The 126,030-nt window shown below is 37.9% G+C and overlaps 1 protein-coding gene across 1 annotated transcript; it reads right to left on the bottom strand.

The window, feature by feature from the left end:
- Positions 1-18,526: 18,526 nt before the first annotated feature.
- LOC149016872 (Insulinase (Peptidase family M16) family protein) lies at positions 18,527-111,457 on the bottom strand. Its single transcript, XM_089151122.1, has 24 exons — positions 111,165-111,457; positions 109,883-110,126; positions 106,617-106,858; positions 91,615-91,813; positions 89,138-89,185; positions 87,491-87,598; positions 87,174-87,362; positions 86,734-87,021; positions 83,660-83,761; positions 81,231-81,365; positions 80,733-80,957; positions 79,708-79,911; positions 79,225-79,395; positions 74,766-74,915; positions 67,898-68,035; positions 59,976-60,203; positions 59,712-59,864; positions 59,304-59,427; positions 44,051-44,192; positions 34,681-34,801; positions 34,519-34,599; positions 21,242-21,343; positions 20,809-20,959; positions 18,527-19,674 (listed from the first exon to the last, which is right to left on the bottom strand). Exons 1-24 carry the CDS (start codon positions 111,335-111,337, stop codon positions 19,574-19,576), a joined length of 3,819 nt encoding a protein of 1,272 aa, XP_089007248.1. The 5' UTR covers positions 111,338-111,457; the 3' UTR covers positions 18,527-19,573.
- Positions 111,458-126,030: the final 14,573 nt, after the last annotated feature.

The raw sequence follows: 126,030 nt of genomic DNA on the forward strand, positions 1-126,030 counted from the left end.
ATTACATCCTTCAATCAATTACAAACACATTAGTGCGTCACAATACTGAATTAATTCAATATAGATGGAAAACTGAAGCATATTCAGATAATAATTAATGGGGGTAACGAGTTCTGCTTCCAGAAGTGGGTGGCAAGAGGAAAACGATAGCGAGTAAAACGGCAGGATCTCTTCTGTTCTCATCAGTCATCATATCGTAAATATTACCATGATAAATTTTTTTTTTAGGGGGGGTGAAGAGAACAGAAAGCGGGCGGAACCTGGAACTTAAATGCGTAGATATTGAAGAGATGTATTTCGTGGTTGCAACTATCAAATTAAGAAACCAACGCAGAGTATAATCCACTCAAACATCACAACTAAAATAAACTCAACATCGCAACCTAGACCTACGACTTCAACCCTCGTCCTTGAATATAATTATAATTCAACGGAAGGAAAAAATATGACTGCCATTACAGAGATTTTACTCCACTAACCTCACGTACTCAGCAAACTGAGAAATGCCAAACTCAGTGGATTATGCACCAGTATGCAGCAATTATAGTTATGCAAGTACCTAGCCCTTCCAAAATTCTCATCAGTATCTGTTGTTATACAAATAAAACTCCTATAAGAACCATTTGTACTGAAACTTCCCATAGTTTGAAGCATATGACAAGCAGTTCCATTATGAAAATAATATTTATGAACAAAAATAAGATGATTTGCTTGATAAAGCAGCTGGAGATTAATGGATGTCTTTTAACTGGCATTTAACATTTTCAGTTGATCATCTTTGCTGAAATTTATTAGTGGATTGGTGATCCTAAAATATCCAAATTTTGTGGGAACTTGGATGACAAGCATTTGGTAATGACTGTTGACATTATTTGATTTTAGATTTTTACAGATATGATTGGTATCTCTGTTCAAAACTATGTAAATATTCATTTCGACGGTTCTATTTTGTTGTTAATCATAGGTTACAAGCTGAATACATCTACGGTTCCATCCGTTGCTACTGGGTACATATTATTGTCAATAGTATATGTCATCAATTCTTTTTGATACATATGTTTTGGGATGCAAGATATATTGAACTCATTCTTGAAGTGTTATCTTGTTTTTCTCCTCTCCCCTCGACAGGACATTCTTTGTTGAAGAATTGAGCTTGTGGGTGCAAGATTGTAATTTGAAAGCAATTCACACCATTCTTGGGCAGGAGTTGAACTCTTGATTCATTAGTTAAAATCACAAGTCTTGAAAAAAAAAAAAGAAGCAATTTCAAGGCAACACAACCAATGCTTAAGAAGGAAACCTTACAGGGATCATTGCTCGTGGTTCATGATTCATTACTTGCTGACTGAAGCATAGTTTAGAAAATGGGAAATAAGAAGATTTTGCTTGTCGCTTGGAGGAAAATCCTATACTCATTGTTTTTTTTATATTACGGTGGTAGAGTCGTCAAGTCGATTATGGAAAATGGGGTCCCCTCACCTGGGGGAAGAATCAAATTTATCCCTCAGCCCCCCCCCCCGCCAGCTGGCCAATTATGAGTGCAGGTGGCATTTTATTCTTTTAGAACATTTCTCTTGTGGTCATCATTACTTCATTTAATCAGTTGCATATTTTTTATGGGATTTTTGCAATTCCTCAACAACCCTTAAATACATATCCACTCCCCAGGCTAGATCTGGTCTTCAGATGAATTTTCAGCGAAGGGTAATATGTTGATGTTTTTGGGTGGAAAGGCTGCAACCTAAAGAGTTCTTTCAGCACGAATACTTCGTCCATCTTTGAATCATGATTGTTTTGGCTAAATAACTTTTGTTAACTCCTGAGTTGAAAATAGGAAAAAAAGAATACATAAATTTGAAAAGTTTTTGAGGGTACATATGATCTCATTGTATCAATAGAAAATTTTTGCGTCTCAACCTTCTATCAATTCATGCAGATATATTCAGGCATCCATCTCTCAATTCGATTTCTCTGTTGAACTTTTGTGTTGATTTTTCACCTTTTTCTTATACAAGTTGTAGAGAAGTTACAATCTAATGGTACATCTAAGAGAGAGAGAGCTGGCTGACAGCGCTGCCAGTTGTTGCACTTGGAACAGGAGTCATAGAGAAGATGAAACTTGAGAAAGTTTCTGACGTGGCTTGGCAAGGCAAATGCTCTGGTACGGTGTATGTCTCCTTCTCTCTCTCTCTCTCTCTCTCTCTCTCTCTTTTCCATTTACCTGGGTGCATGCACAATTGTGATTGAGGGAACTAGAAGAGCCAGAACCACCTAAAAATGACTAGATGTAGTGGTGAGAAAGACATGCATACCTTAGGTATCAAGTTTCACATTGAATAGACTTGATTGGCAAAATAGGATACATGCAATTTTGATAGCATTGAATTGATTTGTATCAATGATATCTGAAACATCTAATAACAGCCTTTTTATTTGTTCTAAATTATTATTGTGCTTACAAGTTTTCTCTTGTGATGCAGATACATTGGAGGAAATGAATATGAGAGGCACTTTTCATTGATAAATGAAGCATATTCAATGTTAGTGGGAGTTTTTATTTGTTTAATGAGTGCAATTAAAAATGTTTTAATTTTGTATTATTTGCTTTATTTTTGTGCAGGAAGATAAGGATGAGAACAACAATATCGAAGGTCTAGGAGTTCTTACATCCCCAAGAATTCAATAGAAACTTTACTTGGAAGAGAAATGTTTGGTTCCTATACGGCTTATTGAAGCTTTAGCAAAGAATGAGGAGATTAAGTTAAATTCGATCATCACGAAAGGTCTCGTTATGAAGATTTTGAAAGCAAAAGAAAAAAAAAAAAAGCATAAGAAAATAAAAGTAACTAAAACACAATTTTAAAGAAAATTAACAAAAGTTCCCATAAGAATTTTTTTCATATAAAAAGTTTGACTTTGATCGCATACTTAAAGGGAAACTAAATTCACGAGAGTTGGATAAAATTTAAGAAAGATATAAAAAAAAATTGAACTAAAATACCAATGAGGATTTTTTTAATGAGGTTCATTAAAAATAAAAAAACAACAACAAAACAAAACTAAAGTCGTGGAAATGGTATAGATTTTTAAAGAAATGTTTTTCTTAAAAAGTAATTATTAATTAGTTAAATTTTTATAAATTTATAAATATATATAAAAATATACCAAGAATCCAATAAAAGAAGAAAGACTATGTCATTTGAATAAAAGCAAAGAATACAGTACAATTTATGTGACTTTGATATTTTTCCCTAATTAATCTCTTCTTCTTTTCTCTTTCTTTTAATTAACTTCTCAATATACTATTCTTTCTCAAAGATTCCAATACAGAAAGTAGAAACAAAAATCTTTTGATCCTTTTAGTTAACTTCTCAATAGTGTTTTTCTTTCTCAAAATTGTAATAGAGGAAATGGAAACAAAAATCGTTGAAAGAATGATAGAATTTAGAAAATCTTTTCTTTTTATTTTTAATTTAGGAGAAGATTTTATTTTTATTTTTATTTTTTTAAGGATGACTAGTTAGTAAGTAAAATGTCAAAAATATCCAATAAAAAATAAGAAAAAATATAATAGACAATAAGAAGAAAAAAAGACTAGAAATGATTTACCATAAAAAAGAGTGTGCTTTTATATAATAGTATGGTAATGATATATTTGGTAGGCCATAAGGCGGCATTTTATTCTTTTAGAACATTTCTCTTGTGGTCATCATTACTTCATTTAATCAGTTGCATATTTTTTATGGGATTTTTGCAATTCCTCAACAACCCTTAAATACATATCCACTCCCCAGGCTAGATCTGGTCTTCAGATGAATTTTCAGCGAAGGGTGATATGTTGATGTTTTTGGGTGGAAAGGCTACAACCTAAAGAGTTCTTTCAGCACGAATACTTCGTCCATCTTTGAATCATGATTGTTTTGGCTGAATAACTTTTGTTAACTCCTGAGTTGAAAATAGGAAAAAAGAATACATAAATTTGAAAAGTTTTTGAGGGTACATATGATCTCATTGTATCAATAGAAAATTTTTGCGTCTCAACCTTCTATCAATTCATGCAAATATATTCAGGCATCCTTGGAATTTCTTGTCCATTCAACAAGACTAGATCATCTTTTTCTTGTTCCAAGTATTCCAGCAAGAGAAGATGATCATCGGGGAATTTACCGACACAATTTCAAGAAGCCTCATTACTTTAATAAATAATAGTCTAAATTAAACCCTAAACCCTCCACGATTTACCGCGTCTGCCATTGCTGGGGGTACATCCGGGAGAACCTGCAAATTGGATTCAAAGAGATTAATTTTGTATAAAAAGAATTGTAACATAAATGAATGAAAACATATTTAAGAACCTTGTTCAAAATGTCACTGATCATATACCACTGATAATCTAACATACACTAGTGGGTATAGTATTAACCTGTTGTAGTGGAAGCCCATGATCTCCAGGTAACATACGGATTGAGATATCGAGTAGTGAACTAATGGCAGAATTAATTTTTCTTTTTACATTTTAATATTAATTAATTTTTACATTTTAAAGAATTCATTTTTATTAAATTACAAAACTAGTCCTAACTTCACCCGATACCCAAAAACCCTCTTTCTCTCTCATTTTCGCTTCTCAGTTCTCACAGACGCTGTTTGGCACGATTCTCGTACACCTCCTAGCTCCACCTACGAGATAGATCGCGATTTTCGATCGGTTCAACTCCTCTTTCCTCCTCTTCTTCCTCTGCTCTGCTCCGCAGATTCTCTGGGTTGAATCGGAGACGAAACTCCCAGACCAGGGGACGAAATTCGAGAGGATTCTCTTAGATTAAGGGATGAAATTGGAGACTATTCTCTCAGACTGGGGGATGTAGTTGGAGACGACTGTGGAGGATTGACGGAGGAGAAGAGATTGAAGGGATCGGTAACAGAGGAAGAAAGAAAAATCAATGAGGAGATAAAGAGGGTTGCGGATCAAACAGAGGAGACTCGGTTCAGATCGGAAGCCAATAACTTCAAAAAAAACATGATTTTCTTGAGGATCTTCAGCATCTTTTTCTCCACTTAGTCTTGTTGGTCGCGAAGAACCCTTCGACTTCAGTTTCGCCTTCTCCCATTTGAAACCTAGCAGATCAAAACTTGAACAAGTAAAGAAAGAGTAGGTGTTTCGGTTCTGCAATTTTTTTTTCTAGTTTCAACCAGGAAGAAAAAGAGTGACAAAGCTTATATTCGAGTAGCGTGAAAAGTACTCAAGCACCACCATCAACAAAACCTAAGGTTGGGCATTACCCTATGGGATGTAGATTAGAGGCAATTGGGAATTCGTGAGAATTCGAATAATTTGTTGGCAATTGGGAATTCGTCGAGTAGAGACAGGGATGTCATTTTGTAAATTTCAAAGTTTTCATACCTTTAAATGTAAAAGTGAATTTGTACATTTACATACATACCCTGCCCTTTAATTTACAGCCGTTTGATTTACTTATGTTTACATGGCCTAATCCTCACCATTGGCAGCAGCAGGTGACTGCTGCTGCAAATAAAAATCCGGGGGTGGGGGGTTCAATGGGTTGAATCAAGTTCAATAAAATCTTTCCAAAAGTTGTCCACAAACAATTGTCCCTATGTGTGCTGTGATATTGTAACCTGTTCACACCAAAGGTCAGGGCATTCCATAATTACTGCGTACAACTGGCAATTTGTTCCAAGCTCCATAGTTTATACAAAAGATCTATCACCACTTTAATGATTGCACTCTTCAGTCAAAGATGGTACCAACTACCAAGGTTGCATGTCCATCCTGCAAAATAAAAATGCTTCTATCCACAAGCAGAATACATATCAAATGTGGTTCAGTAGTTGCCTACATCCATAGGGTAATGCCCAACCTTAGGTGTTGTGTACCTAGTAACACTCTTAACACAAGTTACAATCAACTGCAACAACATTTCAGGAGCCCCTAGTCCTTCTAACAATGCCCCAACATTGTTAAGGCAACCACTCCTCTTGTGATAACAACTAATAAAATTTTGAAGTTACGAGTATGAAGTACCTGCTAGGCATCAACTTAACTTGGTTTATAAGTGATCAAATCAAATTGAAGCTCCCAATCCCATACATAAACACATATATATAACATCAATGCAGGTATTAACATAATATTGAGAAATAGTTAGATTTTACCATGTAGTCTAAGCCATTGGAAGAAACCAATTAAGATTCTTGAAATTCCAAACTGCTGAGGACAGTGGACGAACCATGTAAGTCAGAATCCCAAATGATGAAGTGCTTCAAATCCCAACGAGAACCACCACTGTCATCTTCTCAACAAACTATGTTAAGAGTTATTTTTCTCAGGCATGCACTCTCAAATTGGTGCTTCTCAAATATTCAAAATTTTGGAGTTTTCTACTTAAACATTGATGAGTCAAAACCACCAATGATTGATAATCCTTCATCTTGTCTTGCTTCTTTATTGGAGTATCAACCGTCTTCTTTGGATGACAAGGACTTCAGCCCCTGTTTTGGCTTGGTCCGCTTTGCATATGTGGATCTTTGGATCTGCATCACCCATTACCAATATAACCCAACCCTGGGCCTAAGAAGCCTTAAAAAGCAATCCAACTCCCTTAGCTGTTATTGATGTGATGAAGCTAAACATCTTTTTTGACTTATTGATGGTACTCTATTATAATGACTAAACAAGGCATTTCCCAAATTGACCAGTGACGAGGATTTCCGGATAACTGCTATAACTCTTAGTGATAAACATGTATGGATGCTAATAATTTAGTCAGTTATTGTGCTTCAATGCAATTTTTATTGTTATTATTATTGCTATTGGAGGTGGGCACATTGAAGACATGGACTGGGGATACTTTGTTTTTGTTTGCATGCCTAATGAAAAAGAAAAATTGTTGCACTGAAATCTAAATTTGTTAGAACATCTTACACTGATCACCTATTGTATTTTTATCATAGCTCTTAGTAAGGAGTCTTTTAGCAATAGGTTCTTGGATTGATGCAATGCTGGTACAGGATCTTTTAAGCCCTTGTTAAAGAAGAGGAAGAATAACACAAGGTGCAAACCATTGCCACCTTCAAAGAGGCTATGGCTCGAGGCACAGAGAGTCCTCAAGGAGCGAGTACAGGCCATTGCAGACAAGAAAGGCATAAAATTGAGGTTCTGCAATTTAAAGGAATGTGAGGGTCACTTACAATCTCTGGACAGCCCCTGTGGAAGTATAAGGATGAAGATTGGGTGGCCATTAGGAGTGCCTTTTGTTCATCCCCATGATTTACCCAACAAGGCAAAGCTCGGTTTCCTTGAAACATATGAACCTGGGTGGACAGCCTGGCAAGATATGGAGTTAAGTCTAATCGAACCTGGACAGGCCATGCAACCTTAACTGTAAATATCTTGTGCTAGTTTCTCCAAGCAGCATGCATTTGGCATTACAAAACTTGTCTTATGCATGTTAGCAAGCCCCCTCCCCCCAAATCCCACAATATATATTATTATTATTATAAAAAATGGGGGGGGGGGTTGGGTGGGAAGGGGCTGGGCTCTTTAGGCACTTGCACACACTCACACACACATAGACCATGTGAATTTATATCCGTGGGCACATGGCTATTGTGTAGGTGTTGGAGACAACACTAGGCCTTGGCGAGAACAAACCTTGATATTCTCCTTTTAAGCTGATTGAAAGCTGTGTCTCATATGTATTAACCCAGACTGTTCAATTGATTCAATACTTCTTGGATTAGTGGAAGGTTCATATCACACTCTGGGGGTCCTGGTAATTTAGTAAATAAATTGCTACCGAGTTTCCTATAATCTTTTTAACATAGGATTACATGATTAAAGGCACAATGATTATTTAATTATGGCTTGGCAATGATGTGGCCTTTTGTTTGACTCTCAAAAATAGTTTCAGGATGGGTATTCATTAATTGGCACCATAGTCCTAGTCTTTCAAATGATTGATTATTTAATTGTCATGTGACTCACATGGACATCACTTTTGAAGATATAGCTGTTCTCTTATGATTGAAAGTTGCACCCTTCCTTTGACTGAGCCATTTACACAGCATAGTTTGGAGAGGCAAAACAACCTAGTTGTTTGTTGATTGGACAATACTTGCATTCTGCCGGCATTATTATTTTTTCTTTGGCTACTGATGAATGCACTTACTGTTGGTATTTACAGGAACTAATCTCCTTAACTCTTGATATTTGGTTGGTCTCGGTCATTTTTCAACTTCACTAACTTTACCAGGTGATGAAGACCCAAATATACACTGGTCCCTTGGTGTGAAGACCTACATGGAACCTTAGTACTGGATTTCCCACGATCAAGTAGTGTACTACCTGCACATGATTGGATATAGATAGTTACTGAGAATGCTTGCTGGCGTTCTTCCGTTAGCTGTAATATGTTTTCAGTATATTAGCTCTTTCCTTTATGTATCAGTCTCATTCTGCACCATACCGCTGGGCACTCGTTGAGTCAAAAATGGTAAGTTTCGGTGGTTGTGTTTCCTTTGTATTTCTTGTGCAAAAAGTGTTGCACCCTGAGAAAGAATGTTTCTGTACTTCAGCTTGAAATAATTACGTAGGGAGTTTTTTTTTTTTTTTTTTTTTTTTTGCCGTGAAAGTCCTGTCCCTTGTCGGTTAAAAACTATAGATGGGTCCACAAAAGTTCAACACCGTTTCAAGGGTATTAATGGCTAAGGTGAGATGACCATTATGCCTCCCAAGTAAAAAAAAATTGAAATTACAGTTAACGTTTACCTATACCATCAAAAATTATAGAGCAAATTTGTATACCATCCAAAGTGGGTGATCGATCTTTCCTATCCATCTTTTTCTCACTTTATTAAAAATCACCCCGGCAGAAATTACCTTACAAAAGAAAAAAAATAAGGAAAAACAACGAAGGAAGCAAATGTCATCATAGAAGAAAGAAATAGAAGAAGCTATTCTTTTTGTTGAATCACAATCGATCTAGCTATGCTCCAAATCAATTTAGGGCAAATTATCAATAATATTATTGTCAGAAAGAACAAGTTTCTTCGAGCTTTTCAATTGAACAAGCGTTTCAAACTTTCAATTAGCAATTGAGCAGAAAAGTTGTTATTAGAGAGATTAATGGTCTCTTAAACCCGATTGGAGATCAGTTCAAGAAGAGTTGGGCATGCATCATCCTTTTGGTTGAGCAACTGAGTTGTTTTTTTCGGTTAACGAGCAACTGAGTTACAAGCCTGAGATTGACCGTAGTAATTATCTTATTTTACTCTCTTTTTTGTTTCCTTTTAGTTTGAGGCATGTTTTTCTACTTTGATAGATCAGAAGAGTCACGGGTTAGTTCCAAGAATGTGAAGAAGAACTGGGTTCTTCAACTCCAGTTTATTCGTTGTGTACCATAACTACTTGCTGATATGATTCCAAGTTGTCCAATTTAAGGATAAAATGCAGTTAGACGATATTCGACAGTAAAATTACCGTAGCATATAATTATATTATATACTACGGGATTTTACGCAGGCGGAAGCCAAATAACCTTCCCGTTGGGGAAGCACTAATATTTTTTTAGCACACATATTGTGTGGGTCCTTATAAGACCCATTTGTAATATCACCTTTAAATTATTTGATTATATTAAAGAATAAACCCACATATTTTGTGAGGCCCACACATATTTGAAAGAAAAAAAGAAGGTAAATTATTGATAATGATATTTTTTTCAACAAAATATAAGTAAAATTAAATCAACAATATAAAATATATATACATGATTTCAATTCTAAAATGTTAGATGCAAGCCAAAATTTTCTTTGGTAGGAGATATAAACCAATTTTTTTTTTAGGAAAGCGATGCATACAATGGTAGTTAGTTACCTACTAATTATTGACATTTTATTCATAATACAAAATCAAATAAAAAAAATTACAGAAGAAATAAATAAACATATAGTATAAATCAAATAAAAATAATAACTAAAAAAATGAGAAAAAGAGAACGATAAACTGAGAGAGAAAGAGAGCACCTAATTGTGGAGTAGATTTTTTCCAAATTTTCTTAACCTACGCTTATAAAAAGGGAAGAGAATAAATAGGAAAAAAAAGAGGAGAGAGATAGGAGATAGGAAATAAGATAGAATAAATAGGGATTGAAGAGTTACTTTCTAGCTAGGAATGACATTTTGATTTTTGAATACCTAATAAGATTTTTTTTTCAAAATTTTTCTTTAACCCACGATTATAGAAATATAAGAGAATAAATAGGAAGAAAAGATGAGAAAGAAGAGAGGGGAGAAAAAAATAGAGATTGAAGAATTAATTTTTAATTAGGAATGACATGTATACCCATTATTTTACCTTTAAAATTTGTTCTCAATATGGGGAGACCAAATAGTGACATTTCACATGTAGGAGTGCCTTACCATTATTATTGTGTGAGAAAAATCATGATTTTAGATTTGACTATATAGACATCATGAAGAGTACAAGTGCAAGTAATTGCTATGGTTGCAAAGCCCAAAAAAACAACACACATACACATTCTATGTTTTCCTTTCTCAGGGGTAGGCAGACAATGCCAATTTCTTTTGATATGGGATATCTTAGCATCAAGGTTTTGTGTCTAAGATATTTATCTCATGTGGTTTTTAATTCCTTTCAAGTCTTATACTTGTAGAGATTTACTTCCTTTTGGTCGTTTATTAGTATAGTTATTTTAAAATTTTAATTGATTCTTCATAGGACTTAAATTATTAGTTTATTGATAATTTTTGACAAATATCATGCTAAACTTTTCTTCAAATTTGGCAAAAAATTCAAAATATAAAAGACATGTTCTCTGATTGGTGGGATAAAAGAACCAAAACGCAAAATCGTATGTATTTTAAAGAAATGTTTTTCTTTAAAAGTAATTATTAATTAGTTAAATTTTTATAAATTTATAAATATATATAAAAATATACCAAGAATCCAATAAAAGAAGAAGGACCATGTCATTTGAATAAAAGCAAAGAATACAGTACAATTTATGTGACTTTGATATTTTTCCCTAATTAATCTCTTCTTCTTTTCTCTTTTTCTTAATTAACTTCTCAATATACTATTCTTTCTCAAAGATTCCAATACAGAAAATAAAAACAAAAATCTTTTGATTCTTTTAGTTAACTTCTCAATATAGTGTTTTTCTTTCTCAAAATTGTAATAGAGAAAATAGAAACAAAAATCGTTGAAAGAATGATAGAATTTAGAAAATCTTTTCTTTTTATTTTTAATTTAGGAGAAGATTTTATTTTTATTTTTTTAAGGATGACTAGTTAGTAAGTAAAATGTCGAAAATATCCAATAAAAAAATAAGAAAAAGTATAATAGACAATAAGAAAAAAAGACTAGAAATGATTTACCACAAAAGAAGAGTATGTGCTTTTATATAATAGTATGGTAATGATATATTTGGTAGGCCATAAGGTGGCATTTTATTCTTTTAGAACATTTCTCTTGTGGTCATCATTACTTCATTTTAATCAGTTGCATATTTTTCATGGGATTTTTGCAATTCCTCAACAACCCTTAAATACCTATCCACTCCCCAGGCTAGATCTGGTCTTCAGATGAATTTTCAGCGAAGGGGTGATATGTTGATGTTTTTGGGTGGAAAGGCTACAACCTATAGAGTTCTTTCAGCACGAATACTTCGTCCATCTTTGAATCATGATTGCTTTGGCTGAATAACTTTTGTTAACTCCTGGGTTGAAAATAGGAAAAAAGAATACATAAATTTGAAAAGTTTTTGAGGGTACATATGATCTCATTGTATCAATAGAAAGTTTTTGCGTCTCAACCTCCTATCAATTCATGCAGACATATTATACATATCCTTGGAATTTCTTGTCCATTCAGCAAGACTAGATCATCTTTTTCTTGTTCCAAGTATTCCAACAAGAGAAAATGACCATCCGGGGAATTTACCGACACAATTTCAAGAAGCCTCATTACTGACACCAATGTGTATATATTTTCTAATATTTATTTGGGGAAATACATGATCTCATCGAAATTTTCTTCCGCAGTAGATGGTTATCCTTTCATTTAATAAGAATACAGAATCTTTACAATTTTATACACAACCCTTAGAAGCCCACAATCAATTTAAGACACAACGCTCAAGATTAAACCATTATTTAAATGTGATCCACTACTATTGTCTTGCCTCCAGAATCGCAGATCAACTGCACAAAATCAGCGTGAATGATATTTCCACCACTGTATAATATTTAAGGCTCCAGAGCATAGAATTATGACCAGTTTGCACCTTGCTCAACAGCCTAAGACTTGTGCAGATATGCATTTAGCCCCATATCCAATACGATCATGGAAAGTAAGCGTTCTGCTCAACAAGATCATTAGTAATCTTTACGTGATTATTACTTTTTTTTTTGTTCCAAACCAAAAGTAAAGTGAAAGGCAATTGTTGCCAAGGCTTGCGCAGCAAGGCAGCCGACTTGGATTTTCTGCACAATTCAACAACATCCATTAACGTTGCCATGTCAATCATGTATTGAAGCTATTATGAAACCAATTCCATTATGTTTCATACTTCATCACTTTAGTCCAGTTCTTTGTCCATCTCAACAGCCTCATCATCATTATATGTACTATAGTCAATCGTGATTATTCTATAAAGTTCTTCTTTTAAGTTTTAAATGAATAAACCAATCAGCTTAATACACAAAAGTCCAAACACATCTATGCAGACTTCCATCTCATTTTAATTTTGTTACCCAATAAATAATAAACCTCATCTTATAATTGTGAAACATCATTTTCCAATTATTCTATAAAATTGTTCTTTTAAGTTTTAAATGAATAAAAAGGATTATTACACAGAACTCTGAACACATCTCATTTTTAATTCTGTTATCTTTTTTTTGGTAGGATTAATTATGTTACCCAATAAGTAATAAATCTTATCTTATAATCGTGACACATCATTTTCTGAAGTAACCAAAGTTTACCGAATAAATTTTGATGAACTACTAAAATATTAATGCAGCTTGCATATCTATGTGAGATCATGTATGGCTTTACTTTCAAGTAGAAAAACTGTTGTCGAGCTCAAAACTATAAAGGCCAAAACCTCACCTGCCGTAGCTGCAATCACTCCCAGCACTACAACGTTCTTTTCAGAGCTCCCCAGAAGCAGCCATTTGCCGGTGTAATCCAAGACAGCTGTGCATGAAGCAAAATCAGACCTTTTTTAATTTTGGTAACCAAAGCAAAATGAGACCTATTCCCCTCTCTTGTTAACATCCAATATAGCTTGGTGTCACTTCTTCTCCATAACCAAACACACCCATACCCAAAAGAACTGTTTTCCAGCATGCAATAATTCAGAAACAAAAGGTAACTCAATTACGAATCAAAAGAAAGTTCACTTATAAAAAACCAAAAAACACATTTATTTATATTTTTTATATCGAATAGAATAGGTACCGTAGAAGTTTCTACAAGAAAAGAAACCTTAACAATATTAAACAGCTTAGAATTATTTTTATTGTAGCCACCTTAAGTGGGGTAAAACTAGGATTTTTATCCGTAAAACTAGTGGGAAAAATTATTAGTGATTCTCTCATGATTTTAAATTTTGAAAGTCAAATCTTAATAAAGTGTAATGACTATAATGCGCCTCTCTTACCCAATCCCTAGGTAGGTGAAAAGATTCTTCATTCTCTCATTTTCTTCATACACCTCGTCGAAAACCACCCACCACTTCCACCTACCACCTTCTCCCCCTATCGAAAATTAGGCTTTTAGGTTTAGGCTTTAGGTTTGGATTACATACTCTTGTTTTGTTAATCCATCTCAATACAGAAACTAACTCCATTAATGGTGATGATGAACAAGCTATGGGGATGCACAATGGAAGCCCATAAGAAAATCACAACATATTGTTCATTACACTTGTAACGGATGAATCAAGTTGGAAGCCTTCCACCGCCTTCATTTTCCATATATTGTACATTGTTGGCTTACAAGTATGAACCAACTGAACCCCTCCTTCAACAACAAAACCCAAATTTGATAGAAAAGAAACTGAGAGAGGGAGATAGAAAGTTACATTGAAAATGCAAACAAGAAAACAGATATCACATTTCCTATAACTTATGTCAAGAATAAATAAAAAATTAGATACGTGTACATTCTTAATAGTGATTGTACGAAAAAATCTGATTTATTTATGTAAAAAGTAGAGGAATTCAAAATCAATATCTAATGAATTAGGTTTAAGTAGTAGTTGGAGTTCAATGTACTTGGAGTTCAATGTTCTACGAGCCCAACAAGTACATTGAACATATGTTGGTTATGAAAAATTGGATGGAGAAAACCAAGGTTATAATCATTTCCTATAAACTATTATGAGAAATCTCAGTTGGTAACAACCACTTAACACCATTATAACACCATTAAAAGTGAGGGGGGCATACAAGGGGCAACATTAATTATTCTTTAAAATAAAAATATTAGAATAATTACTAATGGTCAATGTACATCAAAATGGCTAATACAATTGTTTCAATTGAAAAAATAGAAGTTATTCACGTTTAGTTTGGACCATATACAATATAAATTCATATTTGAACAAACATTGCATTTGTATGTGTAATTTTTTTTGGGGAAAAAGGTAGCTTGTATTAGACTAAAGGAAAAATTACATGTGATGGAAAAATCCTCCTGTCGGCATCCTCCATTATAATTTTGGATAGAGCCTCAAGGATGTTTACAGAAGTATAATACATTTCAGAAATAGTAGAGGAAGCCTCTAAACATAGATTGAAAAAGCTCAAAGACAAACACCGGTTCAGTAACTTAAAAAGATAAAACAAAAGAAGCTAAAATTACCAATCAGTACAAGGAAGAACAACAGAGAAGCGAAAGTTCGATCGCCATGCCCCACTCACTTCCAAACCCCCCAAAAGCCAAAAGAAAGAGAACATAGAGGGAAACCGAGAAATAACTTATGAAAAACCCCATCACAAATCAATGCGGCTCCCAAACCATTATCTCCACACAAGAGTAGTAAAAGAAGAATCGAAACACAACATATTGAAGGACCAATATTAACACAACCATTGTAGAATAGATTAAAAAGAAGATCTTGATTTCCTGCATGGTTCAAACTCCTCAACTTTAAAACAAATAGAGAACAGAATGAGAAGGAGAAAACCAAATGATGGTTTACCGTTTGAGATTGCTAGGTTAGCTGACACTCCTGAAGTAGTATCTACCCTTAGTTTCGTCACACACTTTCTCTCACTTACCTTCTTCTTCTTTCGAGATGATGTAATATTTCGCAGAACAGCTTCAACAAAAAAAACTAGTTCTTTTTAGAAGCTTGATTTTGAAATCAGTGGGAGGCTTGACCTTGAGAATATGAGATTGATATGAGACACAAAATGGAGATGAGTTTAAATCCGAAAACAATGGAAGAGATGTGAAACCGGAAACCCTTATTCGGCAAAAGCAACACATCACGAAAACCCCCTTTCTTTCGCATTTTATGAAGTAGGTTCGAATAGTTCAGTGCATGCATTACGCTAAACTGACGCAATTTCCGTCGATGATACTTTAAACCTCAAGGATGAGCTCGAGATTTGGATTGAAACCGATCGAGTTCGTGAGAGGTAGAAGTATGCCACTGGTTAGGTGAACATATTAGCGTGAGTGACAACCGGATTAACCGGCGTCCCCTTCCGAACATAGAAGATTTTCCTGGACTGATCTGAAATGGATTCCGCGAATCAGAACCAAGGTTTAAGCATGCAAGCGGACTGCAGGAGCTAGTCAAATCCAGTTAATCGTGTTTCCCAAAATAAAATTCCAGTTAATCGTGGAGTCCAAACGAAGGAAAAGGCAAATGCCTAGTGTAGCACTAACGACAAAACGGATTTTTATCCGCTCCAGTTTGGAGACGCTCCAGTTCCCTCATGTTTGCCATTGGATGATGAACATCTGTCACATACCAATCCTACGGTTATCCATCCTCCAACTCTTAACCATAGTTAAATCTGACTCACCTCTCCTAACTAATGTTAGTCTTCTCCTTCCTCTCTCTCTCTCGCCATTGTTTTCATTTGAGTCGTATCACCTGTGCTTTCTCCGTCATGTTTGCCATTCGTTGTAACGAAGCTCAGAAGATCCTGTATGCTGAAAGGAAACTGCAGCATGAGGCTGATGCTTGGTGGAATGTTATTCGATCGATTTTGGAAGCTTTGCATTAGAATCTTACTTAGAAAATTTTCAAAGAAGCTTTTTTCAAGAATTACTTTCTTGAGTCTGTAAGAGATGCTAAGGAGTCTGAATTCATGGCTCTCATCTAGGGATCTAGTATAGTTCTAGAATATCAGCATAAATTTGAAGGATTGTTCTTCATTGCCCCTGAAGCATCAAGAGGTGATTGTGAGAAAGTGAAGAAATTCTTCCAGGGATTGAGACCATAATTTTAAGACCTATCTTGCTATTTAGTCGATTGAAGGATATAGTGCAAAATGCCTTTCTTTTATCGGTAAATAATATAAAAAGATTTAGGAGATCAATAGACTTTGATTAAAAAAATAAAAGACATGAATTTGTAGAGGGTTGGATAAATTTATATTTTAAGTAAAAAAAAAAAAAAAAAAAAAAAAAGAAAGTTAAAGTGGGAAAAAGTATAAGAAAATTTTTTTTCTAAAGAAAGTTAATGCAACTTTCCAAGAGGATTTCTTTTATATAAATTTTAAAAAATAAATTACCAAGAATATCTTGTAAAAAATAGTAACTAAATTATGAAGATTTTGAAAGCAAAAGAAAGAAAGAAAAAAAAAAAGCATAAGAAAATAAAAGTAACTAAAACACAATTTTAAAGAAAATTAACAAAAGTTCCCATAAGAAATTTTTCACATAAAAAAATTAGACTTTGATCGCACAAAAAGGGAAACTAAGTTCACGAGAGTTAGATAAAATTTAAGAACGATATTAAAAAAAAATTGAACTAAAATACCAATGAAGATTTTTTTTAATGAGGTTCATTGAAAAAAAAAACAACAAAAAAACAAAACTAAAGTCGTGGAAATGGTATAAAATTTGAAAGAAAACTTTTTCTTAAAAAGTAATTATTAACTAGTTAAATTTTTATAAATTTATAAATATATATAAAAATATACCAAGAATCCAATGTGAAAAAAAAGAAGAAAGACTATGTCATTTGAATAAAAACAAAGAATACAGTAGACAATGTACAATTTATGTGACTTTGATATTTTTCCCTAATTATCTCTTCTTCTTTTCTCTTTCTTTTGATTAACTTCTCAATGTACATATTATTCTTTCTCAAAGATTCCAATACAGAAAATAGAAACAAAAATCTTTTGATTCTTTTAGTTAACTTCTCAATATAGTATTTTTCTTTCTCAAAATTGTAATACAGAAAATGGAAACAAAAATCGTTGAAAGAATGATAGAATTTAGAAAAATCTTTTCTTTTTATTTTTAATTTAAGAGAAGATTTTATTTTTATTTTTTTAAAGATGACTAGTTAGTAAGCAAAATGTCAAAAATATCCAATAAAAATAAAAAATAAGAAAAAGTATGGGATAATTACTATTGCCCTCTTATACTTTGGTTTTATTATTAATCAAACCCCCTTCTTTGTGAAATTACTATTGCCCCCCTCACTTTTAAAGGTGTTAAGTGGCTGTTAACATCAAATATGGAATGTCTATTTTGCCCTTAAAATTAAGAAGTAAAAAATATGGCATTACCCTCATTTATAAAAACTATATTGCATGTCAATTATATTCTTAAAATCTTATATTTTATAATTAGTTTTGGACTTGGTGGGACCACATACTTATGATTGTTGAAACTTTCACCTTCCACTTAAAATTTTCATAATCACCATGATGGAAGTTTTACAAACAAATTAGCATATAAGATCTAATTGATAAAAATTTTGGTAACATACATAATGGACAGCATATATTAAGTGATTTTCAATTTTCAGCTTTGAATTAAATTTGATATTTCTTAATATTTTAGTTTCTATTTAATTACATCTTTCTTTTATTTGGTGATTTATTTTTAGAGAGAAAAAAAAATCACATCTTTCCTTTATTTGGTGGTTTCTTTTTAAAAAAGAAAATTGAAATTAAAGTTAATTTTTTTCCTATTAAGGGTAGTATTATAACTTGAAAAAAGAGCAAATAAGCAAAAAAATAATTACAGGGATATTTTTGGGATTTTGAAAAAATATATAGATATTACATCATCAGTAAACTGACAGAGCTTAACGGTAGGAGGGCATTAGTAATTGTTGACAAAGTTAAAGGTTGGAATAATAATTTTAAAAAGTACAGGGGATAAAGTAGTAATAAAATCAAAGTACAAGGGGACAACAATAATTATCCCAAAAATATAATAGACAATAAGAAAAAAAAAAGACTAAAAATGATTTACCACGAAAGAAGAGTATGTGCTTTTATATGATAGTATGGTATAACATATTTGGTAGGCCATAAGGTGGCATTTTATTCTTTTAGAACGTTTCTCTTGTGGTCATCATTACTTCATTTTAATTAGTTGCATATTTTTCATGGGAATTTTGCAATTCCTCAACAACCCTTAAAAAAATCTTCAGATGAATTTTCAACGAAGGGTTGATATGTTGATGTTTTTGGGTGGATAGGCAACAACCTAAAGAGGTCTTTCAGCACGAATACTTCGTCCATGTTTGAAGCATGATTGCTTTGGCTGAATAACTTTTGTTAACTCCTGGGTTGAAAATAGGAAAAAAGAATACATAAATTTGAAAAGTTTTTGAGGGTACATATGATCTCATTGTATCAATAGAAAATTTTTGCATCTCAACGTCCTATCAATTCATGCAGACATATTATACATATCCTTGGAATTTCTTGTCCATTCAGCAAGACTAGATCATCTTTTTCTTGTTCCAAGAATTCCAGCAAGAGAAGATGACCATCCGGGGAATTTACCGACATAATTTCAAGAAGCCTCATTACTGACACCAATGTGTATATATTTTCTAATATTTATTTGGGGAAATACATGATCTCATCGAAATTTTCTTCCGCAGTAGATGGTTATCCTTTCATTTAATAAGAATACAGAATCTTTACAATTTTATACACAACCCTTAGAAGCCCACAATCAATTTAAGACAGCGCTCAAGATTAAACCATTATTTAAATGTGATCCACTACTATTGTCTTGCCTCCAGAATCGCAGATCAACTGCACAAAATCAGCGTGAATGATATTTCCACCACCGTATAATATTTAAGGCTCCAGAGCATAGAATTATGATCAGTTTGCACCTTGCTCAACAGCCTAAGACTTGTGCAAATATGCATTTAGCCACATCTCCAATACGATCATGGAAAGTAAGCGTTCTGCTAAACAAGATCTTTCTACCCGCACCCTCAAATAAGTGTACCGAGAACGAGAAACCTATTAGTAAGCATACCTCCAAAGCTAAAGGTAGCTTCATTACAGGTTATAGTCAGCTTGAGGTCCACGTTGTAGGCCTTGTCATTGTAGACAAACCACGCCCAACTGCTACAACCCCCTCATGGCCAGTCTCCAGTTCCTCCTCCAAGGATGCTAACATTAAAATAACAATGTAAGAACAGAGCAATTTTATACATGTATGCTCGGTCATATCAAAGGCTGCAAAACCCTTCCCCACAACAGAGAAGGTATGTACTCTTATGCACACAAGGAAACATAAGTCCAGAACAGGAACCATTGTGGCCATGCAACAAATGGATTAGACAGACATACAAAATTCAGAACATCCTGGTGCACACGTAGAGAGTATATTCCATAGGAAACAATGACAAAAACCAAATCCATACAATCATGCATTGGGCATAAAATTTCTATATAAGAAAGATAATTACTCGGAAACAAAGAGGGTGGTATACAACCTCATGATGGATTCTATGTAGCGGGAGTGTGGAGAACCTCAAGAGGGTGGTGATCAAGGTCCTCTTGCAGACTTGCCTTGCATTTGAATGTGGAAGGTACTGGAACACCTTTTCCTTGAAAACCCATATTTACATTTATAAAAATGCATGTTTCAGACTTTCAGTTTTGCCCTTAATACAACCGAGCATTTGAAAATCAAACATCACTTTGTATTAGGTCTTAGTTAAAAAAACAAAAAAAATTCCACTGTGCTTATTGGACTCAAATTAGGTTGTATACCAAAAATCTAACCTAAAAAGACACTTATGAATCCCCACTACATGCTGTTGAAACATGGTACAAAATTTTAAACCATGATCATCAGTCCTTTTTCACTTGAAGTAGGGAACTCATTTTGTATTCTTTTGGAATTTTGATTTCTAGCTATTTTCATTAGATTCAAATCAAAGTGTGTTCTATTTATGAATAATATTGTAAGTAAATGGAGAGTTGATTATAGAGCCAAACCTAGTTCAATACCAACAGGAACAAAAGAAATGAAATAAAAAAATTTAAACCAGTGCCTCGCACTAATGTGACAGCTATGTAGAGACCACAAGACAACTACTTGGACGACGTATTGGAAACTATGGACTTGATACAGGTAATGAGAATTATGTCTGCCCCGCACAAAAACTGATTACTTAACGCTAAGGGGAAGTCAAACACCACTTTGATGCCAAGGTGATGTCTTCAAAACACACACACACACAAGAGAGAGAGGTGACGTCTTTAAAACACACGAGAGAGGGAGGGAGAGAATCTTACTGGATATCTCTTCGCTAGACTCAGCCCCTGCAATTCCAATGCATGAAAATAAGGAATCCTCATCTACCTTCAAATGCTCATATGCATGGTATATGTCTTCTACACTGGCAGCTTCATACAGCAGAGGAAGGTCTTTAATGCATAATATATCCTGAATTCCATTAGGGCAACAAATGTGAGCATCATCCAACAGCATTTGTGATTAGTATATACATTCCACTCAGATAAATATGAAATTCTCAGAATCTCGTTCTTTTAATTAAATTCATGACCATTTGAAATTAGAATATGTTCGATCCTGACTTATTTGAAAAATAATGGTATGCAAACTACGGCATCATAGAATTAGATGTTCTAGATACAACAATGCCATCTCAGATCAGAAGAGCCATAGCGAAATACTGAAGGGCCTATTGTTTTAGTCCAACTTTACCTTTCTAGGAACAGAAGTGGCTTGCAGGTGAGCTAGCAATCCAAGCCAATACGCATTTGACTTGGTTTCAGCTTCATGTCTCATCAGCAGGGTACGTTTTGCCTGCCACATTTAAAACCTTCAACTAGTTATGATGTGGAAACATCATATACACAAGATATTTTTCATTTTTATCTACCCCACTGCAGGGATTTAGAAGATATTATTAAACAAAATAGACCTCGATCGCATGCGCATGTTCGTTTCCAAGCCTTGGGGGGTGGGGGTTTGGTGCTGTTGGGGCACATAATTTAGCAAAAAGACAAGGTCCATAAAACAAACCCACCCAGTTCATAAAATGATCTTTGAAGAGGAAAGAATAATGGACATAGTGAAAGAAAATAGGAGCACAAAACCATGGGGAGCAGTGTCCTAAGTGAATAATGACAGTTTTAAGGCAGCCAGAGACCTGACAGCTTTCCTAACAGGAGCAACAGAGTGTGCTGTCTCAATGGCAGGTACAGAGGGTGGCAATCAGAGGATAGCATGCTAAAAGGAGAAAAATTAGGCACATCTATTATAAAAGGAGACATGAATCAACACCCAAGCGTATTTCATATAGGACAAAATATCTTACAGAAGCTCAAAAATGGTAATAGGACTTTGCTTTTTGTGTGTGTGTGTGTGTGTGTGTGTGTGTGTGTGTGTTCCTGGAGGGAGGGGGGGGGGGAGAGGGAGGAGCAGTTATGAATGGATGGTAGAAAAGGAATAAGAAATGCAGAAACTGAAATAGCATTTTCAGTCGAAAAATCTGAATTTGTTGGGAATCTCATAACACTGCAAAAAAATTTTGAAAACTGTAAAGCAAATCATTTAGCCTCTAAGGCAAATGTCTAGGCCCAAAGTTTGGCACTGATCCATATTCACCACTAAGTCTTCATCGCCATTAAGTATTTCCTCCAATCCTGATAAAGTGAACAGAAGGAAGCCATACGAGCAAGAAAATCAGAAGAAAGAAGGAATCAGCCAAAACTCATCTTGTTTCACAATCCAGTTTGTCCAATGGCATACCTTCTGCTTTAGACATCAACTTTTTTCACCACCTCAATAAACATGACTTTTATATTTTTCCTGATCTTTCACCAAATAATTCATTTAGTATTGCCGTCTTTGGTTTCCAAATTCTATTAAGCATCATCAATCCATGTGCGGTTCGATCTTAATTTTGGGTGAGTAATTAACAAGAAGCCCCATAAGGAAAGGGAAAATGGGTGACCGGAAGACCAACCAAAGGAAAGAAGCCTAAAAAATTTTGAACCTCAGGTAACAACTACGTGTCTGAAGAAAACCTAGAGCTAACATCATCGAAGATGGCTTCCAAATGAGAATGAAGGCTCACGTCCATGGTAGAAGATCTCGCCTCCTAGAAAAACCGAGATCTCGGTCGAGATATACAATTTCTTGGCGTCAACTCAGTGGCCCATCTCAGTGGATTCTAGAGTCTCAATTGGGTTGAAACTTGGTATTTAACCTATTTAAGGCATTTTGAACACATTCGTGGCCTTGGATTTGTCAAAAAACAACCCTATGTATGATTTCTAAGTCTACCCATATTGTGAAACCGAAATGTTATAGGATTAGGGAATGCAAGGCCGTAATATAGAACCTTTAAGGCATATAATGGAAAAGCAAGTTTATCAAATGCATCAAGCAACCTTAATCTTATCAAAATTCGATCCATATGAGTATCACAATCTCAATTTTCAAGAATAGAATAATAAAATTATACAACCATTAGAAGTTCTATATAAGTCATTAAATCATAAGTTTATAAGACAAGTAGAGAATGATTGATCTTCTTTTGATGTTGTAGATGTGTTAAGAGTAGTTGCAAGTGAAAATTCAGCCAAATCCACAAAAAGGAAAAAATCCAGAGTTCTAGCAAGATCTAGGGCGAGATATGGCGAGATATAGCAAGATATCCCAACTCGTTGCTCTCGACCTCCATCTCGTCTCGCCTATGTGAAAAAACGAGATATCTCGCGAGATCTCCCACCATGCTCAAGTCAAACATGAGAGAAAGTGGCTCTGAACACCATTCTAGGTCAAAAAGGTAGGGGGAGCCTTGAACAAGGTGATAGTATATTGGAGCCAATTATGGCTATTTTAAGGATGGTAGGAACATAAAGAAACCTATATTGGCCCATGTATATGCTGCCCTTTAAAAGATGAAGAACATGGTATTAGTTGTTGCTCCTATAAGTGCGAAGGCCTACATCAAGGCCATTGACTAGAGATGGAAGAAGCACTTGAGTCATCATTTCCATTAAGCTGGGGAGAAAACTGTCCAGTGGGTTGCTGCTTGTCCTGACCTCTTTCTATCCAGCCGCCACGACCTCCACATTCCAACGGATTCTGTGATAAAAGAGCTTTAGTGTTTGTGGCTGGTGTATCCGAAGAGCTTTCTCGTGCAACATGAAGATCACAAGCAAAGGTACAGGCGACGGACGCAGTAATTTCTCCTCCCAAGATCTGACATCAAACGAGTCATACTCCAGTCCAAGTCCACCAAGGAAACCCAACTGCCATTTGCTCTCTTTTTTGTTGCATCTATTTTACATCAGATGGGTAGCAGGTTTAAATCTTCATCTGTACATTTAAAATCAGCAAAATATTGAGTAATGAATCACCCCTTTCTCTTATATTTGTAGAACTGTTGAGAATGGCGTTTAGCCGATAAGATGCCTTCTAAGGCAGTATTCAGACGAGTATGGTGATTTAAGTGTGCGTGCTCCACGATTATTTTCTAACATAAGTAAACCGTACTTTTTTTTTTTTTTTTTTGGGGGGGGGGTTGAACTTTCTTTTTTTTTTTTTTTTTTTTTGGAATTTTATTTATGAGCTTTCTTTTGGATTCAAATAGGGGATATTTTCTTATCTATGAAAAATATCTTAACGAAATGAAATATCATATATGAAATAGTTTCTTAGATGATATTTGCATGAGTTAATGATTGATTTTGGTCTGGTACTAATTAATTTAGTGCAAGACCCCACAATAAGGCAACCACCACCTCGATGCGTTGACAACTATGACAATGAAGAATTTGGTGACCCCCATCGGTACAGACGATTGTAGGCAAGCTTATATAACTCACTGTCACTAGAGTAGACACATCCTTTGCTATGGGAGGCACTCTCCTGCAGGGAGGTCAGCTGGATAGGTACCTTCCTGAAGGGAGTTGAGCTGAAAGGTACCCTCACAAAGAGAGGTGACCATACCCTTTCACCCACAACCTTTGGGGCTTTATGTAAACCCATTTTCGTGTTCATTCCTGACACTGAATTTTCCTCCTCTTTCTTTCTCTCCCTGTTGTTGTTGTTCTATTAAGCAGTGAACATAACCTGATACAACTTAAGTAACCTTTCTGGGGTGCAACCTTAAAGGTTGGGCTGACTGATCTTGGGGTGAAGACACTGTAGAACCCGTATTGCACAAATCGGGGTGTCAAAATACCCTAAAGAAAGTACCTCTGGTACGTTTCAGCTCAAAAGAATATTGTGAGAACAAGCGTTCAAGTGTTTTTGCAGATTCCTCAACAACGGTTTCAACACTATCTCCTCCATCATTGCAACCCTGTCCTGTTTTGAATCCATCTCTAGTCTCAAGGTTAACCTTGACAAATCTACTCTTTTCCTTTCTGGGGTGTCTGATCCTCTCCGCTCCAATCTCCTTAACCTCTCTGGGTTCAAAGCTGGATCTTTTCCTGTTGTTTATCTTGGTCTCCCTCTTATCCATGGTAGGCTCTCTAGGCACCATTGTTCTCCTATGCTTGATCATATTCGCAAGAGTCTTCACTTATGGAAAAGCAGACTCCTCTCCTTTGCTAGTAGGGTTGATCTTCTCCGTTCTGTTCTCCAATCCTCTTACCTCTATTGGTGTGGTATCTTCCCAATTCCCATGTCTATCTCTTCGGCAATGGAATCCCTCTTCTGTGCCTTTCTCTGGAAAGGCCAGGAATCCTCTCGATTCCTTCGCCCCATCAGTTGGTCTAACATTTGTTGGCCAAATTTGAGGGGGGCCTAGGAATTTGCCAGATCTTAGAGGTGAATTCTGCTTCCCTGCTCAAGCTGATTTGGAAAATTGTTTCTAAACAAGACTCCATTTGGGTTGATTGGGTCCACTCCTCTCTCCTCAAATCTAATTCTTTTTTGACTGCCCCCATCCCCTCTAACCCTTCTTGGATCTGGAGGAAGCTTCTCCTCTTATGGTTATCTACTCAAGATTTGTTGAAACATATTATTGGTGAAGATCTTTGTCTTCCTAAGATGTATTCTACTGCAACACCTAACTAACTAACTTTCATTTGTGATCGGATTGGTAAGCTTGTTTTCTGTGCCTCTATTCACCACATTTGGTGGGAGCGTAATCTCAGGAGATGGACGTCCAAATCTCGCTCTATTGACTAGATTTGGAAAGCCATCTATTTTGATGTTTCCTCTAGACTATTAGCTACCCCCCATCCCCCTATTGATGATACCACAAGGAACAGATTCATTGTTGTCTCCTGGGGTCTCAGCTCTTCTTTTCGGCCTTCCTCTTAAAGGCCTTGTATCGTTGTTTCCGTTCTTTTAATATAATTATTATTCATCCAAAAAAAAAAAACTACTTGGTCTGTAGTAACCTATACTAACTTTACCTACCTACTTGGTTTGTAGTAACTAATACTACCTTTACCTACCGATTTAGTTTGTAGTCATGTATATTACCTTTACTTATCTACTTGGTCCTTAGTAACCCATATTGTTTTACCTACACCACCTGTCCGAATGTTGCTGAGCAGTTTTTGGATATCAAACGGATCTCCCCAGAAGGTAATTTTAATGTGGTCGATTTACACTCTTTTGCAATCAGTTTCGCTACAACACCCGTTGCTCTAGCTAATTGTCCACCCTTTCCGAGTGTGATTTCTATGTTATGTATGGCCGTGCCTAAGGGCATAGCGGTTGAAGTAGAATCTTCTTTTTGATCAATCAAAACCCCTTCCCAAATTGCGCAATTACTTGTACTGCCCTTTACCTACATACTTGGTCCACAATAACCAATACTGCATTTTATCTACTACTTTGCCTTCTTAAAAGAGGTTTTGTGTGCATATTGGAGCTACATTTTTTATTTGTTAGTGTGGGGAGTTTTCCCTACAATTGGAATTATTTGGGTAGTGCCTTTGATGCTGTTAATACTCATAGATCGCTTATTGTTCTCATTTATCAGATGATTCTTTCGACATGAAGAATTAAAAATTCCTTTTAAGATGATAATGATTATCTCTTGGGTGAAGTTCTCTCAGTGTTTATCGGCAGTTTACCATTGCTACTTGTGTTCATGATGAAGGAACTTTGATATATATATTTCTGTTATTTCTAGAGCAGTGCTGCCTTTCAAGTTTATTCTTATTTGTCCAAGTTGGAGCATTCTTTGTGTATATTCCAGCCTGAGGGAGAGAGTTGAGATTTGCGCAAAGTTATGGAGATGCTGCCTTGGTGCACAAGTTTTGGGGATGTAGCCTGGAGTTTCCTTCTGAATATTTTTTTTATTCTCCTTTTGTTTCTATTTTAGTTACTTTCTATTTTGGTTACTTTCTATTTTTCTTATTGTTTGGTTGATAAGTAATTTCCCTAGTATAGTTTCCTTTTTAGTAGATTTGGGAGATTCTATGCAATATGTAATTTTCTTTTTATTGTGACATAGTTTAGGAAACTTTCCTAGTACTAGGGAAGAGCCAAAATACACATGCAAGCTCTCTCTTCCCTTCTCTTCTTTTTTTTTCTTTCTTTCTTTCCTTCTTCAGTCTTCTTCTATTCTTCCTCCTCTTTCGGAATTTTCTTTCAGTCCTTGGGCTGATTATAGGTGCTGAAATTCTAACATATATAATTCTTGAAAATTTCTGCAATTCATCTTCTTCGATAGAGATCTGCAGAATTTTTCAAAACCCTAGATCAACCTAATTTCAGGCCAAAATCTCATCTTTTGCCATCGTTTGCACCTTAGAATTATCCCAAAACCCTTCGGTTCAGTCATTCCCCCTTGCTGGATTATCCTGTGCTAACCCTAAGTCTAGGGAATTTACTTAAGAAACCCTAACCCTAGACCCAAGTTACAAGAAAGTGGCTTGGTGACGATATCATCCAATTGCTCAATAGTAGGAACAAAGGGAGTAACAGTCTTCCTTTTAAGTACAACATATTGGACAAAGTGGCAATCAACTTTGATATGCTTAGTGTGCTGATCAGAAACAAAATTACTAGAAATGTAGATTGCAGCTTGATTACCACAACATTTAGCAGCAGTTTGAGCTATGACGCTATATTCAGTTTCGGCACTTGACCGTGCAACAGTATTCTACTTTTTGCTTCACCAAATGACGAGTTTTCCATCCAAAAATGTACAAGAGCCAGTAGTAGATCGTTGATCCCCGTCTGCTACTACCCAATTGGCATCAGAAAAAGCGATGATGTTAATGTGGTGATGAGGACGATATATAAGCCCCTTTCCTGGTTCTCGCTTAAGGTATCGCAAGATGCAACATACAGCTACAATGGATCTTCTTGGGAGAATGCATAAGCAGGCTCACAACTCCCATAGCAAAGGACGTGTCTAGTCTAGTGACAGTGAGATATATAAGCTTGCCTACAGTCGTCTGTACTGATGGGGGTCATCAAATTCTTCATTGTCATAGTTGTCAACGCATCGTCAACGCATCGGGGTGGTGGTTGCCTTATTGTGGGGCCTTGCACTAGATTAATTAGTACCGGACCAAAATCAATCATATAGATATATATATAATCATGGCAAGATCACAAAAGGATTCCGGCTCGGTTCGTGTCGCACAAATTAATAATACATGGGCCCTTACTATATATAAACCATATAATCAGATCCTCTCAACCTGATGTGGGACTAAATAAAACCATGGATAAAAGACACGATTAAAACATAAATTTATATAAAATAACATTAATAAATTTTTAAACATATTTACAACAGATAGAACAGTGATCATCTTTGGAAAAGATCATGAGGTCGTCAACAAAGGAGAGATGGGTGAGCTTGAGGGATTTACATTTGGGAATGGGGGAGATCAAGAGCTGGTTAGTTTTGGATTGAAGGAGATGGGAGAGAATTTCCAGAGCCAAGAAAAATAATTAAGGAGAGAGGGGGCAGCCTTGACGGATACCGACACGGGAGGGGAAAAAACCAGCAGGGGATCCATTGGTGATAATGGAGAAGAAAGGGGTGGAGATGCAGACTTCGATCCAGTGGATAAAGGAAGGAGGGAATCTCATGGCAGAAAGAACATCACTAATAAAATCCCAGCGGATGGAATCAAAAGCTTAATGGAGGTCAACCTTGAGGAGGGCCGCAGGAGAGTGAGAAGATCTCTCAAAACCCTGGACAACCTCTGCACAAAGGAGGATATTATCAACAATACTCCTCCCAACGATGAAAGCAGTTTGATTGGCATTGACCAGATTAGGCATGACCTTCTTGAGAGTGTTCGCCAGGATTTGGTGATGAATTTCTAGAGGAGATTACACAGAGAGATAGGATGGAAATCAGTGAGAGAGGAGGCAACAACATTCTTAGGAATAAGACAGAGGAATGTTTGATTGATTGAAGAGAGTTGGGAAGAGTTGAGGAAGAAGCTACGAATAACGTGAACAAGATCATCCTCAATAAAATTCCAAGCACTAGAGAAGAAACCCATACTAAACCATCCGGACCAGGAGCGCGGTTGGGTTTATAGGAATGAATAGCCAAGAGGATCTCCTCAGAGGAGGGGATAGAATGGAGGTGATTGAGTGGTAGTGGGTCCATGAATTTATTGAGGAGATCAAGGGGAAGAGAAGGACGGAAAGGACGGGAGGGAAGAGGGGGAGAAGAGATTGGTGAAGAAGGAGACAATTCAGCTTTAATGCTAGGGGGGTCACAGATCCAAGATCCATTGCTGGAGAGAAGGGCAGGGATGGAATTATGGTTATGACGAGCTTTAAGCAACCGATGGAAGAAAGCGGTATTGGAGTCCCCAAGCTAAAGCCATTTGATTCTGGATTTTTGCCGAAGAAAAATTTCCTCAAGAGAGATGAGAGAGGAGAGCTCAAGGGAATGGTCTTTCTCACTCTCACTCAACGACGGGTTGAGAGGATCATTTTGGAGAAAAGTTTGGATTTTTAAGAGATTGGAACGACAGTCGGAGACCCTAAAGGATATATTTCCAAAGGTGGTAGAGTTCCAATGATGGAGAGCATCCTTAGTATTCCTTAGCCGACGAGCTAAAGCAATGAGGGGGAGAGAGTGGCAGTGGACATGCTTCTCCCAAGCATCTTTGACAATGGAAAGGAAAGAGGGGCTAGAAGTCCACATATCGAAAAACTTGAAAGGCTTTGGGCCAAAAGAAGTGGAGGGGAAGAGATTGATGAGACAAGGAGAGTGATCAGACAGACTAGCAGGAGAGAACAAGGCATTGGAAGAAGGATAGGAGAAGAGCCAAGAGTGGTTAACCAGGAAACAGTCAAGCTTCGAAACAATTCTAGCCTCACCAATACGACGGTTGTGCCAAGTAAGGGGATGGCCCGACCATCGGAGATCAGTGATACTAGAGTCTTCAATACAGGAATTGAACTCATCAACAACAGAAGGGTTTGGAGCATGACCCCCAACCCGCTCGTGAGAATAGCGGACAATATTAAAATCACCCCCAACTCCCTAGGGAAAACTCTCACATGAAGAGGAGATAGAACGAAGAGAGTCCCACAAGGGAATACGCTCAGAAGCCTGATTAAAACCACATACAATAGTAATGAAGAAATTAGTGGCGGACTTGAAAGGAGAAATAGAGAGACGCATGAATTGAGGAGATGAGTCAAGAAGAGAGACATTAGAGAAAGATAGGTCCCATAGAACCCAAATACGGCCATTGGGGCAGTGGGGAGAATTAGAGAGAAAGGACCAAGAGGGAGCAATATTTCGGGCAATTTGAAGGGAATTTTCAGTTTGGACATGGGTCTCAAGGAGGGCACAACATGGGACCTTAAAATCTTTAGGAAACTCTTAACATCCCCTTGCTTAGCAATAGAATTCAAACCTCTAACATTTCAAATAATAAATTCAGACATAATAAATGGAAGGAGGGAACACACTAGCAACCGGAGTTGGGGTCAATGGTAGCAAGGTCGGGAGGAGGGAAAGTCTCACACAAGGGGGACTCACAATGGGAAGGGGTAGAGGGTTGGGTAGTAGGAGAAGGGTTAACAGGGTGGGGGTCCGAAAGGGACATGAGGCGAGATGGACTTCTACAGTTGTTATTTGGTGGGCCTGAGGACATTAAGGGAATAGTTCTGCGTGGAGAAGTGGCTTGGGGACAAAATGGGCTGTCACGGTTGGGCCCAGAGCTAAAAAGGCCAGAAGATCCAAGAGGACGAGAGGAAGTTCTCGAGATGGGCTTGGATCCAGCAAAGGAAATGGGGGCTCCTTTACCAAAGGAGATGGGAAGGCGACGTCGTTGAGGTAAGTTGGCGGTGGGTCCCAGCTGGTTGGTAGTGGGAGTGGATAATAAAGGTGGAGAGGGTTTTGCGTGTGGATTAGAGGGGATTTGCCGGGGAACCAAAGGTAACGACAAGGGTAGGTAGCGGCGAGGGTTGAGGTTTAGAGCTCATACAGTCGCTATTTGGGCAAGGTAATTGCATCAATTCAGCAGGGCGAGAACCAAGTACCTGTTTAGACCTGTCGAAAATGCCATAACCAGCAACGAGGGTGCCAGGAGTAGAGAACTCAAAAAATTCAGCATCTTCGTCAGCAGAGCAGCCATAGTCAGAGCTCAACAGCTTCGTTGAGTGGTCATCATCAGGAGGGTTAGGAGGATTGACCAACAGAGGAGCAGGGAGTACAGCAGCAGGTACAATAATCCTTCTTCTTCTGTGCCAGTAAGTGAAACTAGCCTGAAAATCTTTTCCAGGCATCTTCGACGGGAGCAAACCAGTAGGAGCAACAGCAGTAGGCGTCGTTGAGGTTGTGATTTTCTCAAGAACATCTATCGTTTTCATTTTTAAGAGATCTTTAGTAGTGAGATTTTACAGTGGGTGAGAAGCAGCAGCACGAGATGAAGTTGTCGATTGAAGAGAGGCAAACGAGCAGTTCTTTGAAGTTTGAATCCTGGCCGAAAGATGAGCATAGATCACAATGAGATGGAACCCATTTGTAAACTAGCACTTGATTGTATTTGAGGCCATTATCGTCGGCGATGGTGATAGAAGAGGGGAGATCCTTAGAGGCAGCGAAGTCAACTCAGATTCTTGCATTAGAGAGACAGGTCATCTTAAGCATCTTAGGATCTATTCGAAGGGGTTTTCCAAGAGCAGAGCCTATTCGACTCAGGCAATCAGAATTCCAAAACTCGAGCGGAAGGCCATGTAGATTAACCCACACGGGAAGAGAGCTGAAGTCGACCTTGTGGAGGGGGAGCGAGGGGGTTTAAGGTTTGAGGAAGACAGGTGATTTTCCCATAAACCATGGAGAGCCCTCAAGAGCCGGGATCAGCAGTCTGGAGAGGCGAAATTGAAAAGGAAAATGCCAGAATCAATGAGGTGAATGTCCAGAAGTCCTTGGGATTGTATGGATATTATATGAATTGTGTCAAGCCATTTCAAATAAGGCTAAGTGATAATTGAAATGAAAGACATAAGCTGAAATAGACAAAGTATAGTAATGCGAGGCTGAAATTGAATATAAAAAGAGAAAGGAAAAGAAGGGAAATAATAAGAATAAAGAAAAAATAAAATGTTAATGACTTCTGTAAGTCTTGGTACCTAGTGTACCTGAATGGGAAGGCATGAATCGAGACTGATAAGTGAAAAAATAGACTAGACCGGTGATGGCCTCCTATGGAGAACACCTGGCTTTAGGCTAAAAGACTTAAAAAGGAATCTCTTAATGAGAACCTCTAAGAGTGAGACTGAGACTAATGCCACTTGTGTGGTTTAGATTGAGGGTGTCCTCTCTATAGGTAGTGCTTAGGTCTGGATTAATAAAGAAAAGGAAAATGAAAATGAAAAAAAAACTGAAATGCATAATGTCATAAGACTTTGATGTGATAATGCATGCATGATGATTTACCTGGTTCGCTTACATAGCTGACTATATCGCTACATAGTTGACTATATTGCTTACTAGGCCTGCAAAGCTCATTATTGTAAATGTTGTCAAATCCCCAGATATATGACAAGGGCAAAGGTACTGGCATCCAAGAGTACAGTTTAACGTAAATGATGGGAATTTCTTGTGCAGTTGATGATTGTTAGACTGAACTGTGGGAATGTATATATTTCTTTTAAGGTTGCATGTATTTAACCAGGTACTGGGTGAAACTCAATGTCAGTAAAACAAGACTTTGGACCATATACATATGTATGAGTCAAATTGTCAAACAGGTTATCTGTCTTCGTCCTTGGAGATGTTTAGTTTAGCATGGTTTTTAGTGGCTTTTAATGCGTAGATACTGAGAGGAACTGTCATGTGCCCTAGTTGGATGTCCGTAATATGGGCCCCACCAAGCCTTAAGAACTGGGGTCATGATAGCAACGATCTACTCCTCCTCTTTGTAATCAACGTGTCGCCTTTCATAGTATGGCTATTTATAGTTCCAGCCTTAAGCCTTGGCTTATTAATTTTTCACTAATATTATACGTCACGAAATGATTACAATCCAGTTCTATCTTATATTATATTATGTATAACCTCATTACTAACCACCGTCCAATCTCTTCACCTTACACCTGCCTTCCACATGGAGTATAATGGTGAGAAGGGAGGCGAGATATCTCTTCATTGGGCCACCTCAAGCCTACATATTATTGAAATCCACCTGTAAGTCGCTTCCTATGACACATAGCTTCTATATATAGTATTCATCAATCCTTGGTCCCACAATGTATGGTCCCACTTAATTACCACGTGGCTTAGTCATTCCACACAGCTTTATACTCCTCGGAATACAGCGTCCAAAGTCAATCACTTGATGACCACTCCACTTCTCGGAGCTTGGTTGTCGAATTATCTTTTCGACCACAATAACAGTCCAAGTTTACCTTCCGAGTTCTCCACCATCAGTCCTCGGCAGAGTCATTCTTTGGAATGCCTTTTCTATCGTTCCGGTGGAGTCGACCCAAAGTTCACCAGTTCAAGTTGGTTCAAGTTAAACAGGAATCTAGGGGTGCAGGTGTTACACCTACACTCTCTAGTTTGACCTGGAAATCACCCATAACACCATCGTAATTACCCTTTGGCCCTTCCCCATCAATCCCCTGCAGTTTCAGCCCCTTCCCCTAGGATCCGAAACCCTCCTCTTCTCCTTCTTCTTCCCACGACTTTAGATCCTAATTTAAATAGGATTCCCCCTTCCCCTGCTCAGTTTTGAACCATTCAGCATGAATTAGAATCTCATAAGCCTGTAGAACACAATCCCCAAGTCAACTGCTCCATTCAACCTATTTTGCACTAATCTGAAATTTCTGCAAGTCTTCAACCTTGGAAATCTGCAAAATTTTAGAAACTCCCTAAACCAGACCTCACATACCCGTTCAATCCTTCTAAAAATCTGATCCCTAATTCTGAATCACAGAACCAGCATAGACAATCCAAAAACCACACTGGCCAAGACCTCGTAAACCCTAATTCTGTGTTTGAATTCATAATTCAAATTTGAACTTCATTCTTCCAAAAAATTCAGATCTGAATTTCATATTCGGCACTTGGATTGTCGAGGAAACCCTAGAAATCCCTCTAACCTTTGCTGGAAACTCATAGGCAACCACATTCTAGGGAAGTTACCACCTAAACCTTAACCCCAGATATCAGGAGCATAATGGTGGACAACCAGGATAACACCAACAAAAAACTTTATTGTAAGATAAGCCTGGACGGCATACATCAGATGGATTCTATTTGGTAAGAAATAGTGAGGGTAAGAGCCTACAAAATAACAAAAAAGAAAAAGAAAGTAAAAAAAAGGGCAAAACATGTCAGGCTAAGAACTTCCAATTGAGAGAGTAACTTCTGTAGTGCTGAGATTCCCATTGGCAACTGTGTAGAAAAGAACCTAAGATCTAGTCTTGGTGAAACAGTCACCACAAGTAAAAAAAATATATTTTCTTCTTCTTTTGCTTGAACTAAGCTCTTAATAGAAATTAGCAAAACCTGGGTTCCATAACAAAAATAAAATGGGAGGATAGAAACGGCTAACCCTATCCAGCTCTCTTTCAGCTATCTTGTTGTCGTGCAAACCCCTAAGTACATTCTTGCAAGCATCTACAGCTTTATGCACCTGAAAAAAAGGAACATTGGTGAGATGAGATACTCATGGAACAGGAATAACATGCAAAAACTAAAATGAATGAAAACAGACCTTGCCAGGAGTTGACGTCACTGAGATCACATACCACCCAAGCTTCAGCCGATCAAAAAGATTCAACTCAAAGGATACGTCATATGTCAGTCCAAGAGAATCCCTGACTGTAGTAAAAAGCCTGTGCGAAAAAAACAAGGAGAAATTTCACATATTCAATCAAAACATAAAAGCAACCTCTGCATTGACATTATGAAAACAAGATGTTGCAGAAAAACTGATCAAGGCTAATCCTCATCAATAGAACAATTGTTTACGGTTTATCACACTGCTGATGGAGGATGTTTCAAGCTTCACATAATGATGCCTCTTCTAATGGTCGAAGATCTTGCTCCTGAGATAGCAAGATCTCAGTCGAGATGTGAGTTTTTTTTTTTGCGTCAACTCGGTGGCCATCTTGGTGGGTTTCAAGGTCCTGGCTGGGCTAAAACTTGATATTTAGCCTATTTAAGGCCTTTTTAACACATTGGTGGCCTTGGATTCATGAGAAAATAATCCTACATATGTCTTCTAAGTCGACATGTGTGAAACCAAAATGGTACAAGATTGGGGAAGGCAAGGCTAGACAACATGTAATGTAGTACATTTAAGGCATATAAATGAAAAGCTAGTGTATCAACTATCAAATACATCAAAGAACTTAAATGTTTTCAAAATTTTACAACCATTAGAAGTGTTAGTAAATCAAAATCCATAAGTCATAAGTTCACAAGAGTAAAAGACAATCATGGAATGAGCTCAAATCACAAAATTTCAATCAAGAACCTCAGCTCCACCACCAAATCTAGGCTCTCCAGTATCAGCTCCACCACCAGCTCTAGCAGCACCACGACCACGAGGTCCAAAACTCCAGGCAAGAATCTTAACTTCGTTGAAGGTGAAGCTGAAATGAGGTTGAATATTGCTAATTTGAAGCTGTCGATGTGCTAAAGGTGCTTGGAAGTTGAAATTCAGCTGCCTCCCCAAAAAAATTCGGCCAAAACTCAACTTTCTAGCAAGATAGCAACGCGAAAGAGGCGAGATATGCCTCTCTTGTTTGAGAATGGAGCCCCTACAACTCCCTGAACCATTTGGTTAGACCCAAAAAAGGGAGATCATGCCATCTTGAAAGATATAAGGGCGAGATGGCGAGATATGGAATCTCTTCAGTCTTGCCTCCCATCTAGTGTCGCTAAAGCAACAAGGCGAGATATCTCGCGAGATCTCATACCATGCCTCTTCCTCAGACTCCATAATTTAAGGGAGGTTAGGTATACATGGACCAAAATGAGAAACTTAGTGATTTTAAGTCATTGTGTCGACTCAAAGCAGTTATAGATTTAAGCCAGGAAAAAGCCTTTTGCAAAGCAGTTGTAAGGCTACATAAATTATGTGTCAACTTGTGTAGGATGGGAGTTAGAAACAAGTTTCATAACTACTTGCATCCCTAGCATCGGTTCAAAAATTCAAATTCGAGGGCAGTCATGCCCTTTTAGAATAGCAAGTAAGGCTGAGACCCTGGTGTGATGCGGGTTTCCCCACCACACATTTTTAGCTGAAGCCTCCATCTCGGGGGCTGAGATGTGATTTGGGGCAGAAACTTACTGTCTAGTCTATTCTAGGCCTTTTGAACACACTAGTGAACTTATATTTGAAAGAAAAGAGAACTGCAAACTAGACCTTTATTTCGAACCTTTAGTTGGAAAAAGCTAGCTGAAATAAAACCCTAAAATGGCTATTTTAGACATGATACACAAAAGATGAAGACAAATCTGATGAAAATGGAATATTTGAGCTTGCAACAAATTTTGAAGAGCCTAGAATAAAATCCTGTGTAAGGGAGAATGAGTCGCCACACAGCTTAGAACATTTGGTATATGGGGTTAGTTTGAGTTTGGTGACATATCAGAGATCTCAACTTGATATCTTATATTATTTGGAGTCGCCTGGCATGTCGTCATGCTAAGCAAAATGAGCAAGATATCGTTCAATCAAAAAAAAGAGAGCAAGATATCTTGTGGAATCTCACATGATCTCATTCTATGCTACAAAGGGAAGTCTGTAATATCTTTCAAATTATTAATCACACCCGAGCCATTAGTGAGATGCCACTCTGGAAGAGCTAGAATTCTAACCTTGTGTCAGGACCTACGGCCAAGGGACAATGTAATTTCTTTCAAATTATTAATCACACATTATAGTCTTATAGGTGCAGATGAGTATCCTCTCTGTTGTGATAGCCAGGGAGTAGCCTGGGGAACAAGTCGTGGAGGTCTGAACTCTGAAGTTCTAGAAAAAAAAACTGTGGAGCCTTCAAGTGCAAGTTGTCTCCAAAATAGAAAGTACTAGCTTGGAGAAAAGTTGTTACAGAATTAGAAAGTTTTGGTACGGCTACAGAATTAGAAAGTAGTTTTCTGATATGTTGTATTTCCTTTTTTAGATCAGTTTTAGAATCTTAGAATGTTGGTGTCTTTTTTTGGAATGTATTAGAGTTAGAAAGTTGGATTAGAGCTGTACTTTTGAACTATAAATAAAGGCATTAGAGGAAGGGATGATTCTACTATAGAATCGTCTCTGCACCCTTCTTTTTCTCCTCATTCTCTTCTCCTTAGTCCTTTCTTCTTTTCTAGTGCTCTATTTTCTTTTCTAACCTATGGCTGCACTTCAGTAGGAGATTCTGGTTTGTTTGTATGGCATCAGAGCCTTCCTACTGAAGCTGTGGTCACTTCAGTTTCCTTACATTCGTATTGTCCGTAATTAGTATCCACATATTGTTTTCCCGGAAAGCCAACTGAGTTTTTTTTATTCCTTTTTTCGGTTTACCAATTATTATGTGTACCTATAGCTGTCGATCTGGAATTGAATTATTGTAAGGCTGCTGCGGCTATGATGTCATTGTTGACATTTAGTTAGTTATTCTAAGCTTCCGTAATGGCTGATCCTTCAAAAATTTTGTCTAAGGAAGATATGCCCTTCCAAATTACAAGTATCAAGTTGAAAGGAGCTAAAAAATTAATTTCTTTGGGCAAAGACGATGTACATGTTTATTCATGCCCAAGGAAAATCGAAGTACTCAAAGGAAGATTGTCCTCAGGTTGATTTGAAGGATGCACCCATTGTTTCTGCAAATGAAACGTGGACTCGTGAAGATGTTGTAGTAAAGGTATGGATTTGGAATAGCATTGATTTCCTTATTGCAAATAACATCATGTTTTATGACACATCTAAGCATATATGGGAAGCACTTGCACGATTCCATTGGTAAAGGGAAAAATATTTTACAAGTGTATGATCTGTATGATCAGATGTTCAATAACTCCCAGAATGGTTGCTCGTTAATGGAATACTATAGTAGATTTAAAGGATTAGTTGAAGAACTGCAGCAACATCAGCCCCTTACTGCCAATCTGGAAACTTAACAGATACAACAGGCTGAAATCAAAGTTTCAAAATTCCTGGCTGGTCTGGATCCATAATTTTTGACAAGTAAAAGAAAAAATTTGACATCTAAGACTGTACCTACCTTGAGTGATGCTTTCTACACCATGGTACAAATTTCGCTCGAAACAGGCGAAATTTTGGTATTTTTGAAAAGTCGAAACAAAACTCATGAGGACCGAAAAAAAGTCCTTAGTTTCAATCGAAATTGTCCAAATTTCATCAAAACTTGTCGAAACCTCGAAACATGTCGAAACCAGGTTCTACCCAGCTGGACCAGCTAGTTCATGAGAAAAAACAATTCCAATTTTCGTGGGAAACATGGGAAATTTCGTGGAAACTTGGAAAACTTGTGTATTCCCTCAAACTGATTATCTTAAGCATGTTGATAACCAGATTCAAAAAATTACAGTTGTCGATTACCTTGACAACCATAGGCATAAAATGTCATGGGAAGTCTATGTTTGTTGGAGGAGAGGATGTTATAGGCATAGTACTACTCAGCTCGGATTTTTATTTGCGGCAGCAGTTGCCTGCTGCCGCCGACGGTGGAGATTAGGCCACGTTAACAAGTGTGAATCCAACGACTGTAAATTAAAGGACATGGGTATGTATGTAAATACAAATTTTACATTCACATCTGAAGGTTTGAAAATTCTGAAATTTACAAAATACATCCTTACCTTTACCGATGAATCACAAACTCTTCCTTCGAGTTCTCGAGTGTCTGAATCGCAGGTGACTGGAAAAAAAGAGAGGAAAGCAAACGAAATCACTCACGACCTGCATGAGTTTCTACAAAACCCTAAGCAGATCGTCTTTTATTTTATGAATTTTCCCTTAATTTAATGTAGTTGATGGTTTCAGAGATTCAGAGATGTCCATGCTTTCGCGTTGTTCGAGCGATTCCTCTCACAATAAATCAATTAGTCCGTGTAAAAATTCTTTCGATCTCTCTAAAGTTAAAGCAATGAGTTCGAATAGGATTTCTTCAGAAGAAGGAAGCGTTGCTCACGCTTGCAGTTGAAGATAACGGACGATGACCTGATATCAGTCGAGTTATCGAGTGTTGAAAGAGAAGCAAGAATTAGATCTGTGAATGTGATGTTTAGCTTATCTGTAGATGATCAATTTTACTCGTCTGAGATAGTAAAAGATGTAATCTACAGTAGCACAAACTATCTTGTTAGATTAGATCTTCAGACGATAACTGTTCGATGAAATGAATCAGTGAATCATCTTAGACATCATGTAACCTGTATCATATAAATCTGGAATTTTATATGAAGTTTAGTTTAGATCTTCAGATTTGTCCAATGGATGACATTGAATCATCTTGGAAACCAAGCAACCTGTATGCTAGAAATCCGAAATTCTATTCAAATCCTAAAATCTCCTGAAAAAGAACCTCCTTTTTGCTCAAGGAAACAAAGATACAAACAAGGAATTTATCTTTATTTCCTTTTTGATTTGCTTTAGATTATTGGTTTCTGGGTTTCTCTTTATCCTTGTTCTGCAATTAAAAACCAAGAAACCTTCACATAGAGAGGCTTGATCATCTTCACAAACTTCTGCACCACATCCTTCGAAAACCTCTTGTCATCCGTAGCCGCCTCATCGGTGTTCTGCTGCTAAAGCTTTTCTCCGGAGTTTGTAGAACTGTTATCTATGGTAAACAGGGAAGCGATAGGAACCTCTTCGACCTTCAACTTCACCATGAGAAATTTTCCTTTCCGATGGTGTTGGGTCTTGGGTTGTTCATCCTCTTTTGCAGCAATCGCAGCTTCAGCATTTGATTCCGATTTCTCAGAAGTTGTCGATTTGAACTTCTTGAGCCCCAGAGCCCCAGCCTGAACACCCTTAACTTTGTGGTAGTTTTCAACAAGGAGATAGGGAACTGAGACTTCGAGTTCGGCTCAGAAGGGTTGAAATCAAGCGACGATGGCTCCAAAGGCACAAGCCTTCCTTTGAAGAAGGGATCATCCGAAGGGAGAGCGAGAGATTCGCGTCCGAGTTGCCACCCGCTCAACATAGAAGACAACGTGAAGTTAAATGAATGCCTACACCGTTAACACAAACATTACAGATCTGCTTAGAGTTTTGTAGAAACTCAAGCAGGTCGCGAGTGATTTCTTTTGCTTTCCTTCTTTTTCTCAGTCACTGCGATTCGACACTCGAGAACTCGAAGGAAGAATTTGGGATTCATCGTTAAAGGTAGGGATGTAATTTTGTAAATTTGAGAATCTTCAAACCTTCAAATGTAGAAACAAATTTTGTATTTACACACATACCCATGTCCCTTTATTTTACAATCGTTGGATTCACACGTGTTGACGTGGCATAATCTCCACCGTTGGCGGCAGCAGGCAACTGCTGCCGCAAATAAAAATCCTACTCAGCTCACAGGATGGATCCTCTCTTGGCACTACTCTTGGCACTAAGTTGTACTTTCCTCCTATTGTTAGCTATTTTAAAGTTAGAAATTATATATTTAATGTTATGTGCTTAAGTAGTTAAGTTTATAGTGTACTTTTCGGACAACTCTACGTTGATGTTACGTACATTGAATGACATATCTACATTGAATGTTTTAGCAAAATACAGTTAATGTGTTATTTATACTCTAATTAGCTTAAATGCAAAGTTCCACCCTAAAATACTCCTCAAAACCTGTCGAAACTTGCATGAAAAAGTCCTAAGTTTCCTCGAAAATTCCCATTTTCCAACCTAGGTTTCCCATTTTCACTTGGTCGAAACTTAAGTTTCCCTAGAATTTTTTACCATGTTCTACAGGCTATTATGCATTAGGGGACAAAAAGAGTACACAAGGAAACAAGGAGAATTCGGTCCTCATGAGTTTCGTTTCGCATTTTCCAAAACACGAAATTTCGGTCAAAATTTCAAACATTTCGACCAAATTTTGTACCATGATGCTTATAATAAACAGTGTCTGAAAGGTTTTCAGTGACAAATTGGACAAATATATCCAATGAAAATCTAATTTTGGGGTCTCTGTGCAATTTAAACATAAAGTGGGGTGTCAGTGCTTTAAGGCCTCCATTTTGGGGTGCCAGTGCAATTTTCACATTTAAAAATAGGAGATTATTAATATATGTATGTAATTTTTTGAGCCTATTGTAATGCTTTTTAAGATACTTAACGTGTATCTCTTGCATCAAGCACTCTCTTTAAAAGATGTGAAAAATAGTTTGGCAACAAGGGAGGCAAATAACAGCCGATAAGAAGAAGAATGAGTGCAATCATTGCAAAAAATAAATAGGAGGAGGTGAGGCCACTAGATTGAAGGTGCATGTAGCTAGGGGAAGTAGGGATGTAATAGGATGCCAAAAGGTAACCTCAGAGATTAAGAAGGCAATGGCCTTATACTTGGCAAGGGGAAAGCAAAAGAGGAAAGAGAAGAGAATACAAAGGGAGGAGTTCGAGGATGCATGCCTAGATGAGCTTACAGAGCTACGCGAACGGGATTTTGATCTAGAGGAGCTAGGAGAGTATGGATGTGAGCTTAACTCAGATTTCACATAGATGAGGAGGGTGATGATGATGAGTAAGGAGCAGACGAGGATTGATGAGATGAGGAGGCAGTAGAGGGCCATGGGATGTGGGTCCTCTAGAGAGCCGTTAGGTATAGGAGGCACATACAGCTCCGAAGTCCCTATGAGGAGGAGTCACAGTGTGAGGGAGGAGATTCCTATCCCACGAGCCCCAACATGGGGCCGAGCTTTATTAGCACATGCAACAGATCCAGATCTTGAGATTCTTCTTAATAGTCCGACCTTATTAGGAGGCCAGAGCAAAAGCATGCTTATGGGGGAGGGTGAAGGAGAAAGTGTGAAAGGTTTACTCCAAATGGACTATGCACCATAGTATTCCAGCACATACAACCCAACAGCGGCCCTACTACAGGGATATGATTGAGGAGATAGTCACGGTTGGGAGTGGTATACAGGGGCCCACCCCACATGAGATATATAACTTGAATTTGCGTAAACATAAGCAAGACTTATGTGAGTACATTGATGGATTAAAGCTTATTTGGGCTCAATATAAAGTGACAGTGATGGTTGATGGCTAATGGCTGGACTGGTCCCACTAAACAATCCATCATCAATTTCATGTTGAATTGTGATGGGAGGACAATTTTCTTCAAGTCAATAGATGCATCCAATGAGAAGGATGCAAAATACATCCATGTTCACGCAAGTGGTGAAAGAGGTTAGAGTGGAGAATGTGGTACAAACTGTAACTGATAATGGCTCCAACTACAAAAAAAGTTGGGTCAAAGATGATAGAGAACCCTAGGTATCAAAACATGCTTTTACTTCTACTACCAATTTTAATTTTTAAATACATATTTCCATATACACTTTATAACTTTATGTTGATGATTTAATGGTTCAGTCAATCATTACGAATTTGGACATTTTATAACTTTATGTAGACAACCACAACTATGCACTAAAGATAATGAGGGACCACGACTAAGTGATGCCAGGCATAACCAGATTTGCTGCAGCTTTAAGAGTAGGAAGACTAGCCTTAAAAGCATGTTTGCATCAGACTAGTGATTTATCAGGGAGGTGGTTCTTCATTTGTAGGAGGCAGGAGAGCACAATTGACCATACTCACGAGACCTTCTGGAATAATGTGAAGATAGTAGTGAAGATGCTTGAGCTTGTGGTGCATATGTTGAGGATGGTAGATCAGCAGAGAAAACCTACTCTCTTTTTTTTTTAGTACATAAAGAAAACCTACTCTACCACACATATAGGTTGCAGTAGATAGATAAGCAGCAAGTTGCCAGGTCTACCCACAAGGCAACAACAAAATCCTTGACATCGTCCAAAACAAATGGGAGAAGCAGCTACAACATCCACTACATATGCTGATGAGTTGTTAAGACTACTAATCAATTTAAATTTCAATATATTATCACTATGGACCATATTATGAATATGGGAAACCGTAAGTTACTGAGGTTTGAAACTTTTGGGAAAAGTCATAAGTTACGGCCGAAATTTTGGTCGAAACCTTTTCTTGGGGGTCGAAAGCCAAGTTTCAACCAACATCTTTTTCCTTGGACAAGAGCATATAGAGTTTGTCCTGCCACCATGGTTCTTTGGAGAGAGAGCTTCCACAATTTAAGACATCATTCCTGGTATTTTTATAATGCCAGAGTTTTCCCTAGGAATGGACAAAGCTGCTATGCAGATGTTACATCACCTAAATCACTACCAAGGTTGAGGAGAGATTCTTTCAAGATGGGAAGAGTTGATGCAGATCCAGCACCGAATTGGCCTAGTTTCCTAAGAAATCAACCTAGTTTAAATTTTCATTGGTCTAATTATGTATGTTAGTTTAAATTTTAATTGGTCTAATTATGTAAATACCGCCCAACTTAAGTTACAAGGGCAGAATAGTCTTTATATCCATTTTTGTTTCAATTTAAGTATCATAGTCTAAGACAATTTGCTTCTATTTTGAGTAAGAGTTCAATTAGGAGTTCATATTAGTTTAGAACTTCATCTTGTTATGCATAAAATATAAATAAGCCTGTCCACTCAATGAGAAGGCACCCGATTTAATATTCTCAGTACAGCATGATCAACATCTTCTGAATTTAACTCGCTATCAGTCCAAACTAGAGTATATTTGTTTATCGATTAGCCAATAAAAAGCTCTGGCTTTTGGGTAAAAAGAGAGCTGAGAAATGAAGTGAGCATGGGTATACAGTTCAAAAGGAAACATGCATAAAGCCATCTGAACCAACCCAAAACAAAGGACAGAATGCATAGAAATATCCCAACTTGATGCAAAAAGTCCATGTAACATCTCAACCACAAATAAGATGAGATTTCACATTGGGAATTTGGATATTTAATGTACCATTGTCAAAAGCAATTGATAAGAATATAACTGCCGGACGAGAAGTTACCGTGAATTTATGATCTCAGCTAAGAGGCCAAGTGTAATGCCAAAGAACAATGGATGACCCTGAAGTTTGCACTGGAGATCAGTTTTAACACCATTCCTCCCCATGGATGCTTCTTGTGCTTCCTCAAAATTAGATTGTTCCCCTGCAGAACAAATAACCAAAATCCTCAAAAGGAAGACATGAAAGACTGAAGGAAAAGGAGATTCAGAGAATAGGAGGTTAACAAAATATGTTTTTTCACATTTCATCTATATTTCCTTTATAGTTAACAAATATATTTCCCAAAGTAAGTTTTATGCATAACTAATCTCCACAAAAATGTATGTCATACATATTATTTGTAAAAATTCAAAATTAGTTTAGAAAAAAAAGGATGGAAACTTAAGTAGTCTTGATGGTACAACTGTAAAAATACCATATAAGTTTAAGAATTTTTTCCCCCCAAATCTGACCGTGGACTGAATTAAAGTGTAACAGATTATGTTTTGCGGTTAGTTAATCATTGTTGTCAGAAGGGAGGGGTACTTAAAGGATCTTGGGTTAGCGCCAGGCACTAAGTAAAGAGGCCAGGTTTCCTTTCTAAGATAAGATATGATTCTGTTTTGTTTTAGAAACCTTTTAGGACTGCATGGTGTAACCCTCTATAAATCAATGGACTGGTTTTAGAAGGCTTACAATTAATGTAAGACCTCAGATTCTGCAATTCTCCTTCCTCTTGAATCTTCTCTTCCCATTTTTTCTATGGTTTACATGTTACCAGAGCCAACACGCTAAACTTCATACTTCCAGATTTCTATTGGTTCTGAAAATTCCTGCGACACTTGGAGGAACGTTGCAGCTGGTTTGCGAAGACTTTCTAGAAGGAGGGACAGCACCTTACACTAGTTTTTTTTGTTTCTGGATATTTTTTATGGAGTAAGAAGTTCCTAAAGTTCTCTTTTTGCTTGATGACTGTAACCATGACTTCTAGATCTGAGACTAGAAGATTCCTATAAATTTTTTTCTTTTTCTATTTTGAAAAAAAAAATAGGGAGATTCTTGCAATGACTGCTCTCTGTTAAGAACTCCGTTCTGCTAGTCAACTACTCTGTAGTCTGTATTAGACCCCAAGTCGTGGTGTTCTGCTCCAAGCCTGCAAATTTGTTCTGCTTGCATATTTAAAGTTATGCTCTTGAGATTTTATAGTTTGATTTTTTCTGGGTCTGCCACTGCAATAATCTACTGTAGATTGGACACTGATTCTGCAGTTTTTCTGGATAGATTTTCTTTTGACTGCACAACTAATTTACCTCTTATCTTGTTTCCATTGAGATTATGTGGACTACTACTAGGTGACGATTGCAAGGGAAGATCCCATTTGAGTGTTTCTGTTTGGTTTCTCGTTGGTGTTTGACTATTTTTCTAACAAAAAATTTGTGGACGGCAACTTGTATCCTTGAATGGCTGAAAATAACAATGAAACCAAGAAAACCATGACTGAGGTCATGTCCTCTTCCTCTGTCTTACTGAACATAAGATTGAAGGGGCCAATGATTTCCATCATGGAGAGGAGAATGTAATTCAACTGGTAACAGATAATGCTGCTGCTTGTGGATTGTAGATGGAGAAAAGAAATAAATTGTTCTGAACTGCATATCATTGCATCGATCTTATGATGGAGCAGAAAGGGAATAGAAAATCATAAAAGTTCACCATTGTTGGCATTTATTAATAATAATATGCCCAAAGTTTCCACTTATGGGCAGTTAAAAATATAGGGTTATATTTTGGTAACAACTGCATCACTTGTAACAAAAATTGCATAACGGCATTCATGAGTTTCTAAAAACAGCTCTCGCTCTTTCTCTCTCCAAGAAACGCAGAACACAGAAAGGCTTTCTAAAGTTCTTCGTCTCCTCGTTTTTGGATCTCAAACTTCTACCATTCATCCACAATGGCATTTGGGTTGTTGAGTCCATTCCCTTTCCACGTGATTGTGGAAATTAATCAGTAACTTTTTCGTGGAGGAATGAGAATGTGGATTCCAAATTTACTTCCGTTGCAGATCTTTCTACATTGGGAAAAGCGAATCCAGGTAAGGATAATCTCCCTTCTATTTATAGAATAGAAAAAATAACCAACAATCATAGTAAAGGCATGAAAAGTTACAAGCTTCATTTATAGGCATGCTTGTGTTCTTGAAGCTATGAGGGTACAAACAGGAGGAGCAGATTTAGTGAAGCCCATTACTACTAGGTTTTCAACTTCATTTTTGACACTACAAAACCTATTGAAGCCTAAAGATGTGTTGAAAACATGGACTGAGGTTTCCTAATTAGAATAGGATTATGTTTCCTCATAAGTCTAGAGTTTTATTTCTATATTTCTTTTTCCTACTTAGTATAGGACTTAACTAGGTTGTAACTATAAATACCCTATTGGGGTCTTGTAAATAATATACTTTTAGAGGAGCAATTCCTCACATTACAACATGGTATTAGAGCAAAGTTTTGTTTTCATCCTACAGTGGTGTTGTAGAAATTTTTTTTGAAGTCGCTATTCACATGTTTGTTTTCTTTTCGGGTATCCTGGAACTATATATTGGGTGATTAAATGCATGTCTAGGAAAATTTTGTCTAAAGAGTCTGCTTTTTAAGCGGACCAGTGTGTCCCTCCAGTCTTTCCTAGAAATTTCCTGGTGTACTTTGATTCAACAATATACCAATTGGAGGTAACCTGAGGAGATATTTTTCAAGTGAATTAGTGGGAGTAATTTTGAAAATATTTCAGGGACTTTTTCGTAATTCTGAAAAAGTTCAGGGATTTTTTTGCAATTTGCAACAATTTTAGGGGACTTTTTTCATAAATTTTGAAAAAGTTCAGGGACTTTTTTAATTTCTCCTTGCAATTATGGCTGATCCCATATCTCAATTATCTGGTATATCTGAAGAGTCTCCCATGTCTTCCATTCATAAGGATCGTGAGTTTTCTCCGCTTCAGAAAACCACTGTGAAACTTAATTGGACAAATTATCTTAGATCGTCTTGTTCAATTTCCCTAACTATTGGTGCTCGTGGTCTTACTGGCCGTCTTGATGGGACTTCTACACAACCTTCCACACCTGGTCTGCAACTTTTCAAGTGGTATACAGATGAATGCTTGGTCATGGGTTTTCTCATCAACTCCATTGAATCTAGCATAGCAGAGAGTTATCTCCTCCTTCCTGATGCGGCAACAATTTGGAAAGTTACCAAAGATACATACTCCAGAGTTGGCAATGATGCACAGTGCTCTGAAATTAGACGGAAAATCAATCTATTACTGCAGAAGGACCTTCCTCTTTCTCAGTACTATAACACTCTTCGGGGATATTACCAGACTTTAGATTTCTATGGGAAGTTTACACCGAAAAATGCTGAAGATGCTATCGCCTATCAACAATGGGAAGATAAATAGAGAGTTTATGATTTTTTGGCAGGATTAAATATAGAATTTGATCAAATTCGCGCACAGATCCTTTCGAGAGACTTTCCCTTCTCTGGCTCAAGCCTATGCCATGGTAGATACCGAGGACAGTCGAAGGACAGCTATGGTACACACTCAAACATTTGATAGATCTGCATTGGTGGCAGGTTATGGCAATAATAAATCTAATTCTGGTAATTTTCGCCCTCCAGTAAAGTGCGAGTATTGTGGGAAAAAGCGTCATACAAAGGAAAAGTTTTGGAAGTTGCATGGACATCCAAAAAATTCCCGTGGAGGAGGTAGAAATGGAATCAAGGGCAGCAATCAAACATCTGCAAATCAAGCCAGTTCTGACACCCTGAGTACTCCAACACCTCTTTCCTCAGATGAGCTCCAACACCTTTGCCAATTGATGTCCAAACTTGACTCATCTTCTCCAGTACAGACTTCCAGTACGAGTATAGCCTCTGTCATTGATCCCTCTGTTGATCCACAAATCCCCACAGGTATTTTTGTTGTCACAATGTCAATTTGACTTATCCCTCCTCGGTAATCGACTCTAGGGCAACCGACCATATGACAGGCTCATCTACTTTGTTTCATACTTATTCATCTGTCCCTATTGCTCAGGATGTTTGAACGGCTGATGGGTCTCTCTCCCCTATCTCTGGAAAAGGATCTATTATCTGTTCACCTTCTCTTACCTTATCTAATGTCAAGCATGTTCCTAAGTTTTCGACTAATCTTTTATCTATTAGTAGCCTTACTCGTGATATGAACTGCAAAATAACTTTCTTTCCTTCTCATTGTGTGTCCAGGACCTAGAAACAGGGCTTACGATTGGCAGTGGTAGACAGAAAGGGGGGCTCTACTTAATGGATGGGTCCCCATCAGCTCTTCCTACGGTCTCTAGTTCAACCTCCCCTGCACTTTTTACCTTATTACAATGGCATAGTCGTCTTGGCCACGTTCCTTTACCTATTTTGTCCAAATTATTTCCTGATATGATTAAAAGGTGCAATTTAAATGATTTTTATTGTGAGGCATGTATTTTGGCCAAAAAGACCAGGAATGTTTACCCTATTTCAGATAATCGTAGTAAAATTCCTTTTTCAGTCATTCACTCTGATGTGTGGGGTCCTTCTCGAACCGTCTCTGTATCTGGTCATAGATGGTTTGTTACCTTTATCGACTGTTGTACTAGGACCACATGGGTTTACTCACTTCACCAAAAAAGTGACGTTTTCTCGTGCTTTCAAAATTTTCATAAATGATTAGGACTCAGTTTGAGGCGACAGTCAAAATCCTTCCTACGGATAACGGAACTGAGTACTTGGGTGGCGCATTCCCTTCCTACTTAGCAAACCATGGCATCATACACCAAACTAGTTGAGTCGACACTCCACCTCAAAATGGGGTTACCGAACGCAAGAATAGACATCTACTTAAGGTAGCACGTTCCCTCATGTTTTCTATGCATGTGCCTCCTCGGTTTTGGGATGAAGCCGTTCTTACTGCGGCATATCTAATTAACCGAATGCCTTCCCGAGTCTTAGACCAACGCTGTCCCTTTGAGGTTCTTTTAGGTACAACAATCTTTACAGTCTCACATAAGGTTTTTGGATGTGTTGCCTTTGTCCAGAACCACCATATTCATGAAAAGTTAGATCCTCATGGGTTAAAGTGCATTTTCTTGGGTTATCCTCCTACACAGAAGGGGTATAAGTGTTATCATCCTAGTTCACGTCGTTTTTTTGTCTCTATGGATGTTGTGTTCCAGGAACAAATTCCTTTTTTTTCCCTTATACCTCTTCAGGGGGAGAGTTTTAGTGAAGAGGTTTCAATGTAGATTCCTCCTTTCGATATTTCTCCTGAGATTCCTACAGATGATCCTCCTTTAGAAGATGGAATGACCGGACAAGAACAGCTGGTGGATGATATACAGGGGGAGACTAGACCTCTGAAGACCTATCAAAAAAAGCAACAAGTGACCCCTTCTGAACCAAGCCAGTCAAAAGCTTTGGTTCCTGGCCCTGAACAATCCATTCCCCCAGGTGAGTCTGTCTTTGACCCTTCTTCTAATCCTACTTTAGACTTACCAATTGCATTAAGAAAGCAGCCTCGAACTTGCACCAAACATCCTATTTACAATTATGTTTCATATCAGTCTCTATCTCCAGAATTTCAAAGTTTTATTTCCTCTTTGTCATCTACTTCTATTCACACTTGGCAGGAGGCATTATCTCACTCAAACTGGAAAGAAGCTATGGATGAGGAAATGCAAGCTTTGGAAAAGAACAAAACGTGAGACTTGGTGACTTTGCCCATAGGAAAGCAGACTGTTGGGTGCAAATGGGTGTTTGTGATCAAGTACAAGGTAGATGGGACTGTTGAAAGGTGCAAGGCAAGATTGGTGGCCAAAGGTTTCACTCAGACTTATGGCGTTGACTACCAAGAGACATTTGCCACTGTTACCAAGATGAACACAGTTCGTACTATTATTTCATGTGCAATTAATAAAGGGTGGAGTTTACAACAATTAGATGTGAAGAATGCATTTTTGCATGGAGAACTCCAAGAAGAGGTATATATGGATATATCACCCGGGTATTCTACTACAAAGGCTTATAGGAAAGTGTGCAAGTTAAAGAGGGCTTCATATGAGCTGAAGCAATCTCCAAGAGCGTGGTTTGGAAGGTTCCATAAGGCAATGATATCAAATGGCTATAAGCAGAGCAATGCAGACCACACTTTGTTTATTAAAAGAGATGGTTGCCACACTACTATACTTTTAGTATATGTGGATGATATTGTGAGCACAGGCAGTAGTGAGGATGAGATTTCAGCATTAAAGATTTTTTGGGGAACTGAATTTGAGATAAAAGATATGGGAAAACTAAGATATTTCCTAGGTTATAGAGTTGGCATATTCTACTAGTGGTGTATCTCTATCCCAGAGGAAGTATACATTGGATCTTCTTGAGGAAACTGGAATTCTAGGATGTAAGCCTGCTGAGACTCCTATTGAGCCTAACCTACACTTGAAGGCAAAGGAAGGAGAACCAGTTGACAAGATGAGGTATCAAAAATTAGTGGGAAAGTTGATCTATCTATCTCACACTAGACCTGACATCACATTTGAAGTTAGTCTTGTTTGCCAGTATATGCATGATCCCTATTCCTCACATTTGGATGCAGTATATCGGATCTTGAGATACTTGAAGACTACTCTAGGAAAACGAATTTTAATTTCAGCTCATGGACATTTGAAGATTGAGGCATATACAGATGCAGATTGGGCAAGATGTCCAAATGATAGGGAGGTCTACCTCTGGGTATTGTGTATATATGGGAGGTAACCTTGTGATTTGGAGAAGCAAGAAACAGGCTGTAGTTGTGCAGTCCAGTGCCGAGGCCGAGTTTAGGGCAATTGCTCAAGGCATTTGTGAGGTACTATGGCTTAAAGGGCTGCTTCAAGAGGTTGGGACATATTTGGAAGTTCCTATACAGTTATACTCAGATAGTAAGTCAGCAATCAGCATAGCTCATAACCCAGTACAGCATAATAGGACTAAGCATGTGGAGATTGACAGACATTTCATCAAAGAAAAGCTTGAGGCTAGACTGATCCATATCACATTTGTTACTTCAAACGAGCAACAAGCTGATGTGCTCACAAAGAGCTTGAGCACGAAGATATTCAATTACATTATGAGCAAGTTAGGCATGATAAATATCTATGCTCAAACTTGAGGGGGAGTGTTGAAAACATGGACTGAGGTTTCCTAATTAGAATAGGATTATGTTTCCTCATAAGTCTAGAGTTTTATTTCTATATTTCCCTTTCCTACTTAGTATAGGACTTAACTAGGTTGTAACTATAAATACCCTATTGGGGTCTTGTGAATAATATACTTTTAGAGGAGCAATTCCTAACATTACAACAAGATGCTTTGAGGTGATTATTCCTATTGTGATGAGTGATGAGTGATGAGCAAGGATTCTTCATAGTTATCACTTATCACATATAGAAGCCGGGAACCAAGTTCTTGAAATCATCCTTGATGTACCTTTTTGGAATGGCCTGCAAGATTGCTTGAGGGCATCATTACCTCATCTTCAAGTCTTAAGGACAGTAGGTGGTGATCAGAGGCATGCAATGCCTGAGATATACATTGCAATGGAACAGGCAAAGAAGAGCATCAAAGCAAATTTTAAGGGAGTACAAAGAAAATAGAAGAAAATCATCAGGTTTGTTGAGATGCGTTGGACAGTCAAATGAAGCGTCCATTATATTTAGCCACCTTCCTAAATCCAAACAAGTTCTTTTTAGGCGGGTCAAATGGATTTAGCATCTGACTCACCTACCTCTTTGAAGGATAAAGCAATTGCGCCTTCAATGGTATTATTGACAAGTTGGTGTCTGATGAAACCTGGCTAGATTAGTCAACAGTAGAAGACTGACTATAATGGAACTAGATTAAATTTTGCCGAAGAGATCAAAAGACAAGTTGTCTCCTAGTATGTATTTAAGTTTTTATTCATAACATTATATTTGTATGCTAAATTGATGATTTTTAATAACCTTTGTTTTTTGTTTCGAAATATATCATAGTTGACTGGTGGCAAAGACATGGAACCACTACTCTAAAACTTTCAAAGATTGCAAGGCATTTACTTGGATTTTGTTGCTCATCTTTTGCCTGTAAGTGCACATGGAGTATATTTAAGTTTCTGCGTACTTCAAAACTAATAATTTTTATTTTTTTGCTTTGTAAAGTTTTATGAAAAGGCTTGTTATTGTTGTTGTTGTATAGTTTTATGAAAAATAGACTTAAAATAATTATTTGTTGATTATTCTTCAGATCCACCCAAGAAGAGGAAAAGGTTAGGCATCAATGCTTAAATGATCTTGTCAACGTTCAATATAACCAGTGTCTTCAAGTGAGGTTCCAAAAAAGGAATGAATAAGACAAAAATTATAATCCACTGGAGCATGAGGACCTAGATTGTAGTAGTGAGTGGATGACTGGTGAATCTGATGATGAATTAGTTCACCCAGAGGATGGTCGGTCTCACTTGGAGAACAGTATTGACAGTAGCTGAACCAACTAATTCATTTCAGGGGCATAACAGACCAGGAAGACAAGAAGGAACAACTAGTGGAGTGGCTGCAGCTGAGAAGTCTTCAGATGATGAAGCACAAGATCAAGAAATGAATGTGCTAGATGTGTGTGATGATGAAAATGTAGAGGATGACAATGGCATGCAACCAAGTAATCTTACAAGACAACGACAGGTGGAAGAAGATGATGATTTGGCTTTGCAGGATTGGAATTTAACTACCTTATTCAAGTCGTGATTTGTGAACTATTAGCATTTGGATTTGGAACTTGGAAGTTCGCATGGACTTATTTTTTGACTTCTCTTGAAGTATTTGGTTGTTTAAGAGTTAAGTATTAAGAATTACCAAATTTGACAATTTAGTTTAGTTTAGTTTACCTTAGTTATTACATCTTTCTTCCTGACTAATACACTTTGTCTATGTCATATATTAAGTTTAGTGTCAAGTATTGACTGACAGGGTCAAATGAGGACTAAGGTCATTTATGAAATGCTCGTAGGGCCTAGGCCAACACAGTTATTTGACATCACACTATCATAAAGGTAAGTGTTTCATTTTCACATTTATAATTGGATATATTTCATAGTCATATGTTATGATGCCCCAACCGCTTTGGTTGCCTTGACAACATGCTCAGACCACCTCTCCCCCCCCCCCCCCCCAAAGTATTCTACAGATGGCCAACTGTCCAAGATGATTTTTTTTATCAATATGACTTGTTAGAAAAATAGGAAGATGAGGTTAGCTAGAAGCCTAGAACCAAGTCAGTGGTAGCTACCGAGATTGGTGGAACACAACTGAAAAGGAACTGTATTATGAAGGCAGGGAACTCACTACATGGAACTAGATGCGGTAGGAATTGACAGAGAGGTATCCACACGAACACTACTAAACAAGGTTATAGAAGCAGTTCCACACCCTAAAGCAACGTAATATGTCAATGGCAAATTACATCCAGCAATTTGACTCCCTAGCCTCTAGAACAGGGACTAGGCAAAGCAAGTTTAAAACTACGACCCAATAAAACTTGGTCTGAAATATGAGACCCAGATGGTACTTGGAGTAACTAATGTACATGACCTCAGGGATCTATCAGATAAAGGCCCTACTAGCTAGAACCTTGTTGAGTGAGAGGAGATAGAATACCCAAAGTTTTGACAATAAGAGAGAGCCATCCACCCCTAAACCCTCCTCACTCGCTGCCACCTCTACACTTCCTCTAAGATGTGCAAACCCACCTCGAGCAAAAATACAGGGGAACGGGACCCAAACACAAAAGCAAACTCAGAGAGTGTTTCTACTGACATGAGAAGGGCCACTTTGCTAGAAAGTGCCCTTAAAGAAGGGGAGTTGTTCTCCTTGACACCAACCATAGGCATCCTTAAGAAAAAGTTCTTTATTTTACACTGGGAGCAGATCCTAAATGTAATCTCCAAGATCTTATTTCCAACAGCAGTAAATGGCCTAAGGGTTACTTCCCCAAACCCTACGGCCCCCAATCAAACCAGGGGTACATTGGTCATTTTTGATAAAATTTGTGGAGTCCAAGTAAGGCTAACTTTCAGTCCATCATGTTCGTCGACCCTAGATCTACTTTTTTTTTTTCTTCTTTCTTTTATTTGGGTCATCATTTTGTGAGTTATTGAAGAGTCCTTGTTAGGTTATGATTCCTAGCTTGTGTGGAAATGTCCTAGTTTCAGTCTATTTCTTGTTAGGATTCCATATCTACTCTTAGATGCCAAGTTGGATCCTTCTAGAGTAAGCTATGATAGGATCATTATTTGAATTAGAGTCCTTTGTGGCAAGAGACATTGTGTTCCTAACTTGAGTCATAATGTGTTTCCTTTTAGAGGTTTGACAACTCACCAAAAAACAATTGTCGTTGTGTCTCGCTTCAAGAAGGGTATAAAAGGGGTCAACAAACCGTTAGCTAAAACTGTTTTATTTCGTATAATTTTTGCAACATAAATTGAAATTATGAAATTTTAGCTTCAAGAAACACTTTCGACGCAACAACAAATGTTGCGTCTGTTTCTTGAAGCAAAAACTGGGGGCCGGTTGGGTTTAAGTGAAACAATTTAGAATGGGAATTTACGGAATTTGGCACTCTAAACATAACAATGGCAATTTTCTGTCACTTTTATTATACTTTCTAGATTTGTTTCAAGAAACAGATTTCATCAAACATCTATGGGTATTGTTACGATTTTCAGAAGCAAATTTTATCAAATGCCTAAAAAAGTGTTTCTGCTTCCAGAAACACCCAGAACTGTTTCTGGTGTTTATCAAAGCAGATTCACTTGGTGAGTTATCAAATGGGTTCAAAGCCTCCATTCTTCGTAATAGACAAGTTGAATTGGACAATAAAATTGAGATATAGTTTGGAGACAAGAGAGGAAATCATGAGCTAATAGATGGGACCTGGCAGCACTTCAGGAGTGATTAATTTCTGCCATTTCTTCCATCTACAGCAAAGCTTCTACATCTCCAGCAGTTCCAAGCCTATTCCCAAGTAAATATAGCCTATCCCAACCCTTCCCCCTTCTTTACTACCACCCACGAGTTCCCCCAGCCCTCTTCTATCTCGCGGCAGCAGCATTCACCTTCCCCTTCAAACCCTAGATTCCCTAACCCTTTCACACCCCCAACCCTTTTCTGCTATAGGACCACTCCCTTCTCTAGACACTAGTCCTACTTCTAGTTTTACCATTAGACCCCCTTCCACTGGGTTTTAAAATTTCTTGCACTTTGTCTTCAACCTCTAGCAACCCTAAACCCTAGTTTGGCTAAAACAACCATAACTCCGAAAGCCTCAGGCCTCAACCACACCTCAAGCTCTTTTAGGATTAGTTTCTCCTCACCCATTCATGTGAACATGGAATGGACCACCCCAGCCAAACCCTAGAGTGGGCCCCAAACCTATCTCAACATGCCAGCTGAACCTGTTCCAGGAACCATCTGTCATTTTTCCTACCCCTTTAGGGCTAATTCTTGGTGTCAATGGAATACCCTCGATCAAAGGGTTATGGATCTATTTTTATTTGGGTTAGTCATTGAGAGTTGGTCCATTTTAATTTATTGAATTGTGTTTGACTTAGTCAAAGTTGTGGATAAGACAAGACTTTTAGGAATTTGTTTTTTATTTGTCTTTTATTAGTAGAGTCCAAGTCAATGAGTTCGTGTAATGAGGTGACACCGTAATCTATAAAAGAACCCAACCTAGTGTCCAAGTCCTTAATTATTTAGATTCCAATTAAGGTGTTACGTCAGCAGTTGGATCCTAGTCAAATAAGGATTCTTGAGTTCAAGTAGTCAGTAGTCTATGTATTTTTCAGCTCTCTGTGAATAAAGATTATTGAGTTATTGCAGCTAGAGTAGTTGGTAGGTTTCCTTTGAGGGGGACCCTTCGGTTGTCTAAGATTTACAAAGCTTTTAACATTCAGTTCTGCAAATCCAGCAAGCAATTTCAAGTCGTCGAGCCATCCACTAGCAGCCACCACTCAATCCCAGCAGTCCCCCCCCCGACCTCCTCCCAGTCCTGCAGCCATTCCCCACCCTTCCCTCTAAGCTGCACACCTAGGTCATCCCCCCCCCCCTTTGCTGCTACACCTCAACAGCAGCATTCCCTCTTCCTGACAGCTCTCTCATACCCCTCCCATAAGCCCTGCAACACTCCCGAGGCCCTCCCCCATCTCCCCTACCCTGCAGCTCCCCCAATTCCACTCCTGACTCTTTCTTCCCTGGCAACAATCCCCATCCAATGTTAAACCCTTAATTTCCCTTCCCTTTAGTCCCCTAAGTCTGCACCATCCTTTGACAATAAACCTGCAGTAAATTTCTAAGTTAGTTCCTGTTTTGTAAGTTTTTGAAATTTCTGCACTTCATCTTCATCACCTGAAGTTCTGCAGATTTTTTACAACCTCTGAAAACTCAAGTTTAGTTCAATTACACCGTTCTTCAACCTCTGAATCTATGAAACCTACTTCTGAACTTGCAGAACCAGCAAGAATAGGACCCTAATCCACCCTAGCCCAACCTCCGTAAAGCCCTAATTTCTGATTTATGAGAAAATTCGAAACCCTATTCACACTGCGACGGAGTTTGGAAGTGTGAAAACCCATCAGAAACCCTAGAATTTTCATTCTTCATCGCTGGAATTTTCGGGGCAAACCTAAATCTAGGGAAATTTCCGAATTACCCCCAGCCCTAGACCCAGGTTTACATCACCCATTCTACCTACTATTCAACCCTAACCCCAGCCACAGCATCAAGATACCTACTCCAACTAGGGAATCTCAACATAATCCTAAACTTATAGAATCTAACCTGAAATTATAAAATACAAACAACAGTCCCATTCTTAACCTAACCGAAACCCTAAGACCCTAGTTTCCGAACCCTAACTTATAAGTACAACTCTGAAAATATAAAACAGTGGCAGCAAACCTAGCTGAACCCTAGTATCCTTCAATTCAGCCATAGAATTCCCAAAACCTAATTCCAATCATAAAATTCCAGGTCTGAAATCTCAGTTACAGCAAAGTTTTAACCTTCAAACCCTCAAAGTTTTTTAACCCAAAGACTGGCCAAATCCTTCTAGACCTTTACCTATTTCTTGTGAACCCTAAAACCATCCAATACCAACCACCGAAGGCATTCACAGTGCTTGACTGCTGGTTCCCAAGAGAGAGGATCCTGGAGTGAGCTCAATTCTAGGGCCATACTCAGACAACTAAACCCTAGAACCTGGTTCACATCAAATATCTTCCACATTAGGCTTTAAGGTAAGGGAGCATCTAGCTCAGAGCCTCAGACAGTAGCGGATAATCACAACAATGTCAACATGGTGTTAGAAAATTTTATCAGCAACACTGGCCTCAAGACTGAAAAGCAACTCCAGCTTTACAAAGTATCCCATCTCAATAGTGCCAAGCTACAGGTGACTTCGAGATGTCTGGTACCCCCAGCCTACATTCATACGCTGAAGAGAAATGGTGTGATGTCCTTCCGATGAAGTTAACTGATATCATTCTCGGGAGACCATGGTTGTTTATTACGATGCCACCATCATGAGTAGGGAGAATAAATGTGAATTTGATCACAAAGGTGACTACATAGGGAGTATAAATGTGTACTTGACCATGAAGGTAAGAAAATTGTACTCTTACCCCCAAAATCTACCAGAAGAAGTCAAGAAGAAGCAAGCTCTCATGACAAATCATAAGAGTTCGAGCACTAGGAGTTGGAAGGAGACAAGGTATCATAGACGCGTAGGCATTGCTCTTCTTTGGGTCAAGGTCTCCTGGTGTTGCCTTGGTTTTCACTTTTCATTGCCCTCTATCACCTAACCTCGCTTCTTTGCCTTGACAACTATGCAAGTATATGTCAAAGCTACCTCAACAGAAGCCCCCCATTGAAGACTCAATTAAGTTCATTCTTGATGGCATGCAGAAGACTAATCGTAGAGTCCCAGACTACACTCCTTGCTTGCTTAGTGAAAGCACGAGCAGAGGAATGAAAGCACGCAGGTCCATGCTAAGACTTTAAGGGAACCAATCTGGACTTGCATGTAAAGCACATAGCACTCACCCATTCATTGAGTGGCTGTAAATGGGTTCGGAAAAGAAGAATAGGGAAGGGGGTGGGAGATTTTGTGCACCTACTTGTAGGGGAAATAGGTTGAAGAAAATTCAGCAAACCAGCAGCCGCATGCTTCCTCCTTTGAACCCAATGACTCCCTCAATTCTCCTTCAAACTCAACTTAATCAATCATAATCTGCCATCTTTACAACGTAGTGGCTGTATTTATACCCTTAACTCACACTAGGACTCAAAATTAGAAGGTGATTTATAAACAAGGACTCTGATTGGACTTAGAGAGTCTATTCTAACAAGGACTCTGACTTGGCTCATCCTAGGATAACTTAAATTACGAATATGAGTAGGACTAGACTCCTTGCAGGAACTAGAATCCAACTAAGGGAATCCCTCTCTAATTGGGATTACTATCATGATTGAGACTCTTAAATAACTTCACCAAAACAAATCCAACCTCCAAAACAGAAGTAGAGTTGGAATCCTATTAACATACTGGATCCAACAAACCTTAATATGACAAAACTAGAAGAAGTAAAATTACCAAATTGCACTTGATTATGCAAAAATCCCAGTAGGGCCATAGGGTGTTGGGCTGCCATCTAGGTCAAGTTTTGGCCCCAGGATTGGCCGTGGATCCGGTTCACATCAGCTAGTGGCAGGCATAAAAAGACCCTATGAAAAGTGACAATTGAGAAAAGGCATGCACAATGTACGCCTTGTCGCAAGAATGACTTGGACAGAGCTGATTGGAAGGCAAGATTTCATTTAACTGGGATAAGGCAGACTTCTTGTCTTTGCAAAGTAGCAGCGAATTTCCTTGTTCCCTAACGATGCTGAATTCGAAACAGTTAGTCGTTATCCCACCTTTCTTACCCCTCTTTCCAAATGGTTTAAGGATTGAGACAACTTGGTACATACAGCATGCAATGTTTGTTAGTTGACATAATTTATTCATATTTGTTAAACCCCAAACAAAAGGAGAAAGTCCGTCGTGAAGCTTATAGCCAATATGACCAACATATGCATGGTCAAAGCAGCATGTACAATGCATCTATTGAATGCTATTACTTTTCAAGTACCACTTACCATCAAGAAATGAGCTATTGCTAGACTCAAAAAGATCAATCGCTTCTGCAGTAAAGCCCCAGCGGTTTGGAGCTGGGCCTGCAATATATGCACAGGCTCTTTCATCGGTGTCTTTCAAGAATACCTGTGAATAAGAAAATAAGTTTGGAGATCAACAAACAGAAGTCAGTCATTGAAGCTCCAAACAAGAAGGTTACCCGTTTTGGAATGAAACAGAAAAATAACACTAGCTTATACACTCATACTCAAAGAAAACATGAAAAATAGCAGCAAGCAGTTGACAGCTGATAATTGGACCTCCATAACCCAATTCCCTCACCCCTAGTCCTCCAAAACCCCAAAAAATGAGGTTCCAAAGAATGTCAACAATGCCAGTAATAAGAGTATGAAGTTAGAATGGTTTCTCACTTGCTGGGACTGCAGAGCAGATGGAGAAGGCCGGAACCTTATCGGGTTGAATACATGTTGTCCCTCAGCTCTCCTTGTTGATGAAACTGTGCCCAGATAATCAAGAATACAAGACTCAATAGCATCCTCTGTGAAATCACCCACAATGCTGACCTGAAAAATAATATAAAATAGTGTCAACATAATGAGAGACTGAAAGATGATGAAAGTATGAAACCCAAAATAACCTAAAAAAGAACTTGAATGGCAATGATGTTCACAAACCTCCATGTTATCACCAAGAAACTGACTCCTAACAGCATCTTTAACGGATTGCAACGTCAAGTTTTGTAAACAGGGTGGTGAGGGCTCAACAAACCTCTCATCCCCATCCAGCATCGCTAACATGAGTTTGTGAGCAGTTAACCGTTCTAAACTTTTTGGAATGGACCGATAATATGACAAGTATAGTTGTCTTGCTCTATCAAATGCATCTTCAAGCCAGACACTGTGCTGCAAGTCAGCATTGAAAAGATCTGCAGTAAATGCAATGATGCATAACAGGAATAACGGAACGCTTGAAAGTCACATAAACAAGTTAGCAAAATTTTCTCATGCGGCATATGCCTCACCACTTGTTTGGAACAAATCGAACCACTTTGTCCAGGAGGCATCTATATTGTACCAGAATGGTACTAGTCATTCCACCGCTTTTAGTCTTACTCTGGTACTTCTCTCCAAGAGCAGTGACGCAATTCCTTGTTTATCCTCATTAAAAACATGTGCTGCTATCGACTGGAGATAAGTCCCAGTTTTTCTCCAATTATTAGCTGCTCTTAGCCACCTTCTATTCTCTCTTATTCATCTCAATTGTCTCTTCTTCAATCTTTGTTTATGCACCATTGTCATTGGTCAATTTAGGCCACACGGTAACAGAGCATTTAACAAGAAATTACTTTGATCTACTTCTTCTTTTGAAAGGCCCCTTGCAGTTTTCTCCTATGCCACTTGTCTGTCAAACCTAATTTGACTAAACATGTAAACTGGTACAGTTAAGATTTTCCAATTGGGTCAACTGAACCCCAAAATACTTTATTTTGGCCCATGGATGGGCTCTATAGGTCTTAGGCTTCTTGTTTTTGGACTTACCAGCCTAAGTACGTAAAACGTAATGCACCTAAGTAAACAGGAAAAGCAGTTAGGAATATTCAATTTTAGTTAAGTCTTGGGATGGCGTTGAATTCATGATAGCAGCATGTTTTCCTTCAGACAAGGTGGGGAAACTACATAGAGTTCGAATAGAACCATTCACTAATAAAATGGCCCTACAAGAAAAGTAGGGTTTTGTTGGAAGAGTCGGAGAAATGCTAACTTGTGCCTGAAGGACACAACAGGAGCTTTATTTTTACTCACAACTAACCAAATACAAAACAAATTAAATCTTCCCAGTGTGGGGAATCTTACAAGAAAAAAAAGATCCTAGCAAATCTAATCCCAATAAGGAAAGAACAGAAAAAGGAAAGTAAACTAACTAAATCTACCCAAATCAACAAAATCACCTAGATCTCCCATAATCGATTTTGTCTTCCAACAGGTTTTAATGGAAGTACCAATGATACGTGGATTGAGATGACAAGTTAGTGAGATTATTGCTAACGAAGTCCTACAACTTCAAAAGAAATGTGTTTGGCTCCCTCAGAGACCTGTTGATGCAAACCAAAATTCTAGAGTTTACCTTCGGGATGTTGCCCTGATGTAGGTTTTACTCCAAGATCCTCTTTAATAGCATCAGCAGTCAATTAGGGTTTTAAAATACCTGAAGGTTAAAGGGAATGCATTGGTTATGGGGTTCAAGGGATTAGGAAAAGTCTAGGGTTACGTTTGGCAAAGCTTTCGGGATTTAGGGAATATGGGGTTCCTTAATTATTAGGGCTGTGAAGAAAATATTTCCTAAGGGAAAGGTTATGTTAATGTTCTATTGTCAAGTTATACGAAAACCCAACTGCAAAATATGGGTAAATTTCTTCAGATGGGAGCTTTCGTTTATAGATGATAGAATGGGTTGAAACATAGAGGGAATGTAGGTGTTAATATAGGAAGACGACTCCCCAAGTTTGGTGGGGATTGGATGTTTACATTGAAAGATATTAAGGTTCTTATTCTTAGGGTCTTGGTAAGTATCGAAAATTCAAGAATTAATAAATATCTTGAAATCAGACGTGGAGTGAAATTGGGATCTAAGCTCACTAGGATTGGGGGATGAGGCTCCTAAAGTTTGGGACAGATATAACGGTTAGATTGCTGCAGATTTGACCTTGAAATTTGGGTTTCAAGTACAGTCCCAAAATTCAAGAAAATAAAAAAGAAGGGTGTGATGCATGAGAGAATGGCCTCCCAAGAAGACCACAAACTGAATTTCCTCCCTCACTCATATTTCTATTCCATTCAACTTGAAATAGCTGGAGGGCTTTATTTATAGCTTCAAATAAAAGATAGAAAAGGACTTTGAATTGGTAAAACAACTAGAACTCTAATTGGCTTACCCAAAACTATATCAACTTCAACTACTACTCAACAACTTTGAACATCAAAAAACTTATTAACTAACTCTAGAGGACTCCAATCCAGATTGTAAAAGTAGATATGGAGTCCAAAAAATAAGGAGACTAAAATAGACACAAATCGTATCCCAATTCCCAACACCTCTAGCAATCTCACCTAAACTAGGACAATTAAATAAATGGAAAAATACTAATAAGAAATATAAACTAAAAATATATCTAAGGTCCAAGCAACAAACTAGATTCAATGGGACCCAGACCTAGGATGGATTTTTATTTGCAGCAGCAGGCAACGATTTGGCCACGTATTCAAAAACAAATTGGACGGCTGTAACAGAAACTGTGGGGGTATATACGTAAAATACAAAATTTTATTTTTACATCTAAAGGTTTAAAATTTTCGGAATTTACAAAATCAAGTCCCTAACTTTACCCAACTCAATCCCAAATTCCCCAAACCCTATGTGCTCCTCAGCTCCTCCTCCGCCTACAACCAAATCGTCATTCCACCACCACCACCTGCAGACATTTCTCCAGGGATTGAAAAGAACAATCAGGTTCAGAAGATGGTGTTACATTACAATCCGTTCTCCAGGGATTGAAGAGAGACCAGCAAACGCCAATGCGTTCGATGTTCTATTACTTCTAGATAGCCATTGGTAGATGGATCTGCAATAGATGGTAACAATCAGGGTTGTGGAGAGAGAGTCGATGGTGTTATACTAAGATGTTGGCACATTTGTTTGCAAGGGATGACTAATGTTCAAGTAATCATTCAAGCGTAGGAAGTCTAAAACCTAGACAAAAGAAGCCATGTTGCTAAACGGCCATTCAAGCTTTTAAGAAGCATAAACATAGGAGTGGTGAGAAAGCTAAATCTAAAGACCACCTGATGTACCTCATACACAATTGCTTCAATAGAGATTACTGGGGTAAGAGGGGCTAAAGTTACCACAAATTTACAAAATGACATCCCCTCTGCTCAAAAAGATTAGACCTATAATGGTAACAGTTCCTACCTTACCTATCAACTGATTCACTCCACCTCTATGTTCATTCCTTTCGTTTCTACAATGGCAGTGGTGGTGGAACAACGATGATGGGTGGAGGAGGAGGTGGCGCACTGAAGCACATAAGGTTGGGAAATTTGGGGATTGAGTCAGGTAGAGTTAAGGACTTGATATTGTAAATTCGAAAAATCTTAAACCTTTAGATGTAAAATAAAATTCTGTATTCACATATATACCCATGTAGTTTCTCTTACAACCCTCCAATTTTGTTTTTGAATACGTGGTCAAATCCTAACCGTTGCCTGCTGCCACAAATAAAAATCCGACCTAGGACACCATGAAATTTGCAAAATTACCAAAATACCCCTGATGTTGGCCAAAATTCTCTAGTTTGTAGGTAGGCCTACAGGGCACTAGCAAGCCCTTTGGACCCTCCTTAAGTGATCCTGGGCACTGCCTACATCAACTAGTGGTGGAACATCGGGGTACAAGCAGCCATTAAGAACTTATAAAGAAGTTTGATATACCCACCCAAAACTCTGCAAGGACCCCAATGACTACCTCCAGACAAGAAGGATAAAGAAGGCACTCCTTTTGATCCAACACAATATTGTGGTATGATTAAAAGTCTATTATACTTGACTGCAACTAGACCTGATATCATGTGTAGCATCTGTGCTTATACTAGATCTAAGCTGAATAATATAAATAATTTTCGTGGAGACAAATAGGGCCTAGACTTACTTCCACAAACCATACAGGGCCCTAATCATACCAGGGTATTTTGGTCAATTTGGAAAATTACGTTGAGTCCAAGATCAGGGTTCAGCACAATAGTGGGACACTAAATCTACTTCAGTTTTTTACTTTCAGTCATTATTTGTCGAGTTATTAAGAAGTCCTTGTTATGGTAGGATTCCTAATTTGTGGAGAACTCTAGTATTGTCCTACTTCCTGCAAGGAGCCCATATTTACTTTTATAAATCAATTTGGACTTTTCAAGAGTGAGATATGAAGGTTAATTCTATGAGTCAAAGTACTACGAGTTTTAATTTGAATTTGTTTTTACTAGTTCGAGTCATAGCTTGTTTTCTTTTTGGAAATTGGGTCGTATTATGTTTTCCTTCATGTAGGCTATAGATAAGCCGCTCTATGTCGCAACAAATCAGACTTGAATTATAGTAAAATCTGAGATTGAAGTAAGAGTGGAGTTGTGGGTTCCTACGACAAACCCCAATGCTGTGTGAGATAAAACTATTCAAATTCTACTCCATTTCTCCCTCATTTAGGCTTCAGCAGTAACCTAACTGAAGTACTGCAGCAGCTTCAAGCTCCTCCCACTAATCAAATGAAACAAATCATGTAAAGCAACTTCTATTTTCATCAAGGAACTTCAACATACAATAGAAATGTTCAAAATTAGAATAAACTGGTGATTTGTAGTAGATATCGGCTAGATGTAATAGCACTGCACTACAAGAGCAACTCTAACAAATCTCTAGCAAAAATTTACCAAAACCATGAATAGGCAAGCTTCTACCAGAAAAAATAATAATAAAGTGATTTCAGTCAAATTTGGGCAAAATATCTCATCTTGAGCAAAATACAGATTCCCTTGAGTTGGTTCAACCCATCAAAGCTGTGGTGGTTTCCGGCTTCACATATAATCCCATCTCGTTTTCCCAAGATAACTCACAAGATTTCACGAGTTCTCAAACAATATACATATACATATGGTCAATACCAAGTGATATCGACACTGCCATTAAGGGTCCATCTGACAGTCGGACTATAATTTGTTTTTGAGATCAGAGACTAAAAGGAGATTTCAACCCCTCCCCTCAAAGAAATAAAGGAACTGGATCTTTGTTTTTAAAATAACGTTTTGTTGATGCATCAACCTTGATTATTGGCTAGGAATTATACGCATTGTTGAGAATATCATCTTATTATAGTCAATTTTCCATTTTAGTTCTTACACATTATACATATTATACATTACTTGTAACTTAATTGCAAGGCTTTTTACTCAAAAAATGTACTCCCTTGTGTATTTCAGCCATTTCCAGTTGTTTCTGCACCATGCAATAAGTATATCCAAGTCCAACACAATAAGAAACAATACAATATGTCTCTTAAAATCACTTGACCGCTACGATACCCGATATCAACACAAACTTAGGGCGGGGAGCTGGGTGGTTTCACCAATTCCTCCCTATATTCCTTGCTGGAAGAGAGAACTTTATATTCAGGTGATTGGTTGTTAGGGTCTGATTTTGTCCACTTTTCCTCTTTATGTGGTTCCTCCCAAACCTCCAAAAAATTTGAAACAATCAGAGATGCCAAGTAGCAATTAGAAGATTCCTTTTAAATGGGTTCCTAAAAACCCCTTCCCAATATGCCCCCTGGAAACCTCACATTAAAGGAAAAGCACAGATAAATCTTTCAAGAAATAGGCACAACCAATGTAAGTAAGAGATCCCTTCCAATGATCAATGCTTCATATCATGGCACAAATTTCAGTTGAAATGACTCAAATTCCGACGGAAATAGTGGTTTTTCACAAACCCAAGATGAAACCCTTGTGGTCAAAAAAGCACAAAGTTTCAGTCGAAACTTTTTTTCATTAAAAGTCTTCACTCTCGACTTTTCCGCCCGGTTTCTCACATTAGGTTTGGACTCCCAAATTGATTTTTCCCTGTTTTTAGTGATTTCAACCCAGTTTCACCCTAAATTAACAACTCCTTTGCATTCAAACACATCATTTGCTCCTCCTTTGGAGATTTCGGGAGAATCTTGCAAGGTTTGTTCTAAACTTCCCATTTCTCTATTTCTACTTTGTTCATGGCTTAAATGATCTTGTATTGCCATGAAATAAATACATGTTTCGTCTAGGACTATGACCTATGATTATGTGTTGTCAAATTTATTTTTTGATTAGTGCTCCATGGCAATATAGGCTGAGGAAATCACTGCTGGGGTTAGTCCAAAATCTAGATCCCTATATATCATTAATTCATTATATCCTATCTTTTAGTTAGTCACTTATGTATTAGTATAAAACTATGATCTTACTAATTGAATTCCATATGTTTGTTGCAGCTGAATGGTGGCTGCAGTATGGGATCAAATCACCCAAGTTATCTATGATTGCATGTAAAGTGCTACCACTGACATGTTCTGCCACTAGGTGTGAGCGGATTTAAGCACTTTCAACCCCATCCACTCGAAGAGACGCAACCAATTGGGTGCAAAACGGCATAAGGACCTTGTCATGTGCATCAAAATATGAGATTTGAGGGAGAATCACATTAATAACCTGATTGAGTTGTCCAACATATTTGGGGTGGATGATAATGATTAGAACTCCTTATATGAGGGGGTCAAGGATAGAGGAGAATCGTTGCTGGATGAGGGAGGTTGTCCTAGTAGAAATACTGCACACGAGATGGGGGTTTTTGCAGATGACATTTTGTCCCAGGAGGGGAGAGAGCATACACAGCCCGCCCATCCATTCGTGCCACAACCCCGTGCATTGATGAACAGTGAAGATAACCTAGAGATTTCTGACACTGAGGATGATGCCACTAGGCAAGCCCATGGAGATGATAATGATGATGATGATGATGGTCATTGTGGTGCTCAAGCACCAGCTGCATCTTGGCCCAGCAGCAGCCACAGAGCGAGTTCTCATCCGCAGACGTAGAGTGGTACTCCATCCGGACCATGCAACAGTCACACTGCAAGTTCTCAGCTGCAGTGTGAGGAGGTACCAATAGCACCATTGGCTCCAACACCCACAAGGGTGCAGCCGATTTAGCCTATGCCACAGGAATCACCAGCACATACAAACAGCGTCACAGTAGTCACAGACATGGAACTCCTGAGGATAGTTCTCATATGGATGTGCTCAGCTTGGCGAGCTCCATGGGATCCATGAGCTTAGCTGAGGCTACAGGATTTAGATATTACAATTGTATGGAGTTTGTTGGGTCAACACCATATGGAACTTCTTATGAGTTATGGCTATAGCTATGGTATGATCCATATGGATATGGGGGAGCATCATCAGCATATGATGGAGTTGGGGGGTCATCTACTTATTCATTCGTTGATGTTCATTTATGCTAATTCTATAAAGGGTGAACCCAGTGCCAAAAGCTTTAGCAAAAGTAGACTCCCCAAGGGGGGGCAGTTTTCCGAAGCAATCTTACCCCAATAAATTTTCCTTATTTTATGCTGTATGCAATGCAGTATGTACTTCTCGAAATCAATCATGTGTTAGTATACTTGAATGATAACTTTTTTGTGGTTTTTTTAGGTAGAAGGCAATAAATCAAAGAAAACAGGGCATATGAGGGTCAAAATCTACGGTTGAAACCATGGTCAAAATGTTCTTAGTTTTGGCCGAAATTTCGGTTGAAACTCAGATATTTCAGTTTCTGGCGTGGTCAAAACCAGCCTCAAAACAAAGATTCAGATCCTTGCTCGATACACACCATAATTTAAGAGACATACAGCATGTTATTACGGCACGGTAGAACTATATAACAGTTCAAAAAATCATCTACCTCAAATACCATGAAGTAGCTGGAATGCGGCAGGCTATAACTTACAGTTCAAAAAATCACCCTACCTCAAGTACCATATGAAGTAGCTGGAATGCAGCAGGCATCCCACCATCTCTCATAGTAAAGCGGAATTCCATACAAATAAACTCCTCTGTAGACTCCAGAGAGCAATTTATCAGGTGATTCACACAGAAAAGTTCTACCTAGATGCATAACAGAATTGTGTGAGACATTTGGCTGCCAAGTGTAATTTTTCACATTGTAGTAAGCAAATATTCATTAATAAAGCAAGCAACTTAAAACTGAAACACCAAATGCAGTAACAAAGGAGCAATCAGAAAGTAGCTTACAGTCTCAACAGTGGGTATAGGGTATATTAGATTCAGTTCAAAAGGAATTGTAACATCCAGTAAGCCGAGCTTCATCACTTTGCTGACATATTAGGTTAACATGATTTTACGAGAAATCAGTATAGGGCATCATTATTTATATGCTAAAGCTTTATGATATAATGTAGTATATAAGACATGAATGATTTTAGATTCTATGTGAACAGCAAAGTAGTTATGAATAGTCAAGCATGTGCCGGCTGTTTAATCTGGTTCGGTTCAGTCTGGTTCAGTTTGTTCTGGATTGGTTTGGTTTAGTTTGGCTACATTCGAACAAAGTGATTCATACATGGGGAAAATTGTTTGTTTGAGCTATACAAATTCAAAGAGGAACAGCCACATGGTTAAGTCGAAGGAGGTGGTGACCTAAGCTGGGGCTGGCTTTGAAGCTGGTAGCATGGAAAGGGATTAAATAACGCTACCCGACCTGTACATCTGCTGAGCAATGCAAATTCTGCTGGATTCCAAAGGGGGGCCTGGAAAGAAAGAAGAAAGAAGAATGGAACGGCGCTTATCCATCAACTAGTTGCTGAAGAATTAGAGGGAGGACGACAAAATAGCTCCTGCTTTTTCATTTGCGCTAAGCATATTCAGTACTTGCAAGAAAAGGAAGAAGAAGAAAGGAAATGGGCGCGAATGAATTGGTGGAAGCACACATGGAATTGCCTTTGAAGTGAAGTACCACTGAGCTTTGACACTAAATGGAGGATCTGATCTGAGTTACAAGAGAACTGTGAAGGTTTAAAATCAAGATTTCAAATAGTGAATCTGTGATCATCAGAGCCATCGTATGCAAAATATTAACAAGGAAGTCCGTAACCATAATAGAATAATTAGACGAGGAAAGTAAGGGGCAAGTGTTGTTCAATCACGTCAAACTATTATCCTAAGAACAAGGTGAGAGCAATCAAGTTTATGTATTTGCATTGAAAGGTATGAATGTTGTGAGAAAGAAATCAATTAATAACTTTCATGTAACTCTAAATGCTTGAGTAAATGGCATATGAATGCAGTATGAGGTGTGCTATGCAGTGTTCATATGAAATATGCTAATGACTAATGACACTATGAAAGGAATTCTAATAACTATATGATGCATAATGCAGAGAAATGATATCATGTGAAGTGAAAGTAAAGTATGTCAACGGAAAGGAAGTACAGAATGCATGCCTGGTAAAAGTAAATTTGTCAAATACCCCAGTGGCTATCACCCCTTACCAGTAAGGGGCTAAGTACTGGATGAGGGTGTTATAGAAGACAGGATACACAGGGGTCCATTCCGAGGGCTACTGTATCTGGATACATTTGAGTAGAATAAGTCTATTATGATGATTAGATGAGGGGTCCTGATGTAATCAGTGTTAGGGCCCCCTATAACTAGGCCCAAAAACCAAAGCCAAAAGGCCCATCTTAAAGCTGGCCAAATCCCCAGGTGTATTTTGGTCATTTTCACTGCCCTTTAGGGCTCAATAGAGATCTGGTTGGATTCCCTCAAACCAAGGGTTATGGATCTACCATTTTCTTTTTATTTGAGTTGGTATCTTGTTGGTTATATAAAAAATTCCTTATCAATGGCTGTTATTCAGTCCTCATCGTTTATGGATAACATTCCCAGTTTGAGTCTAAGTTAAAGATTATTAGGAGATTCCTTTTGATAGGTATTGAGTTGTAAGTTAGAGTCCAAGTTGAGTCCAACTGTCCATGTAATATGGCTATAAATAGCCTCTTTTATTATGAATGAAGTCAGGTTGGAATTGTTGAGAAAATCACAGGCTTGGGCTGTGGGGGAAGAAACCCTTGTGGCCTGGGCAGGAGGGTAATTCTTGAGAAATTGCAGCAAGTTCCAGCAGCATCTTCATCTTCTTCGAGTTACTCACAACAGCCAGTTCTCTTCCAACAAAGTACTATCACAGCCAGTCCCCTCCCCACCCTGCACATCCCCACCCCCAACCTTTCCTTTCCCCTAACCTACAAACCACCTATAACCCCTCCCCCTTTCATCTGCTAGTCTTCCCAACCCTGTTTTCTCTTTCTTTTTTTTCCCCTCTGGTCTTGTCTCTAAACCAGTCCTGTTCCTTTTTTAATTTTCTGTTTCTTGAATCTTGTGGCAACATCCCCCTTCCCACCCCCCCAACAAAAAAAAGAGAAAAAAAAAAGTTCGCAAGTTTTCCGTCCTTTCCATTCCACTCCATTATTCCGAGTTTTTCATTTCACTTTTAAGATTTGTTAAACCCCAAACCCTGCCTTTTCCAACAACCCTATCTTAACCAAATATCCCCATAAGTTAACCAGTAACTTTTAAGCCATCTAATAGGGCCTTGAGATATTCCCACAACCCAAATAGTAGTCCTTTTCTCCCACCCAAGCCATCCCCAGCAACCTCCACCTTATTACTTGTCTAAATTTGTGATCGTTATTATTAAAGAGGGCCCTGGAAGATCTAACCCAAACCCCGGGTTACATCAGGTCCCCCCCCCCCCATTGATGTGGTCCTTGGACACAAGGAGTAGAGTGCATCTAATATGATGATTACATAGATGAGGAGTCTCCACAAGGGCTTCAAGTGTTAACAGGGTCAGCAAGCCAGAAATAGCTCAAATTTTGAGGCCAAAACAACCCCAGACCATGCGGCATCCAGAGCTGACCCAGTACCCTAGAGGGTATTTTGGTCATTTTACACCCCTCCCCGGGGACTAATGGGTTTAGTCAGTTTCCCTGTCTTGAGTTAGGATCTAGCTTAATCTTAAATTTGGTTATGTCTTGGTCAAGTGATTAAATAGTCCTTGTCCATGTCGAAGTCCCAGCTGAAATCAATTTTAAAGATTCCTTCTGGATAATTAATTATTTGTTTTGCAAGTATTTAGAAGGTTCCTTTTAATTGGTTAATAGGTTGTTGAGTTCTAAAGGGAATCCTACTCCATAATTAGAGTCCAAGTTTGTTAAATAGTTAAAGAGTCCAAGTGTCATTCATTCCAAGTACAAGGCTATATAAAGGCCCCCCATATATTGTCTGAAATTCAGGGTGGATTAATAAAAATTACAATGATTGAAGGCAAATTGGAGTCATGGCTCCCAAGGAGGATCCCCATGGCTGGGCGCTTGAGTTTTCTGCAGATTTCTTCAATCTTCTTCCCTACAGCAACTTCAGTGAACCAGTTCACTTCCCCTAAACCCCCAAAAAAAAAGAAAAAAACCAAATAAGGCAGTCTTTGGCATGCTTTTAGTTTTTTTATTTTCACCCAAGTAAATATATTTGGTGATGCTTGGTACAATTTATACAGTATTTGCGGTAGAGCTGAGAAAATACAAAAACCAAATCAAGTCCCAACCTGTTTTTTTTTTTTTCGAAAAAAATCAATTTCATCTGTATTTGCAGTAGTTTTTAAAATGCATGTGCGTTTAACTTTATAAGTGAGGTTAAAACTGTATATTCATGATATTTTATAATTTTCTCTTTAAACCTCTCCAATGTCGTTCAAGGCATACAAACAGTTTAGCTGTTTAGGTTTGAAGACACTCAGATCTAAGCGCTTTTGAATGCTTCTTTCTTTTTGTTCACCTGCTAACAAGAAGAACCACATTAGACCCCATCTGTACTAAAGAAAGAGAGCACCACAACTTTGTATTCTAATAGCCCTGACTCCCAGAGTGAGAACAAAGATGACAGCTGGTGGAAAGACGATGATGATAAACAGAGGAAAACTTAAGCCAAGGACAAATTCTATGCGGCTGATTCCAAAGAGGAGAAGTTTACAGGATTTGCTAATTCCGTCGCTTACCTCTCTGGACGGAGGGGAAGGCAAGAAAGTGTAAATTTCGTGTTGTCAGAACCACCATCTGGCCCCCATTCCCCTTTATTCCGAAGACAAGACAGCTAAATCAGATGGGATTCGACCGGCACGAGAAGGAAAAGTAGAATGAGGAGTTATATGATCTGGGCATCCTCAATTTAAGCTCTTCCTGGAGGAGTTCATACATGTTCGATTTTCAGAGATTTACTTTGAACAGCCGTAGATGACTTCTGTCAATAGGCCAGCAGTTCCTAGTCCCTTGATTCTCCTCCCGAAAATACTCTATGAGTCTATGTAATAAATGGAGTTCCAGGTGAAGGTACACAGCAGCTCACCTTTCCATTCTCACACTCCAAACAGATCACTCAAATATAAATTTCCTCTGTTAAACTTTGTATCATGCATGCGGTGAGGGTAGATATCTCTCTTTGTGGATTCCAGAAAGGGCTTCTAAATTTTGTCAATGTAATTATCATACAGTTAGCAATTTTGTCATCCCTCAAAGGATAGATGATGCTCTTGTTTTGCTTCATTTTCTGTTATGCTTCTTGGATTTGGGGTTGAAAAAAAGGTTTCTCATATTTTCACTGATCTGAAGAATTAGTAAACTAGATAAAGCAACTCATTTATTCACAACCTAATAGGTTAGTTATATGCTTATATGGATCTCATAAAAACAGAATAGTGAAAACCAAGATCTACCCAAAGGTGAGGGGGACATGGAGAAATGAAAACAATGTGAAAATTTAAAAGGAAAAATAAAAATCTGTTACGTGATTCTTTGTTGAATAATCTTCACCTTAATTATACTTGGAATTTTTTCTTTTTTTTTTGGTAGGACTTGGAATAAGATCTAGAGTAGCATATCTCACGTCATAATTTTTCAGTCAATTTGAGAAATGTCCTTTAGCTCTTAGCCTCTCAAGGAAATTCTTCAGTTGTAGACTTGTAGTACAGTGATGGTCGAAATTCGGAGTCAAAGGTATGTTGCAGGGAGCCAGGGATAATATGGTAATTAGATTTACCAATATGGGACTGATCAGGAGTTTTTTTTTTTTTTTTTTTTAATTCTTTTTTCAATACAAGTTATGAACCTATAAAACTGTGTCGGGACAAATGTGCCAAATGTATGTTTTAGTACAAAATCTATTTACCTACTGGTTACCAAATGATTCACATTTTGACCTAAAAACAATTTTACATCGATTTTTTAAAAATTGGTACAAATCAAAAATAAAAATCATGCCAAATAGAGCCTACGTGAAGCCCCCCAGTACCTTCCTAACCCCAGCACAGATCACCTCCACCCGTCTGTCCCTCACAGCAGCAGCACCCCTACCCTTCGCCCTTCTTTCCCACACGCAGACCTTTCCCAACCGCTCCCCCTCCTATTTCCCACTTATTTTATTCTCTTTAACTTACAGCAGCCTAAGCCAAGAAAGAAAAAAAGAAAAGAAGAAAAAAATAAAAAGAATAGAGAAAGAAAATCAAGAGAAATTGAAAAAAACATCATGATTGATTCAAGAACCTTAGGACAGCCTAACAAAACCTTCCCCGGCCCAACTGCAAGCTTCCCAACCCCCCTTCCCCAAGCTGCAAACCTTACGAGAATCTTATCCCATTCCATCTGAATTGATCCCATAGCCGAATTGTTACTTTGTCAAATTAACCTAATCTAGATTATTGTTAACCTGAACTTTTCCCAAGTCCTTCCCCAAACTCTGACTTCTTCAATCCCATTCCATCCAGTGTAGAGTCAAAACCCTAGTAATTAGGTCTTGACATGGTAGTGTACACCTACCTCATTATTCAGAATAACTCAACCTTAAGCATGTTTTCCTTTGGGGTCACCACTCACAAAAATAAGTGTGTGCGCGCACGTGTGTCTGTGCGTGCAGAAGAGAGAAGCGGGGGATGTCCTTTTTAGGAATTGTCTACATTCACACCATGCATCACAAACGAGTACAAGCAAAGGCCTGGAAGAGAAAGGAGCAGAACCCAAGCCACCACAACAAACAAACAAACAAACAAACAAGGTGAGACACCAATAGATCATGCCTAATTAAAACATGACGGACAGACCCAACTTCAGGAAAGTAAGCAATCTAAAAGGACTGCATGTTAGCCACCCATCACAATGCACAACCTTGTCTCAGCAAGATGGCCAAGAATAGTGTCACTGAGAGTGAAGTGATCCCCATGTGTTTGGGTGCAGGACAATGGGGGAAACATCTGTTGAGCTGGTGGAGATAGACACCAAGTGGGGAGGAGATGAGTCAGGAGGCTAGATCAGGATGTGAGAGAATGATTTCCAGGTCCAACAAAAGCAGAGATCGAGGTGATAGGGTCAGAGAGGATTGCAAATCCACCCATTTAAGAAACCAAACTAGCAGTGGTCGTGGGCCGACCCTGCTACAACTTCCACGTTGGTTAAGTAAGAACTTACAGAGAATGGACTGAATGGGTCACATACCGAGTTGGGTGATCCATGAGTGCCTGGGTGTGGGAACAAAAGGAGCACAGATCTAAACTTTCTTTAAAACTTGTTGTCACTTAAACATAGAAGGTAATAAACTGATAGCATGTGGAAACATTTAAGAAACATCAACCAGACATTAAAAAGAAATCAACCCAGTATCTGAAAATGCTAAATTTCATCTTGAACAATATAAAATGCTAAAGCAGGCAAAATATAGATGAGTTACAGGATAAGAAACAAAACAAATCACCACAAAGTGCATGTCATGGCACACCTGCTCTCTTGAAAAGTTCCCTACACGGCCCCCCTCACTGAGAGTTCGTACGCCAACTATAACAGCGCCCCTTGCTTCAGAACTTTCAGCTGCTCGTCCACCACCAACTATCAGCCGCATGACCCCACCATGTGCTTCATTTTTTGTGATCTATAATTGCAACCAATAAAAACATTATCCAACAAAAGGAAAATACAAGGCATTTCTCATGAGCAACATGACACTCATCTTGAACATTTCTCATTAACATAAGCAAATTAATCTAATAACCAACCGTAGACTATTCTAATCAATGGAGGGGATATAAATTAGGTTAGCTGCTGTCCTAGTTTAAGTTAGATTCTACATCCTAATTTTACTTGACTTAAAGCTGCGACAATTACTAAACTGCCGCAAAAATTACTGAAGTAAAAGAAAAGATAAAGTATGGAAAAACAATATTGACTTGAGGATTGAGGTGCAGCTGGGTTGCAGATTCACTATTATATTGCATAAAATGAGTTCACTCCACACTCACACAAGAAATAAAATCACATATTAAATGGCTTGAGCATGGTGATTCAAATATGCTTTCTATGATAACCCCCAGAATCCTAACCCGAAACCTTAATCACATGTCCGAGAATCCGAGCATCCAGTGTAAAGAAGTGGTGGGCAATCCGACCTCAAACCCATGGTTGGAACCATAACCCATTCATACGGCAGATGAAGATGGTGGTACTCCTGTTTTGTTGGAAACAGGAAGCAGATCCAACAAAAATACGGATGATTTGGGCAGATGGATTTCCAACTCAAAAGTCACAGAGTTGGGAGATGCCATTAAACGAGATGGAAGCCCTTAGAATGCTCCCTAGGCCTATATTAGTGTCCTGGACCAACTGAAGAGGCAACTCCCCCTTGTACTGCAAAGTACTAGGGCAGTCGCTCCAAGTGGTCAATTGACAATTCAACCACCACCCTAACCAATCGATTGGTCATGTACGAACATTTTCAGGAATTGCATCTCCGGGACCCCTATTTAAAGCCTAAAACCCTCTTTTTCATCATTATTTTATTCCTGACGGCAGAGAGGCGTGGAAAGGGTTAGAGAGCACATGGAGAGCCAAGAGGAAGCACATTTTACGAAGAATAAGATCAATAACTGATCTGATGGTGTATACTTCCAGTGATGGATTTCTAATTTTCAGATCTGATCTAGAATTAGGTTTCCATTTTTTCTTGTTTTCGATCTTTAATAGGTGTTTAAGAGCCAAGATTTACACTCTGGATTCCCCAAAAAACCCATCAAAGATGAGGGATCAATAGTGTAAATCTCAGGACCAGAATCTGCCAGAGAGACCTCGCGGTTGGTTGACCAACCAACAGGCTCAACCAACCGGCCCTATTTCTGATTTAGTGTGATTTGGCCATATTGATTCTAAAACCCAAATGAAATGATATAAATTTGTTTAGGACCTACTAAGATCTGTTAAGGTACTAGATTGGGTGAAACCAACACATATAGAAGGTTTTAGACAATAGTCAGGTAAGGGAACAATTAAACTTATGCTTGACTGCTTGATGTGCTATCTTATTTGCTGTATATTCTAAGCATGTTCTTGTCACTTTAGTATGTTGTAATTTACAGTTTTAAGCATGTTCACTTTTTTTACTTTTTTTTTTTGGATGAATAAACAATTGTATTAAAGAGAAAGAAGGAATACAAGGTCTTTAACCAGAAGACCGAAAAGGAGAACCAAGACCCCGGGAAACAACAATAAGTCTGTTCCTTGGGGTATCATCAACAAGGGGTGGGGAATAGCTACCAATCTAGAGGAAACGTCAAAATAGATGGCATTCCAAATCTGATCTATAGAGCGAGATTCGGAAGTTCATCTCCGAAGATTGCGCTCCCACCAAAGATGATGGACTAAGGCACAGAACACAAGCTTACCAATCCAATCACAAATGGAGGAACCCGAAAAGTTTCTCAAAATCTAGGACCAATCTCAACCAAATCCAAATGAACGCCTCGAATGGGGCCAAATGGAGGAGAGGGCTTTTTCCCAGAATCATATAGATAAACTCAGTGTAGCAGAAAGATGATGCTAAGATGGATGACTGGCAAAACTAGGAAGGATAAGATAAGGAATGATCATATTAGAGTTGGTTTGGGAGTTGCTCCCATAAGTGATAAGCTTCGAGAAGTCGTTTGAGGTGGCATGGTCACATTCAACGAAGACCCATAAATGCCCATGTACGGAGAAGTGATATAATCCAAATTAAAGGGACTAGAAGAGCTAGGGGTAGACCTAAGATAACCTTAAGAGAAGTGGTGAGAAAGATTATGCATAGCTTAGGCCTTGTATCTAGCATGGCCTCAAACAGAACTAATTGGAAGGCAAGAATCCATGTAGCAACCCATTTAGTTGGGACAAGGCTTATTGTTGTTGTTGTTGTTGTGATGATGATGGACTTAATAATCTTTGCTCTTGATTATGGTTTTGTATGCATTATTTATTATTGTGGTTGTAACATGATATTATGACTGTGGAGCACATCCATCAGCAATCGGGGCGAATCCAATACCGTCGGGTGGGGTGTGACACCTTCTTTCCACCATTCTCTGATAGCCTGCACCAACTCTAATTCCATTACAATGCTCGCACCCTACATTCAATGATCCCACGATTTCTTCAAAGCGTACCCCCTGCCCTCATTTGGCCCATCATGTACTCTCCACGCTAATATGAAATTATGAACATCTCTCTAGTCTCAACAAAATTAATCTCCTACAACCACAGATCTTCTCTTTGTGTGTTTGCGAAGTCAATAAGATTCAATAAGTCAAACTCAAGACCAACTTGCTACACAAGAAAACCGAGTTGGATTACACCCCAGTGAGTTCGTGCATTTTCTTTGAGCCAACTCAAACGGCCATCTCAGCAGAATTTTGATTGGAGGAATGGGGCCGAAACTTGGTATATAGTCTAGCTTAGGAATCCTGCACACAGTGGCACCATCAAATTCATAAAAAAAGAAGTCTTAATTAAATTTTGAACTTTGATAATAGGTTGTAGCTGCTATAATAACATACCCTGCGCTATGCCTCTGGTGTATATTTTCTCCCACCCAACATCTCCCCAAACCCTCAAACACCGTGTTGACTACATTCGGCATTCTACCCTCTCCTTTTCCTCTAAGTTTACTATTCAAATTCCCACACCCCCTAGCATCACCAACCCTTGGACGCCTAATCCGACAAAATCTCTCTATACCCTCCCCTTGTAATCGCAGCTCACATCTCCACTCTCTCTGCTCCATCCACTATACAATGTCAAGTTTGTATGTGAGAAGCCCTCTTCTTTCCCTCCACTTTGGGACCAACAAACACACCAACTTCATCTCTTCGGGAGCTATAGCAGACCATTCAGAACCATTTTCAGCTAAAATTAAGAACATAAAATGACCTAGCCTCCATGCCCGTCTAACTGACATATTCTTTTACGTGAGTTTTCTAATAGACCCGGAGATTCATCTTTGAGTTCCATTCTGTCAGGTACTGTTTTAACCCTTCAAATCAGTATTGAATTATAGATACCAGTAAATGTTTTCTGTTTTCTGTACCTTCGCTACCTCCTCAGATTCGAAACATTTTCACTCCCCTGGGCCCCTTTGATTTAGTTCAAAGGTCACATCCTTCACCATGCCCTCACTGCTTGGAGAACCTTTTACCCTTGCCTACCAAGCCAATCCTTCCACAAGCAACACCACAATGCTGTCTGCCCTAACTGCACCCATTGTTGGAACAGTCTTGAAGACATTGACAGTCTCTTTTTCTTGTCCCTTCTCCCGTCGCCTTTTGGGTGAAAGTCATCCAAGTGCTCATTTGGCTTTGACCAAGTTTGGCTTTAGTTCTCGAGGACCTTCTCCGGTTTTACAATCTTTTACACTACAGGCAAGCTAGTGCAGCTATCTTACATGTTTGCTGCGAGCATAGTCTTAGGATTTGGACTTCCAACTCTAGATCCTTGGACTTGATTTAGACAGCCATCTGCTCTGATGTTTCCTCCACACTTCAGCTTCTTCCCCACTGCCTAGTTTTGGATACCCCAAGGAATAGGCACATTGTTGTGATATGCGGTCTAGGCTCTGCTCTGCAGCCCTGAGCAGGTTGTAGACTGCTTTGCGCCCCCCCCCCCTTCCAAAAAAAAAAGAGGGGCACCTCTGTCCCTCTACTGCCCCCGTTTCTCCCTATCTATAAATAATTTATTTTGGTCTCTTAGTAATATTATTTATTCACCATAAAGGAACTCCCATCTATCAGCACATAGACGAAGAACCTAGATTAATAGGAAATGTCATGATAAAAGCCTCAACCAAAATATGCATAAAGTATAATAACCAAATACCATGTAGTTTCAGAAATCATATGCATAATATGCCACTCAGTCAATCATTTTGGTTCTACTAAGTATACCTTGTAGTTTACAGGAATGCCATTTGAAAGGCGACGCTGTGTGATGCCTGTTTCCTTGTCATGCACTAACACGACATTTCCTTCTTGAGTTAACGGAACAAACAATGGTTTCCGCTGCCGCCTTAATTCTTCTAGCTGTGATGATGATATTAATTCTTTTGGAACCTCAAGCTGTACAAACCAAAAAACCAGAGAGAGAAATTTAGTTCCACCCTTGGTAATCACATTATAAGGTAGTTTCATCATCATTTGCCTGTGATTATATGAGCACTTTCAGGTCACATAGAAACTTCCCCCCCCCCAAGGGCCACAGAAGCGCATGAAACTACCACCCCATCCCAGCAAAACAAAAATCCCATACATGTTGATCCCTCTGAATGCATTCAAATTGGCTCGTGCATTGGTGCAACGACCATGTGACCTGGCTACATCTCGTACCCAAAAAGGAAATCAGCCAATAAGCAATAGGAACAGAAACAAAACCTCTGGCTCAGCATCTATAGGCTCCTTCAAACCTGCTTTTATAGCAGCGGTAATTTCAGATGGAGAAATTCTAAACTCAGTTTCACCAACTTCATCAACATGCACTTTGTTAGGAACACATGCAACAATTGCTGCTGGAGGGGGTGCATTAGGTTTCCCAAAGTCAGATATGAATTCTAGCACCTTTGCACCAGTAGCGTTCACCTACAACCACCAAGTATGTGAGCTTAAAATCGATACAAAGTCGTTACATCTTCATCAGGAAATTGGAAACCAAGATAAATACCCCATAGAACAATCATTTTGGACTACAGGCTATTGAATTCCAATATATTGGTTGAAGTCCAGATACATGTCAACGAAATTCACATGTCAACATTTGACAGTCAACCAACTTGAGCAATGAGAAAACTAAAACTGGCATTCAATAGGGGAAGCCTCTAGAATCAAATACAGAAGAAATGGGCGATGCATTATCTATTTATTATACCAAAAAAGGACCATGATTGAGGTGAAATTGTTGGAGTCAAGCAGATGGTGGACTTCTTTCTTGAATGGTAAGAAAAATGTGTCAAATAACCTGAGGTAAGAGTCTCTTAGTGTATTACAAAAACATTACACTACTTTCTCTAAAAGCCACGAAGTGTCTTTTCCTTGTGGCCAAACCAAACCATGCGGCACTACTTGTTGGGTAAACCAAGAAACAGTAGCCACCATATATTTGAAACATTAAAGGCACACTATTAGAAGTCTAAAGCTCAATGCAAACTACTCAGGTAGAATCTGTGCAAAAGCTGAAAGCTGAAAATTGGCCTACACAATACTACAAATTAAGTAGAGGAAGGAAATCTATCAAGAAGATGACAAGTAATCATCTGCATAAAAAAGCATGTTAACTAACCCTCATACTGTAAGAACTATAAAGAACTTCAATGTTTTCGTGTATCATCCAAAAATTGTCATCAAAATGCAACAATTAATTTTAAAAAGTAGATCCTAAACAAACCCCAGAAATAGGGAAGTACATCTTCAAGCGTAACAGTTTCAGCGACAGAAACCAAACTTCTATGTCCTTGTCTTTGATCCATAACCGTATGGCCTAGCGCCTCACTTTCCATGATGAAATCCAAATTATCCACAGATGGCACATTATCTATCATTGCAGCCAACTGTTCGCTATCTTTTAAGAGGGCATCCATGTAGCGGGCTAATTCACCTTTTGTGACTCCAAACTCTTTAAGCCTTCGAACCTGCAACAATGGAATGTCAACAGCAGGAAAGACTGAACAAATTCTAGACATATACAATCTTCCCTTCACCACCACATCTGTGGCATTCAAACAGTTGCCGTTCAACTCAACTAAGCATTATCCCAATTAAATGGACTCGGTTACACAGATCGTGTCTCACCATTAATTCAAACCTCTGTTTCTGCTTACCCAATCCCATTCAACCTCCCAAAACAAATGCAGGTTAATCTCAGTTTAAGTGATTAATTGCTGCCAAGAGAAAAGAGTACAAACCTCCTGAACGGCAACTTTAATTGCACTCTGCCAATTCCTGGGTTCTGCAGTTATGGTTAGCGTAGTCACTGTGCACCCTTCTCTTCCAGAATCACTGTGATCCAATTCAACTGATGTGAAAGGAGGATTCGAACTCTGCACATTTCTTAAAATTAATTAATCCTAACAGATCAAATTCCACATATGTGGAAGCAAACACTGGAGTCCACAATCAAAGTATTGTAAAATAAAAAAATTTATATAATCTATTCCACAGTCCAAGTACCACAATAACCATACACATGGTGGGAGATCTCGCAAGATATCCCAGTTTTTTCATAAACCGCGACGAGATCGAACGAAATGGGATATCTCACTCGAGATCTCGCCATATCTCGCCGTATCTCGCCATATCTCGCTGGAATTCTCAATTTTTGCCCATTTTTTGCGGATTTCAGCTAAATTTTCACTTGCAACTACTTTTAGCACATCTACAACATCAAAGGAAGCTCAATCATTCTCTACTTGTCTTATGAACTTATGCGTTAATGACTTATATAGAACTTCTAACGGTTGTATAATTTTATCTTTCTATTCTCGAAAGTCAAGATTGTAATACTCACATGGATGGAATCTTGATGACATTTTAGTTATTTGATGTATTTGATACACTTACCTTTTTATTTATATGTCATAATGGTTTTATATTACATGTTATATAACCTTGCATCTCTAATCCTACAACATTCAGTTTCACACTATGGGTAGACTTAGAAATCATACTTATGGCTGTTTTCTCACAAATCCAAGGCCACTAATGTGTTCAAAAGGCCTTAAATAGGCTAAATACTAAGTTTTAGCCCAACTGGGACCCTAAAACCCACCGAGACGGGCTACCGAGTTGACGCCAAAAGAATGGCATATCTCGACCGAGATCTTGCCGAGATGGTCGAGATCTCGGTATTTCATGGTAGCGAGGTCTCACTCAAGAGCGAGATCTTCTACCATAACCATACATGCATGTGCTAACATTGAATGCCATTCATCGTTCTTCTACCAGATAGAAGAATGTAATGGCAACAATTGATTTTCAAGACAGGACAATTCGAGGCAGTGAACAAGGGTGCCTAGGAGACAAGGGCACAAGGCGCCCTCCTGTGCATGAATTATATGAAACTAATTCCTTTGGCCCCATATTCTTACAAAGAATATAAAATATAGAACTCATGTTTGGAACAACAGATTTGCAACACAGGATGAGTGAAATATTATAAACAGTTAAACACAAAGCTGAAGGCATGAAACATGAAGAATAAGAACGCAAATTGTGAAATTTTAAATAAAAAGAAAAGAAAAAAAAGAAGACGGAAATGCACAGAAAAAATTCAAGATAGAGAAGCATGGTAGAAAGGAAAAAAAATGCAAAGGAACATGGAAGAAAATGAGAAGAAGAAAATAACAAAAATATAATGCAGAAAAAACAAGGTAAAAACAAAAAAAAAGGAGGGGCAAAAACACAGTGAAAAGATATGCAGAAGAAATGCTGCCTCTGGATTGCAGTCACCATAGGAGTTCAAAGGAATGGACAAAGTGCTGCAAAGACTCAAGAGGGTGCGGATTTTCAAATTCCAGTCAACTTGAGCCCTTCTTTTCATTTTTACTTTTCTTTTTATTTTATGTACAAGTGATTTCATGCATCTTAATGTGCCAAAAGTTTCATATATTGGCTTTATCTACGGTAAGCAGGATATCTCACCCATCTTTATTCCTTGCAACAAAACCACTTATTATTTTTCTTACCCCTCTAAATCAAGATGAAAAAAATAATCTTTGTGTCAGAGTGTTTATTGGGCCACATGAGAAGAAGATTGCAAGCAATAGCATTTAATTCCAAGAGTAGCCAGTGGCCTCTATTTATGGGAGGCTGTATATGTCAGCCTACTTCTACCTCTCTCTTAACAAAGATGACGAGAAGAGAATCTTGTGGCAGAATAACTATCGGACTACACAAGTACACAATTAGTTTGCAATAGAATCAGTTTCCAAGAGTAGCCATCTTCATTGGCCTAGAAGTGAATACATGCACTTGGCTCATCAAGACTTGATAAATAAAGAATCCGTGCAGAAGCAAAAGGATGTGCCAACAGTAATCTCAACTCACTGACTAAAGTACGATTCATGATCTTCCTTGCTAATTAAAACCTCTTAGCTTCCTTGAATCAGCATAAACAAAAAATGCATTCAGGTACAAACCCACAAGGGAACAGGGAAGTTGTTGCTTTGGGTTCTCATTTCTTTCGGGTTCTCATTTCTTTCCTTATATATATATATATATATATATATATATATATATTCTTTTTTTTTTTTTTTTTTTGGGGGGGGGGGGGGGGAGGTTGGGCACCGATGGGGAGTAAGAGATTTAACATCTGATGATAGTAACAAAACAGCACCTTGTATCTTGTGTTGATCCGAAAATGCAAAGCAGAGAGAAATATTCGCTTCATAAGAACATTCCGCAAGTCACCATATGTTTGGACCTTGTTTACAGGAATCTGCAATACAATTCACAACATAAGAGACAGGGACTGTAGTAGAGACAAAAATTAGCATCCCAATTCATTTCTCAGATGGGTAGCAAAAGTTGGAATCGTAAAACTTGTGTAGTCACATGTATTAGTGGTTAACTGGCTACTTCTTAGCTATTTCATCAAAATGTTCTGTTAACAAATATCTTGTTTGACAAAATGCCATCCAATACGTGAAAGTCAACAAAATATTAAGTCTGTCTTAAATTTTAACATATCTACCTAATGTACCTATAAGCTTCTTGAACAAGCCACTCCTATGTAACTACCTATTAAGCTCCTTGAACAAGCCACTTCGTTTACCTTCATTCTTCATTGGCAAGCTATTCTTAAATTACACATACTTAAGGCTTCACATCTATTTGTAGCAGGCATTTAAGTGAAAATGTACTTGTGGCTTGTAGCAGGCATTTAAGTGGAAATGTACTTGTGGCGCTTTATAGCCTCATTCTGATCACTTCATTGCAGTAAAAAGTAATAGCTTTTCCTTCTTCAAGGTTAAAAGGACTGGATACTCCTACAACCGCTTTCTTCAGCAGAGTAACCAAGCTCTTCCTTCCTAGCCCTTGTAATTGTTCTCTCTTGTCCCTTCTCCATGATTGAGCTGCTACTATAGACTTGGGATGTGCTCTGTGGCATTTAGTTTAACATTCGAGAAAACAGTCCTTTTAGATTATAGTGAGGCCCTTTCCGCACTCCCACACGAATAGTTGGCGTTAGTGTTATATTTTAAATAAGAATAAGCTTTCCTTTTCAGATTAGGACTTTGTAACTGAGTGATTACTTCCCAATTTATACCCCCACCATGGAAGAATAAATCACACATGAGAAAATGATTTTGCATTCAGCAAACATGGTTCCCGCTTACTCCTCTATAAGCATATGTATTCTAATACTGTGTCCAGATCACTGAGCAGCTATGCCTCTAACGGCTTGGTATCTGATTGTGCATGGTACTTAAGAGTTCAAGGACTGCTTTCCTTGGTGCTTAAAGTCCAAGAGGAGAGTGGTGTTAGACAGTTAAAGTGTCAACTCCAGGATTGACCATGGATTCAGTCTTCATTCATCCCTACAAACTGCTTTCAATTTAAGAACAACTTAACAACAGAAGGCTCCAGCAGAACAAAATTAAGGAATTTGTGAATTCTCAGCACAGCCTAAAACAACCATCGGGTCACCTTCATGTATAGGTATTAGGTAATACAATCACCAATATTAACCCACTGATTAATCCAGGTTATTGGATCCTAACTAAGACATAGTGCAACCCAATCATCAAAGAATCCTCCGAAATTGGAACCACATACACCCTATACCTCCGCCATTGCTTGATATGAGTAAAAGTCCCACCTAACCACTACCTAAAAGAGGTTCATTTCACCTTAAAACTAAAGAATCGAGGGCCCATCACTTATGTTACCCAACCCTAGGCTTATTTTCTTGAAATACACTCAAATTGGTGCTGGATCTGCATCTGCTGAGAGGATGAAAGGCTGAGAGAACCAAAACCTGCATCCCCATTTTTCAATCTTCTGCGTTCTTTATTGTTTCCCTTAATGATGTAAACCAGGTTTAACAGCACCCTCCGGCCCTACCAGCAACCCCCATTAATTTTGTCCAAGTATAGGGGGATGTTGGTAATTATGCCAATTTGGATTGAGTCCACTTAGGGTCTAGGCGGGTCCAGCATGCTAGTGGAGATCTACTTTTATTTTTGCAATTGAATCATTATTGCAAGTCACTGAAGAGTCCTTGTCAGTGTTGAATTCCTAGTTTGCAAAGGAGTCCATTAGGGATGTCCCAGTTCTGGCAAGGAAACAGCACCCACTCTTAGAATACAAATTGGAACTCTCTAGAGTTAGTTATGAAGGTAACTTGTATGAGCCAGAGTAGTAAGAGTCTTATTTTGAATTGGGTTGCAAGTTAGAGTCCAAGCCTATCTACTTGAAGGAAGTTGAGTCCTGTTTTCTTGCATGTAGGCTATAAATAAACCACTCTGGGTGGTAACAAATCAGTCTTTAGTTACTGAATAAAAAAATTTGAGTTTCAAGGAAGAGTCAGTCATGGCCCGTGGGTACCTAGGAGGAATCCCACGGCTGTGAGTGATCTAATTTTGAAAATTGCTTCAAGTTCCAATCCTTCTTCAAGCTTCAGCAGCAACCTAACTCAAGCAACCACAGCAGCTCAACCACATTCCCAGACCAAATCCTACACCTAGTCTACTTCCCCTACCAAATCCTAACCCTAGTTAACTTCCTTAAGAGTCCCACTCCAAGTAGGAAACTTATTTGAAACCCTAAACCTTTAGTATCAAAGCTGAAAATATAAAATAACAACTACATCATAAGTCCCAGCCTAACCAAACCCTAGAAACCCTCCAACTACCCCGGATTCCTCAATACTAACCCTAATTGCAATTTCGAATCTGAAACCATAACCACAGCATTTTAACCTCTCAAACGTAAAATGCTGCTGCTGTCTAATTACTGCAACTAAGTGCACCCAAAGCTGTTGTTGCCTCACTTCATTAATAAAAGGCTGCTATTGCTGCTCCATCAATTCAGTTCTGCTGCTGCCCCAACAACTCAATTTTGCTTCTGTAGCTCATAAAGCCATCAAGCTCTTCATTGATATGTGACAGAAAGCAGCAAAGTAAAAAATAAAAAGAAAAAGAAAAAGAAGATACTTCATTATGTTCCTTTAGTAAGCTAAGTTGTCTGCAATCAAAGTCCCAGTGGTTCTCTCTGGTCCAGGAGTAATTTCCCATTAAAAACATATCCAGGAATTATGTGCTTCAGAGATTCCCCCCCCCTCCCCCAAAAAAAAAAATTCAAGAACCCAAATGCTAACTTGAAAAACTTCTACACTCAAACGATACTATATTCGAAAAACAAAGTGATGGAGAATTCATTAAATACAATACCCTATCAACTCCATACCTTGCAGAACAAATTGATCGAGAAATTCTGAAGCAATTCGTGCTGAAAAATCTGTGGGGTCTTATCATCCTCACCGCTTCCTGGTATAGACCACTTATGCTTTACAGATGGACGAATCGCATGCCTTTCCTTTTTTGGATCCACAGTCAGAGAAGTCCTTTCATTTGACAAACTTCCAGCCAACCCAATGGGAAGCTTTGGAACTAGGAAACTTGCCATCGCACCAAATGTACTAGGGCTTGGTGCCGGAGCTGTCTCATTTTCAACAGCTGTACGCCCAAACACTGCCTGCTAGAACGGCGAGCGTGAGCAAAATTCCAAATGGAGACATGCATTATAATATTAAAAAAGGCATAACACCACTTTCAGAATCATGCAGAGCCTAATCATCAAATAAAGCAGGAAGCCATGACATCATATTCAACAGATTCAAGCCGTACTTCGATTTGATTAACTGTCTTTGAAATGTCATTGATGTCCCCAACTATGTATAAAGTAGCATTTTCTGGATAGTACCAACGCTCATGAAATTTCCTAATTTTATCTGAATCCCACTTCTTAATCTGATCCTCTAACCCAATTGGAAATCTTTTGCTTAGCTTGTTCTCCGAGTGTAAATGCTGTAGCAACTGCAGTTAACGAAAACAAAGTAAGAAAGTAAAAAGCATATGAACTATATACAATTTAACTCCAAAGTTCATCTTATGCATATATTCTTGCCCAAGTAACCAGAGACTGATAAGATTATACTACTTGCCTGACAATCAACACGGTACTCTATTGTGTTCATCATCTGCAGCTCTGATAGGATTGCTCGTCTCTCTTTCTCTACCCGAGAAGGAAGGAACTTGGGATGAAAAGCTATCTGTATATGCATGAGAAAGATATGAAACATAATGCATAACATCTTCATTCAGCAGTTTCCATGAAACAGACAATTTTAGATGCATCCCAGGGAAGAAATACGACAATTCAAAAATATGAATACTGGTCTAAGATCTCCCGACATATCTTGCTTTTTCACCAAAGTGAGACGAGATGAAACAAGTGCCGAGGAAAAAAATAACAAAACTCAACTGAGATCTCAGACATCTAAATCATAGATATCTTGATAATATCTCGGTTCCCCTGGTCACATATAGGATACATAGTGTTATCAAGGCGGCAATGCAAACTAAGGCATTTGGGGGCCTTCTAAGCACCAAGACAATTCGGCGGGCTGTAAGATACAAACAAAGCGTTTTGCTGCACATACTTTTGATACAACCATTTTATGTGGCACAAATAGCATAAAATTTATATAATCCTATTTATAAGCTAAACAAATATTCAAGTCATAATAATGCAAGATTATCGTCTAAAAATAAAAATTAAAGAAACATGAGTATATCCTATCATAATACAACGGCAACATAGCAATAATAACATCCAACTATGATTTGCATAAATATGAAAATGAAAGTAGAAAATATACTTACCTCTTGATGTCAAACTAATGATTGTGATGATGTGTCTGGAATGGAGTTTCTTCTTTTTTTCCTTTTCCTTCTAATCTAAGTTCTAATAGGTCCTACTCAATTTGGTCTCTTTCGCGATTAGGGTTTTTTCCTTTTGACAATCCTTTAATCCCAAAATGATCCCATGCTCCTCGTAAGGTGGTAAAGAAGTAAGCAACCAATAATAAAGTTTCATAAAGTAATATATTACCATTTAAAAAGAAATCCAAAAAAAAATGAAATGTAAGTACAAAATGTCAAAAAAGCAACCACTCAGCCCATAAGGACGCCTCAATGTGGCAGTCAAGGCATTAGCTTGGCGTTGCCTAGAGAATAAGGCAAGGATTTTTTTTTTCCATGCACAGAAGGAGGACCATCACCTTAGTGCCCATAAAACAACTAAGTGCCAACGAATCGCCTAAGAGTTGCCTAAGCAACACTTTCACATATATCGGTCAAATCTCAGCAAGATCCCAATATATCGCAGAATTTTATTGTAATTTTATTTTTCCACTTCAATCTAGCTTTTAACGAAAGAAAATATCTCGGTCAAATCACCGCAAGATCTTAGTATATCTTAGAACTTTATTGTAAATTATGCTTCCACTTGAATCTAGCTTGGATTTAAAAAATAAAATTACCCAACTTTGCGAGATCGCACCGCAACTCAATTTTTTTAGGGAGAGAGTTGGGCATTGAGATCAAGATCTATAAAGAGAAAGAGAAAAAAAACCATACACAATGCTTCTTTAAACCGGAGAGAGAGAGAGAGAGAGAGAGAGAGAATAAATTAGTGTTTTAAATTATGCAGCCGTTGGAAGCAAGCCTCAAATGCATGGACAGAACTACACACAGAGACCAACAATAGTGTACAAAAGTCCTTAGAGGGACATCCATTATTTGTGTACCTCGTTCAAGGCATCTAGTACCAATGGAAGTAGATCCACATCAGAGTCCTGATAAAGCATCAAGAACATTACAAGATTATTACAAACCATGCAAATTAAGTGGCAAGTAACTAATAAACTAAAGCAAAATTCCCAAACCTCCATGGGGAGGATGTATGAATTAATAATGCTTTAACCAATATAATATGCAGACACTAAAATTTTGGGTCAGTGTATAACATATTTGCAAGTAAACTAGAATATATCCATCAATCAACCATTCTTCAAATCATAAAACAAACCACACATGCATCAAGAAACATGTCGCCATTTCAAATTTAGTAATTGCGTAGGAGCTAATCTTCATTATATGTTGTTCTACACATTAATAATCAAATAATGGAATGATACAGCTCTGTTGTATTTTACAAAAATGGATGGGGATCAATTATCCAGAAACCACCTTTTTTCCCTTTTATTTTCCTTTTTTTTTTTCTTTTTGTTCCTTTTTTTTGGTCTGGGGGTGATGCACTTGTCGAAAGGAAATCTACTGTTAAAAATTTCCATTCAGATATTCCAAAGACCAAACATTTCTACCTCACTTAAAATGAAAACGATTCCATATGTTTTTCATTATTCTATAATAAAGGCAGTAAAGGGCCAGCAGAAAAAGGTAGTGATATGCTGATCCATAGACCTAGAGTCGTACAAGATGAAAACTCTGAACAGCCAAGAAGAAGAAAAAGAAAGAGGGAGGCAGTAAGAGAATCTGATGCAAACCCAGACACAGGTCACTCCAAGCAAACTAAGGGGGCAAAATTGGTATTTCAGAAAAGAATGAGGTTAAATAAACCAATTTTGAAGAATGAGGGCTTCTCTGAATCATAGAGTAGGACAGGAGGAAAATTTGAACTGAACTTAGGAAGGAGGGGCTACTAATGAATAACAAGAATGAACCATCCTCAAATGCAATTTCTCAACAAACTAAAAATCCAGCAGAAAACCTTTTTGGATTTTTAGTTGATAAAACCAAGGTTGATGTATTATTCTTGCATCAAATGATGTAAACCAATACGTCATCTTTAAGCTACAGACACAGATGCCTATAAAAATCTGGCATCAGTACATGTCAAAAAATATTATCCTTTTAATCCATATTATATGTATACCATTTTACTCAAAAATGTATTTCTCATATATCCTAAGCATTTCATCTGTTTGTTGTCATTCAAATTTAGGGTAAAACATGAAAAGATATAGGCCAGAACACTAATCATGTGAATACTATCACTGCTCTTACTTGCTCATTGTGTGATTTCATTTTTTACACAACCTTGTTGGGCTCAAAACCAGATCAAGGGAAGACTTCCTATGAGGATGACGATCTTATTTTCTTTATGGGGTGGGCATTGGCACAGCCTGAGGTCATTTAGGCACCGAAGGTCCGAAACAGCCTCTCAGCAAAAAATGAAAGGTTAAGAATGCAGAGGAAAATCAAATCAAACTTGCTGTTATTCATCTTCATACCACCAATTGATGAGTTAATGATGCTGCTGATTAACCCCATTCAAGCAGGCCTTGCCATTGTGTCAAACTACTGGTAAAACCCTTCATGCAAATAGGTCCGTTGGATCAGTTGACACAGATTTTGAATGTTCGCTGAAACTGCTACCAATGGGTGCCTGGATCCAAGGTGGAAAGCAATTCCCGTAGAAAAATCAAGCATGTGTTGCCAAGATCCATCCAGATTGTTTGTGAACTATCAATGATTTGATGGAATTCATTGATCACATGCAGGTCCTATGAAATGCCATGGTTGTACATAGATTCTGTGTGCAGAAATATTACCCCCTTACCCTTTGGTCATGGTCAGTGGCAGTTGGGTATGAAAGGGCTTTTGTCCCTAAGTAACAAAACCTCTGGGATAACAGCCTTAGCCAGGGTTTCAAACACAAACTCTGATGAACAATCATGACCAATAAACTTGTTTTGTTTATTTGTTTGAAATGCTTGAATGTAGAATTGTTTAGTTGGTAATCCGAATGCCATAAGTATTTCCTTACATTTCTTGCTGTATCAAAATAAGCCTCAATTGCATGAATCTGATACCCAAATCAAAACCAAACTTCCCCTCAATTATTGGTGAGCTTCTATTATTCAAGATAACACTTTATTTCTCCTTAAGTCTATAGCTTTCTTGAAGTATTAACTATAAAAATATTAGAACTTTCGCGTTTCTACATCTCGTTTCCCAAATTCTTGGTCATAATATCTACTATCTAGCTTTAGAGTCTGAATATTTATCCACCTGATATAGAGGCCCTTTGAGGCATGCCAATCAAAATAGACTGTCAGAAAACTATGCAATCAGTACATCATCTCTCAGACTTATCCAAGCTAGACTGCCCCTTTAATCATCTCTATTCAAGGTTATACTCAATACAAGGCCTAAGCTATGAAGTTAGAACACCATAAATAAAACATGGAATGCAGCAAACCTTTGTAGTAGTGGGAGAATGGATGTGAAACACAGTATGATGGAAATCTGTATAAGCATTAGAGCGTGCTCCAGTTCCAAGAAGTTTTTCACGCTTCTTGCTTCCAAGAAATGCAACATGTTCAATCATGTGTGAGATTCCTTGCTCATCATCTTCCTCATCAATAGAACCCACGTGAACTTCTATGTGGGCCTCAAACCTGAAATTCAAAATCATAAGATAACACGTTGAGGATATTGACCCAAGGAAAAGACATAACTATATCGACATATGGCATACATCAAACTGCAGGGGACTATTGCTTTGATCATATTCATATAGGTGCCTTACTTCCTCTTCAACGTTCACCACACAAGTCACTAGAACATTATTCCATTCAGAGCCCAATAATTTTAAATGAGCTCAGTTAAATCATGTTTAACAACAACAATGTTAACCTTACCCAATTTGATGGAATCTGGTAGATGGATCCCAGAACAGATAATAGAACAATATTGTTAGGATCCCGTCTATCAAACAGCAGAAATACTAACAGGTTTCAATTACTGGACTAATATTTGAATTACTTTGAATAAGAATTACAGCAAGAAACTAAAGATAGACCGGGTTGATTGTGCCAGTCACCCCCTACACCACATGGTTCCCTCAGCCAAAGGCCGCCCAAACTTCACATGAAACATCCGTTATCCCTTCTTGCATCTTTCCCCCCTTCTATTGAAATGAAAAACAAACCAGGTTACAATGGTGCCAGCCACCCCCACAGCACACTGCTGCCTCTCAGCCAATAGGCTGCACAAGTACACACATAAAATCTTCTCTATCCCTTTCCTCACACCTGCTCTCCTATTAATAACCCCCAGCTGATAGTAATTTTCTCTCTCTCCTCCATGTGGCCTGATCCTGGGGCCCTAACAATATAAAAAAATAAAAGAAACCATAGAAGAAAAAAGGTAGAGAGGGAGAGTGAGAAGGGGTCATACAAGTATACAACATCAACACGAACTCTAGTGCATCAAGCCTTTTTAGCTATGTAACTGCTTCTTAACTGCCCAACATGCATCTCTAGGAATTGAAATGTTTAAGTTTAAAAAGAAAAACAAATTTCTCAATGGGATCCACCATATGGGATCCCTGACAATAATAACAAGTTCTAGTGCATCAACCCTGCTCCTCTAGGTATCAAAGTGTATATGTTTAATGAGAAAAACAATTTTCTGTTTTAAAATTATTATATTTAATATTTCCGCCATAACCATGTCCTGACTCCTGAACACTGTCACCTGCTATTACCACCATTAAGGATGAAAGAGGCAAGAACTGTCTTGCATGCAAGAAGACCTAGTTCACTGATTCTGTAAATCAGAGAAGAGGCAAGAGAGAGAAAAAGAAGTGTCGACTAGGATGCCATACAGGAACTGCAAGCCTTGAACAACCAGTCTCATATTTATAGACTGCAGTATGATTACAGTCCTAACCAAAAAACATCAAAAGACAGAATAAAAGTCAAATAAGAAAAGTAGGTCTCTAGTTAACGTCAACCTCTCTTTCCAAACTTCTCTTCCTTGACAATACTCCCCCTCAAGCTGGAGCATATAGGTTAAACATGTTCAGAACGTTACACATATAATCAACCCTCGCAGCCCAAGATTTTGTGAACAAATCAGCCAGTGTGCCCTCCTATACGAACATCTTCTGGAGAAATTAAACCTTGCAACAGTTTATCATGCACAAATTGGCAGTAAACTTCAACGTGTTCTGTTCGTTCAGGGGACACAAGATTAGTTGACATGCAAATAGCAGCCTGATTACCAACACATTCTGTCATCGAATCATAACCAAAGCCAATGAGATGCTTCTAAAGATATACCTCACTACTCATAAAACAGCATCCCAATAAGATGTCCGAGGAGCAGAAAAAAACAACTCACCACACTAAATAGAAAACCAATATTAGGCTGAGACACGATAAAATAAATTAGTTTCCAACAAGCCTTAAGTGTCTCCTTGGATCATCAAGAACATTCCATCTTCTAGCATAAGCTTCGCCTTTAGATCCATAGGAGTATATGAAGCTTTTGAACAAAGCCTCCTAATCTCTTAAACAAGTCAATCACAGACTTGCATTCTCACAAAAAGATTCTTTTCTTAAATTGAGCAACTACTATACCCAAAAGTATTGTAGTCTTCCCAAGTCTTTAGCCTGGAACTGCTGTCACAAATATACCTTCAATTGTCAATCCTTATAGAATCATCTACAATAGTAATAATGCCAAAAACATAAACAACAAGAAACAAGTTTTCAACACCAAATCGGCAAAAAATGACTGAATGGTCACTATCATAACAAGTAGCCCAAACTCAAGCACTACAGAAGTGAAACTCCAAATCACGTCAAAGGCGATTGCTTCAACCAATACGACAGACCATAAAACTCTCCCACTGAGCAACAACCCCAGGAGTTGCTCCATACAAACATCCTCATGTAACTGAACATTTAGGAAGGTTTTTTTCGCATCAAGCTGATAAAAGACAAATGGGACATATCAGACAAAGAAATCAATATGCAGAGAGATGTAAGTTTTGCCACAAGGGACAACAAACAACTGGGCATAACCCTTTGCTACAAGTCGGGCCTTCAAACAAGCATGACAGCCATCTGGATTAATCTTAACAGCAAACATCCATTGACCCCCAATGACCTTCTTACCAGACGGCACCAAATCCCAAGTATGGTTGTCATGCAGAGCAGACAGCTCCTCAATCATAGCAAATGCCACTCTACCACAAGCAAAGGCTTCTGCAACAGTCTTAAAAAGAGGATTATTCTCAATGGTAGATAAACAAGCACGAAATGTGGAGGTGATGTAAATCGGAAAGCCGGAACAGTTAAATCTTCAGTTATAGCAAATGTCCACTCTACACAAACCAAGGCTTCTGCAACAATCTTAAAAGGAGGGTTATTCTCAATGGTAGATAAGCAAGCACAAAATGTGGAGGTGATGTAAGTAGGAAATCTTCCACTAGCTGACACAGTCAATTGGACCCTAGACAAACCAAAGTGGTACACCTAGTGGGCTGGCCGAACCCTGCTAGGGGTACTTTGGCATTTTCCCACTTCTTTTGATTATTAATGTAATATCCCCTGAGACCCTAACCAAACCCTAACTGCAGGCTCGAGGACCCATAGGTCAAATAGAAGGAAGTTATAGGCCATCCATTTAGAAACCATTGGATTAGCATCTGAATGCATGGATTTGGATGGGGGAGATCAAGGTTCAACCACCGTGTTGGAATCAGAAAGAAGATTGGAACCAGACCTAGACAGATTGGGAAGGTGGATTACCAGCATTCAGGAGTTGAAGTTGGATGACCAAGTTCGAGTATGAGCACTTGCCCCCTCCCCCCACCCCAATATTAGAAGAAGAAGAAAAAAGAAAAAAAAAGGAGCTTGTACTCAAGTCTAGAACCATCCCAGGCCAACTAAGCCTTCAGTTGCAAGTCAGTGATAGGGGTCAATTGGCAACTTGCCGCCATAGGTACCGGGTTGGTCAGGATAGTACTAGAAAATTCAGGGTTTTTAAGGGTTTTAACCTATATTTAATGGCTTTAAAACCCGGGTTTCGGGATTTTTCTATTGTTAGACAAACAAGGGTTCTAGAGCGAGTCAAAGGAAGAGAAAAGAAGCGTGATTGCGACAGAAAGCTTGGATCTTCACGTGATCTTCTATCTTGAAGGTAAGAATATTAATCTCTTCAATACTTTTCTCTTCTTCCTTAATTTTGAGGAGATTCATGTAATGAATCTATGATGGGGAGTTAGATTTGATTGGAAAACCTTTGTTTTCCATCAACTCTAATCAAATCTAGCATGAGGGATGAGATCTAAATCTTTCCCAATTCCAAAACTTTCCAAAATAGGATCATCTTCTTCTAGATTGATTAGATCTTTAGATCTAGTTCTTGTCATTGGTTGTTGTTTGGAAGTGTTTAAACAGCATCAGAGCCGAAATCCACAACTAAGAATAGCCTAGAACCCTCGGAGGTTTGTGGATCAAAGGTGTGAATTTTATATCTAAGCTTCTATTTATGAACTTGGGCGGTCAACTAGGAGCGGTCAACCGGACCTAACCACCACCTGGTGGTTTGGTGTTTCTAATTCTAACTATACCAACATGACTCCAGGAGTTCCAGTGAGTTGCGAGAGTCTTTGATTGTGAAGTTTGGATAACTTATGAGGGTTTTGGATGCTCATTCAAGTGAGGAAACAATTCACATGCTTTCCATTACTAGCCTATGATGTGCTACCATGTCCGTATATGTTGTTTAGGACATGTATGCATTGGGTGCATCATGGGAGTATGAGTATTATGTTGTTTATTTAATTCTTTATTATTATATGATTGAAAGCATGTTGGGCTAGAAGTTGACAAAATGCCCATATTTATAGGTTGTGGTTTAGGCCATTGCCCTTGGCACCTCTTGCATATCAAGTAAATGTTGTTGTATATATATATATATATATATATATATATATAATTGTCTAGATGCATGGTTAGGGACCCTTTCACATGTTGCTACCCTTTCGGCAAGGGCATTGAAGACGAGTGACCTGTGATGGTGGTATGATTGGTGAATGTCCAAAATATGGTTAAGAGCCATGAGGAGAGGGTACTACCAGTGTAACATTCATAGTAGGGTTGCAAATGGTATGGGTTGGGCTTGTGGGCGCCAAAAGAAGGTTGAGAGCCGACAGGGTCAACATTCCTATGTTGAGAAGGATACACAAACAAAAGGAGCACATGGCTTAAGGAAAAGTATCGTGACCATATGTAGATTCACAAGTAGATGACATTTGCATGGCTAGGTATTTCCCTAACACGCGCCAATCTCAGACCAATGGTCTCGATGTGATGATGACGACGGACCAACTACCCAACCTTGGTTGGGGTGTGAGAACGGTGACTACCCTAGGACCCACAATCGTGGATGCCCAAAACATGGTCAAGAGATGTGAGGGGCCACATAACAGATCGTGTACTAGCATGGAGTGCTCTTATAGAGTGTAGTCTGACATAGGATTTCTTTTCTTTGTCAGGATTCGAGATTATATTTTGGGACGAAGTTTAGTAATTGAATTTGATTGAAGGATGTAATTAAATATTGACACGCACTTTCATTCCTTTCTTGTGACAATTCACATTCTTTATTTATTATACGTGAAATTTATTCCTAGCTCATGATTATTATATTATATACATTGTTTTAATTATGACATCATGACCCTTGATCATATAACTATGAATCACCTCCGCTGGAAATTGAGTTAGCCTAATACCATTGGGTGGGGTGTGACAGTTGACACTCATTAAAATACAAGGACTTTTCTTTCATTTTATTTTTTTTAGTCCATAACTAATTTTATTTCTTTAACTCAGTTAGTATTGAAAGTACCAATTAGAAATGGAGTCTCAATCGGAATCTATTTTAAATTATGATTCCTTTTGGATAATTAGTTGTTATTTATGCAAGTTATTTTCTTTTATTTGTGGTGGTTACTCATTTGAGTGCAAAGGGGATCCTAGTCCATAAAAGAATCCCTAGAAAAAGCAAGTTTTGTTTCCTAGTTAGAGCTTAAGTCTTTCCCTTCAATTCTAAGGCAATATAGAGCCCACCCTACTCAATTGTAAGACAAGCTGAATTGAATACAAGAATCTGAAATTTTGAGGGAATTGAATCACGGTCTTTTTGGAAGGGCCACAAGCTGATCTTGAGATCATCTTCTTTAAGCTTCATAAAGGTTCTTGCAGAAGTTCAACAAGAAATAACAGTTCCACAGCCCTAAACCAGTAAGTCCAGCGACATACCCTACTCCCAAGCACCTGAAAGCCACCCCCACCCTCCCTCTTTCTTGTGCAAGCCTCCCAAAACCTCCCCCAACCCTGCAGCAACCCAAGAACTCCTCCCCACCCCTACGGCAACCCAAGGACTCCACCACCCTCACCCATACCCTGTGGCACCCTCACCCTCCCCCTTCTCGTTCCCCTATCGGCCCCTCTCTGTTCCCTTCTTCTTCTTGCAGCAAGTACTGAATTTTCACAGCTAAAAAGAAAACAGAAAGAAAGAAAGAAGAAAAGAACAGAAAGAAAGAAAGAAAGAAAGAAAGAAAGAAAGAAAGAAGAAAGAAAGAAGAAAGAAGAAAGAAAGAAGAAAAAAGAAGAAATGAGAGAGATCAACAAAGAACCCAAGAACTCACCAAGATCCCAAGAAACCCTTCCAAGAATCATTCGTACACCTTGGAACCAACCAATAACAACCCAAACCTAACCCCACCTTTCTTTTCAACCTAGGGTGATTCTAGCCATCTCAAACCCATCCCATAGGGATTTGTCTATCTCAAAAACAACCCATATCAAATTACTAAATCCTAACATGTCTCCAGGATCTTGCAAGTCCCTTCCCATATCTTCTCAATAAAACCTTAACCCATCCCATAGCCCTTTGTTAAACCCTAAACTCATTACCATCTCAATTCCTGCAACCATTTAGATTTCCGTTAACCCCAATCTTTCCAAAAACCCTAATTTTCCCAACTTAATCATCCCATCTAGGTTTGTTAAAATCTCCTATTCACAAGTTTGATAATTACTTTGCAAATTCACAAAGGAAAGGATTTTGGGCTAACCCTAATTCTAGGGAAAGAATAACAAAACCCCGAACCCAAGAATCGTGGTTACATCAGAAGGACAAGCTAACATATGAAACAAAGTTAAAAACTAGTTAATGAATACAACTCTGAGTGCCTTCGCGAAGTGCAACTGAAAATCATGGTCAAACAAAGGACGGGGAGGACTTACCATCAGCCCAGAAAGAAAGAAGGTGACAGTGGATGGGTACAGGTGTAGGAGGGGCATCATTAACCATGATGATGTGACCAAATTCTAGACTTTAGTTGTCTATGTATGGCCCTAGAATTAAGCTCTTTCCAGGAACCTCTTCCCTAAGAACAAGTTATCTTCAATGGTTGAAATCATGGAACAAAATTTGGTTGAAACATGCAAAATTTTGACGCATTTTTGAAAAGTCAAAACAAAAAACTAGGGGACCGAAAAAAGTTTTTGTCAAAATTTCGACATTGAGTTGAAACCTGGGACAAACAGTGAACCGAACCAGCTGAACCAGCCGGTTCACTTTTATAAAAATCACCTTCTTCAATCGAAACTCTACAAAGCCAAAGTTTCGATCGCAAAAAGAGGGCGGTAGCAGTGGGTTTTGACTCCATTTTCCCTCCATTTTATAGCTGTTTTTCATGGTTTTGAATCATTTCGACCACTTTTGAACACTCTTTTGTTGATTTCGGCCCTTCTTGGTTGATTATTTCACTATTTTTAAGCTCTGTTGCAAGATAACCTAAGTTTCCCCAATTTGTATTTTTTCCTTTCTTTCATGGTCAAATGGTGTTGGAATGTTTTTAAAAAAAAAATTCCATGGTCTCTAGCAAGTAGATTTAACAAGTGGTTGTTGTTGGATTTGATCTTTGTAGTGTTCTAATTTTTATTTTTCTGATTCTAAAAAATACCTAAAAAATTACAATTTTTTTTATTTGCTTCATGCTCAAAGCATATTGGATTGAGTTGAAATTATTATGTGTTGTCTCTAATAAGTAGATTTACATATGTAATTGATTGGATTCTGATTTTTTAAGTGTTCTACTATGTTTTCTGATTTTTCTTGTATTAAATAATTATTATAAAAATTTATTTTAGTTATAAAAATTTATTTTTAATTAGGAAAAATTTTTAAAAATGTTTATGAATACCTCAGTTTACATATGCAACTGATTGGATCTGATTTTTAAAGTCTTTTACTATGTTTTATGATTTTTCTTGTATTTAATAATTATTATTAAAATTCTTTAATTAAAAATTTTTCAAAATGTTTATGAATACCTTAGTTTATATGTAATTGATTGAATCTGGTTTTTGACGTAAAGGAAAAAAATTTCCAAATGCTTATGAATACCTTAGTTTACATATGTAATTGATTGAATCTGGTTTTTGAAGTGCTTTACTATGTTTTCTGATTTTTCTTGTATTTAATATTAATATTTAAAAAAATATTTTTTTAATTAGGAACAAAAATTCCAAAATGTTTATGAATACCTTAGTTTACAAGTAATGTGTGTTTAATGTCTTTAGGCTAAAATTAAAGTGCTAGGTTTGTATTTTGACGGTGATTATTATGTATGATTGTATCAGTCACAAACATTTGAGTTAGAGACTCAGAAACACAATGTTAAACATAGCTTGGCAGCATGGTAAGCTTCAGAAGAATGACAGGAAGAAGTCAGAGGGTAAATATTGTTTGAAAAATATTTGATCAGGTGGGGCCATTCGACTAAAGATCCATCTAGCGAGAGGGGACCGTAATGTGGTTGGATGCCCCAATGTCCCTTATGAAGTTAAAGTGGCAATGGCAAAATATAAGACAGGAGAGCAAGAGAAGAAGGCACAGAAGAAAGCAAACAGGGATGAGTTCTAGAGAGCATGCTTAGAGGAGTTGAGAGAGCAAAATGTGGATCCAAATGATGCATATCCCTAGAGGCAGAGATGGAGAGAGTACTCAGGATGAGTAGGGAGTCTCATAGACTCGATGAGATTAGGAGGACACAGAGGGCCATGGGTGCAGGATCATCTAAAGATCCAGATTTTGAGAGGGCAAGCGGAGGTAGCTCCAGTATGAGGAGGAGCCAGATTGTCAGAGAGTCGGCTCCATTACCACAGGCCACACAACCTAGTGCCACATCTGCTACACCAAGACACAGTGCCACATCTGCTATTTCTAGACCCATTGCCATAAATCCCTATGTGTAGATACTACGCATTGATCCTGACTTGTTTGCGAGGCCACAGACAAAACAAAAGAAATTAAAGCATATGTGGGGTAATGTGAAGGAGAAGGTGGGGATGGCCTTTTCTAAGTGGGCATTATATCACCATATTCCTGCAAATGTTGCCCAGGGACCTAATTATGAGGCAGTGGTGGATGAGATCAGTGGTGCTAGACATGGGGGGTTGGGCCAACCCCATATGAGATATATAATGCATATCTCCCACGGCATAAGGAATACTTGAAGACCTACATTGATGGTCTTCAGCCAATGTAGAGGCACCATAGGGTGACAGTGATGTGTGATGGTTGGACTGGTCCCACTAAACAGTCTTATCATTAATTTTATGTTGAATTGTGATGGGAAGACGGTGTTCCTCAAGTTTGTTGATGCATCCAACTACAAGAAGGATACAAAATACATATATGGGTTGCTGAAGAGTGTGGTGAAAGAGGTTGGAGCCGAGCACGTGGTCCAAATTGTGACTGATAATGGCTCCAATTTCAAGAAGGCTGTGATGAAGTTGATGGAGAATCCCACCTAGAGGCTCTTCTAGACTCCTTGTGTGGCACATTGTATTGATTTGATGCTGGAAGACATGGGGCAAATCAAATTTGTGAAGAACGTTGTTCAGTGGGCTCAACATGTGACCACATTAGTATATAACCATGGATATGCATTGGATATGTTGAGGAGAATATGTGGTGGTGACTTCGTGAGGCCTAGGGTCACAAGATTTGCTACAAATTGGATTGCCTTGAAGAGTTTTGAGAAGAAGAAAATCCAACTACGTGCGATGTTTGCATCTAAAGACTGGTTCGGTCATTCACCGGCAGGGAGAGCAACACAGGCTACCATATCTAATGATACCTTATAGGGAAATCTAAAAGTTGTGAAGCTTCTAGACCCTATGGTGACAGTCTTGAAGCTGGTAGATCAACAAAGGAAACAAACTTTACCACATATATAGGCTGCAATGGAGATGATGAAGGAGATGGTTAGGAAAGTATATCCTAAGGGCAACCAGAAATTTCTTGATATCATCCAGGAGAGGTGGGAAAGGCAATTGAAACATCCATTGCATTTGGCTGGTGAGTTGAAAGTTATTAAATTTTTCAAGTTATTACTAAATAGTAATACTTGTTATGTTGTTATGTAGTTCCTTACCATCTCATTTGTTGGCTTGTTTGATAGCCTATTATTTGAATCCCATGTACCACTACAGTAGAGCACTTTGGATGAGGACAGATTTGAACCAGGCAATCCAGCAAGTAGTGGAAAGGTTGGATCACAATCCTACGAAACAAGCATAAATTAATAACGAGGTAAGATTGTGACTTGTGACTTGTGAGATTACTAGTAGTCTAATACTTAAGATAACTACTTGTTTTTTATAATAGCGTTGCAATTATCTATTGTAGTTAAAGGCTTTTAGAGATGCTATTGGTAGCTTCGATCACTCAGTGGCTATTCAGGCTCAGGAGACCACCACTCCTGGTTAGTCACTTCGTACAAGTCTTAGATACTCGATTTGAGTTTTTAACACAATTTATTTTTACCATTATTAATTTGGTTGGTTATGTTTCTTGCAGCCGAGTGGTGGCTGCACTACGGGTTAGACTCAGAGTACTTGATTAATATTGTAGTTAAAGTGCTCTCCCAGGCGTCTTCTGCCACCGGCTGCGAGCGTAACTGGAGCACATTCAATCTGATACATTCTAAGAGGCGGAACCGTTTGGGGCTGAAGCGGCTAAAGGATCTTGTATAAGTTCACTATAATATGAGGTTGAGAGAGGAGCACATTAAGTTAGGTCAGGAGCAAGGTAATGGGGACAAGATTGAGTTAGTTGACATCTTTGCCACTGATGATGAGGAAGAGGAGGACCCCCTATTTGAGTGGGTCAAAGAGCCATTGTTGGATGAGGCGGGAGGTCGACCCAGCAGTCAAATTACAAAAGAGATGGGAGCTAATGTGGATGAGTTCTTGGCCACAGATAGGAGAGTGCACACTGAGCCTAATCGTCCCTTTATACCACACCCCAATGCATCCAATGTCAGTGAGGATAATATTGTGTATTCGTGTGGTCAAATGATGATGATGTTACTCAGCCACCCGCTAGTCAGGCACAAGATGATGACGATGACGATGACGATGACAATGATAATGATGTTGGACTTAGTAGTGGGGATGATAGTGGGCAGATGATGATGATGGGCCTGCTGATCAGGATTCAACTAATCCATGGGAGAGATCACCACCATCGAGCCAGCAAGTGACCCCAGTTGAGAGACAGGGACAAGGAGGGCCATTGAGGTTCACGGGGGAGACTCAGTTCACCCACGCTACCTAGGATGTCGACCATGGTCCACCAGCATCTTAAGGTCATACTTCCACCTACAGCCAGAAGGGGAAAGGGAAGCAACATAGACATGGGTATGAGGATGACACTTCATCGTAAGGGTCTTACCATCCCATGGATGTGAATAGCTCGGCAAGCTCTGTGGGATCTATAAGTCTAGATGAGTCAAGAGGCTCCATGGCCAAATACTGGATACCGGCAACAGCAGATCCCCACTCGTACGAGAGTGGTATGGTGAGTCTTGCACATCTTCTTCTGGGGCTTACAGTCATGCATCTTACGGTCAGGGGTTTCCTCAGGATTATGGGAGACATAGACTAGTGGAACAGACTAGGAGGTATTCTCCAGCGTCTAACGAGAGGACGGTATACGTGCACAGGGTGCAACTTTTATGGATTCTAACTCGGGGCACAAACGTTTGTGGAGCAAATCTTTGGCGCAACCTCAACCCCTACCCCCCGGGCTAAATCAAGACTTCCCTATCCGTAATGTGTATTCCCTCAGATTTGATATCTTACGCATAAACTTATGAAGCTGCAGTCATCGATTACCTTGACAACCATAGGCATCACATGTCATGGGATTTTTATGTCCGTTAGTCAGACGAGAGGATGTCACAGGCACAATACTACTAAAGTCACGGGATGGATCCACTGAGGCACTCCTTTTGGCACTAAGTTAGTGAGTTGTACTTCCCATTTTATTTTTATTGTTAGTTAGATTGTATTTGAAATTTGATGTTTCGAGTTTATTTGATGTTTTGAATTGAACTTAGAAGTTAGTAGTCATAAATTAAATGTTATGTACTTAAATATAGTTAAGTTTATTGTGTACTCTCGGTCAACTCTACATTAATGTTACGTACTTTGAATGACATATCTACATAGATTTTTTTTAGCAAAATGCATGTGTCAATGTGTTATTTACACTCTAATTAGCTTAGATGCAGAATCCCACCCCAAAACACTCCCTAAAACCTGTCAAAACTTGCACACAAAAATCCTTCGTTTCCTCGAAATTTCCCAAGTTTCCACCTAAGTTTCCCATTTTCACCTAGTCAAAACTTGAGTTTCCCTTGAATTTTTCACTATGGTTGAAATTAACTTTGGAGGATGAGTTTTGGACATAGTTAGGGATTACAAGTGATAGGATAGGGTTTGGGTAGATTCAGCCAGGCTTTAGGGTTTACAGCTTTAGATTTTAATGATTGAAACCTTGCCATAAATGTAATTTCAGAACTGAACTTTATAGTTTAGAGTGTTGAAATCTAGGGCTTGTTAGGAAATAGGGTTTCCAGGGTTTCATTCAAGCTAGGGTCAAGGTTGAGAGTCAATAGGGGATTAGGGAAGCTAATCCTAAAAGTGTTCTAGGTTTGGATGAAGGATGAGAGAGACAAAGGTTCCCATGACTTTCTAGCCTGCCCCCATACTTGATCTAAATTTTATTCATCAATTCAATCTGCTGTCTACAAAGTACGAAGGCTTATTTATGGCCTAACTGAAAGAAATTAGACTAAGACCCAACTTTAAGAAAGAAATCAAACTAGCTTGCAATTCAAATCAAACTAAAACTCCTAAGACTTCAACTCCCACAAGGAACCTTCATAACTTACTCTAGAGGAATACAATTTGAATTCTAAGAGTAGATGTGGATCCCTTACAAGGAGTAGGATAACACTGGTAGACTACTTCACAAACTAAAAGTCCCACTCTAACAAGGACCCTTTAATGACTTAACAAATAATGACTCAAAATCAGAAAGAGAACTAGAGACATGTATCTAGGGTCCCAGAAACATACTCAATCCAACTAGATCCTAAGTGGACACAACCAAGGTACGAAGTTCGGCAGAGTTCGCCAGTTCGCTACCTGGCAAACCACTGGGTAATAAAGGTGCTTCAGTGCTTCCTATTGAGAATATGGGTACCTCATTTATTAGGAGTGAGTGGTCCTGTCACCCTCATAAGACATACTGTCATATACGTAAATGTGAGTTACAGTTTTTAAAATATAAAATATTGATATATCCTGCAAACGATCATATTGTCAGTATAAAATATTAAAAATAATAAAATAACATTTAATAGTCTAAATAGTCATGTCACTTTAACGTTAAGTAATTTTTTACCTTTTTTCTTTTTTACAATTTCAATTTTATCAATGCCACGCATGTGGCTACAAATGCAAAACCTATACTCAAAGTCATCCATTCATCTTTTTGAGAAATACCAAAAACTCATCTGATCTTCTCCATTAGATAGTTCGGTGATGGAAATGGTTTTTAATCCGTCAACTGTCAAAGTGTCAAGTGAGAGAATCAAATTAATAAATATAATCATAAAACCACCTTGGGGGAATCAAAATCACTAAATTTAATCCCAAACCTAATGTGGTACTATTTTTGGATTTGGTGGTTTCGTCTTTCATGAATCTTCGTCTTCCTCAGTTCTTCTGCAAGTCTGCAGATCGACGTCTAGGGTTTTAGGGGATGGGGCTTCTTCTTTTTCCCTTTATGCGATTCTTTTTTTTTTTTTTGGGTAAAACCTTTCTGCGATTCTACTGTTGAGGGCAAGGATTTAGGCAAGCTTGGGCCGCTTTTGAGATTTCCAGAGATCAAGCTTCGAAGATCGATGAAAATTACCACATATCAAAGGGAGAGAAATCTAGGTGTTGATGTTAGGGCTTCGGAAACCTTCGCCTTCATTTCACTGAAAGGCATCGAGGGTTAAGTGCATGGTAAGTGTTTCAGGCAGCATCGGCCATGGATTCTGGCGGTTTTAGTGAAGAATCGGCGATTTTCCTTAGATTTCGTCAGTTCGCCGGAAAATTGCTATATGCAATAAATCGATATCACCTCCACTTTCGTTTCACTACTCACCGAATAAGGCAAAATTCAGTGAATTTCGCCGATATGTTTTACCTTGGACTCAACCCAAAATAGCAAAACTACTAAAATACCCTATATTTTGACACAATTACTTGGATTGCTGGTAGGGCTGTAGGGTAGTGGTAAACCCCTGAAGCCCTTATTAGGTGGTCTTGGATCTCATTTACAATGCTTAATTTCAAAGAAAATGGAATCCCAAATCCATTAGAGAGGACTCCGGTTGGTCTATTTCTTGAAATTTCACTACGCCAAAAGGTGGTCAATGGTTGCACAAAAAGCCAGCTTTCTGATCAAATCACAAAAGGTAAACCCAGAAAAAGACTAGTCTACCCAACTCCATGCTTTACTAAAGGAAGAATTCTACTGCTCCTGGACCAAAAATTTTTAAGGATCTCATGTGCCATCCGCATCAACACTTAATTCCCTTGGTCACCGAAAAAGAATGACATAACTTGAAATTGCAACAACCAACCATGTGAATAACAGTAAGACCTTTCTTTCAAAATAACCCTGGCCAGACAACATTTTTCTATAAAGCCACAGATTAAAAGAAAAAGAATCATTTACTAACCAATCAACAAACAAACAAGCAAGCAAAATCATTTACAGTAGTAATTTAACAATCAAAAAATTTGTAAACTGTTGACTCATGGATTAGCAAGAAAACCCAAACTAAAACCAGCAGTTTACCAATCGAAACTTCAGAAAAGATAACACAATAAATTAAATCGATCTCCAAATAATATAGGGCAACAATTATAGGCTGTACCTGCAAGACAATTGTAATATCAACACAGAGAATCCATGTTAAAGACAACACCAAAAAAAAGAAGAATAAGAAGAACTATCCCTACAAAGAAACATACATACCTGTTTGCTGGAACTTTATTTGGCAGAATAAGATACCGCATTCCATTTTTTAGTTTTCCACGGTACAATTTTGGGTGACTTGGCAATTTCGAACATAAAAATCCTTCCAACTCTGCTTTTTCCATTTCGGGGTCCAAGAAATTCTGACTTTGTTTCTCGAGTACAACATCGGACCATGTTGTACTTGCTACATGTGGTTCATCAGGACCTATGGCTGCAAATGGAACATGAGAAGTTTTCACCTGGGCATAATACACAGGCTCGAGTCAGTGAAACAGAAATTACCTTAACAACCAAAAACTTCCCATAGGAAGAGGAAAGAAAGGAAGTTCTAAAATGTCCATTCAAATGAAGGATCAAGGCCACACTTAAAATGAGATAGCAAAATCAAGAACCACCTTTCTTGTTTGGATTGGGTCTAGTTCAACCTTCTAATATGGTTAACGAAAATCCCAGAATGATATGAATCCAGTGGATGGATCGGTGACACCGAACCCCACTAGCATTTGATCTAGAACTTGAAGCTTGTGTTTTGTGAACAAACAGCGATCCTTCACATCCCAAGCTCCCATGTGCCCTCCTATCACTTATATGCACTTTCGGATTGGACAAAATAGTCAGAAGAGAAAGAATAAAGGGAAAAACCAGATTCATATAAAAAATCCTCCGATGAATGCTTTGACCAAGCATGAAAGGGGCAAATAAGACAACAATGAGCCTGTTCCTTGGGGAATCAATAACCGAGGAACGAGGAATAGAAAGAATTCTAGAAGTAACATCAAAGCATATGGCTTTCCATAACAAATCAAAAGATCGGGATTTGGAAGTCCATCATCTAAGGTTGCGCTCCCACCACAAATGGTGGACAATGGCACTAAGAACTCGCTCACCAATCCGATCACAAACAGAGAAACCAGAAAATTTTCTCAGGATCCAAATCCAAGAGAACGCCTCGAACGGGGCCAAATGGAAGCAAGGGCCATTCCCCAAAGGGAACAAGAGAAGGGACAAGTGAATAAGAGGTGGTTGAGGTCCTCTGAACCATTCCAACAAAGGGTACAATTTGGACTAGCAAGGATATAGCGGCTAATGAGGAATGATTGGGTGGGGATGGCAAGGTTGAGAACTCTCCAAAGGGTGAGGGAGCAGCGGGGGATGTGAAATTTAAACCAAACCAAGCAAAACCAAGGAACCAGGGGGGAGGGAGAACGGAGCAAGTTCCAAGCAAAGGCAATGGTGAATTATTTGGAGGGGGAGGGGAGCCAAATTGTGAGGTCATGAGGGGAGTCAATAAGAGGGGGGGGATCCCAAATATGTGTGAGACCGGGGTGGGGGGATGGAACCAGGAGCCATTAGAGATAGAATTGGAGAGAGGGGTTGCTATAGGGATTTGAGTAACATAAATTGTGCGGGGACCAAGAAGGGTGAAAAGAATACTCATCCGATGCCACAGGTCATGCCAGAAAGAGGTAGAAGAATCATTAGAGATTTGGATGGAGATGGCAGAGAGAGCACGCAGTCTCAAAAGCCAAGCTTGCAATCAGCAATTTCAATAATCAAATATGTGTTCAATAATGGGCCTTATTACAGCTGTAAATAAAACATCAAACAATAGACTCCTACTCTAAAAGGGAAAGGCACAAGCCACATAACCCAATCCTTAACCTATTTGGTAATCTAAACCAACTAGGAATCTAAATTAGACTCAAAATAAAGTCCTAATTACATTCTACCAATTAGTCATGTGGTGGTAACATGCTAACCTAAAGTGAACCTAAGAGAACCAGCTCAATTGATCTAAATCAAAAAGAATTTTTAATAAACTATACTTGTACTTACTCAACGTAATTACCCATATTTTTTTTAGACTCATTAGTTGGCCATTTACAATAGAAACTCATCCAATGAATGCCCAACCAATACATATATGAACCCTAGGTTATTTCCCAACAAAAGAAAGCCTCTTGGTGATTCGATCTACAACAATATAGACCTCCTAAAATTCCTACTTTGACTCATAAAAGGACTCCTAATCACTCTAAAAAGACTCAAAAAACTAAATGAAATCAAATCAACCACGAATTTGATCAGAATAGCTCCAAATCCAACTTTAGCAGCCTAGCCTAGGATTGTTTCAATTAGGATAACGAATTGAAGACCAATCCTAACGACCTAATTAAGTCATGTGACTTTGAAGCAGTGACATGATCTCTATTAAACCAAAAGAAAAATAAACTAATTAGATATGCTAAAATCCATCTACCTCCTCTATAGACATGTTTTCGGCCCATTACCTTGTAGACCTTATCCTGAGGAAAACAAAGCCCAAATAGGGGCTGGATCTGCATGAGAAACCGTTGCTAAAATCCATCTACCACCTCTGTAGACATGTTTTAGGCCCATTACCTCGTAGACCCATACAAAAATGGCCTAACCCCTATATGGCCCAGCCCTAGGCTTACCCCGAGGAAAACAAGCCCAAATAGGGGCTGGAGCATGACAAACCTTTGCTGTTCACTTCCTCAACACTTGCTGGTCATAACCATACCTTTGAACGCTAACACCTAGCGGACCCAACACCCAATTTTGATGTTACCTTGGCTGACTCATAAAACATATCAAGTAATTGGCCCCCATGATCCTTCCAATATAGAGCTACATCGACAGTAAACTAAATGTGAGACTAGGAATATCATGAAAATGACCAATTCCAAGAACGGTACAAATCAACTGTCTGTTTCAGCTTTCGACTATTCCAAGCTTTTAATATCTAGCTTTTACACTTGTCTTGTCTACCATCTATTTGTTGATTTTTTTAGACTTGATGTGCCTTAATATTGATTTCTTATGATATAAAGTATACATCATAATGTACTAAATAATATCAGAAAAGAGGGGAAATAAGTAAATGATAAAACTTAGTCACATAGGTGGGCACCTAGTCACCCCACCAGTGTCCTGGCACCTTGGCAACTACAGCAACAATGAACCTTATAAATCGGAGGGGAAAATCAACACCAATGAGGTGTTAGTGCACCACCTAGGTAACCAAGAAGCATAGATACCTTGACAATTGAGGGAAGGAAGGAGAAAGAAATCTCATAAATCAATCCTAGAAACACTTTTTATGAATATAAAAGCCGAAAACAATTCAAGTATAAGCCTCCCAACTGGCTTCTCTTTTCCCCTCCATACAAAGGAGAGATAATGTACATAGAACTATCTAGTTTCCAGAACCAAAAAAATATTTGAATTTGCTTACTTACAAAGCTCTTGTAAAGAGAATGCTTCCACAATGGTAAGGCTGATTCGTCACGTAAGACCCTCAGTGAAAACCTCCTATTATTGGATCTACACCTGTGGCGACTTTCAAAACAGGTAATGCATTCACGCTGCTCAGGTAAAGATTCAGCAAGGACTTGCGCATCAAGAACGGAATAACATTCTTTCCATGTCCTGTTCCTTTTTTTGCAGAAGTGCGTCATTAGATTTCTACCTTCATGTTGCCACCTTCATCAAGGGGAAAAACAAATCAGCATATACCCAGGTTATAACTGCCAATCACTATAATGCTAACCACAAGAATCTCAACAACCCCATATTACCCCCAAACCCCAAGAATAATCATGTGCGCTTTTTTCTGCAACAAGGTGCTTTAGCAGTTTAATACATAAACTTGCATACTCATGTTGTACAGACAACTAGTTGTAACAGGAGGGGCCGTCACTAATACATTAATTTATTGCAACCAGTTATACATGTCGTTTGTTTTGCAATCATTTCTTTAATGTTCTAAAGTTCTTCCACTTCGAGAACACTAACCTCCTTTTAGCCCCAAAAAAAAATTAAAAACTAATGTATTCTAACATCTACATAGAATTTTTTCAATAAAAATGCAACTCCAGGAATGCCATTTTTGTCAGACCAATATTTTAAATCTTAAGCATCTTCCAGCAGCAAAACTTTTTCGTTCAGCTATAATGTTCTGAGATTTACAAATAAAATCAGGCAAGGAATTTTGAAATTTTTCAGTTCTCCCAATTGATCTAGAGCAATTTCATTAAGTACAACGATCGATAATCAGATTCTCTCCAACCTAAGGGTACTTGATTATAAAGATTAGCAAATCATACTTGCCGATTTAATTTTACTTATTCATAATATCGATGTTGAAGAAGCAGACGAATAAAAGGGAGGGGGGAAATAAAATATTACCGAAGGTCCGGGTATGTTAGGTTATAACATGACTGAATCGTACCACGTTGCAAACACGATAAGCACGAAACCCAAGCTTTTAAGCACTAAGAAATCAAAAAACGTATGGCAAATATACTAATCCAAAGATTTCCTATATTTCTGTTTCCAAGAGCTGATATAAATTAATATATAGCAACGAAATGCACGGTTCTTGCAATGAAGAAATTACAGACTGGTGGTCTCATAAGCATTTGTTAGCGTTCATTTAGCCATCACTGGCGATGGGAATTCCACATAAATACAACCAAATTAGAGAATTTCCAAGTTCTGCATATTCGCGGCAGCGCTTACCTCTTTGTACTACGTACAGAATAGTGTTTACTATCGAAACTAGACACGGTTCTGCAAATGGCCGAAGGCATGGGAAGGAGGAGACTCAAACTCGTCCTCGGAGAACATTCCTCCCTAAACCTCGAAGAGTACACATGTGGAAGTTTCGCCGTCATAGATGATGATGAAGCCATTGTAGCGACGCAGCGAGAGCAGGATTAATGAGACTGTGGGGATGGGGGAGCGATGGAATTGGGAAGTTGGAACGCCAAAACTACCCACCTCTTCTCTTTGCTCCAATCCTCGATGGGTCTCTCCAGATACTCTACCGTTTACCTATTCGGGATTATATCTATGGGCGGGTTTTTTTTTTTTTTTTTTTTTTTTAGAAACTTTGGTAAATGTTTTTTTTTATATAAATTTTGGACGCTTATCTGACATCGTGCCCCTACTTTAAGTCTCTTTTTTAAACGAAAAAAATAAAAAGACAGTAAGTATCATTAGTAATAGTTAATAGTAAATATGACAGGTAGACCTCATGGTCGCCTTAGCTTAGTTTGATTCTATTTCTTGGGTGGTTTGATCTTTTTAAAGAAAAACAAGATACCATTATCAATAACAATAACAAAACAACATCCAAACCCTCAAAATACAAAGATAAATGCTACAAAAACAAGGGTTTATTGTCTTGTTCACTTCATTTTGTTCATTAGAGCTCTTTACGACATTTGCAGACAAGCTCATCTTCCCTTACCTGACTTGACCATCGAAGCGGCTCACCGATCATTCAATGGACATGTCTAATAGGTTTATTGAGTGTTTATAAACAAACTAGGAGTGATCTAAAACTCACAAAGAGACCTAGATTCAATTAAACAAACAATTATTGAAGTAATCTTAATGGATTAATCCTAGTGGGAGAATCTACACCAACAAATGTAATAATTGATGTACTCTATTGCCAAATGTTAATTTACATCACCACCTTTAAGATAAAACAACATCCATTATAAAATGTAGTATCTTTTCCAGTGCTTCCATAAGCCAAAAAGTAGCGCCACAACACTAAGGCTCTTTTTGGTATCAATTATCATTGTCAATTATGAGAAATTTTCATTATTTTAAATTGTTTGGCATCTATTCTGAATTTTATTTTTATTTAAAATAATAGAAAAACCTCCAAAATCCATAATGAACTTTTTGTCCATTATGGATTATGATGAGAATTTCATTATCTTCATTTGTGTAAGTTTACTTAAAGTTCTATAAGTAAGATGAGGGTAAAATAGTCAATACACATTCTTTTATAACAACCATACTTTTTCCTTCTTTTCTCACTTGTTTACTATCATTTTTAACAATTTTTTATCTTGACACCAAACTTATTTTCCATTTCATAATTTATTTTCGATAAAATTCACCAAACCATTTTTCATTCTTGACCAAAAATGAATTCTTGTACTTATTTATTTTAAATAGGCATAATAGAGAATGAGAATTGATACCAAAAAGAGCCTAAAATGAATTTAAATAAATAAATGAAACTTTTGCAAGAAAATTACACAATAATGCAATGTGCATGTGTTGCATTATGTGATGTATGCAATGGATGGGTCTATATTTAAATAGGTCTAATACAAAACCTTACGCCCATCAAATTATTTATAGTAATAAATTAAGCCAACCAATCATATTGATCTATCTTTCCTATTAAGTAGATAATGATAACCATATCATACCTTGACCACTAATAGAAAATCAAGTACTTTGTTCACCTCTCCACTAATGGAAAACTCACCCCATGGCTATGAAACGAAGTTAAATCAATTCAATTGCTTCAAGCCCACTCATGGTAATAGTCATCAAAATGCCAATACAAATTTAGAGTCATTAGTAACGTATGCTTAAATTTAACAAAATTCATTTGATAAACTAGCCTATCTTATCACACATGATCAAGACTATAAATTGCCTTCAGAGCTCTCACGTCAATTCTAATTAATATTCATAGCCCTTTTTGGTAGAATGGGGAGCATCCAGCCGAATTGTGTCGAAATCTCACAAGTGGTGTGTCGAGAGAGCCTACCTATGGTTCCATGGGAGAGATGCCCGTACCCAAGGTTGCATACCTCGGAGTGCTGCACGTAGAATGGTATGTGTGAGATCAATGAAATACCCCGTATATAAAGCTAAGATTGTGTGTGGAAAAAGATACATTTGATTTTATGAAGAAGATGTCGTCAAATCTGACGTTAGAGCGTCGCACGTGGTTAGATTTGAGTTAGAAGTGTAGAAGAACCACCCCAAGATAAGAGAGAAGGTGAAAAGATAGAAAAATGGGTGAAAAACATGTTTTTTGGGGCTGTAGGTGCACACTGCTTGCGCAGAGGCGCAGACGGCCGTATGCCAGATAGCCTGCCATGCAGAGTGAGACCTAAGGCGCCCAGCCAGCAGCGCGCCACGCGGGTTGGCCTACGTCGCCCTTGTTTCTGGTAAAAAAAAAAAAAAAAAAAAAATTCCTTTCTTTTCTTTTCCTTTTGGGTTGCTGATTTCATAGACCCTCCCGGTCTCTTTAAAAAAAAAATTGAAAATTTCTTCTTTTGGGCATCTGATTTAAAAAACCCCCAAGTCCCCTTGCAAAAAAAAATTTCCTTTTCCTTGGCCCCTTATTCCAAAGACCCCTTGAAGTAGAAAAAAAATATATAATAAATAATAATAATATTAATAATAAAAATAAAATAAAAAATAAAGTTTTGGGGGACCTTTTAAGCACTTCAATTGGTATTTATGTTTGCCTTAAGCTCAAATGAATGGTTGGCTTGAGGTTAAATACAAGAGATGGATGTATTGGACTCATGCACTTGTGAAGTTGGATATGAAAGATTTTAGTGCAATCTTTGGCATGGATTGGCTGGCAGCTCACAAAGTAGCCATCTCATGTCTTGAATGGGAAAGTTCGATTTCATTCCATTGATGGCCTTGTTTTCGAGTTCTTGGTGATGTGGGAAAACATCGTGGAGAAGACTATAGTGGTGGAACTTCAAACAAAGGAACTAGTGGGGGTGCTAAACTATGGGCTTCCATAAGAGAAGAAGGAAGTGAAGTCCATTGAAGACATTGAAGTGGTGAAGAACTCCAAGGATGTTTTCCTGGCAAATTACTTGGAATATCCCAGGAAGGGAGTTAGAGGTTGTCATTGAACTAGTACTCGGAGCTGCACCTGTATCCAAAGCACCATACAGGATGGCACTGATGGAGTTGAAAGAACTTTAAGGCCAACTAAAAGAGTTATTAGGGAGAGATTTCATCCAACCTAGTGTATCTCCTAGAGGAGCTTCGGTGTTTTTCATGAAGAAGAAGGATAGAAGTATGAGGATGTGTTTCGACTATAGAGAGTTGAACAAGCTTACTATCTAGAATTGATATCATCTACCGAGGATTGATGATTTGTTTGACGGGTTGAAGGGAGCCTCGATATTCTCTAAAATTGATTTGCGGCAGGGATTTGTAAGGTCGAATGGCATCACCTGGACAACTGGCTAATGCACTAGCTGCTTTCATGGATTTGATGAATAGGATATTTCATGATGTCTTAGACAAATTTATAATAGTTTAGTGATGACACCCTGAATTATTCTAAGGATGAGAAGGAGCAGGTTGAACACTTGAGGTTTGCTTTGCGAAGGTTGAGAGAAAAGAAGCTGTATGCGAAGTTTTCCAAGAGTAAATTTTGATTTTCACAAGAAATGTTATTGGGTCAATCCCATTCATCTTGCGCCTTCCATAAGGACTTGCACCTTGTTTAAGGTAACACTTTTTTTAAGGTAATAATTTGAATCAGGTAAATCCCATTCATCTTGCGCCTTCCATAAGGACTTACACCTTTTTTAAGGTAACACATTTTTTAAGGTAATAATTTGAATCGGGTCAATCCCATTCATTTTGCGCCTTCCATAAGGACTTGCACCTTTTTTAAGGTAATAATTTGAATCAGGTCAATCCCATTCATCTTGCGCCTTCCATAAGGACTTGCACCTTTTTTAAAAGGTAATAATTTGAATCGGGTTCATCCCGGTCAACTTGCACCTTCCATAAGGACTTGCGCTTTTTTATCTTCCTTGCTATCGCGCACGATGTAAACAATGTCCGGGATAGGGGGCTTATGATACGGAAGATTTCTACCCGACCGGGTCTGACCCGGATGGGGCTCCACATGCTAGTTAATCGGGAAAGATGCCGATCATCCATGACCAAAAGCGTAACATACGCCACATATATAGCAATCATCCTTGACATAGAAGGTCAACTCAGCAGCTGATTGAATGGGACCAACGACAAGGAAGCATGATCCTAGGAGAAACAATAGCCCTTGTCGGGCTAACTTATCAAATACGTATAAGGTAAGTTAATCATTATAAGATAGGGGACGCATCTCCTTGGTAAGCAATCCAATACACTCTTGAGTATAATCTTGTGTAGCTTTTGCACGAGCCCTTACTCTGTTCATTATCTGACTTTGCCATCGGAGGCGGCTGCCCGGCACACAAGCTGGCCCGCATCTAACCTTTCTTGCAGGACTCATCGTCCCGGATACGAGAGGAGGCTCATTCGGATCCAGAAGCATAATTGATCCGCATCAATCTGTATTTTAAAGACAAAGTGGGGTACTAGTGTTTCAAGGCTTATCTTTTAAGATGCAAAAGCAATTTATTATTTTTAATATAATCATAACGTCCATCATATATTAAGACAACCCAAATGCCTCTTAACTTCAATATTATTTTCAAAGTCCAACCACATATTCTCTACCTCACTTTTTATGACCTCACTACCTACCATAAGTCATCCCATCTAAATTGCGAGGCCTACGTTCGATAAAATGGCATACACAACCGTCATCATAAGTGACATCAAGCCAATCACCAACAAAGCAAAGGCAAACACCCATCAAAGATAATCTCATTCAAGTTTGTCATATTACCAAAAATTTGTAGGAACACATCCATGAAATGCATTTATACAATACAAATCATAGAAACAAGAGGGTTTCCAAAATTATTTGGTAGTTTGAACATAAATTGAGAGAGCTTGGCTTGTAAGTTGAAAATGCTGGTATTTAGCATAGTGGTGATATCTTTTTTTGTTGGGAGTAGGATTAAGGTTTCTTAATTAAAATAAGATTCCTCTTTAAAACTCATATTTTGATTATGTTTTTATATATTGGTCTTCTATTTAGATTGATTTCCTAATAAGTAAGGATTAACTTTTTGCTTGTTTGTGTATTTTTTTCCTACTCAAAGTGAAATTTACTCATATCGTAATTATAAATGTGCAATAAAGTCCTACGAATGAAATACATCTTATGAGCAATAATTTTTGTAAATTACAAATTGGTATCAAAGCTATATTGATAAAGGTGATTGTGGCATGTATTGCAGTTTGAAAAACCTTGGAACATTATTGTGATTTGTGACAGATCTACACTTGGTAATCATGATAGAAGCACCGTTAATTGTTACATTCACCCACACAATGACATAATTCTAATTTGATTCCGCAAGCGTCATTATATTACCATAAGCCATTGGGATAGCTCGAGGAGTACTAGTTGAAAATTGTGCATATTCTCCGGCAATAAATTTGAACAGTTAAGTAATATTTTGTTTTTTGTAATACGTTTATTTTAAAAGGGGAGGGGAAAAATGAACCATGTAAAAAGGCTGAGTAAGGAGGAAAATTAAAAAATATGAAACAAAAAAGAAAGAGAATTTGTTTTGAAAAAAATGGATAAAGAATTTGAAAGTTTGGTCAATCAATTGATTATTGGTTCTAACATTAGTTTGAGGAAGATGTTGGTCGCGTTTATTCTTTATTTTATTTCATTTTATTTATTTTTATGCAGGTTTATATCTTATAGTTTGGATTGATTCATTTGTTAGTTGAAGTATTTTCATTTTAAAATTATTATAAATTTTTTTAATTGACATTATTTTCTTTGTCATTTTTCTTATTTATATATATTTTACATTTCTAATTTTTTGGCTAGCACATTATGTCCGTTGACTAAGTCTCCTTAATTAATTAATTAATTAATTAATTAATTTATTTATTTATTTCACTATAAGTTTACTTCGTTGTCAATAGAAGTTATTTCTTTCTAAGTTTGCATCGACTTTAATTTATGTTGTTTGAAATTTATCCTAAATACATTGATGTTGTTTTCATTTAATTTCAGTTTTGTGATTTTTACTACTCCGTCGTTCTTTTCTTATATTTACCAAAATTTCATTGAAAATTCTAATAAATTACATGTTCTCATTACTTCTTTCAGTTGGCCAATTTGTTGATTTTGGCAACTAGTTATCAAAATAGTTATAGAATAAAAGATTTAAAATATCTGACATATTTCATTTGACTCAACTATGGTATGAATTGTGAATATTTCATTTGGACCCCCTTAGGTTTGGTTCATGTCATTTTTAGTCCAAAAAAATAGACACTTTGCATCTGCCTCCCCTGAAGTATTCAATAAGATAAATTAAGGACAATTTGTGACTTTTATGACCAAAATACCCTCACATCTATTCTACCGTAAGATTTGCATATTTTCTTCAAAATTAAATCCAACGGTGAAAATAAAAAAAGTGGGGTGTTAGATTTTAGACACATGGATCATTCCAATCGAATGAACATAGATTCATCTGAAAAAAATACACATTTCTAAATTCCCAAATCTTTCTCATCTCCTTCTATCGTCTCCATCTCCGGTCGCCGCCATCTCTACTTCTTTCCATTCCTCCCTCCGAGCATCACTTATAAACATTGTCCTAAGTTCGATGAAGAGCGAAATAAAAAAAAGCACCGAAATCGACTAGTTGAATGCCTCTGAGGCTGCTGTACTGGCTTTGACACAGGCACATGCTCGGGGACTTTTCTAGCTAAATGCTTCTGTTGAGGTTGATGTTGCTGTTGTGGTCGAGCCTGACCGCCGTTGCTGTTGCCATTACCATTGCTATAGCTCTTGGGCATGGCGTTCCTGATCTTCAACATGTCAAGGGTTTCGACATACTTTTGTACTCTCCTCACCTGGAAACCATAGAAATGGAAAGAGAGTAAGGCCTTAATTGGGTTTCCAAAGGAAATCATTCCAGTGAGTCATATAATCAAACACATTTCAAAAAAATGCACGTTGATATCCCACTAATCTGATTTTCATTTTCTGACTCGCCCGTTTGCTTCTTTGGTCTTCCTTCATAATACTTTAATAATCAAGTATTTCAGAAAAATGAGAATACTATAATTAACTCAATGGAGAGAAATTCCAGGAAACACTGATTTGAACAGACTCTCATTGGTGCTCTACAGATCTTTGCAAGGAATTCGTATCATTCAAGTGGCAGTTGGGGTTGGTAGGAGTCCAAGGAACGGAACTTCGCCGGATTTCGGGGTTTCGCTGGCTGGCGAAACCAACGAAACCCTGAAATCTCGGCGAAAGTTCGGCCAGATTGTGTAGAGTTTCGGATGGATTCCGCCGGATGGATTTCGCCGGAAAAATGAAGAAACTGGGGCACCGAGCTTTCGCATATGATTCCTGATTTCGCCAGAAAAATAATAAACCAAACAGCTTGTTCCGCTAATCTTCAGTTGCTTCTCAGAACTTCAAAGAAAATTTGTTCCTGTCTTCTCACCGTCTGTCGGATCTGAGGTAGTTCTCTTCTATTACTGTATCTAAAGTATAAGGATCAGATGTGGAGGCTTTAGAGGAAGATGAAAGAGAGAGAAGAAGAAGAAGAATGACAAACGAAACACTAAATAAGGAAGGACTGAGGAATGGGAGAATAGAGAACAGGAAGGTATTATTCATTAACTCTCTCTCCTTATCTCAGGTGTTGATGATGATGTGAGAGAGAAAGAGAGAGAAAGCTGAATTGCAGGAAAGGTTTTTGGGCGGGAAAGAAGGGAGGTAGAAAATGAGAAAAGAGAGAGAGATGCCTGCGTGATGGCAACGTCCACCACCACCCGCCATTGACAGAGCTTTTATTTCTGAACTTGGACTTCTCCCCCGGTCTCTGCGGGTTTCTTTGATCAAATACACACAGTGTTACGGGCGCTTCTTTTCTTATCTTCTCCCACAGAAGAATCCCAAACGGCCAACGTCAAAAGATTTAACGGCACACGAAGGTTGCTATTTCGCCGGAGAATCGGCGAATTTCCGGCGAAAGGTTGTAATTTCGATTTCGGTGCTTTTTTTTATTTCGCTCTTCATCGAACTTAGGACAATGTTTATAAGTGATGCTCGGAGGGAGGAATGGAAAGAAGTAGAGATGGCGGCGACCGGAGATGGAGACGATAGAAGGAGATGAGAAGAGATTTGGGAATTTAGAAACGTGCATTTTTTTCAAATGGATTTATGTTCATTCGATTGGAATGATCCACATGTCTAAAATCTAACATCCCACTTTTTTTATTTTTACCGTTGGATTTAATTATGAAGAAAATATGTAAATCTTATGGTAGAATAGATGTGAGGGTATTTTGGTCATAAAACTCACAAATTGTCCTTAATTTATCTTATTGAATACCTCAGGGGAGGCAGATGCAAAGTGTCCATTTTTTTGGACTAAAAATGACATGAACCAAACCTCAAGGGGTCCAGATGAAAATTACCCATGAATTAATTAGTAAGTTGTCATTATCATACTTAGATGGACCATGGACCATACCACTTAGGGATATTATTTATCACGGTTTTGGGATATTGGAAATATATAAAGTTTTATATGTTGATTCATTTGAGATTTGATCATCATTTTGCCCACATGTAAAACTACACATTAGGAAGAGATTGAAGATGTATAAAATTCGATGCATACTTCAATAAATAATGTATACAATTGTTTGGTTCAATAAAATTTATCTGCATCATATAAACTCAATAGTGAGTCAAATCATTCTTGAAACGCCTTTTTTAGACATGTGCATAATTTTATCTATATTGCCCTTTAAAACTTGGCCCTTACCTTAGACTATTCTATTTTGGAAATATAACATTGCGGCATATCTCATGTTTGACTTGCGCATCACCTAATTTCTATTACCTTTGGAGATTTGCCCCACTGTATTGGAAAATCTTCTCTTCGGAGACGTAACATTACTACAAAGTTGAATTTCGATTTCTTCTTCTATATATTAATATTTGTTATCACCTAAAATACCCATAAAAACGTGTAGAACTTGGTTTTTTAGATATTTGAAGATTCTACTTTTTTGCTTTGCATTCTTCCTTGGACACCTAAAGTTGCAACATAAATGAGGACAAAGCAAGTGAAAATCGACAAACACTTTATCAAATAAAACTTAGAAAGTAGGCATAATCTACATGCAATTAGCAAAGTTTAAAGATCAAGTTCCAAATGTTTACTTAGACATATGTTTTATACTATCTTGACTAAGTTGGGCATATGTAATATTTATGCCTCAACTTGAGGGGGAGAGTTGGGTGTAAGAACGACATTTCTTAATTGAAATAAGACACCAATTTAAAAGACATATTTTAATTAAACATGTGAAATTAATAAAAAATAAAATAAGCTATTTCTTATCAACAAACACAGTGAAATAGATGGGAGACAGGTAAATAGACAGAGTGAATCAGGTGCAATATCTAGATTGCGTATCGCCTTCACCCTTCAGTCCTTCACCACATCAATCATGCTACACTCCATCGCATAAGGAGAACAAACATCTTTTCACCCGCCCCACCACCACAAAATTAAATATCAAATATCAACCCCAATATTCCCCCATGATGCAGCAACGACACAGTATCGTCAGTTCATTGCCCTACCGGATTCTAATCGACAACCTAAGGACCTTGAATCCTTCACTCTTCAATTGAGCTAAGGCTAATCAGAATAAAGGAGAAGTGCAGCCATGATTAAATGCAGAGAGAGAACTTCTTAAGCATGTTGAATTTTAACATCATCATCATTTCATCTACCAAAAAGACTAAATGTCCGCTGAAGTCACTAGGGCCATTGAAGTTTAGTGCATAATTGACGAATTAAAAGGCCAAAATTACCCACAAATCATGTCTTTGAGGCCTTTGCCGTTCTCGATAACTTCAAATCCAAAATGAAACCAACTGCAATCAACAGGAGGGTGTATTTAAATTTGGAAACAAAGAAAAATGAACAATGAAGGTAGGTACATTCATTCTTGTCTTAATTGGGTTATATGGTACCATCACCCAAGTTCGGGAAAGAGAGGAGGGATATGGGTAAGGGGAAGGGAAGGGAAGTAACCTTTCACAAGAAAATCATGTTGAAAATATGCCAGAAAGAACCTAACCAACACTCAACCAATATTCTATACCCTTCTTTTCAATCGTTATTTAATTTTTGATGATTAGTGTCCTCCATTGCAAATGTAGTAAGATCGGTTGTGAATAGAATAACCAAAACTGCTTGAAATCAAATCACTGACAAGGGAATTATTCAGAGTCCGGGATAGTTGAGCGAGTCCGCCAAGTTTAGGGCCCAAGCCAGTTACAGGCCTACTCAAATTAGAATCAGCCCATACCCCCATACTTGAATTCAGAGTTTTCCAAACCTCGACAATGATATACCAATAAGCGCACTAGAGCAAGAACATTACCATACAACCATTTACGTGTTTTTGGTTTTTGACCAAAAATCATTTACGTGTTGCTGCGTCGAATTGTTCCACACAAACCACACCCTTTTGGAAAATATAAATAATCCTCCGCCCACAACAAACAAATCCAACCCAACCACCACGTCATGATTAAAATGTATCATTCCATAATTAAATTGGTAAGCTTATTTGATCCAACACCATTATCTACCAGCAAATATACTCGACAATCTGAAAGAAAAAGGAAAAAAAGAAGAGCGCAACTTACCGAGAGGGAATGCACTAGTCAACCAATGCTCCAAAATAAACTGTAGGATTGAAATTCCAAGTCTGTCAAACCTGCAGGCAGAAAATGATTTCATCCACATAACTTGGAAGATAGTTAAGTGTCAGTGGTTCATTCTACCCCATAATGTTTCCTATATCAAACAATGTCTCATACAACAGTGTTTATGTATCTACCTCTAATACTTCCATGTCTACCTCCGATGCCCTAATCGCCAGAGGTGAAGGTAGCAGACCCACTTCTTTAGTGTCCAGCTAACAAAATTAAGATCTTCCCTATGGTAACCCAAACCAAACATCCTAACAACCCCTTCAACGGTTACCTAATTTCTATTACCTTTGGAGATTTGCCCATTTGTCTTGACAAATTTTCTCTATGGAGACCTAACATTACTACATAGTTGAATTTCTATTTTTTTTCTTCTATACCTTAGTATTTGTTATCACCTAAAATACCCCTCAAACATGTGTAGTACTTGATTTTTTAAATATTTGAAGATTCTACTTTTCTGCTATGCATTTTTCCTTGGACACCTAAAGTTGCAATATAAATGAGGGGCAAATCAAGTGAAAATCAACAAACATTTTATCAAATAAAAGTTGGAAAGTAGGCATAATCTACATGCTATTAACAAAGTCTAAATATCAAGTTGCAAATGTTTACTTAGACATATTTTTTTATACTATCTTGACTAAGTTGGGCATATGTCATATTTATGCCTCAACTTGAGGGGGAGGGAGGGATGGGTGTAAGAATGAAGTTTATTAATTGGAATTGGAATAAGACACCTCTTTAAAGCTCCTATTTTAATTATTTTTCTATTTTGGTTTCATATTTGGTGTTAGATTGGTTTCCAACAAATTTATGATTAAGTTTTCTACTTGTTTTTGTATTTCTTTTCATACTCATAGTAGGATTTTCTCAGATTGTAACTATAAATACCCAATTGGGACATATGAATGAAATATATATTATGAGTAAAAACTTATTTAAATTATAACATTCTTATCAAACCTAGTTGGGTATTAGAACCAAGAGAGGATGGGCTAATTTCATTCATAGAGAACCTTTCGAAGCTTCCATCGTTCTGGTCTGAACCCCTTAGAGAGAATGGTGAACTAGAGGAAGAATGAAAAGAGAATTAAACTAAAATGGTGTAGAAGGATCAGAATAAACCCTAGAATGCCTACGACGAAGATTTTTACCACAAGAGCAATCTAACCTTAATAAATGTTGGATCCTACCCCTACCTTCTCATCCATACTATGCTCCTAAGCCCTTTCTTCTTTTTGAGTTAAATGATTAAGAATTGTTGTGCATAAACTCATCAAGTATGGCAGTCTGATCCAAGCAGTTGTCGACCCGAGTAGTATCGAACTAGGGGGTTAGACTAAAAGTCACCAAAGACTACCACGTGTATACTTCACAAATGCCATATAACTTGAGCCCTTGTGGTTGAGCGAGGGTCCACAAGATTGGTAATCGAGGGTATGGACAAAGTTGATCGACAATATCTCTTGTGGCAAGCCTCCAACTAGATTCCAAAAATCACACTTCGCCTATAAGAAAACTCCCTTGTTTGTACCTAATAACGAAATAATAACGAGACATTTCCATTTCCATCTTTTTTGGGAGGCACAAACCACTGTTTGCTCTACCTGACAACGCAATAAGCTGTCTCGTCTAACATAAGCTATCATGCTTGTTGTTAGCCTCCGATGGGCCCGAATAAAGCCTCCATTCTCATGACGTAGCATCGCAAGAAGGAAATCTTCACCGCTTTTGGATGATCCAACGGTCATAAAGAGCCAGGTTTCTCAATAAATACCCCACCTACCACATTTAATGGTAACGCTCATTTAATCTTAGAACTCTCTTTAAGCTTTTTCATCTCGAGTTGATTTTAAAGCCATACTCTAGGCTAATATTGTTTTCAAATATGACTTAACTTTTAAAGGCAATTGCTTGACCACTAGAATGTAGAGAACAAATTTTTGAGACGTTGGCTAGCTTTGGAGACTTGGAGAAGAAGACTTGGAGCTTGTGAATAAGTTTTTCTTCATATTCTTTTAATGTTCTCTGACTCTTTTTTGTATGTTTAATTTTTAGAATGAACTAATTTAATTTGTCTAGAGATCAAATGTAGCTTAACTATGAATTTCCACTATTGAATTCATCAATATAATTATGAATATTATTTTCATTGATTGAGTATTTACTTATGTTTTTAATGCTTTTGATTATTTGGCTACTAATCAACTAATTCGTTAATTATAATGAATTGATAGAAGATTTACGTGTTTAATTCATTGGAGTAAACGTCATGAATTACTTGTAGGGTGTAAACGTATTTACATGTTTGTGTAGTTGTTACATGAGAATCCATAGAATTGAATGATCCATTAGTTGATTTAATCCGCATAGAGATATAGTGGATTAGCAATTAAGATAATTTCTATTAGTACTTCAGAGAGACTAGTAGAAAGGGAGGGAATCTCGATTATCAATCAGAAAAAATATATTTTAGATTATAAAGTTGGATCAAATAGTGGGAAGGATTAGTTATGGTGAAATCTGACCCCTAGGCTTTTAGTTATTAACCGATCACAAATTTAAATTCAAATTTGCAATTTAGCCTAGGATAATTGTATTTCTTATTATTTGTTCGAACAAAACTCCTATAATTAGTTTGGTACTCATTGCATGTCCTCAAAGAAATGATTCTTTTATTATTATATTAATTGTCACGACAATGTACACTAGCTTTATTTTTATTTTTTTGCACTTATTGTCTTTTTTGTCAATAGTGAATGAAAGATTCAGACAACTAAATTTAGTTGTAATTCATAGAAGGAGTTAGATTTCGGCACAACAAGCATCCATAAGGATGTACATTTTTTTCTTTGTGGGCAAAAATCGAATTGTGGATCCATTCCACTACAAAAATAAAGGCTGATTGGCAGCTTTCAATTTGAATACCGGTTCTGTTAATGTCAAACTGAAATAGTAAAACTATGTAGAATATAAAATAAGATAAAAATTGGTTCAAAATTTTTCTAATTTCAAATTTTCTTGAAATAAAAGAGCCACACATCTAGGGGTGAAACTCACAGCAGTGGGAGGTACAACTAATGGGATTTTTGTTTGTGAAACATGACACGTGTCCATGAATACATTTAACCATATAATTGAATTTCACTTATTTTTATATTTATAAAGTTTAGAAGATTGCCATGATTTATCCTTGAGACTTTTTAAATGTACAAAAATAACATTTTTCTACCAATTGAATAGAATACCTATTGTGGTGTTTCAAGTTTGGAAGTTCTTTTCAGAGTTGGAGTTAATGGTTTTCTTTGAAAAATATCAGGTAAATATTTAGATTTGTGAGAGGAGATCTAGAGAATTTTCGAAACTCAAAAATCGGTGGTATAAGGCGCAGTGGGCTCAGCAACAGTGACAATGGTGAGAAGATATCAGATATGTGGCAGGAAAACGACCAACAATGAGAAACCTGTGTAGAGTTTAGTTTTAGAGTAACAAAGTTTTCACTAGGTAGAGTTATAATTTTCCTTCAAGAAATCTCAGGGAAAAATCCTAAGGATCAAGGATGCAATTGTTTAAGGTTTTTTTCTAGATATGGAGAAATAGAAAACAAAACCCTAAACCTACTTCCAATGGCAATTGAGATTTTTTCTATTTCACCTAATAGCCATTGTTAGGTTTAGGGCTTTTTTGAATGGGAGAAATAAGGGTAAATTTAAGAAATCCAAAGGGTAGATTATTGTAATATTTGAAAAGTAAATAAATTTTAACTGTTGGATTTTTTAACAACACGTGTCGCACTGTCCTGCCTACACGGAGGATATCCGCACAACTGTGAACAAAAATCCCAACTCATGATTGACGCTCAAGGCGGTGGTGACTGGGTACCGACGATGGAGC

The sequence above is a fragment of the Hakea prostrata genome, chromosome 4 (assembly GCF_041222555.1).
Source record: "Hakea prostrata isolate BN-2017 chromosome 4, UWA_Hpros_2, whole genome shotgun sequence".
Lineage (NCBI taxonomy): Eukaryota > Viridiplantae > Streptophyta > Magnoliopsida > Proteales > Proteaceae > Hakea > Hakea prostrata.

Excerpts from the sequence above, each read along its gene's own strand:
- LOC149016872 (XM_089151122.1), bottom strand. The coding sequence starts at position 111,337 with ATGGCTTCATCATCATCTATGACGGCGAAACTTCCACATGTGTACTCT. Across the intron at positions 34,802-44,050 it reads GCTGAGATCATAAATTCACG|GCTTTTTACTACAGTCAGGG; the intron begins GTAACTTCTCGT and ends TTTTTCGCACAG. Across the intron at positions 34,600-34,680 it reads TGACGTCAACTCCTGGCAAG|GTGCATAAAGCTGTAGATGC; the intron begins GTCTGTTTTCAT and ends CCTTTTTTTCAG.